Source organism: Muntiacus reevesi, chromosome 2 (assembly GCF_963930625.1).
Source record: "Muntiacus reevesi chromosome 2, mMunRee1.1, whole genome shotgun sequence".
In the NCBI taxonomy this organism is placed as follows: domain Eukaryota; kingdom Metazoa; phylum Chordata; class Mammalia; order Artiodactyla; family Cervidae; genus Muntiacus; species Muntiacus reevesi.
This window is the reverse complement of record NC_089250.1, coordinates 204208371-204317786: the sequence shown is the minus strand read 5'-3', so window position 1 is coordinate 204317786 and position 109416 is coordinate 204208371. Positions and strand designations below refer to the sequence as shown.

The following is a 109416-nucleotide window of genomic DNA, read 5'->3' as shown; positions in this document are numbered from 1 at the left end:
AATGGCAACCAACTCTAGACTTCGTGCCTGGGAAATCCCATGGACAGAGGAGCCTGCCTCGTCACCAAAAGTCTAATGCCATTGAGCGCAAAGCACAAGATCTAAAATTTGGGGTTTCTTTGGTTTGTTTTCTTGGTTGCCATTCACCTCTTCACCATTCTGGTTTTTCCTCTCTCCCCTTCCCTACCAGGCTCTTCAGATGAGGATGAGGATGACGATGGAGTCACTGCTGCAGCTTTTCTAAAGAAGAAATCAGAAGCCCCTTCTGGGGAGAGTCGAAAGTTCCTCAAAAAGGAGGTTAGAGCCAGGGTTACACTAAGGGGTGTTTTGCTTGCTGTGGACCATGCTTGGGTCTCTGGGGAGAAGAATAGACTCACAGGGCTTAGAGTTGGGAGGGGTGGAGATTAGCCAAGTATGGTCTTGCAACAGATTTTCTCTTCGATTAGAACACAGAGTGAATCAGGAGAACAAGATTCTGGTCCCAGCTCTGCCTCTAGGGAGCTGTGTGTCCCTGGAGTAAGTCACCACTTCTTTCTGAGTCTTGGTGGTCCAATCCAGGTCTTACTATCCTGATTCAACCACTCATTCTGCTCTTAAGAATTTTTAGAACACAGATCGGCAGGGAGAGCAGAGACACCACCAGTCAGTCTTCCCATTGTCTTTCTTCTGAACTTTTTTTCTTTTAAGGATGAAGATGAAGACTCAGAAGATTCAGAAGATTCAGAAGCTTGGGATACAAGTTTCCACGTCTTCTGATTCAGACTCAGAAGAGGAAGAAGGGAAACAGACTGTACTGGCCTCAAGATTCCTTAAAAAGTAAGAAAAGTATTGGTACTTCAGGCTACAGGGGAAAGGACAGGAAGCCTTTAAAGTCATCTGGAAAGTTGTTACTCCTCCTCTGGAGTCCCATTTATTTATTTTCCATTTCAGTTTTAATTTTTATTTATTTTTACATTAAAACATGTTTTATTGAAGTATAGTTGCTGTATAGTATATAAGTTAAAGGTGTACAATACAGTGATTCATAATTTTTTTTTAATCTCTTTATTTTTGGCTGCACTGGGTCTTCGTTTCTGCTCGTGTGCTTTCGCTAGTTCTGGCGAGCAGGGTCTACTCTCTAGTTGCAGTGTGTGGGCTTGTGATTGCAGTGACTTCTCTTTAAAAGTTATACTCCCTTTATAATAGAGTATAAAATACTTGCTCTTTTCCTGGTGTTATACAGTATGTAGCTTATTTTATACCTGGGGAGCAGAGGATGAGATGGTTAGATAGCCTCACCAAGTCAGTGAAATTTCAGCAAACTCCAGGAAATAGTGGAGGACAGGGGAACCTGGCATGCTACAGTCCTTGGGGTCGCAAAGAGTCAGACATAGTGACTCAGCCACAAAAGCAAAGTAGTTTGTACCTCTTATTCCTCTGCCCTATATTGTCTCTCCCCCTGTGAAGTCCTTTTAGTTGAAGAGGCCAACAGAGGGATCTTAAAGTCAAATATATTAATTGGCTGAGGTTATGAAGCTGATGTGTCCTGCAGATGAATTTGAAGCCGCCAGTGTCCAGATATTTAACCGCAGCAGTACTCACTGCCCTGTGGACTGAGTGTTCTATCTTTCTTTGATGCTGATTGTTGTTTACTTGCAAAGTCATGTCCAACTCTTTTGCGACCCTATGGACTGTAGCCTGCCAGGCTTCTCTGTCCATGGGGATTCTCCAGGCAAGAATACTAGGGTGGGTTGCCATTTGTCTTCTCCAGAGATCGAACTTGTGTCTCCTGCTTGGCAGGCAGATTCTTTACCTCTGAACTACCAGGGAAGCCCCTGAATAACTGTGTAATATTGGATAAACTATTTGACATTTCCAGTCTTCAGTTTTCTTATTTGTAAAATGGGTGGTACGTGACCCTGTCTTAAGGATGCTTGCAAGAATACAGCAGAGTGATATACTCCCTCAGCCCAGGACGGGTTGGTGAGTCCTCAGTGATGGTTGCTTCTCTTGTCCCTCCTCCTGAGAACTTAGTATACAGCATGTAGACTGCAGCAAGCCTTCCTGAATTTTACTAGTGCTGTCACAGAATGGGAGCGGAGTCTGATTTGAATTCTGGTCTTAGCCCATTCTACTTTAGTTGCTGTCAACTTGGGTGAGTCACTAACCTTTGATCTTTCTCCTTCCTCCTTTGAATTCAGGGTGATAGCTATCCCTGCGTAGTCTACAAGAGTCAAGTATCAAGCTCGGTGATAACTGGCAGGAATACTGATGCTCTAAGGGTTGCTTTTCTGCTTTCAAAAGTTGGAGTTTAGTTGCTTCAGGTGTTAGGGAGTCCTGTGATATTACAAGGGTTTAGACATAGCCATTTTACTGGGAAACATTTTTCATTGTGTGCTCCAGGGAGCAACTGTGGTCATGTTCAGGGAGTATGGTATATCTCTTTGGGTTTTTTAAATTCCCAACACTTCTGACACCAATATGTGTCAGTTTTTTTCTCATACCAGTTAGTTCTCCAACTCTCTGGACACCAAATGGGTTTTCAGTACTCACTTCAGTTCTGGCACTAACTCCCCAAAGTTAGCACAGACCCCACACCACAAGACTGCCACCACTTTAGATGCCAGTTGTTAAGTCCCAAGTTTGACTACTATACTTCTGGCCTACCAGTTCTAAATTCAGAGCATTCTCACAACCCCTTCCTCAGGTTCAGTAATTTGCTAGATCAACCCACAGGAACTCAGGAAAGCTCTTTACTTAACTGTTGTTTTTGTTTTTTCAGTCGCTAAGTCATGTCTGACTCTTTTGCAACCCAATGGACTGCAGCTCTCCAGTCTTCCCCGTCCTCTACTATCTCCGGAGTTTGCTCAAGTCCATGTTCGTTGAGTCGGTGATGCTATCCAACCGTCTCATCCTCTGCTGCCCTCTTTTCCTTTTGCCTTCAGTCTTTCCCAGCATCAAGGTCTTTACTTACTGTTACCTGTTTGTTATAAAGGATACAACTCAGAAACTGCCAAATGGAAGCACTGCATATGGCAGGATATGGGAGAAGGGGCATGGAACTTTGATGTCCTCTCTGAGTGCACCATCTTCCTAGCACCAGCCAGGAACGCCTCCATCCAGACTGTCATGTAGGGATCTTTATGGAGGCATCATTATGTGACCATGATTGCTTAAATGGTTGACCATTAATCATGGGCTTCATTTCCAGTCCCTCTCCGGTTCCCCAGTGGTCAGAAGGTGGGGCTGTAAGTTCCAACCCTCTGATCATGCCTGGATCTTTCTGGCAACCAGCCCCAATCCTGAAACCTTTCTCGAAGGCTGCCAAAGTCTCATTAGAATGAAAGATGATCCTATTGCTTGGGAAATCCCAAGGGATTTAGGAGCTCTGTGCCAGGAACTGAGGACAAAGACCAAATAAATATTTCTTATTATACCACAGTATCATATTCCCTTCTCAGAGGATTTACAACCATGCATCAGTTAAGCAAATTTGATCTGCTTAACTTTGTTTTATTAAGCATCTCTTAAGTTCGCTTTACCGTGAAACTCATCTTTTATGCCTGTTGACATCCTATAGAACTGTTACCTGTATTATTGGTTCATAGCTTTTGTATTTCCTTTATGGGCTTGCCTTTCAGTAATTGGGTATTGACGTCTCCACTGTTTGGGCCAGTGTGCTGCACAAAGGCACACAGGAGTCAAGTTGGACTGAGGAGACAAGTTGGACTCTAAAGTTAAACTTAGGATATCACAAGAAAAGAAAGCTACAAACCAGTATCTTTCATGAAATTTAGATTTAAAAATCCTCAATGAAAAGCAAGAGAGGCTTGACTTTTCAAATTATTTTTCAGAATAACTATTTTTAAGATTGTGAAGTGAAAGTGGCTCAGTCACATCCATCTCTTTGCAACCCCAAGGACTATACAGTCCATGGAATTCTCCAGGCCAGAATACTGGAGTGGGTAGCCTTTCCCTTCTCCAGTGAATCTTCCTGACCCAGGAGTAGAACCAGGGTCTCCTGCTTTGCAGGTGGATTCTTTACCAACTGAGCTATAGGGAAGCCCCACCCACCCCTTTTTTTTTAAAAGATTAATCCTGTCTTTATTAATTTTTCACTTTAGAGATTACCCTTGATAGATTTTTTTTTTAAACCTTTGAAAGTTTACTTTGTATACCTAACCTCACCCAGACCCTCCCCTCCCCCCAAAAAAAAGTAAGATTAGGTTTGTTTAAAATTTCAGTGTCAGTGGTTGGGTTAACTGTGGGATCCTTAAAGGCCTTAGTGACATTAAGAGCTTTTGGTTTTGTAGTGTTAAAGGATAATTCAGATACACTGCTTTTACTTGTATAATGAGGTAGACCAATTTTTAAGATTGATTTCCAAGCCAGGACCAAAAGAGAATTTGTATAAGAAAGAGGAACAAAGAAGAGAAGAACCACAGACAGCGGTGGGAATATTGAATTTTGTTTGCACATTTGTGTGTGTGTAAACTCATTAGCTATCTAAGCCAGCGAGCGTTGATTTCAATTCTTAGTGGATTATCTAGAAAGATGACAGTCTGTCCCCTATAATATCTGCCAGCATCCTTTTTCAACATCTCCATATTAAGCCAGTCTATACCCTTTCCCTCAAAAGAATTTCTCAGCTTTCATCTTTTGGTCAAAATAAGCACATAAACAGATTTAATCTCAAGAGCTTCAGTCTCTTTGATGTAATAAGGGTAATAAGGTTGGTCTAGCAACATTAAAGCACCTGGATATTAGGTAGTGGGTTTGGGCAGAAAACATGAGGACCGTCATAGATAGAATACACATTTAGGATCTTTAGTCTAATTTTCTAATCAGGCTCAATCTGTCTAGGAGAATGTCATTAAGAATCAGTTGACTGAACTTTTAATCAAGGGGCTGTTTTCTTAATTGATTTTTTTTTTCCAAAATATTTATCCAGGTACAGTAAGTTGTTATTTACTGCACATCTTTATTGAGTAACCTTGACTGACCAGTATTTGAAATCAGTTTTGTTTTGGATTAATTCTTTTTCTTTTTTAAAAATTTTTAGCTGAGACACGTGGCTTGTGGGATCTTAGTTCCTCAACCAGGGATCAAACCCGTGCACTTTATAGTATAAGCTCAGAATCCTAACCGCTGGATTGTCAGGGAATTCCCTGTTTAGGGTTAATTCTTACTTACGGAATTTGTCAGTTTAGGGCTAAAATTTTAAATTATTTGTTATTTTGGACCATACTGGAGGTAAATTATAAGTCATGTGTTTGTGTTTCTGAATTTGTAGTTGGGGTAGAAATTCTTAAGTGCAAACTGAGGAAATCTACTTTGTGTATGTCTAGGGGCTCTTAAGAGTTGTGGTAAAGAGGGTGTGGAATGGTCCTTTTCAGTGTAGTTGTGTTGTTGTTCATTTGCTAAGTCATGTTCTACTCTTCTCGACACCATGGACGGTAGCACACCAGGCTCCCTCCCCATTCTGCGTTATCTCCCAGCATTTGCTCAAATTCATGTCCATTGAGTTGGTGTTGCTATCTAACCATCTCAGTTTCTTCGCTGTGTATTTAGTTAGAGATGTATCTGGTAATGTCCTAGAAAAGTAGCTTGTATGTGTTTAGTATATACCTGAGTGCAGAAATGTTAGTTTTCTGATCATTGCTAACAAGATTTGAATATATCAAGGTATGCTCTGCCATAGGGGAGCGGTCAAGTCAAATTTTAGGTCTTTCAGTTAGAATTTCAAAGGGTGAGAGTTCATCATGTTTTTGATGTGTGAATCACAGTATCTTGAGGGTTTAGAGTAAAACTTTAGGCCAAGGAAGATTAAATTCTTCCTTGATTTTTAAATAGCATTAAGTCCTGGGCTTCCCAAGTGGCCCATTGTGGTAAAGAATCCCCCTGTCAATGCAGGAGATGTAAGAGACGTGGGTTCTCTGGAAGATCCCCTGGAGGAGGGCGTGGCAACCCATCCCAGTATTCTTGCCTGGAGAATGCCAGAGACAGAGGAGTCTGGTGGGCTGTGGTCCATAGGGTCACAAAGAGTTGGACACAACTGAAGTGACAGCACTCAGGCACACACGCAGGTTGTTTGATCTCAGAGCTTTGGATTTGGGTGATGCAGACCAAACAGTTTCAGCTTAATGAACATGCTTTGCATATTTGCAAAGGATTTTACCTATGAAATGAATTTTTATCATAGAGAAGATTGCGGTAGTACAGAAGGAAAACCAGTAAGCTTTTATTTAGAGTTAAGGCACAGGGAGTTCTGGTGGTCAGATGGTTGGGATTTAGCACCCTGACTGCCATGGCCCAGGTTCAGTACCTGCTGGGGAACCGTGATACCACAAGCAGTGCAGCATGGCGGGAGAAAAAAAACAATGGCATAATTTTTTTAGTGTGATACGGTAACAGACCTTGGTTAGTAGCCTGACAGATGCAGCTACTTAGTAGTCCTTACTCTGGTGATGGTTATAGTTAACCATAGGTCATTCTTGTAGAGTGTAACTTGGACCCAGGTTTAGGTGGATAAAAAGAAGTATGTGGGAGGGAAATGCTTCAGAGGTGGAGGGGGCTGATCTTTCATCTTCTCCTGGCTCTCTTGGCAGGGCCCCCACCACAGAGGAGGACAAGAAGGCGGCTGAGAAGAAACGGGAGGACAAAGCCAAGAAGAAGCACGACAGGAAATCCAGGCGCCCAGATGAGGAGGAGGAAGACAATGAGGGTGGCGAGTGGGAGAGAGTCCGAGGTGGAGTGCCCCTCGTTAAGGTGAGGATTTTAGAACTACAATGAGCGGGGAACCAATCTGAGAGAGCACACGGGTGCTGTCCAGGTCGGATTCGGGAGAAAAGTTAAGGCAGCCTGCTCATGATAGTGTGTGTTATCTAGGAGAAGCCAAAAATGTTTGCCAAGGGAACTGAGATCACCCACGCTGTTGTCATCAAGAAACTGAATGAGATCCTACAGGCACGAGGCAAGAAAGGAACTGATCGGTAAGATTCATGGGCCTGGGCTTTGTGATTACAGGGTGAAAGCTCATTTTCTCCTGAGATAACGGAGGCGGAGGTTGGTGGGGAAATAGTGCTGTTTGGGGAAGATCTGTGTGTGGCCACAGTAGAAGGAATGAAATAGTTGGAATACTCCTTGTCCCTTGTCTGCTAGTTGCATTCCCTTGGACCTGAAATTAGCCACCTAACCTTTGGGGGCTTTCCCCATTTGTAAAATGGGAGTAATGCTCACCTTCTTTAGTTGTTCCGTGACTAAAGAGGATAGTAGTTTGCATTATTCCTATTTCTCTTTGAAATTTATGAAGGAGAAGCAAGTGTACAGGTGGTGAGGCTGGGGGTGGGTGTTGGAAATAAGGTTGCCTTGCTTGTCTGAAGAGGACAAGATGAGGCTTTTTAATGTGTCTCCTCCTCCTCACCCAATTCTCTCCTGCCTACAGTGCGGCCCAGATTGAGCTGCTGCAACTGCTGGTTCAGATTGCCTCTGAAAACAACCTCGGAGAGGGCGTCATCGTCAAGATCAAGTTCAACATCATTGCCTCTCTTTATGACTACAACCCCAACCTGGCCACGTACATGAAGGTAAGAGCGATACTGAGCATCCCAGGGTGGAGCTGGTGGGTCGTGGGAAGGGGCCTCGTGTCTCAGGACTCAATGGCTGAGGAAGGCCCCTGGATTCCTGGGGAAAGGTGCTTTGGAGGCATCTGTTCATTCCACCTGCACACCTTGACTGCCTTCTTTTGGCAGCCTGAGATGTGGCAGAAGTGTCTGGACTGCATCAATGAGCTGATGGACATCCTGTTTGCAAACCCTAACATTTTTGTCGGAGAGAACATTCTGGAAGAGAGTGAGAACCTGCATAATGCAGACCAGGTAAGGAGGAGATTTGGCAGCTAACTGGAGGCATGTTTTGTCTGCTTTGGGAAGGCCCGTTGGAGACAGAAGAATTGAAGGCTGAGACTGGAATCTGGACTCATTTATTTCCTCTTTTGCCTTCTCTTCAGCCACTGCGTGTTCGTGGCTGCATCTTAACTCTGGTGGAACGAATGGATGAAGAATTTACCAAGATAATGCAGAACACTGATCCTCACTCCCAAGGTGAGCCTGAGCAGGTCTGGGCATCAGTGGAAAGAAGAGTACAGGGGTTAAAGCGAAGAATTGTACATAGAGTGTTTGGGAAGCCAGCCCTTCCTTACCCCAGCATTCACACCACACTGATATCTTTAAGATATCAGACCCCACTCCCACAGCTTGTGATTCAGTAGGTCTGGGTGAGGCCTCAGATTTTGTATTTCTAACACGTTCCTAAGTGGTGATGCTATCTGCCACTTTGAAACCATTGGGGTATGATCTCTATTCACTTGTTTGGCTTGGATGCCTTAGGCTCTAGGATGGAGAAATACAGGACATTTACACAGTAAAATGTGAGTGTCCACCTATGCCCACCAAGTAAATGGTGTAACTATGAATGAGAAAGCCTACAGCTTTCATGCTCATGAAGCTTACATTTTGGTGCTAAAGAAAGGCAGTTCTACCAGAAAAAAAAAAAATGATGGTTTTCCCTGGTGGTTCAGTGGCTAAGACTCCGCACTCTCAGTGTAGGGGTTCTGTGTTTAAATGGTCAGGGAACTAGATTCCACATGCCGCAACTAAGACCCAGAACAGCCCAATAAATAAATTTTAAAAATGAACCAGTCAGTTATAGATAATGTAAAAATTCAGATCAGGGCCTGTAACAGAGGATGACCCAGGTGGTGGCTGGCTTGAAATAATGCTTGAAGAAAGCGTCTGTAGGTAGGGCCCATTTGAGGAGAGAGCCGAATGCGGAGGACGAGGAGTTAATCGGGAGGAGTTGGCAGAAGAGAGTGCCCGACAGAAGGCTTGGAAAGTGAGCTTAACGTGTCCCAGGAGAGGGTGGTATTTTGAGCGCACAATGGGTGCACTTTTCTGATGAGTACAGAAAATACAGAGAGAGGTCATTGGGTTGATGAGGGACGTATGGTTGGGGAGGCCTGGGTGCCTGGCTAAGCGGAGGGTGGGCGCTCTCCCTGCCAGAGTATGTGGAGCACCTGAAGGACGAGGCCCAGGTGTGTGCCATCATTGAGCGTGTGCAGCGCTACCTGGAGGAGAAGGGCACCACTGAGGAGATCTGCCGCATCTACCTGAGGCGCATTCTCCACACCTACTACAAGTTTGATTACAAGGCCCATCAGCGGCAGCTTACCCCGCCTGAGGGCTCCTCAAAGGTGAGTGCTCGGCTGCGACACCCAAGGGCAGGGGCTGTGTCCGTTGGTTCTGCACATCTGTTGGGACTTAATGGCAGATCTCCTGTTGCTTGGGGATTGTCTGATGGAGCAGAGACGGAAACCTGGAGGGACTCGGATGAGGCAGGATGAAGTCTTGTCTCTGGTCTGCTGAAGCCAGAGCCATTTAGAATTGTTATCTTTGCCATATCTCCTCCTCCAACAATATCTCCCCACCCCCATCCCTCCAGTCTGAGCAAGATCAGGCCGAAAATGAGGGTGAGGACTCAGCTGTGCTGATGGAGAGACTGTGCAAGTACATCTATGCCAAGGACCGCACAGACCGAATCCGCACGTGCGCCATCCTCTGCCATATCTACCATCATGCCCTGCACTCCCGCTGGTACCAGGCCCGGGACCTCATGCTCATGAGCCACTTGCAGGACAACATTCAGCATGCAGATCCTCCAGTCCAGGTAAGATGGCAAGGAGGCACTCTGGCCCTGGGAAGACCAGGCTGGGCCCCTGTCTTCTCTCTCTGTTCAGGCAGGATGGCTCAGTTGGATTAGCCTCTTGTCTGGCTGATGCAGATACAGGGAGACACTTGGTTCTTCCCAGGTGTCAGCATTCTCTGGTTCTCCTGCATGGGGCTTCCTAGGTGGCACAGTGGTAAAGAGTCCACATGCCAATGCAGGAGAAAGGGCTTTGATCCCTGGGTCGGGGAGATCCCATCAAGAAGGAAATGGCAACCCACTCGTATTTTTGCCTGGAGAATCCACTGGACAAAGGGGCCCGGAGGGCTGCCGTCCATAGGGTTGCAAAGAGTAGGAAACGACTCAGCAGCTGAGCAGCTTTGTGGATGTTTAGTGGTGTTGGTCTTTTCAGTGTTGGCCACAGTAGTTGTTGTCTAGTGGCGTCTCATATCAGTTTGTATTTCCCTGATAACTGTTGAAATTGACTACTTTTTAAGGTTTATTGGCCTTTTACATTTCTTTCATAAAATGTCTCGTCAACTCCTCCACCCCTTTTTAGAAAGATTGTTTACCTTATTGAGTTGTAGGAAATCTTTATGTATCCTGGAGATTAGTCCTTTCTCAGATAAATGTTTTCCAGATATTTTCTCCAGTCTGTGGTTTTCCTGTTCACCTTTTTAACCATGTGTTTTAAATGTATGTAGTAAAATATCAGTTTTTTTCACTTACGGTTATTATTCTGGGAGTTCTGTCTAAAGAAACCTTTACTTACTTGCCATTCATAAAGATCTTCTTTTTTTATTTTTTGGAAGTTCTTATGGTTTTAGCTTTCACATTTAGGTCTATGATTTTTGCAACTGGTGTGAAGTCAGGGTCAGACTGTATTCTTTCCCCATTGTATTGCTTTGGTGCCTTTGGAAAACCATATGAAAAACTACATGACCTTTTAAATGTATTTTTGGGCTCTTTATTCTATTCCATTTCTTCATTTTTTTTGTCTTTCCTTATGCCAGTCCCATACTGTCTTGATTGCTGTTCTTTTAGAGTAAGTCTTTGATGTTAAGCCATATGACTCCTCTGACTTTTTTTTAAAGCACGCTTTGAATGTTCTGTGAAATTGCATTTCCACATAAGTTTCAGAATCAGCTTGTCGATTTGCAAAAGTGCCTGCTGAGATTATATTGAATCTGTAAATCAATTTTGGGAGAATGGACACCTTAACAAGTTTGAACCTTTCAATCTGACATGTTCTCTCTTCATTTAATTTCTACAACTTGTGTGCAGTGTCTTGTGGTTTTCACTGCAGAGATATACACATCCTTTAAAAATTTATTCCTGAGAATTATATGATTTTTGATGCTTTTATAAATGTAATTTTTAATTTAATTAAACTTTTTAGTTTGGCTGTATGGCTTGTGGAATCTCAGTTCCCCAACCAAGGATTAAATCTGGGCCATGGCAGTGTATACTGGACCACCAGGAAACTCCTCTTAATTTCATTTTTAAATTGTTATCTATAGGTATTTAAAAATAGTTACTTATTTTTACATTTGGCCTTGGATCCTGCCATTTTGCTAAATTCGCTTTTAGTCTAGTCCTCTATATTCAAGGATTCAACCAACTGCAGATTGAAGACATTGTGGGAGGGAAATCCAGAAAGTTCCAAAAAACCAGAATTTGCCTTAACTGGTAATATTTACAAAGCAGTTACATTGTATTAGTTGTTATAAATAATCTAGAGATGATTTAAATTATTTGGGAGGATGTACCATATATATGGATTTCTCAGGTGGCTCAGTAATAAAGAATCGTCTTGCCAGTGCAGGAGACACAGGTTCAGTCCCTTGGTCGGGCAGATCCCCTAGAGGAGGAAATGACAACCCACTCCAGTACTTTTGCCTGAAAAAAATCCCATGGACAGAGGAGCCTGGCGGGCTGTAGTCCATAGAGTTGCAAAGAATCAGACAACTGAGATCACACCCACTGTAAATATACAAGTACTCTGTCATTTCAAGTAAGGGACTTGAGCATCTGCAGGTTTTGGTGTCTGTGGGGGATCCAGAAACTATCCCCCATGGACCTTGAGGGGCAACAGTATTGGGTCTAGTATTTTATAGATGACTTAAGACTTTTCACTGAATCATGTTGTTTGCACACAGGAACAGTTTTACTACTGTACCAGTCTTTATGACTTCTTTGTTTTTAATTTCTCTTGTACCATATTATAATTGTTCAGATCTTTAATACTCAGGGCTGAATAGAAGTGAGAGCAGCCATCTTGGCTTGTTCCCAGTCTTAGTAAGGAAGCAGTGAACATCTCACCGTTTAAAATAATGTTAGCTGTAGTATTGTTGTAGATAGACATTCTCAGATTGATGAAGTTCTCTTCTGGCCCTAGTTGGCTGGGAATTTTTGTCCTTAATAGGTGTTGAATTTTGTTAAAATCTTTTCCTGTATCTATTGAAATAATGCATAGTTATTTCACCATTATTCTGTGTATATGGTGAATAACCATGATTTTAGATTTTTATACCAGCCTTTCTTTCCTGAGATATATCCTACTTGGTCTTGCTGTATTACCTCTTTCATATATTGCTGGATTCTGCTTGGTAGCGTTTTTTAAGGCACTTTGTGTTTAAGTTCACGACTGAGATTGATGTTTATATTTTTGTTGGTCTTTGCCCTCTACCAAAATCTGTACTTAATCTGCCTATAGTATAAGTTATCTTAATTATTGACAAGTCCATCTTTTCAATTGCGTAGACCAGAAATCTTGTGAATCATCCTTGATTCTTGTTTTTCTCTCATATTCCACATCTGATTCCCCAGGTTGAAAATCCATATGTTGAATCCATATGTTGAAAATCCATATCTGATCACTTACTATGACTTCCACTCCTGCCCTCTGGTCTAAGCCACTGTTAGCTTTCTGGTTCGTCTGCTTCTGCCTTTACATCTCCTCAGGCTGTCATTAATACAGAGCCAGGGTAATCCTGTTAATAAAGTCAATTTATGTCACTTTATTTGCTCAGAACTTTCCTGTAGTTTATCATCTTAAAATCCTTAACATGGCTCACAAGATCCTGTACTTGCCCTGTTTCTGATCACATCTTTTACCAACTCTAACCATATGGAACTCCTTGTTCCTTGGATGTGTCTGGCACAGTTCTTCCACAGGGCCTTTGCACTTACTTTTCCTTTTTTTCTAAAATGTTCCTCCCCCAGATATTTGCATGACTTGCTCTTTTTCTATTAGGTCTTTATTTTTAAACATCACCTTCAAAATGAGGCCTTCCCTAGTTACCCTACATAAAATTGCGAGTTCCCACCTCTGCTACCACCGCAAACTCCCTTCTTAACTCCTCTGCTTTATTTTTCTCCTTAGCATGAATCACCACCTGTGTATTATGGCTATTTTGTCCTCCACACCCCTATTTCTAGAGCGTAAACTCCATGGAGGGGAGGACTTGGTCTGTTTTGCTGTCTGTCCTAGCCCACAGCATAGTCCTTGATGTCTGTTGTATGTGTGACGATTGCCTGTGGCCATCACCTCTGAGTGCATCGCCCTCACTCCTAGATCCTGTACAACCGCACCATGGTGCAGCTGGGCATCTGTGCCTTCCGCCAAGGCCTGACCAAGGATGCGCACAACGCCCTGCTGGACATCCAGTCAAGCGGCCGGGCCAAGGAGCTTCTGGGCCAGGGTCTGCTGCTGCGCAGCCTGCAGGAGCGCAACCAGGAGCAGGAGAAGGTGGAGCGGCGCCGACAGGTGCCCTTCCATCTGCACATAAATCTGGAACTGCTGGAATGTGTTTACCTGGTGTCGGCCATGCTCCTGGAGATCCCCTACATGGCCGCCCACGAGAGTGATGCCCGCCGACGCATGATCAGCAAGCAGTTCCATCACCAGCTGCGGGTGGGCGAGAGGCAGCCCTTGCTGGGTGAGTGGGGGGCTCTGGTGCAGCAGACTCTGCTCATTTGTTCCTTCACTACTTGTGATCAGTAGATTAAGAGATGCTAAAGGGAGTAACTTTCCCACAGGATGGTTTAAACTTTGTGACCTGATTCCAACAATATTTTTAAATTAGTGTAAAGTTACATAGTACTGCCTGACGCTAGATGTTTTATAAATAATAATTAATTTTTTTCCATTAGTAATAACCCTATGATGTAGATACTATTATGACCCCCTTTTTCCTGATTAAGAAACAGGCACAAAAGTTAAGTTTTACCTGACTTTACCCAGGGTAAACACAGCTGATACGTGTCTCTCTGACATTTTCTTCTTTCATGCATGTTTTTCAGCTAATTAACTAGACCCAGGACATTACGAGTCTAGCATTGGCTCCTTTGACTACTTTGAAAGATCCAGTCACTCAGTACAGAGGTTTTTGCGATTTCACTGGGAAAAGAATTTGAATTGCATCCTTCTGTGAGGCTGGTGCATGGAAGGACTTGGTGAATGAGCCAGGCTTACTGCCCACAGCCACGTCCCCTTACACATTTGCCCTCTGCCGATTATGTGTGTGGTCACGTTAAGTGCATGTGCACTTGAGGCAGATTTTGTTTGGACTCTGTAGTGGTGCTTTGCTTTTTTTCTAATTGGAAAATTTCCAGTGAAAATCTGTGTGTCCAGCATCTCTTAGGGCTTCTTGGTTTATTCCCCACCTCTCTCTACTATTGCCTGCAGTGAAACCAAAAGTGGAGAACAATTGGGATTTTAGACTTTTTTTTAGGTCAGTGAATCTTGTAAGAATCTGATGAAAGCTATGGACCCCTTCCTAGGAAAAGGTACATAAGGGTGCACACAGCAATTTGGCAACATTTTCAGGGAACTGACCAATCCCCTGAGGCATGTCATGGACTGGTTTAGTCTAAATAAATTTATTCTGATATTAAGTGACTTGTACAGTCACATGGCTACTTAACTGAGAGCAGGGAGAGTCTCAGTCTGGCTGTTGGCCTTCCTGGCCTGGGTTCCTCCTTCAACAGTGCTTGCGGATACAGGAGCCCTTGTCCCAAGTCTCCCTAGCTCCTGCCTCATTCCCAACCTTTCAGGCCCCCCTGAGTCCATGAGGGAACATGTGGTTGCTGCCTCCAAGGCCATGAAGATGGGCGACTGGAAGACCTGCCACAGTTTTATCATCAATGAGAAGATGAACGGCAAAGTGTGGGACCTTTTCCCAGAGGCTGACAAAGTCAGAACCATGCTGGTTAGGTGAGCCGAGAGTGAGATCCTGGTGGGGAAAGAAGACAAGACCGGTTGGTCTTCTCTCTGACAGTCTCCCCCTTTTCTTCCTTCTCCCCACAGGAAGATCCAGGAGGAGTCGCTGCGGACCTACCTGTTCACCTATAGCAGTGTCTACGACTCCATCAGGTAGGATGGGCCCTGGGAAGGCACAGGAGCCCGGGTTGTGGTCACGGGTTCTCATCGCTCCCCGCTCTGGGCCTTCTTTCTCCCCAGCATGGAGACGCTGTCTGACATGTTTGAGCTGGACCTGCCAACGGTACACTCCATCATCAGCAAGATGATCATTAACGAGGAGTTGATGGTGAGGGCCAGGGGTGGCGCCAGGGCAGGTGGTGTCATGGAGATTTCGGCATGGAGGAGACTGATCTGACCCTCGCTCTGCCTCCCTCCTGTCAGGCCTCCCTGGACCAGCCGACGCAGACTGTGGTGATGCACCGCACGGAGCCCACCGCCCAGCAGAACCTGGCCCTGCAGCTGGCCGAGAAGCTGGGCAGCCTAGTGGAGAACAACGAGCGGGTCTTTGACCACAAGCAGGGTACCTATGGTGGCTACTTCCGAGGTGAGTGCTCCCACCCCCTGTTTTCTCTCAGGATCCTGGCCCCCTTCCTGCCCTTCCACTGGCTCTCACCACTTGCCCTCCCCATCTCTCTCCTGCAGACCAGAAAGACGGCTACCGGAAAAATGAGGGCTACATGCGCCGGGGTGGCTACCGCCAGCAGCAATCTCAGACGGCCTACTGATGACCTGACTTTTGTCCCCAATGCCCTAGACCATTCACCCTTTAGGTCCAACCACACTGCATTAAAGGTCTGTTTAGAGTTACTGTAGTTCCTGCGTGTCTGCATGTTGCCAGAGGTGTGTGGGATGCATTTATTTGCTAATTATGTTTCTAAGTTTTTGTCACATAACAGGCACAGGGGTTGAGATTCAGGGTATACTTGGGCATATTCCTGACTTCATGAGCTTGCTGCTCTTTGACATTTGGCAAAAACTTGTAAAAACATGATAAGTTATAACAGGGTTTTTTTTTTTTTTTTTAAGGTGGTGGAAGTATTGAATAGGATGTGACTATGGGCCATAAAGGGGCTTCCCTGGTGGCTCAGACGGTAAAGAATCTGCCTGCGATGCGGGAGACCTGGGTTCGATCCCTGGGTTGGGAAGATCCCCTGGAGGAGGGCATGGCAACCCACTCCATAATTCTTGCCTGGAGAATCTCCTTGGACAGAGGAGCCTGGCAGGCTACAGTTCGTGGGGTCACAAAGAGTCAGACACGACTGAGCAGCTAAGCACAGCACAGCACAAGGAGGTGTAAACGGCAGGGGCAGCATAATGGAGGCAGTAGTAATGGACATTTCAGGTAGACGGGTGCTGGTTCACAAGGCAGGGAAGCGGGAGAGTTAGTCTAAATCTGTGTGGGGATAAATGTAATGGGCCTGTTACCAATTTAGTCTTTGTGTTCAGAAATAAAGAAGAGCGGGGATACAGAGTGGGCTTTATAATGAGGTTGGTTTTATAAATGTGGAGTTTGAGGTGCCTTTGGGACCTTAAGCAGTTGGAGGTTAAGTGTTTACAATGCATATTAATCAGACTACAGGCTAAGGCTGCTATAACAAAGGTACTCCAAAACAGTGATTCAAACAAAATAGTTTATAGTCCAGCGATAACCCTATTTTATAGTTGGGGAACTGACATTAAGTGATTTGTTGGAGATCACATAAGGAAATGAGGTAGATAGATGCACAATGAGGCAACTTGACTCTGTGATCCTAGCTCTTAACTTAGTGATACTTATATTTCTTGGATGGGCAGCTAATGACTGAACTCTCAAGATGGGAGTAGTAGGTGAAAGGGAAGCCAGGGAGACCTGTGACCACAGAGGTAGCAGAACCAGGGAGAAAGGGTGAGAGAAAGGCTGAAGAGTTATCTCTATAGACAAGGCTGTCCTGTGCTAAATTTGGCCAGCTTAGCACCCTTGGGCAGAAGGTAGAGCCTTTGTGTTGTCCATTTCCAGGAGGTACCTTTCCATTTTCCAGTCTAGAGCAGCGTTGTCAAAGCTTTTTCTGTCTGGAGCTAGATGGTAGATATTTTAAACTTTGTAGGTCCTGTATGATCTGTCACATACACCTTTTTTCTTCTGAGCAACTGTTCAAATGTGTAAAATCCATTTTTGGCTAACTTCAAAAACAGTCCATGGACCAGGTTTGTCTCAATACCTGTCCTACAAAGTGATTGGTGCCTCTTGGAATTGTACCACATGGCATTATTGGCAGAGGCCTAGAATACGTTCCACATGGTTTTGCCTCATCCTTACCCTTGTGGAGGGAGACAAAACATGGCTTCTGCCAATGCATGCCCTTCAGTTTTGGTGAGAAGCTCAAATTGACAAGTTTTTCTTAAAATTTTCTAGAGTTCATCAGATTTCCCAAGATGAGTTACTTGAACAAATCTAGCTGAAACAATAGTCTTATGAAAATAAGGTCAGATTTAAAAGTTTTTAAGACGCCAGCAGTATTTTGACAAACCTAGAGGTTAAAAAACAATTTTTATTAAAAGAAACTCCAATTAGAAATATCTCATGGAGAAGGAAATGGCAACCCACTCCGGTATTCTTGCCTGGAGAATCCCATGGACAGAGGAGCCTGGTGGGCTACATTAGTCCATGGGGTCACAAAGAGTCGGACACGACAGCAACTTCACTCACTCACTCACTCACTCAGAGTCTGTTTACCACAAATCATTTTTTATATCTTAACTTGGGTTGGATGTTTCTCTTATTTAGTAATTTTTGCTACTTGTTTAGATATAGTGATAACTTTGGATTAAAATATATATATATATATATCTCAGAAGTATGTTCAAACAAATCTGGATGAAATAAGAATGAAGCAGTTTTTGTGAAAAGCTGATTCACAAATTTTCCTATTATGAATTTGAGACAGACATTTTTGTGAAAACAAGCTCCAGTTCACACTGTTCTCTGATGTAACTTTTAGCATTAGTTTGAGCAAATATAGATGGAAAACAGTAATGGCTCTTGTGAAATTGTGTATAAAACACAAACTCATGAGTTCTCAATTGATGCTTCCCAGCTTCTGGTGCTGGTCAAGATTTCTTTTTTGGCAGGGTGGAGGGGTGGGGCACACCAAAAAAAAGTTCTGTGGCATGTGGGATCTTAAGCTCCTCGACCAAGGATCTAACCCGAGTCCCTTGCATTGGAGGCACAGAATCTTATTAACCACTGGACCACCAGGGAAGTCCCTGCTGGTCAAGATTTAAATCCACTACAGCCTATCTCCAATTGATTATAACCAAAAATTGGAAAAAACACCAAAAGTTAACCTGAGGATTCTGAAAAATAAAAGCAAAACTTACATAGTCCCTACAGGGCTGAGTTTCCTGGCATTTTTCCTTTTCATGACTTTCACCTCTGACATGTGGCTGCAAAACCCCTAAAAGAACCCAGCTTAGCTTTGACCAGAGGACCAGAAAAAGGGACCCTGTGAGCTGGAGAACATAATAGAAAATCCCTCTTTTTTCCTTTCCTGGTCCTTAAGAGCAGGCAGTGTTGCAAGGCTGCAGCAGTTTAGCTCTGACAGCTAAAAACTGTTACCTTCTGGGCAGAGGAACCAGGAAAGGGGGACACTAGACCAAAGAAAGGGGACACTAGACCAAAGAAGGGGAATCACCATTCTATTTCTCCTATTCTGGCCCAAGTATGGCCCCATCGTAGAGCTAGAGCTGTTTTCGTGGCTTAGGCAGCTAAAAGGTCTAAGGAACCCTATCTTTCTGACAGATTAAATTGCCTGCTAAAACAAAAATATTCTTGAGGGGTTTTAGACAGAATCTAGAGTCTCACAACATAATCAAAACGTCCAGGAGACTATCCAGAATTACCATGTAACCAGTTCTCAAGGGAAAAGTCCATTGACAGATGTCAGCTATCAGTACTGCATGAAATGAATATAAACACACTTTAAGTGGGTGGAGAGAGAGACATTTTTTAGCAACAAAATACAAACAAACTAAATCCAACAGCATGTTAGAAGGATTATATGTGATGATCAAAAGGGCTTATGGCAGAAATGCAAGCATGATTCAGCATAAGAAAATCAGACAATGTACCACTTTAATAGGACAAAGAAAAACTCATATGAGGAGTTCAAATGATGCAGAAAAGGCATTTGACAAAGCAATGCCCTTTTGTGATAAAACGCTAGAAAACTAGGAATAGAAGGGAATGTCCTTTACCTGACAGAGTATTTATGAAAAACTGACAGCCAATATCCTCTGGTTAAATACTGAAAGTTTTTCCCCCAAGATCAGGAACAAGACAAGGACACCTACTATCACCATTGCTATTGAACATTGTACTAGAAGGTTGAGCCAAATGAACAAGACAGGAAAGAGAAACGACATCCAAATTGGAAAGGAAAAAGTAAAATATTCACTGATGAGGTGATCCTATATAGAAAAAATTCCAAAGAATCCACAAGAAAACTACTTGATCAAATGAGTTCAGCAAAATCACAGAGTACACAGTTAACACAAAAGTCAGTAGTATGTGTATCAAAGGACACTACCTACAGTGAAAAGGCCACCCACAGAATGGGAATTACTTGCAAATTATATATCTGATGAGATACTATTTTGTTAAGAATATATGAAGAACTCTTAAACAACAACAAAAAGATTTTTAAGTGAGGACTTGAAGGTACTTGTTCAAAGAAGGTAAACAAATGGCCAAAAAGCACATGAAAAGATGCTCAACATTATTAAAACTTTAGGGAAATGCAAATCAAAACCATATCAAGATAGGCCTTCACACCCATTAGGATGGCTGCTATCTCAGAAGATAAGTGTTGGTGAGGGTGTAAGGAAATTGGAACCCTTCTATGTTGCTGTAATTGTTGGAATGTAAAATAGGCAACTGCGGAAGACAGTTTGGTGGTTTCTCTGAAAGCTAAATGTTTACTGTGTGACCTAGCAGTTCCACTCCTAGGTATATACCCCCAAAGAATTGGAAATATCAAACTCTTGCACACTTGCACACCCATGTTGATTCAGCATTGTTCAAAACAGCTAAAATATACGGATAAACAAAATGTGGTATATGAATGAACCTTGAAAATATGCTAAGGGAAAAGCCAGACACAAAGAACAAATAATTCTCTTAGTCCTCTTACATGAGGAATCAAGAATGGACAGCTTCATAGGGACCGAAAATAGAGGTTTTCAGAGGCTGAGGCAGGGGAGATGGAGTTACTGCTAATGGCTAAAGAGTTTCTGCTTTGGGTGATGAAAGAAAAAGTTTTGGAAATAGATTGTAGTGATGGTTACATAATATTGTCAGTGTATTTAATGCCACTGAATTGTGTACTTGGTTAAAAAGTACCATCTTTTGTACACCTCTTGAAATAACCAAATTAGAGAACACTGACAACACCAAATGCTGGCCAAGATGTAGAGCAGCAGGAAACTGGATTCATTGCTGGCAGGAAAGCAAAATAGCACAGCCACTTTGGAAGACAATTTTGGCAATTATGTACAAAACAAAACATGTTCTTACCATACCATCCACCAGTCATGCTCCTTGGTGTTTACCAAAGAAGTTGAAAACTTACCTCTACACAAAAACCAGCCCCTGGGTATTTATAGCAGCTTTATTCATAGTTGCCAAAACTTGGAAGCAACCAAAATGTCCTTCAGCAAGTGAATGTATAAATAAACTGTGGTACATCTAGACAAGAGGTTTTTTCAGCACTAAAAAGAAATGAACTATCAAACCATGAGAAGATGTGGAGGAAACATAAAATACATTCCTAAGAAGGAAAGTTCTTACGTATTGTATGATTCCAACTATGTGACATTCTGTAAAAGGCACAGTTATGGCAACTAAAAAGATCAGTGGTTGCCGGGGATTGGGGGAGATGGAAGAATGGATGGAGCACAAAGAATTTTTAGGGCAGTGAAACTATTCTGTGTGATACTATAATGATGAATACATGTCATTAAACATTCCTCCAAACCCACAGAATGAATAACATCAAGAATGAACCCTGATGTAAATGATGTGCCTTGGGTGATAATGATGTATCACTGTAGGTTCATCGATTATAGTAAATGTACAGGGGTGAGGGGACGCTGATAGGGAGGCTGTACATGTGTGGGAGCAAGGGGTATATTGGAAATTTCTGTACCTTCCGCACAATTTGGCTGTGAACCTAAAGTTGCTCTTAATGGGTATTCCCTGGTGGCCCATTGGTTGGAGCTCTCTGCTCTCACTGCTGAGGACCCAGGTTCAGTTCCTGGTCTGGGAACCTAGAATCCCACAAGCTGTTCAGCATGGCCAAAAAACCCAGAAAACCCTCAACACTTCATAAAAATACTGTCTATTTTTTTACAGTAAACTTCATCTTATGTATATTTTACCACAATAAAAAAATGAATCAAGGGCCTAAATGCGAAACTATAAAATTGTTAGAAGAAAACACTTGTCGGAAATCTTTGTGACCATGAGTTAAGCAAAGAGGTATTAGATATAATACCAAAAGCATACTTCAAGGAAGAAAAAAGATGATAAATTGGACCATCAAAACTGAGAACGATTCAAAAGTCGCTGATAAGGAGAACGAAAAGACAAGCTACAGACTGGGTAAAATTTGTAAATCATTTATCTGACAAAGGACTTGTATCCTGAATATATAAGGAACTTTCAAAACTCTTATGAAAATTACCCAATCTAAAAATGAGTAAAAGATTTGAAGAGAGACTTCACCAAAGAAGCTATATCGATGGCCAATAAGCGCATTAGAAGGAGGCTTAACGTCATTGGTTATTACCATAAGATAACCACTGTGTACCTAATGAGAATGTCCAAAATTACACGGACAGTAATAAGTGTTGGGGGGGGATGTGGAGGAGCCGGAACTCTCATACACTGTTGATGGAAATGTAAAATGGCATAACCACTCTGGAAAACAGTTGGGCACTTTATCTTAAAAAGAGAAGAGCCACCATACAGACAGAGATCTCAAGAGGTTTAGAGCTCTGAGGACACCCATTTGTAATATTTTCCATGGTTTGTTTGCCTTCCCTGGGCTGGTGAAAACCCTGTGGATAGGAAGGACAGAGAGATGTGAAAAAGAGCAGGGCAGAACCTGGCTTTGGTTTCTCTGCCACCACTTCTGTGTAGTTGTGATCTAGGGTAGTTGTCTCTCACCCTCACTGAGCTTCAGTTTCTCCATGGCTCCGTCACTGACACACGAAGAGTTAACAAGATCTGTGATAGTATGGTTGTAAAAAGCTATTTAAGCATGAAATACACTATGCTATTATGGATGTCAGGGAGTTTTCAGTACTTGCTTGAGGTCATACAGCTTTTAAATTTAAAAGAAATGGGATTCTCTAGTGGCACAGTGGATAGGAACTTGCCTGCCAATGCAGGGGGCGCTGGTCCAGGAAGATTCCACATGCCTCGAAGCAGCTAAGCCAGTGTGGCCACAATGGCTGAGCCTGTGCGCCTCCAGCCCGTGCTCAGCAACGAGCCACTGCAAGAAGCTCGAGCTCTGCAACAAAGAGCAGCCCTTGCTCTCAGCAACTAAAAGCTGCTGTGCAGCAACGAAGACCCAGCGCAACCAAAAATAAAAACCGATTAATTTTTTTAAAAAGCTAGGCAATTCATTAAAAAATAATAATAAAACATTCAAAAGAAATGCAAAAGAAATATGTTAGAACTTGAAGGGCTTTTCAGATGTAGTTAATTCTGACATTTGCCAGATGAGTAATTTAAAATACAATGAGAGCTATTTTCCCAAGGTCTTTTGCATCCATTTGTGTGTGCTCAGTCACATCCAACTCTTTGTGAACCCTTGGACCATGGCCCACCAGGCTCCTCTGTCCAAGGGATTCTCCAGGCAAGAACACTGGAGTGGGTTGCCATTTTCCTTCCCCAGGATTTTCTGGACCCAGGATTCAGATCCATGTCTTGTGTCTTCTGCATTGGCAGGCAGATTCTTTACCACTGCGCCACCTGGGAAGCCCATAACTTGTAGGAGGAAGATGATAACTTGGGGCTGAAATTCTTTTCCATACTAAAGGGGGAGAGAATCATGGCGTGAGCATTGGTGGGAGTCACATAGGGATGTGAGGCTTCCCATGTGGCTCAGTGGTAGAATTCACCTGCCAGTGCAGGAGACATAAGAGACCTGGATTCAATCCCTGGGTTTGGGAAGATCCCCTGGGGAAGGATTGCCTGGGAAATCCCTTGGACAGAGGAGCCTGGCAGGCTTCAGTCCATGGGGTCGCAGAGAGTCGGACACGACTGAGCACACATAGACACACACAAGTTACAGATGCCTCTCCTGGAATCTCTGCCACAATTCCTGGGCTGGCATCCCTCAGAAAACAAGCAGGTTTCCTCACCCTTGTCTTGACACTTCTCAACCTAAAAAAGAAATTCTGGAGCATGAAAATGAGCAGCAGCCTTGTTTGCTGCAGAGCCCAAACATTTGATCTGAAGACCAAGGTGTGTCTTGGACAGGTAGAGAGAAAGACTATGGCCAATTAAAAGCTAAGGGCTTTGCTAACAAATGTCAAGCCACCACTTGGGTTCCATCCAGGCTCTGGGGCTGCGGGAGGTATGGAATGTGGTAGGAAGGAGCATATAGTCTATAGGTGTGGCAGACCCGCCAATAAACATGCAATCCAAGTGATACTTCAAAGGAAACACTTGGACTATAAAAGTCATTCTTGATTGCTTATTGTAGGAGACTTGGAAGACACGAGAAAGTATAAAAACAATAAAATCACCTATGTTTAATAAGGGAGGGGGGATCGGGATGGGGAACACATGTAAATCCATGGCTGATTCATGTCAATGTGTGGCAAAAACCACTACAATATTGTAAAGTAATTAGCCTCCAACTAATAAAAATAAATGGAAAAAAAATACCTCCCACTACCTAGAGGAAATAAACACTTTAACATTTTAGTGCCCCTTTTTTCTGCTATGTCTATATTAATTTACTACTGATTGGGATCATCCTATATAACTCTCCAGTGAGTGGGGTAGGCCAGCAGGAGGGGCTTGGTACACACATGGGTGTGTTTTCTTGGCCTCTGGATAACAGCGACAGTATCTTTCCAGGGGAATTTCTGACCTGGCTTCTAGGATTTCTGCTCTGAATCATGCTGCCTTTTTTTTTTTTTTTTTGGCTTGAAACATGGGAACCTAGTTCCTGACCAAGGATCAAACTCACACCCCTGTGCATTGGAAGCTTGGAGTTTTTTTTAATTTATTTTTCATTGCACTGGGTCTTCATTGTTGCACAGGGGCTTTCCCTAGTTGCGGAGAGCAGGGGCTACTCTTCGTTGGCTTCTCGCTGTGGCGGAGCACAGGCTCGAGGCATACCGGCTCTAGAGTGCCAGCATTGGTTGCCCTGCGGGATGTGGAATCTTCCCAGACCAGGAATTGAACCTGTGTCCCCTGCACTGGCAGGTAGATTCTTATCCACTGCACCACCAGGGAAGTTCAGAAGCTCCGAGTCTTAACCACCAGACTACCAAGGGAGTGCCTGAGTCACAGTCTTTTTACCAGGAAAATTTGTTTCCCGAGACCTGGGTAACCACTTCTGGGAATGATATTTCACTTCCCAGTGTCTTACTAGGGGTCAGGAGAGAGACACCCCTTCATTCTAGTCTAGGGATCATAAGACAATGCCTACAGGGACCAGTGGAGTAAATAATGCAGTGAAACAAGATAATGAGGAAGGCAATAGGGAACGGTGGAAAGGTGAGAAACTGGAGAGCTTTGCCGTTTCAGGAGGCAGGCCTTCAGAGTATGGGCCTGGTGTTGCCAAAGCCGATTTTTCAGGAGAAACAGAAATTTTGATTAGGTTCAGCCCCAGGGCTCTCAGTTTGTTAAATTCTGCTCTCATCATGCAGTTAGTAAGAATTAGTTAAGCATTCAGCCCCAGTTTATTAAGGCTTTCACTCACGGCTTTGTGGAAGGCACTGGGGCTAGATTCAGTAAATGTCATTCATTTAAATAGTCATTTTTGGTGCACCTTCTCTGTGCGAGCCCCTGATCCAGGCCCTGTGGATACATATGAACAAGGTCTTACTCTCTGGAGACCAGGGAAAGGAAGAGCCATCCTGGGCTCTGGAGAACAGATCTGTAGTCAGAAGCGATGAGAAAGATGGTCAGAATGGTCCAGACAGTTGTCACAAGCAAGCCTTAGGGGACTTCCCTGGTAGTCCAGTGGTTAAGACTCTGCCTTCCAATGCAGGGGATGCAGGTTTGATCCCTTGTCAGGGAATTAAGATCCCACGTCTCCCCAGGCCACAACAGAGAGCTCGCTCGCCACAAGTGCTAAGCCCACATCTGGCAACAACTGAGCCCTTGTGCTCTAGAGCCTGTGAACCACAACGAAGACCACAGCCAAGAAAACAAAGCAAGCCTTTGGTCCCCTCTTCAGGACCCAGGATCCCCTCAGATCCAGCCACCAGGTCCCAGATTTCTCAAGTCTGAGTGCAGAAGAGTCAATTTTGCTGCCTTTCAGTCCTCACTCTGAACTGACTTCCTTTCTTGACCTAGTGTCTGTCTTCACCTTCTGTACCACTTTTATTTCCCTAGGGGGCGCCATTCCTTAACAAACACAGCCCAAGACCCACTTTGTAGATTATAAAGGATACTATGCAAAAGAAAGCTGAAGTGCTTATAGTAAGCTGAGGCAAGATAAACCTCAAGAACAACAACAAAAAAATGGTTTTAGAGACAAAGATGTTATTTTATAACATAGAAGGATACCATTATGGAGAGAGGTAACAGTTAAAAACATATAAGCACCTAACATTAGAGCCTCACTCTTTGGGCGGGGTTCCCAGTGGGTCAATGGTAAAGAACACATCTGCCAGTGCAGGAGACTCGGATTTGATGCCTGGATGGGGAAGATTCTCTGGAGAAGGAAATGGCAACCCACTCCAGTATTCTTGCCTAGGAAATCCCATGGCAGAGGAGCCTGGCAGGCTACATGGGGTCACAAAAGAATCAGACATGATTTAGTGACCAAACAACAACATTAGAGCCTTACCAAGCAAAAACTGACAGCATTGAAGAGAGATATAGACAGTTCAGCAATAATAGTTGACAACTTGGAAACCTCACTTCAGTAATGTGAAGATTAATAGGCAGAAGATTAATAGAAATAGAAGATTTGAACAACACATAGCCAACTAGGCCTAACAGACATCTATAGACCACTCTTGCTAAAAAAAAAAAAAAAAAAAAAAAAAAGAACACTCTTAAAGCTTAACATTCAGAAAACTAAGATCATGGCATCTGGTCCCATCACCTCATGGGAAATAGATGGGGAGACGGTAGAAACAGTGTCAGACTTCATTTTTTGGGCTCCAAAATCACTGCAGATGGTGACAGCAGCCATGAAATTAAAAGACGCTTACTCCTTGGAAGGAAAGTTATGACCAACCTAGATAGCATATTAAAAAGCAGAGACAAAAAAAAATAATAAAAATAAAAAGCAGAGACATTACTTTGCCAACAAAGGTCCGTCTGGTCAAGGGTATGGTTTTTCCAGTGGTCATGTATGGATGTGAGAGTTGGACTATAAAGAAAGCTGAGCACCAAAGAATTGATGCTTTTGAACTGTGGTGTTGGAGAAAACTCTTGAGAGTCCCTTGGACTGCAAGGAGATCCAACTAGTCCACCCTGAAGGAGATCAGTCCTGGGTGTTCATTGTAAGGACTGATGCTGAAGCTGAAACTCCAGTACTTTGGCCACCTCATGCGAAGAGTTGACTCATTGGAAAAGACCCTGATGCTGGGAGGGATTGGGGGCAGGAGGAGAAGGAGACGACAGAAGATGAGATGGCTGGATGGCATCACCGACTCGATGGGCATGAGTTTGAGTAAACTTCGGGAGCTGGTGATAGACAGGGAGGCCTGGCGTGCTGCGATTCATGGGGTCGCAAAGAGTCGGACACGACTGAGCAACTGAACTGACCCAACAATAGCAGAATAAATATTCTTTTCAAGTTTATTTGGAACATTCTTCTTGACAGAACATATATTAGGCCATGAAACAAACTTCAGTACATTTAAAAAGAAATCACACAAAATATCTTACCCACCCATAAAAGGATTAGAGGTCAAAAACAGAAGGAAGGAAATTTGGGAAATTCACAAATATGTGGAAATTTAAGACCACACTTCTAAAAAGATCGATGAATAGAAGTAATTACAAAGGAAATTTGAAAGTACTTAAATGAAAGCAAAAATATAACATACCAAAACTTAGGGAAATCATCAAAGTCAATACTTAGAGGGAAATTTATAGCTATAAATATTAATATCTATATTTTAAAAAAGAAAGATCTTAAATCAACAAGCTAAATTTCTACCTTAAGAAATTAGAAGGAATTCCCTGGTGGTCCAGTGGTTAGAATGCCATGCTGTTACTCCCAAGGACCCAGGGTTCAATCCCTGGTTGGGGAACTAAGATTCTGAAAGCCATGTGGCTTGGCAAAAAAAAAAAAAAAAACCCAACAAAAATAAAAACAAGGTGATTGATTTCAAGTGATTTTTCTTACCTCTTGATGATTTAACAGATGTTGCCAATACTGTTTAGTTCGTGTTGTTAATTTGAGGAATCGATGAGTTTGCAGTAACTCAAAATTAGTCTCTATGAATAGTCTGTGTGAAATAACTACAGCTAAGAATATTTGGGGGAGGGGCTTCCCTGGTGGCTCAGATGGTAAAGAATCTGTCTGGAATGCAGGAAACACAGGTTCAATCCCTGGGTTGGGAAGATCCCCTGAAAAAGAGAATGGCTACTCACGCCAGTGTTCTTGCCTGGAGAATCCCATGGGCAGAGGAGCCTGGCGGGCTGCGGTCCTTGGGGTCACAAAGAGTCGGACACGACTGAATGACTAAACCACACATGCAAGACTGTTGAAGAAATTGAGAAAACACTAATTCAGTACAGACGACGTGGAATCTGCTAAGATGTGTTATAAATGATACTGGTAAAATATTTGTGGAGTAGGAAAAGCCCTAGTTGGATAAATTCAGAAGGCTTGTGAAAATGTGAGGTATTTAAAGCCTGTAATTATTAACTGTATGATTCATCAACAGGTACTTTTCAGAAGTTATTTGAATCTGTTACATGAAAAGGAACTAGCACTGTCTATTGTGAACTTCATTTGCTCCTGTGGACTTAACCATCATGAATTTTTGCTAGAAATGGATGCTAAATGTCCTGTCTTAACCTATAAGATAGCAGTTTGATGTCTTAACAGTGCTAAAACTTCATTGTGGTTTTTTGAACTCGGGATTTAGATTGAAATTTTTCTTGAATGGAAAGAAGCATACTCAAACACTGCTACCCGACACTGAATGGCTTTAGTAACTAGCTTTTTTGCAGACTTGACAATGTTTATTAATGAATTAAACCTAAAGTTACAAAGCAGAATAGCACTTATATACATACATTATAATGTTGTAAAGTAATTTCAATGACAACATTGTTGGAATCACAAGTAATGTCAAACTGCATTCTACAGATGATGTCAAAAAACAAGAAGCAGCAACATCTCCATTCTCACACCGATTTGTAAGAGCAGTTATTTTGCAAGCTCAAACTATAGTTTCAGCAGCATTTTTTAGAACTTTAATATGGGCAGTACAGAGGAAATTTCCATATCTCAAAATCCACTGAACTGTGTGATTGAGGGAATTTCACACAACCTTCCATTGGAAGTGATCAACTGCGGTTTGTGACATGCTACAAAGCAAATAACAAGAATTTTTTTTTTTTTAAGCAAATGTCAAGAGAAAACTCGTAACAGAATTCTTCTGTACAATTCATACCTTCCAAAAGATGAATATGCTCAAATAAAATATGCTTATGTACTGATATCTGTATTTGGCAGTACCTATCTATGTGAAATACACGGATTAAAAATACCATTACAGGGACTTCCTTGATGGTCCAGTGGTGAAGACTCTACACTCCCAACACAGGGGGCCTGGGTTCAATCCCTGGTCAGGGAACTAGATCCCAGATGCTGCAGCTAACGATCTAGCATGCTGCAATAGAGATCGAAGATCCTGAGTGCTACAACTAAGATCTAGCAAGGCCAAATGAATAAATATTTTTATAAGATATCTTTATAAATCTGAATTAACATAAATACTTGTGAAAGATTTTGATGATAGAGAACACATACTTTGAACCCTAATTAAACAAAAATGTTACACAAAAAATTCTATGAGTAGACTTGTATTATAAAAGTGTACTTAATTACTGTTTTTGTATTTTTAATCTGACAAGTGAAAAATAGTTTTTCTCTCTCGTTACACAAGTACTTATAATATCCTCATATTTGCCTGTTGTCCCACCAAAGCCTAAAATATGTACTATTTGGTTCTTTACAGAAAATGTTTGTCAATTCCTGCTCTAGAAAATGCATTTCCTTGATGGTCCAGTGGTTAAGACTCTGTGCTTCCACTGCAGGGGGCATGGGTTTAATCCCTGGTCAAGGAACTATTAATAAGATCCCAAATGCCTAATGGCACTGGTTGGGGGGAGGGTGCAGAAGTAACAATTTATAGTGACATGAAGCAGATCAGTGGTTTTGGGGGGATGGGAGAGCTTGGAGAGGGGCAGGTGGGAGAGATGACAGAGGATCACAAACTTTTGAAGTAATGGATATGTTCACTATTGTGATTGTGGTTAACTGTTTCATGGTTGTATACATGTGTCAAAACATACCAAATTTTGCACTTTATACAATTTATTGTATTTTAATTATACCTCAATTACACTGGTTTAAAAATGAATTATTTGAGTTAATGAATTACAATGATAGTTAAATTCAGTTTCACAAATTTCTTCCATGTGATTCTGGGCACTGTTTGGGAAAGAACTGGATCCTGAACTTGGAATGTTGTTGTTCTTTAGTTGCTCAGTCGTTTCCGACTCTTTTGTGACCCCATGGACTGTAGCCTGCCATGCCCCTCTGTCCATGTGATTTCCCAGGCAAGCATACTGGAGAAGGTTGCCATATCCTTCTCCAGGGGATCTTCACGCCCCAGGGACCAAACTTGAGTCTCCTGCATTGGCAGGCGGATTCTTTACTACTGAGCCACCTGGGAATCCCTATCAATTACAGCCTCAGGACCAATTACAGAAATGACAGTTGCAGAAGCTTGGCATATTTTCTCTTCCTTTAATATATCCACATGTTTATTTGTATATGCTAGCCAATTTCTTTTTCTGTCATTTTTATTTTTATACAAGTTGTTGGGGGTTAACTTTATAGTGTTTAGGTGGTAGGATATTTTGGAGGATTGTGACTGACTTTGAGGAGTCATTCATATAACCAGCAAGTTATACAATGATGTTTCCCTCCTTTTAGGCAACAGGAAAGAACTTCACTTGTATGAAGGCTAGCTGTATTTTATATTGTGAAAACAGTGGTATGGGTGCCCTAATGTGTTTTTTTTAAAAAAAGGAGGGGAGCATACAAAAGCTGAGTAGCCAAAAAGGTGGCTGTGTTGATGGTTATCAATTTATTGCCTCTCAGTTTCAAATCCACCCTTCATTGCTCTGGTTGTGGGCATATAATAGACACTTCATTAATGCTGATGCATAAGTGAATGAATGAATGAGAAAAGGGATGGGCTAGAAGTGAGGAGATAGGGACATGGGTATGAAGTGAGTCCAACTAAAAGAGAACTGGAAAGGTTGAAAGAGGAGAGAAGGTAGAAGTTGGCAGAGAACCAGAAAAGAGGAAGCAGACAGGGAAAAGAGAACAGAAGGTACCTGGGGAAGTGAATGAAAAACTAACTCTTAAGTCAGCCTGTGGCCTTTTAGGCTTGAGACAGGAGGGCACTGCAGGAATGAACTCAGGTCTGAGAGGCAGAAGAGGGTGTTCATGGAGAAAAGTCTGGGCTTCAGGACTGGACAAGGAATGTTTCTGAATGTGGGTTCACCCAGCCAACATCAAGAAGCAGCTGGACAGTCAGAGATTTGGGGGATACTCAAGAGAGGGCTCATTTCTAAAGGATTTGAATACTTAGCTAGGGGAAGGGCTTTCTCCTTGGAACAAGTGAGTAAGTTTCCAGGGAGAAGAGTCTGCTCCAGAGGTTTCAGGAAACTGACTCCATTTTTTCCATCTTCCATGGTCAGGAAACTGGCGACAGGGTTTTCAGGGTGATGATGAACCAGAGGGATATTATCGGGACTATTTTGCTGAGCATCACCGCCCTGGCCATGTGATTTTCTACATCTAAAGAAGCACGGAGGTATCTGGAGTAGAGAAGGAGCAAGGTGAAGCGCCCAGCATGAGACAAGAAATAAACACTGCCACCACGGTGACATGGACTGGGAGGTTCAGGGCCGCTTGAAAAAGACTGGAACCTTGCTGCCTTTCTTGTGGAAATCCTGGGATTCTAGACAGGGAGAGGAGAAAATCAGGCAATTGTTTATTTAAAAAATTTTAATTTATTTTATTTTTGGCTGCCCTGGGTTTTCATTGCTGCACATGGGCTTTCTCCAGTTGCGGTGTGCAGGGGCTACTCTCTAGTTGCAGCGCTCAGGCTTCTCATCGCAGTGGCTTCTCTTGTTGTGGAGCATGGGCTCTAGGTGCTCGGGCTTCAGTAGTTGCAGCACATGGGCTCAGTAGTTGTAGCTCTCAGGTCCTAGAGCACAGGCTCAGTAGTTGTGGCGTATTCCATGGCATGTGGAATCCTCCTGGACCAGGGGTCAAGCCCATGTCCCCAGCATTGGCAGGTAGATTCCTATCCACTGAGGCACCAAGGAAATCCCAGGAAATTGTTTCTTTTGAAGGAGAAACTACTCTAGCATCCTTACATAGCCCAGTCTCCAAGATCTGAAAAGCAGCATTCGGAGGGGACAAGGAAGAGATGCCACAGAGAACTGAGTTCCTGTCCTTGCAGTAGACTTGGAAGCAGAGTCCCTGTGATCACATCGGCTGGAACTCCCAGGAGACGGGAGTGCTAGACCCTGCGGTTCTCTGGATTAGTGAAAGGTGGGGAGAGATGAAAACATGATAGGTAAATACTGAAGTGCAAAGCCCAGGAAAGTGCAAAGGGATTGGGGGCCAGACACTGTGATGGGAGAGAGGGCTTTCGAAGAATGGAGAGGTTCCTGGAAGGAGATGGAAGGAGTTAGCTTGGATTTGTGGGAGCAAATGAGCTCAATCTTTGAGGCTATGATCAGGAAGAGAGATAAACAGGAGAGACTGGTCAAGGGAGACAAAGAGAGCCAGATCCTAGAAGTGGAAAGTGAAGAAAAGCTTTCTTTTTAATTTTAAGAAATGCTTTTTTAAAAACATTAATTTATCTGACCGCACTGGATCTTGGTTGTGGCACACGCCATCTTTCAGTTGCCACATGTGGGATCCAGTTCCCTGACCAGGGATCAAACCTGTATCCCTCGAGTTGGCAGATTTCTAACCACCGGACCACCAGGGAGGTCCTTTTTTTAAAAATTTTACTTGAGATCTGTGGGAACACTGGGATACGTCCCTGACTGGCAGAAGTTGGTTGAAGCTGAGAAGTAGGCACCCCTTTTATCTAGGGAACACGCTTCCCAGTTTCATGATGCCTCTTTGCTTCACTCTGTTGTATCACCCGTCTCATGCAGGAATTTGAGTTTGGGATCCTTCCTCTAATCTAGCCTCTCCTTTTACAGATTGAGACGGGGGTGGGGGTGGGGGTTGTCCCAGAAGTCCAATCACCTGCCCTTCATTAGTGCTAATGAGACAAAGGCAGAGCCAGAACTCTTGTCTTCTGGGACATACCCTTTCTTTCTTCTGCTACCAGATGCTGCCTCTTTTTGGGAAATGTTCAGGCCTTTGTGAGGGGAAACTTCCTCCGCAGGATTGTCAGGGAGATGTAAGAGTTTGAACTTAATCATAATGAACATCTCTTGCTGCCCCAGCCACTCTCTTGACAAGTCTTAAGCGAGAATGTGGCCTCTGTTTGGTATCAATGGAGTCGGTAACCCCTGAATCTCAAACTGGAATTGCTTCCCAGATGTTGTTGTTGTTTAGTCCCTCAGTCATGTCCGACTCTTTGCAACCCCATGGACTGTAGCCCACCAGGCTCCTCTGTCCATGGGATTTCCCAGGCAAGAATACTGGGGTGGGTTGCCATTTCCTTCTCCAGATGTTGCCGACCCAGGGATGGAACCCACATCTCCGGCTTGGCAGGCAGATTCGTGACCCTGTAACCTTAGCTTCCCAGACATACTTGAATAAAATGCAGTGAACACTGGGGCACTGCCTAAGGACTTTCATGAGCTACAAACTCATCATCTAATTTATCAATGAGTATGAGTGTTTAGTATATATAATTAGATGGTTTATTCTCACGCCTTTCCCTGACTTTAGGGGTATCAAATAACTTTAATTACATGTAAATTCATTATTTTTAAAATAATTTCAAACTTACAGAGACATTAAAAGGCTACTGCAAAGAACCATAATGTTTACCCAGATTCACAAAATAACATTTTGCCAATTTGCCTCATCATTTTCTCTGCCTGTGTATAAAGAATATCTATAGCTTGAATTATTTATTTTTTGGCTGCACCACATGGCACGGGGGATCTTAGTTTTTCGATCAGGGATCAAACCTTCACCCCCTGCCTTGGAAGCACAGAATCACTGGATCACCAGGGAAGTCCCATAACTTGAACTATTTAATAGTAGATTGCATTAAGTCATGTTCCTTTGCCTATAATACACTTCAACACATCTACAGAGTTCCACATTTAGGAAATTTATCTGCATGTAACACTTCATAGTCTATTTTCCAAATTAATCAATTTCCCCACAATGTCTTTTATAGCAGTTTTGTTCAGGATTTAGGCCAGGATCAAGTAATTCATCTAGTTTTTAGTCACTTTAGCCTCCTTTAATCTGAAACAGTTCCTCAGCCTTTGTGTTTCATGCCATGGACAGTTTTGAAAAATACAGTCATTTCTACATTTTTTTCAGTTTTGTAAGCATGTACATTTATATGTTAACAGTACGGATTCATGGATTCATTCATTCAATGAGCTATGCACGTGTGCTAAATCCCTCAGTCGTGTCCAGCTCTTTTTGACTCTATGGAATGTAGCCCATCAGGCTCCTCGGTTCATGGAATTCTCTTTGAAACCCCATGGACTGTAGTCTGCCAGGCTTCTCTGTCCATGGGGTTTTCCAGGCAAGAATACTGGAGTGGGTTGCCATTCCCTTCTCCAGGGGATCTTCCCGACCCAGGGATCAAACCCACGTCTCACATCTCCTACCTTGGCAGGCATGTTTTTTTACCATTAGCGCCACCTGGGAAGCCACCAATGAACTATAATCACTGACTACTTTTATTTCAATGCTCCACTTGTGCCAGATTTGTCCTCTTCAAGATGGCTGCTAGCAGTGGCTCTTTGATGCTTTCTTATGAATGTTTTTAAACTTGATTGTATTTATTTTTGGCTGTGCTAGGTCTTTGTTACTCCATGGGGACTTTCTCTAGTTGTGGCAAGCAGGGGCTACTCTCTAGTTGTGGTGCGAGGGCCTCTCGTTGCTGAGCAGGGGCTCTAAATCGCACGGGCTTCGGTAGTTGAGTAACTGCTGCACGTGGGCTCAGTAGTTGTGAACACTGGCTTAATAGTGTGTGGGATCTTCCCAGACCAGGGGTTGAACTATTCTCCTGCATTGGCAGCAGGATTCTGTACCACTGAGCCAGCGGGGATGTCCCAATAAATGTGTTTAACACTTACTTTCTTCAAGGAGTCCTGGTTTGTTTCTGTGGGACATTTAGAAAACAAGATCTGGGGAAATTCTGTAAACATCAGTGTATCTATCTAATTTTTTCCCATAAATTTTATTTTACTTAAAATTATTCATATATTATTTGGCTACATCAGGTCTTAGTTGTGGCATGTGGGATCTCTAGTTGAAGCATGTGGAATCAAGTTCCCTGACCAGGGTTCGAATCTGGGTCCCCTGCATTGGGGGAGCATGGTGTCTTAGCCCCTGGACCACAAATCCCTCCTATAAATTTTATACTGTTGCTTTCCATTCCAATCCCCCATTTTTGCTCACTTCTCTCATCCCACATTTGCTGTTCCATACTTCCTCAGCGAGAACCCTAGGACCCAACCTGTCTGCACATTTACTCATGTGTTCAATCCTACAATACACTCCATATAGCTTCAGAATTGCCATGCCCTTACTAGAACAAACCGACTTAAGAATTCAAGGTGTAGAGATTTTTTTTTTTTTTTCTTCAGCAGGTGCTTGAAAGTGACTTGAATTAGTTCCATTTTTTTCTGTTTTGCCCTTCAGGGTGTTATTTTTACTCATCTACCATAGAGTTGGCTTCAATTATTTACATCTGTATTCAGATTTTAGGTACTCTGTTTTTGTTGATTTAATTGAGTATGTTGACCATTAACATTACTTGAAAAGCCAAAACTATATGAAAAGACTCAAAGACGTGTCTCCCTCTCCCCATTCAGGGCTCTGTTGTTTCCCTCAGCAAGAGGGATGTAACCCAACAACCAAGGAACCTTTATTTTCCCCTACCCCTCAAGGGTGCCCGATTTTATTAGTTTTTGGTTTACCCTTCTGGTTCTTCCTTGCAAGAATTTGTGGATACATTTGTTTTATTTCCCTTTCTTCCTTGCACACAAGGAAGTATTCTTTATATTTTCTTCACTTAAAATATATCCTGGAAATCACTCTAGAACAAATCACAGTGATACCATTTTTCTCTTTAAAAAGTACGTATTCATTTGGCTATACCAGGTCTTAGCTGAGGCACTTGGGACATTTAGTTTGTGGCATGTGAGATCTAGTTCCCCGACCAAGGATCGAACCCGAGCCCCCTGCATTGGGAGCCCAGAGTCTTAGCCACTGAACCACCACGGAAGTCCCTATCATTTCTAAATTGTATATAAGATGACAATATTTCATTCCTTTATCAATTTATTGAATGACTGTGCCAGCCACTGAGCTAGACAGGAAGGAGAGAGAAATGAGTAAAATATTGCCCCTGACCTTAATGACCTCACGCTCCAATAGAAAGGGAAATCATACATACAAACAAACAACAACAGCAGCAATCATCACAGTGCTCTGGGAACTGAAGAGGAGTGCGTCAATAACAAGTTGTTCAAAAGGACTAACACCTGAGCTTGAATAATGAGAACTAGGTGAATAAACAGCACTTTATTTTTTTTTCTTCTATTGTTCTTTATTGGTTTTTTTTTCCATTTATTTTTATTAGTTGGAGGCTAATTACTTTACAATATTGTAGTGGTTTTTGTCATAAACTGACATGAATCAGCCATAGATTTACATGTATTCCTCATCCCGATACCCCCTCCCACCTCCCTCTCTACCCGATCCCTCTGGGTCTTCCCAGTGCACCAGGCCCGAGCACTTGTCTCATGCATCCAACCTGGGCTGGTCATCTTAAACAGCACTTTCAAAGGCAGAGTTGAACAAGGGCAAGGCAGGTTGCGGAAATTAGAGTTTAATGGGCTGAAACATAACAGAGTGTGGGAGCAGTATGTGAGTGGGGAGATGGGAGTGCCCATAATGATGCTGAAGAGGTGGCATCGCAGCATGTGGTACAGTTAATGCCAGGAAAAAGCTGGACAGTTATTCAGACACCCAGGAGACATGGTCTTCAAAATAACACTTGAATCCATTCACTTCACAGGTATTTAACTGACTGCCTGCATTATGCTAGGTATCACAGAAGGAGCAGTGAGTAAGATCCCAACTATTAGGGAGCAGAAACCAGCTTCCCTGGTGGCTCAGACGGTAAAGAATCCACCTGCAGGACTTCCCTGATGGCGCAGTGGATAGGAGTCCGCCTACCAATGCAGGGAACACGGGTTTGATCCCTGATCCGGGAAGATCCCACATGCTGTGGAGCGACTGAGCCCATGTTCCACAACTACTGAAGCCTGTGCGCCCTACAGCCTATGCTTGACAATGAGAGAAGCCGCCAAAAGCAGAAGCCCACACACCGCAACTAGAGAGGAGCCCCCACTCTCCGCAACCAGAGAAAAGCCTCCGCAGCAGTCAAAAGTAAGGTCAATAAATAAAATTATATATAATTAAAAAAAAAAGAATCCACCTGCAATGCAGGAAACCTGGGTTTGATGCCTGGATTGGGATGGTCCCCTGGAGGAGGGCATGGCAACCCACTCCAGTATTCTTGCCTGGAGAATCCCCAGGGGAGAGGACCCTGGCGGGCTACAGTCCATGGGGTCGTAAAGAGTCGGACATGACCGAGCGACTAAGCCCACACACCAGCAGTAACACATAATGAAAGGAGCTCACAGAGTAAAGTGGCGGAAAACTGCTGGCCAAACAGCAGTTTTGGGAACCCAAAACTCTCAAAACTAGGAGTGAGGCTGGACGAAGGAACACTTCTCAAAGAGTAAGGCAGACTTTTAGCTAAGTGTGTGCATGTTCAGGGGAGAGTTGAAAGCTGGAAGAGTTCCAGTGCTAACACCTGGAGGGAAGAGACTGATATTGAAAGTTTCACCTGGACTAAGACCTATCACTCCTGCACTCCATTCTCCACCTTGCAAAGAGAATCCTTTAAAAATGCAAATCTGTCCTCTTCATTTTCTGAAAAAGGCTCCCCCACTGGTCCCAGGTTACCTATCTTTTCCGTTTCTACTTTTAAAACCTCTTTCCTCTTATTTTATACTACAGACATGCTGAACATTTTTTACGTTGTCATGTCCTATTCCCCCTGCCTAGAAATCCATCACCCAACACTGAAGTAGGTGTCACTCTTATCTACTCTTAGGGCTCTGTGCTTCACCTAATAGATCGCATCTGTCTGAATCCACCGCTAATTTAAACTCCTTGAGGGTAGGAAGTGGTTTAATTATTAGTAGTCATATCCAAGGCACCTAGTCTAATGTCCTAAAGACCCTGTAGTTGCTCAGCTGAGTCTGACTTTTTGTGACCCCATGTACTGCAACCTGCCAGGCTCCTCTGTCCATGGAATTCTCCAGGCAAGAATACTGGAGTGGGTTGCCATTCTCTTCTCCAGCAGATCTTCCTGACCCAGGGATCAAACCCGGGTCTCCTGCATTGCTGACAGATTCTTTATTGTCGGAGCCACCAGGGAAGTCCCATGTCCTAAAGGCCCAACTAATTTGAATGGCTGAAAGCTGTTTTCATTGTAGAGTTGGGTGGAGGATTTTGAACTAAGAACTCTGGTCTTCAGCCTCTTTGTTACTACAGTTTAAGGTTCATTCTGGGCTTCTCTGGTGGCTCAGATGGTAAAGAATCTGCCTGCAATGTGGGAGAGACCCTCTGGAGAAGGGATAGGCTACCCACTTCAATATTCTTGCCTGGAGAATTCCATGGACAGAGGAGCCTGGGGGGCTACAGTCAGTCCATGGGGTCGCAAAGAGTCGGACACAACTGAGCGACTACACTTTCACTTGCCACTTCCACTTTAAGGGTTCATTCTAGGGCATGGAAAAACCATTAGTTTGAAAATCATTAAAATAATTTAGAATTAGGTATAGAGTTATCTCCAAAGATCAGCATGCTCAAACTGATAACATTAATGCCTATCAACCTTTTATGAAAAGCAGATAAAGGCCGCACGAAATCTACAAGCCTAAAATAAGTACCAGCTCTCGTGCCGGGACTTTTTTTGTACTCAAGACTCCGCCCATGGGCCCTCAAATGGCGGAAGAACTGCACGCTACGTGGTGACTTCTCACACTACTGCGGAGGTATCCCGACGCTACGCCGCCGGCGTAGGCGGGGCGGCCGGCTCTTCCTTCCTCTCTGCTTCTTCGGCTCCACCCCCAGCGCTTCACACGCTCATTGTGAAGCGACAGCGGCAGGCAGTCTTCAAGGCTGCCTGAGACCTAGAGACCCTAAGTCCTTGGCGCGTGGAAGCGCCCCGCGCTGCTCCTTCCCCACTCCAAAGGCGAGGGGCGCGAGATTCACCTTTCTTTATTCTTTCTTCTCCCGCCCGGAGCTAACCGCCCCGGTGCGCGCGGACATCTCGAGCCGCCGCTCCCTCCTCCCCGCCCCTCCCCCTTCGGGAGCTCCCGCCCGCGCGCTCCTCCTCCTCCCCTTTCCCCGGCGACGCGCACGCGCGCCAAGCCGGCTCGCGCCCTCTCGCTTTCCTCCGGCCCGCGAGACCCCCTCCCCTTCCGCCTCGCGGTGCTTCCTCGCGCCGCGGTCTTCTCTATCCACCCCCGACACCGCGGGGCTTGCCCCCGCCCGCCAACGGCGGGTCCCCAGCTTCCCAGTCCCCTTCGCTTCCCGCGCTCTCCGGCGGGGGCCCAGCCCCGGCCTCCTCTCACCCTCCCTTCCCCCTAATTCCCCTTCCGGACGCTGCCATCATGTTGAAGCCTCAGCCGCCACAACAGACCTCCCAGCCCCAGCAGCCGCCCCCCACGCAACAGGCCGTGGCCCGTCGGCCTCCCGGGGGCACCAGCCCGCCCAACGGCGGTCTCCCGGGGCCCCTGGCCTCCACCTCGGCTCCCCCAGGACCTCCTGCGGCCGCCTCCCCCTGCCTAGGGCCTGCAGCCGCTGCCGGGAGCGGGCTCCGTCGGGGAGCGGAGGGCATTTTGGCGCCTCAACCGCCGCCACCACAGCAGCAACATCAGGAGAGACAAGGGGCAGCGGCCATCGGCAGCGCCAGGTGAGGATGGTGGGTTTCCGGGCGCTAGAGCCGAGGTGGCCGAGACCTGTACACCGCGCCAGGCGGACTTCTAGCCTGGCCACCTTCGAGGGGCGCCAGGGGGGAGTGGGAAAGCCCCGTGAAGCTGGGGGTGGGCCCTCAGGTCCTAACAGGTCAGAGGCAGAGGGTCCCTTGGTGGCTACCGGGGTATTCAGGGGCAGTGCTCAGTTCTGCGAGCGTAGTCAGGGCTCGGGACCTGGGCCTTAAGGGCAGGCAGAGCGCATCCCGCCGGCGGCGTCGGAACGAGGAGTTGGGGGGGGGGGTGAAGAGGTGTTCGGGGTCCCCGGCTCCATTACCACGAAGGGTCTCGCGGTTCCCGTCTTCAGCCAATGGGGAGTCAGCTGCGGGAAGGGGTCCCTGGCCGTAGCCAATGGAGGGGGGCGCGCGGCCCACAGTTTGGCCAATGGGGAGGGAGGGACTTGGTAGCGAGTTGCTACCTCCCGGCCCCAGTCTGGCCAGTAGGAGGGGAGCAGGGTGGGCGGGGGGACGGAAGGAGGGACTGGGAGGACTGCGGGCTGGGAACCTCCAGCGCGCGAGCGCGCGCGCGCTCTTGCCGTACGTGCGCGCGGATGCTGTGTCTTATGACCCGGCCATTCTCCAGCCTCGGGTAACACATAGGGCAGCGGCTGGGAGTGCTCGTGGACGGGTTCGCGTGGTGGCCTTGGATGAGTGGTGGACACCCGAGTCGGTTTCTTCTGTTTGTGGGTTTATGGAATTGAGAGTGGAGGTACACGCAGGCGCAGTGGGTTCTGATCGCGGGAGGAGGGATTTTGAAGAGGCCCGTGGGCTTTAGTGCGCAGGCGCAGACCGGGCGAGGCCTCCGGGTGGATAGCTTTTGCGGCTGCGCTGTCCCCCAGCCCTGCCAACGGCCCCCTGATCGCCCTCTTCAACCGCCGGTTACATCAGCCAGCGAGAAGCAGGGTTACTGGGCGATTGGTGACCCCTCCCAGAGTGGGTAACAGGCTGAATGAGTAAAGAGGTCCAGAAGGGTAGATTGTAGAGGGAGCACCTTCACTCCTAGTTTGGGGCCTAAGGCTGTGGGAAATGATGGTCTTTCCTGTTTGGGAGGTAATTTACCTGAGCTAGGTAGTTCAAAAGTTTCGCTCTCTGAGCTTCAACTGTTACATCTGGCGTGGGTTATTGTCGAATGTCGTAATGTTTGTCATTAGGAAGCATGCAGCCCTGGCCCTCTTGCAGAAACATTGTGTTGAATTGGCTTTTAAAGCAATTGACCGATGATGATTGAGCCTCTTTTACTGGCATTTGGAGGAAATGACTTTTAGTGCTTTTCTTCCTCTGTGAAGTGAGAATTTGAAAATCGGTTGTTGGTTAATGATTTGTAGCCTAAGTCGTCATCCTCGCATAGTCTGTGGTCCTAGCATAGAGTCCTTTGAAAGCATTGAATAAGAGGGCTTGACCGTACTTAAATAACTAGTTTCTTGTTTCCTTCTCTTATAGGGGACAAAGCACAGGAAAGGGACCTCCACAGTCACCGGTGAGTGCCTTTTCTCCCCCGTCTAAGGCACAGATACATATGTGGGGATAGAGGGCAAACTAGGTGCAGAAATAGATGCGTTCCAAAGGGCAGGGATCCCACACGTAGGAGGTGGTTATGAGTGGAGTGTGGACATTATGAAGGAGGGTAAGATGTTGATTGGCTGTTTCTTTATTTTTATCTCTCTCCTGTGTTACTGACAGGTGTTTGAGGGTGTCTACAACAATTCCAGAATGCTGCATTTCCTTACCGCTGTTGTGGTAAGTAGGCCCCTTACTGCTAGGTTGAGGAATGTAATGCATCAGTTGCTGGAGGCACTCTTCTGTTTTTCTCTGCTTTTTCAGGGTTCCACTTGTGATGTAAAGGTGAAGAATGGTACCACCTATGAAGGTATCTTCAAGACGCTGAGCTCAAAGGTCAGTGTACTCAAATTAGCTTACGTTTTGGAGTTTCATGGGAGAAAGAAGAGAGTGAAATAGGTTCATTGAATATACAAAGTTGAGTGGTTTTGGACAACATGGTGGCTAGCCTTGTTTTAGTAGGCCTGTGCTGAAAGAGTGCTGCATGCAATTAACGATGGGGGTTTGAAATGTGAGGGCTGGGAATTTTGATGTGAAGTTTTAAGTTTGGGGCTTTGGCTAAATCCTGTGGGTGATGTTGACAAGACAGTGCACATGAGAATGTGGTGTTGGGGAAAGTCTAGGAAGGGTAAAATTAAAAGTAGTCATATTTTTGTCGTCACGTTTCTTAATACTGACCCTCGGTTGTTGGGAAATGGGACTTCTGTAGTTTGAACTAGCAGTGGACGCTGTGCACCGGAAGGTATCGGAGCCAGCAGGTGGCCCTCGTCGGGAAGACATAGTGGACACTATGGTGTTTAAGCCGAGTGATGTCATGCTTGTCCACTTCCGAAATGTCGACTTCAATTATGCTACTAAAGGTATTTATTGGTGCAGGCTGTTGTGTCAGACCCAGTGCTTGAGTAGAAGGCAGAGAATGTGGTGATCTGATTCTCCTCCTTCCTGTTCTTTATCACCGTATTTCTGAGGAGGATGACTGGAATTTTTTTTCTTGAGAACATGTGTTAATGTCTAAGATGCAGTGGGGTGAATTCCAGCCTGTGTTGTGGTTCATACTTTTCCTGCTTTGTTTTTAACTCCTTGCTTCTTTTGAACTCTTGGAACAAGTCTTATGCTGCCCTGCACCCCCAAACTCTGACACACAAAAGCTTTTCTTTGCTTCTGTGGTGCGAAGGGTGTTGGATAGAAGGCTATGCAATACCGCCTGACTCTTGATCTTCAATCTGCCCTCACAGATAAGTTCACTGACTCAGCCATTGCCATGAACTCGAAGGTGAATGGGGAACACAAAGAGAAGGTGCTTCAGCGCTGGGAGGGGGGCGACAGCAACAGTGATGACTACGACCTGGAATCTGACATGGTACAGTCTCCCTTCTGGAGAACCCTAGAGCTGGGGGGCTCTGCTCCTGAAGTGTGGGTTGTTGACAGTGATATCATTCTTGGAGCCAAGAGTTGCTGGGGTGGGCAGGGGAGAAGTCTTTTACTATTGCCTGTTGATGGCAGTCAGATTCCAATGGAAAGGTATAGAACATACTCAAACAAAAATAACCCGTTTTTCTACCATCAGTAATTGATAAAACTGTTAAAATTTGCTTCAAACCAGTTTTTTTCCCAGCCTTGGGAAAAAGATATAGATGAGATTGAGTATTGTATAGGCCCATTTCCCTTCTAAACAACTACATTGATTTAAAATTTATCAGTGAATTGTTACTTCATTGTGTTAATTTTTTTTTAAATTTGCTTTTCCTACCTATTTTTGGATTTTTCATTTTGGTATATAGATCCTACTCATTGCTTTTAACTAAATATATTGTGGTATTTGTGTATACTTGTGTGTATACACAATAAATTGTCTTCATCCCTTTTCTTATTGGTGTTTCTGGGCCATTGTTTTGATATTAAAAATAGTGCCTTACTGAATTTTTAGAATGTGTATCCTCATGCACTTAGGTCAGAATTTCCCTGGGATATAAATCTGGAAATGGATGTTAGATCCTAAAGACATCTCTGTCTCGGAAACTACCAGTTTGTGCTGCAGTCAGTAGTACTAGATGACCTTCCCATGAGCCCTGTTCCTTTTTACCCCACTCTTGGTTTGGTCAGATTTTTTAATATTTCAACCTGAGGGAAGAGAAGGATTGGTTATTATTGCTTTCCTTGCTGGACTTTGAAACATTCTCCCTCTCCCTCTAGTCTAATGGATGGGACCCCAACGAAATGTTCAAGTTCAATGAAGAGAACTATGGTGTAAAGACCACCTATGACAGCAGTCTCTCGTCTTACACGTGAGTGTCTTTTGGTACTTCCCAGGTGGTACAGTTTGAGGTATGGGGTCATCAACAGAAGGGAGGCCTTTAGGTGGAGCATAGCTTTTGTACACGTTTTCCTGGGCATCTGGGTTGCCCTCTCCCCGCTCCTCATCTGCCTTGTGAACTCCTTCTGCAAAGGTTTTTCTCTTTCTCATAACCTTGATTCCATGGGTGGAATTAACTGCTTTTTTGGTCCATACTTATCCTGTAAAATCTTAACAAATTTGTATGTGTGTCTTGGTGTCCCTCAGATTCAGAGAGATGCCTTGCTGCTCTGCCTAGGACCCTGCTACATGCCAGATCAGTGTATGCTGACTTGTTGAGGGTTTAAATACCCACATGTCTGAGCTGGTGATAGGACTGATGGAAATGTCTTCATCTTTCCTCCCTGTTGTCCCGTGGCCCTGGGGTGACGGCGGTCCTCACAGGGTGCCCTTAGAGAAGGACAATTCAGAAGAATTCCGTCAGCGGGAGCTGCGTGCTGCCCAGTTGGCCCGAGAGATTGAGTCGAGCCCCCAGTACCGCCTGCGGATCGCCATGGAGAATGATGATGGGCGCACAGAGGAGGAGAAGCACAGTGCGGTTCAGCGACAGGGCTCAGGGCGTGAGAGCCCCAGCTTGGCAGCCAGGTGATTGCTGGGGGCGGCTGGTCCCGGCGGGGCTCAGTGTTTGGGCCGGGAGCTTGGTGTTTACTTCTGTTGATGCCTCCCAGCCACATAGGTTAACATGTAGTTATTCCCAATTTTTTGGTTTAGATTAGGGCCGAGAGCTTGTTACATATGCTTGTTGAAGCCTCACAATCACAGGTTAATACAGTTATTCCAAATCTTGGGCTTTAGGACGCTGAAGCCTAGAACTATTAATTTGTCTGAAGTAACAAGGCCAAAGATTAGGGATTAAGACAGGTTCCCTGCACCCCCCCCTGATTTTTTATACTTTTTTTTCTCTCTTTTTCTTTTCCTTTTTTTGCTTTCTGCTGCACTCTGCAACTTGTAGGATTTTAGTTCCCTAACCAGGAACCTAGGCCCTCAGCATTGAAAGCTCAGGGTACTACCCCTAGGGAATTCCCCATGTTCTTTTTTTTCCTGCATTTTCATTCCTATGTATGTCTTAACTTTCTTTTATGAAAATGAAACTGAGGTGTATTGTACCTTAAACCACAATGTGATACTACCTGTCTTGTAGGTCAGGAGTGGGGTAGGATTATGGAGCCCTGGCTGCTTTGGTCTGGTCAGGGGTGGCTGCAGTGTAGGGTCATCATCCTGGAACCACAGGACAGTTAGTTTCTCAAGAGAAATAGTGCAGAAAGCTGAAGTCAGGCATATCTCTGTGTGTGTGCATTGAGGCAGGAGGTGGACTTTGATAATTAGGGCTTCACCTTGGAAAATGTGTGTTTTGTGGCTGCTTGATGTTATTTGAACTCTCTCCCCCAGGGAGGGGAAGTATATCCCTCTACCCCAGCGAGTTCGGGAAGGTCCCCGGGGAGGCGTTCGCTGCAGTAGTTCTCGGGGCGGCCGACCTGGCCTTAGCTCTTTGCCGCCTCGTGGCCCTCACCATCTTGACAATAGCAGCCCTGGCCCAGGTTCTGAGGCACGCGGTATCAATGGAGGTGAGTTAGGAAGCGGACTTGTTGGTGGCAGGGAAGGGGATGATGGTAGGTGGCAAGGAAAAGGATCTAGGTGGGTTGGATGGAAGGTGCATTGATGGTCATGTAATAGCAGGAACTCTGCCTCTTTTTTCCCATCTTAAAAAAAAAAAAAAAATAGGCCCTTCCCGCATGTCCCCTAAGGCCCAGCGACCTCTGAGAGGTGCCAAGAGTCTGTCTTCCCCCAGCAGCAGGCCTTCTGGAGAAGCTTCTGTTCCACCTCCTCCTGCAGGTAAGATTCCAGCGGTGTTACATGAAGAAATGGATAGGGGTGTAGATACGTCAGTTGTTGGAATGCTGGACTGGGAGAGTTCCAAGATAAAGGTGTTTTGGAGGCTTGCATTTATGCTTTTCAGGAAAGAATTTTTCAGTTTCCCTCAGAGAGAAATTCCAGCGTGGCAGTCCATGCGTTGTGTCTGGCTGGCTGGTGCCTTTTGTTTAAATTCGTTGGCAACAACAAAATAAATAAATAAATAAATAAATTAGTTGGCAATTAATTTTAAGGGAGGAGAAATCATAGAAAGTATCTAATTTCTTTTGAAATACAAGAAGTTCTGCCAACACAACCTGTCTTGCTGTATAGCTCTGGTTGACTGGAACTGAGTCTTGACTGCTCCTTGGAGCATTCCAGTCTTTCATGGTACCCATGAGGCCATTTTACCTGCTTACCTTACCTGCCTTGCTCTTCTAAACATTTAGGTTTGTCACCTTGTAGATAAACTCTCCTTGGTGTTTCTAGTGAGTCCCTGCTCAGTGGCCATCAGTGACCAACACAAATCACTCCCTTTTCTTCCAGTGGGCCGGATGTACCCGCCACGCTCTCCCAAATCAGCTGCCCCCGCCCCAATCTCAGCTTCCTGTCCTGAGCCTCCCATTGGCTCAGCAGTACCGACCTCTTCAGCTTCCATCCCAGTGACGTCAGCAGTTGGGGATCCTGGAGTGGGCTCCGTTTCCCCAGCTTCTCCAAAGATCTCACTGGCCCCCACAGATGGTAAGAGCCACCTGGTGGGGACTGCAGACAGTGGGCAGTGTGCTTCTGGACAGAAGTGTCTTCACGTGCCTCTTTTTTCTTGCTCAGTAAAAGAACTTGTGGCCAAGGAACCTGGAAGGACGCTGGAGTCCCAGGAGTTGTCCCGGATTGCAGGGAAAGGTGAGGATTGTTTTTCCTGCCAGGGCCTTGTGCCACTTTGATTAGGGGAGCATCTCAGTTAGGGAAGTGTTGAAATTCAGAAACAGATGACGTGGATCAGCCCTGTGATCCTAACTTAAAGGGTTCTATTAAGCTCAGCTTTTTTCTCTTGGTTTCTTTGTTCTTTGGGTTGCTGTGTAGCCACCTTCAAGAAAACAAACGTGTATTTTCTCCTTTTGTGCTCTTTTTCATAGTCCCTGGCCTTCAGAATGAACAGAAGCGTTTTCAGCTGGAAGAACTGAGAAAGTTTGGGGCCCAGTTTAAGGTGAGCGAAGTGTGGGAGTGACTAGGATGTTAGCAGGAAAGAGATGAAGGTTGGGGAGTCGGGGGAGAGGTTTATGGAATAGGCACTGGGTGGCATTGAGAGATTAGAGGATGCAAAGATGAAGGAAGGTGAGTCCGGGGTTGAGATAGGAGAGTAGTGTCTATGTTGTGTGTTTCTGTCCTTCTAGCTTCAGCCCAGTAGCTCCCCTGAGACCAGCTTGGATCCTTTTCCTCCACGGATCCTGAAAGAGGAGGCCAAAGGGAAGGAGAAGGAGGTGGATGGTCTTTTGGCTTCAGAGCCGCTGGGGTCTCCTGTTTCCTCGAAGGCCGAATCAGTATCGGACAAGGAGGACAAACCGCCCTTGCCACCAGCAGGGGGTGCTGAGGGGCCAGAGCAGCCTCCCCCACCTTGCCCAAGCCAAACTGGCAGCCCCCCAGTGGGCCTCATCAAGGGAGATGACAAGGATGAGGGCCCAGTTGCTGAGTGAGTGGGGTGGGGAGCTGGGCGGGTGTCTGGTGACGAGAGGCAGGCCATGAGAATGACTCCACTTTTCTCTCATAGACAAGTGAAGAAGTCGACATTGAACCCCAACGCCAAGGAGTTCAATCCCACTAAGCCCCTGCTCTCTGTGGTGAGATGGGACAGGGGAATGTGGGCTGGGGTCTCCATGAGGAGACTTGGGAGCTGGGTGTTGGGGGAAGTGAGGAGCAGTTACACGTGTGTCAGGACCGCAGCAGTTGAGGAAGCAGGTCTTAGCGGTGGCTGCCCGGGGATTGTGAAGTATCTGACAGATAATTACGGGTTCCTTACTGGGACTTGGCATTTGGTTCGGGGGAGTCGGAGTCTGGCAGTCAGGAGCATGGGCTTCATTTGGGCACACTGACTGCGCTTGAACCTCTACTTGGAAGCTTTGTGATCTTGGATGAGCCACTTACCTTCTCTGCCTCAGTTTCCTCGCCTGTAATTTAAGGGTGCTCATCTCCTGGTTGATGTGAGGTTTAACCAATATAAAGTGTAGGATATGTTTGGTGCACAGCACTCTGGATGCCCTTGGCTGGGAGAGGAGGGTGGTACGGAAGTCATTGAGTTACCTTGTGCATGTACCCCTTGGCCTCTTACAGAATAAATCCACCAGTACTCCGACTTCTCCTGGGCCCCGGACTCATTCAACTCCTTCCATCCCAGTGCTGACAGCAGGCCAGAGTGGGCTCTATAGCCCCCAGTACATTTCCTACATACCTCAGATCCACATGGGACCAGCTGTTCAGGTGAGAGGAGACTGGGTGGGCCCAGGGTCAGAGGTGTGCCTGGGCTGCCTGAGGGACCAAATCCTGCCTGTCCTGAGCGTTGATGAGCGCGTCATTGAGCCGCGCCTGTGTTCTGGTCCCTAGGCACCTCAGATGTATCCGTACCCTGTGTCCAACTCTGTGCCTGGACAGCAGGGCAAGTACCGGGGCGCCAAAGGTGAGCAGGGTCAGGAGGGGCCGTGCGCGCCGCCCGGGGCCTGCCGGCGGATGGAGCTTGAGCTCTGCCCCGTCTTCCCCCTGCCCGCAGGCTCGCTGCCTCCCCAGCGCTCGGACCAACACCAGCCAGCCTCCGCCCCGCCCATGATGCAGGCCGCCGCTGCCGCCGCTGGTCCACCTCTGGTGGCCGCCACCCCTTACTCTTCCTACATCCCCTACAACCCACAGCAGTTCCCAGGCCAGCCCGCCATGATGCAGCCCATGGCGCACTACCCCTCGCAGGTGACTGAGGCGGGGAGGAAGGTCTGGTACAGAGCCCTGGCATCTTAGCAAGCCTCCACCTCCCACACTCAGGAGCTGGCAGGAGAAGCCAGCCTAGAGTTCTGGTTGATGGGGTCCAACTTGGGCTTCAGTCTTGGCTATAGTAGGACCCCGGGGAGGCAGTGGATTCTGGCGCCTTTTTTCCTTCTGTAAAGTGTAGCGTCTACTCAATAAGGCGGTTGAGAATGTGAAGTAAGGTGGTCGTGATGAGAGCATAGTCGTCCTGTGCCTGGGTGGTTTGGCAGCGGGATACTCTCCCGGGCCCTCTGCCGGGCCAACCGCTTTTCTCCTCCTCCCCCAGCCGGTGTTTGCCCCCATGCTTCAAAGCAACCCACGCATGCTGACGTCGGGGAGCCATCCCCAGGCCATCGTGTCATCCTCCACCCCTCAGTACCCTTCTGCAGAGCAGCCCACCCCCCAGGCCCTTTATGGTGAGTTCTGTCCTGTCCCCCCACCCAGGCTGTGCTGCTCAGCCCCTCCGGGGTGCCTGTCACTGATTCTCTCCCCTTTCCTGCTGTAGCCACCGTTCACCAGTCCTATCCACACCATGCCACGCAGCTCCATGCCCACCAGCCGCAGCCGGCCACCACGCCTACTGGGAGCCAACCGCCGTCCCAGCATGCGGCCCCCAGTCCTGTCCAGGTGCCTGCTGTGGGGCATCCATGTGGGTGGGGCAGGGGTGGGTGGCTGAGAGAGAGGACTAGGACTCGGGGTCATTCCCTAGCGGGGAGAACCTGGGGGTCAGAGGTGGTACTGGAAGTGGCACTCACCGTTCCCCTTGCCCTGATGCCAGCACCAGGCGGGGCAGGCCCCACACCTGGGCAGTGGACAGCCGCAGCAGAACCTGTACCACCCAGGGGCCCTGACAGGCACGCCGCCTTCTCTGCCACCGGGACCTTCTGCCCAGTCCCCTCAGAGCAGCTTCCCCCAACCAGCCGCTGTATATGCCATCCATGCCCACCAGCAGCTGCCCCACGGCTTCACCAACATGGCCCATGTTACCCAGGTAAGAGCCCACGCCGCCTGCCCTGAGCCGAGGGGTACCCCATCCCGGAGTCGTCGGCGCACCTTTGCGCTCCGTGCTGCTGCCTTGGGCTCTCCGACCCCGTGGTGCTCGCAGCTCCTTTTCTGTTCTCTACAGGCCCATGTCCAAACTGGAATCACAGCAGCCCCGCCCCCTCACCCTGGGGCTCCCCACCCGCCCCAGGTGATGCTGCTGCACCCACCCCAGAGCCATGGGGGCCCCCCCCAAGGCGCGGTGCCCCAGAGTGGGGTGCCTGCACTCTCAGCTTCCACACCCTCACCCTACCCCTACATCGGACACCCCCAAGGTGAGCAGCCTGGCCAGGCGCCTGGATTTCCAGGAGGAGCCGATGACAGGATTCGTGAGTTCTCGTTAGCTGGGGGTATTTGGCATGGAAGAGCTGATGGGCTGCAGGTGGGGCAGGATGCACGGGTTCTGGGCGGGGAGTGAGGGGTCTTGGAGGCAGGGCTGTCCCACAGGGCGCCTGCCGACCTGCACCTGTCTGTGAAGTATGTAGGGTGGGCAGAAGCCACAGTCGCCGCCGCCAGGGGCTTGCTCCTGGCTCTGTCCTTTGCTTCCCTCCGTCCTCGCTCAGTTGTGATCCAGCAGCCCCCCTCCCCACTGCCTCCCCAGCTCTCAGTGACCCCGACTGTCTCCTGACTTAGCCGAGGTAAGGTCAGCGCAGTAGACAGGGCCAGGCTGGGGTGTGGGGGGCTGAGCTGGGCACGTGAGGAAGGGCTCTGGCTCACGGGGAAACGGCGATTGATCTGTGCTTCTGACAGCCCCGTGAGACACCTCGAGGCGGCCGCTCCTACCAACACTCCCCCCACACCCCACACTGGACGGCATTGGATGAAGGGACAGCTGCTTGGGTTCTAATGCTCCTGCTCTCTTCTCTTTCCCCTCCAACCAGTTCAATCTCATCCCTCCCAGCAGCTCCCCTTCCACCCCCCGGGGAACTGAAGATTGTCCTGGCCGCGACCTGAGACCTCCATGAGTGGAGGGAAGAGTGATCTATGTCTCTTCCCCCAGCAGCTCGGACCAGTCCCAGCCCCCCACCCCCTTTCCCCGCCCCTGGGGAGCTGGGGAATTCCTGCCAAGCACCTTGAATGGGAAGGGCCTCAAAGTGGGTAGGGCCAGGGTCCAGCGGGGGTGGGGGGGTTCCTGCTCTGCCCCTGCCCATCCCCACCCCATCTTGCCCTCCCGTCCTCTCATCTATCCCCCCCCCCTCCCCGCTGGAGATGAAGATCTTTTATTTTCTATTATTTATAACCTTGGGCCCCCTGTTCTTTCTTTCCCATTAACTTGAGTCACCTGCGTAAGAGAAACAGACATGCCCCGCAAGGATGGTTGGACAAGGACTTTTACTTTTTATTACATAAAAATATTTAAAAAAATTTAAAAAAAAATAAAATTTTAAACTAACTTAACCTGCCTGTAGTTTCCTCTTTGAAGAATAGTAAGACGGTTATGAGGTCTCCAAGGTGGGGCACTGTAGGTGCCCATCCAGAATATCCAGAGATGCCCTTTTTGGCGCTTTGCTATGCAGACCCACCATTGTCTCAAAGGCTGTTTTCTCACCTCAAAACGGGCCTCATTGTGAGATGTAACGAGGCTTTCATTTTTTTTTTTTTTTTTTTTTTTTGAGGCTTTCATTTTAAATGTAAGTACTTCGTGAGTGATGTCTAGCTCTTTACACTAAAAAGTACAATTGTGTTTTGGGCCACCTGAAATAAGGGCCAGGGTGGTGCACAGCTGAGAAGTCTTGGGTGTGGGTGAGAGCTATAGGATGAAGCTGCTAGTGAAAGGGGGGAGGGCTGGATTGAGCCAGCCTGAGGGAAGCAGGGGCTAGATTAGAAAGATGCAGGCCAGGTATGGGATGGAGAAACAGGCTTCAGGAGGTGTTCTTTAAAAACAGTTTGGAATTCTTTACTAGTAAGACCTGACATTCGTTTCTTACCTGTAAAGTGGAGATTTCACTGGTAGACGATGGGACTGATCTGTAGCCTCTAATTGGTTGTTAAAAGGGGGCAGGTTTGAGACTTCTCTGGTGGTCCAGTGGCTAAGATTGTGTTCCCAATGCAGGAGTCCCCGGGTTCGATCCCTGGTCAGGGAACTAGATCCCACATGCTGCAACTAAGACCTGGCGCAGCCAAACATTTTAAAAAAGCAGACTTGCGGTCCCAAGTGATAGAGCTCTCCATCTGGGGCTGGGAGGCCTTGATGGAAGTAGCAGCAGGAAAGCTTTCAGGTGGGCTCCGGATGTCTGCAGTGCAGATGGAAACCGGCTTCTGTAGTGCTGGAGACATACGTGATTGCAGGTGTTCCTGGGTAGCCCTCTTAATATTTGAAAGGGTGCCATTAATCCCTGCTGAATGCTACCTATGTTACTGGGGGTCATCCCAAAATCTCAGCATTTTACTCCCTGTGTATTTGATAAACAGACCTGTTCATTTTAAATCTCAGTAATTAACATTAAAAATGAAACTTTCATTCTATAATTTCTCACTCCTGTTTGGACTTAGGTCTAAAGGCAAAAGAGAATGCCCAGTATCAACTTTAATTAAGGGTAGCTAGACATGAACAGCCTGGTGACTACTCAGAGACTAGGCACCTAAACTGGGCCCAAGCTATAACCGTTTGACCAGTATCTCTAGGAATATCCAACATTTAGCCCGTTTTATGTAGCATTTTGCTAAGCAATCGAAATTAAGAGATGCTCCTTGGGAAGAAAAGCTATGACAAGCCTAGACAGCATATTAAAAAGCAGACTTGACTTTACAGGTCCATATAGTCAAAGCTATGGTTTTTCCAGTAGTTGTGTATGGATGTGAGAGTTGGACCATAAAGAAAGCTGAGCACCGAAGAATTGATGCTTTTGAACTATGGTGTTGGAGAAGACTCTTGAGTCCCTTGGACAGCAAGATCAAACAAGTCAATCCTCAAGGAAATCAGTCCTGAATATTCATTGGAAGGACTGATACTGAAGCTCCAATACTTTGGCCACCTGATGGGAAGAGCTGACACCCTGGAAAAGACCCTGATGCTGGGAAAGATTGAGAGCAGGAGGACAAGGGGACGACAGAGGATGAGATGGTTGGATGGCATCACCGACTCGATAGACACGAGTCTGAGCAAGCTCTGGGAGTTGGTGAACACGGAAGCCTGGTTTGCTGCAGTCCGTGGGGTCGCAGAGTCAGACAGCACTGAGCAACACACTGAACTGAACTGAAGCAATCATGCAAAGCTCACGGGGATAGCTTTCAGGCCTTTAGCTTCTCTACCTTCCTCATGTTGCCATAGCACTGCTTTAAGGCAAGAGCTCTTCCACCATGTACCAGAGGCTTGAGGCTAGAGAAGTTTTCTCAGTTCAAATGGCTCAGGGACCACTCCCAAGCTCATGTACCCTGGACTTCAGCTCCATTTCTATATCCCCCACTCTCCCACAGTACAAATGACACAAGACACACAGGCTAGCTTTCTATTCACAGAACAGTTTACTGACCTACCTCACCTGGCTGGCCACACGGCCCTTGGACCAGGGGAAGTATCAGTCTAGCTGTAATTTGGCTAGGCCACAGCCTCTGCCCTGCAAAGAAGGCCACAGAGGCAGGAGAGAACGCTGGCCAGTGTGGCCCTGAGCACAAGAGAGCCCCAGCAGAGGTCCAGACTCAACTCCACTTGATGTTCTTGTCCTCCTCGGTCATGGCTGGCGTGTCAGTGACGAGGCCGGTGCCGATGGTCCGGTTGCCATCCCGCAGGGTGAAACGCTGGCCTTTCTCTAAGATCATTGGTTGCCGCAAGATGAGAGTGAGTTTCAGGTCCTCCCCGGGCATGGCAAGTTCCTGAAAGGCAGAGACAAAGATCATGCATGATTGGTACCAAGGTTAAAGGTTATGGGAAAATGCAGCAGGGTGATTCTTTCTGGAGAAACTTCTGTCCCAGCTGTTAGGCACATGCAAACAGCATATGCAAAGGCAGAAAAGGACTGACTGGACTTCCTTGGGGTTCCAGTGGTTAGGAATCCGCCTGTCAATGTAGGGGACATGGATTTGATCCCTGATGTGGGAAACAAGATCCCACATGCCACGGGGCAACTAAGCCCCCGTGCCACAACTACTAAAGCCCATGTGCCCTAGAGCCTGTGCTCTGCAACAGGAGACGCCACCGAAATGAGGAGCCCATGCACTGCAACTAGAGAGGAGCCCCCACTCTCCCAACAAGAAAGCCTGTGCAGTGCAACGAAGACCAGGGCAGCCAATAAACAACTAAACTATAAAGATAAAAATAAAAAAGGACTAGCGATTAGCGTCTCTGTAAAGTTTTTCTTGAGAAAAAAATGTTTATAAAATTTTGGGTTATGCAGGTCTTGGGCTCAAGACTTCTTTTGAGTCTTTATGTAAAATACAGTGGAACTCTCTACTATAGGAACTCTGCTGGGGAATCTTTGCGGGTCAATGCTAACACAGCTAAGAAACCCTGGATGAGGATTCGTTCCACCTGAATCCACTGATCCGACCCTTCCATCACCAGCTCTCCCCCTACATCATCAGCCAGGCTTTCTTTACCAGGGAAACATCACCCCCGCTGTCACATACATCATACCTTCCCTGGAGGCAAGATGATCCGACAGGCCATGTCCCAAGTCAGGGAGAACATGACAGGCATGAAGTGGGATACAAAAGGTTTGTGGCGGCCACCCTCTTCCTTGCTGAGGATGTACACCTATGAGAGGGTACGAAAACATGGGCGGAGCTGGGCCTGGCTGGAAGCACTGACCCTCCACAGCGCCCGCCCATCATCACCTGGAGCCCTCACCTGTGCCTCCACCTTCTGGTGAGGCTGGATGGAACCTGGCTTGGCCATGACCAGGCCACGTCTCAGGTCCTCCCGCTTCAAGCCTCGGACCAGGGCCCCAAGGTTGTCACCCGCCTCTGCCCTATCCAGGCTCTTGTGGAACATCTCAATGCCTAAGAGAGGGGAGACACGCAGGAGAAAGGTGTGGGCAGAGGGAAGGAATGGGGGGGTCTGTGGGGGGGAGAGGTCATCCTGGAGGCTCGGGATCCCAAGGCCGCCTCCTGTACCTGTCACCACAGTGCGAATATTCTTGCTATGTCCCAGGAATTCACACTCGTCTCCCTTCTTCAAAATACCACGTTCGAGCGTGCCTGTCACCACTGTGCCCCGGCCTGGGAGGGAACGGGACAGGACATCAGGGATGCCGGATGAAGCGGCAGTGAGGGGAAGGGAGTGCGTGTGAGCCGAGTCCTCACCGGGGATCGAGTACACCGACTCCACGGGCAGCAGGAAAGGCTTCTCCAGGTCCCGGGTGGGTACCGGGATGTACGTGTCCACAGCATCCAGCAGCTTCTGCACGGACTTCAGGCCTAGTTCGGGGTCACGTTGCTATGAGTGGGAGGTGAAAGGACTCTGAAACTTCCATTCTGCTCCTCTTACTTGCCCAGAGCCAGGCCCCGGACTCAGAGCAGAGCTCTGGGTGTCCATCCAGCCCCATCCCCAGCCTGACACAGCCTTTACCTCAAGGGCACAGAGGGCAGAGCCAACGATGATCGGAGTCTCCTCCCCTTTGTAGCCAAACTCGGTCAGCAGTTCCCTGATCTCCAGCTCCACCAGCTCCACCATCTCAGAGTCCTGCACGGCGTCCGCCTTATTCACATACACCACCACATGCTCGACGCCAATCTGCAGGTGAGAAGGAGACACAGATGGTGTCCTGAATGGCCCAACACCCTCCGCCCCCTTCCACCCTTTCCCAGGCTCTTGAGTACCTGTCTGGCTAGCAGTAAGTGTTCTCGGGTCTGGGGCATGGGGCCATCATTGGCTGCCACCACCAGGATGCAGCCGTCGAGGGGGGCAGTGCCTGTGATCATATTCTGGGAAGAGAGACGAAAGGAAGCAGTGTAATTCCACGACCTCCTCCGTTCCCCAGCCACCTAGCTAAGCACAGACACTTCTTTACCACCTGCTGTGACTGGCCAGGTCCACAAAGCCAGGATCTCCAACCCATACACCTCAAATATCTTAACCTCCTCCCCACAATCCTAACGTTTTTCCTGAGGGGGGCAGTTCCCAAGCCCTGTCCCCAGCAGCTCTCACCTTAACGTAATCTGCATGACCGGGGCAGTCAGTGTGGGCATAGTGGCGGGCGGCTGTGCTATACTCCACATGAGCCGCGTTGATTGTGATACCTCGGGCTCGCTCCTCTGGGGCGTTGTCAATCTCTTCGTACTTCTTAAACTTGGCTCCACCTCCCTCCGCTAAAACTAAGGGAAGGAAGGGAACACACTTTTCAGCAAGGCCCTTTCTACTTTAGAAAAGGACAGTCTAGGAGAAGCAACCTTCCAAGACACCCTCCTTCAACTCCTGGGGCTAGTAACTTCAGGTCAGAAAGAAAGGTTATAGAGCCTCAAGGGCTAGCCCTGTGACTTCTCTAGGCTAACAGTTCTGCTTACAGGGCACCTTCCCAGGGCTGGAGGGAGGCCACTGGGGGGGCGGAGCGGAATCCCCCAACTTATCCATCAAAAAATTCGTGTTCACGGGAAATCTGTCTTCTGCATCCTGCAGTGTACTGACCGGCCAATTTCTGGCGCCTTGTGCCCTGCTAAGTCGCTTCAGTCGTGTCCGACTCTGTGCAACCCTATGGACTGTAGCCTGCTAAAACTAAGGGAAGGAAGTGAACAAACTTTTCAGCAAGGCCCTTTCCACTTTAGAAAAGGACAGTCTATGGACAGGCTCCTCTGTCCGTGGGATTCTCCAGGCAAAAATACTGGAGTAGACTGCCATTCCCTTCTCCAGGGGATCTCCCCGACCCCAGGGATCGAACCGGCGTCTCTTACGCCTAACCTGCATTGGCAAGCGGGTTCTTTACCACTAGCGCCACCTGGGAAGCCACCTGTCACAGTGGGGCCGCACTAAACACCTAAGCAGTTGCTCCGCGGGCCCCGCCTCCCTGGCTCCAAGTCCCACCTGCAGAGCAGGCGCTGCCGGAAGCCCCCCACCCCAACCCCACTTACTTTTCGTGATGGCCGCGGTCAGGGTGGTCTTGCCATGGTCAACATGGCCGATGGTGCCCACGTTCACATGGGGCTTGTCACGCACATAGGTCTTCTTGGCCTCCACAGCCAGGCCGCGGCACAAGATGGGCAGCGCCGGGGCCTTCAGCGGCCGCAAAAAACCTTGCAATAGTGGTGCCGGGCCGGTGCCGAGACCTGCCGGGGCAGATGCCTGGAGTCACGGCGCGGGTCTGAGCCCGGCCGCTCCCGACGACCCCCACGTGAACCCGGGGTGCCATGGCCCTCCCCTCCCCCTCACCGCTGAAAAGGGGCGTCGCGCGCAGCAGGGTAGCGGCCGCCATTGTGGTCGTACTGGCGCCCGTAGACAGCACCGGGCACGGGCGCCGGCGCGTGCAGTAGCGAAAGGGCAATTGCGGATGGACGTCGCTTCCGGCGGAAGTTAGGGCCGAGAGGGCAAGTCTGGGCGCCTCTAGCCTCCAGTCTCTATGGCCCTGTCAACTTCCGGGCGCGGGACGAACACGTCCAGGAAAGTACTGAGGGTGCTAAGGGTGGGGAAGCTTTCCAAAGAGCACTCCGATCTCGCGGGCTCAGGAGCCACGCAGTTCTCTCTGGTGGCGCCCGGGGGCGATGTGGAACATCTCATAGCGCGCCTACGCCCCCGAGGCTCATGGGCGTTGTAGTTCCCAGGGCTGCGAGCTGTGCTGGCACGTATCGTGGGAAGGCGAGGCCAGGTCCGGAGGGACGGTCCAGGCCTTCTTGAAGCAGAGGCAGCGGCCCCGGCGTGGATGACTCCGGAACGTCTTGGCCCCGAACCATTTGGAGTCCAGTCCGACCCGCCGGTTGGGTCAGGCGACAGATCTGGCGGCCTTGTGTCGCAGCTGGAGGTAGGACCAGCCGCTGCGGCCAGGCTGAGGAAGACTCTCCCGGGAACCTGTTGGGGGTGGGTCTCTAGTGTGACCCATCTCTCTTCTGAGCCTTTGTTTTCTTGTCTGTAAAGTGGGAATAGCATCTACTTCACAGGAAGACCCTGACATCTGGCTCTGAGAGGAAATGAGCTGGGCAAGAGACAGAAAAGGGGTCCAAAAGCCTTCCGGGTCCCACAGTCTTTGGGACCCTCCCCTGGCTCAAATGCCCTCCCCGCTGGCTCATAGCCTGCGGGGACAGAGTTTCCCGTCCACCCCTGTAGCCCCTCAGCAGGCCAGAGAGTAATTCTCTCGATCGTGGTTCTCCCCACCCAGTTTTACAGATGACCAGGTGAGGGACCAACTTCTTGTGCCTTTAAGGGCACCCTGAGTCTTCCTTGTTCCCGCTGTGTCCCTGGCACCTGCCACAGGGCGGGGCACTCAGTGAGTGCTCAATAAATGTCTGTTGACTGAATGAATGAGTGCAAGGATAGTAAATGACCTTTAACTTTCACATCCATCATCTCATCACCCTGGGATGATAATAGCAGCTGCTTAACCTTGATTAATGTTTCCGAAACTCATCAGCTCCTAAGACTCAGTTGATGGTGTCTGTTTCAAATAGATTCCTTAATTCCTCCCTTGGAGATTATGATTCAGTAGTGTCTGGGTACAGACAAGAAAACCATATTTATTTTTAACAAACACTCTTCTTAAACTCAGAGGAGTCTGGGGAATTCAGAGTTTTTTATAGTTCAGGCATTGTGCTTCATATTGCTTCACATTCAATATTGTCACATTCAGTGTTACCCTGTGTGATAGGACCCCATTTTATTAGTGAGAAAACTGAGCATCAAGGTAAACAAGGAACCCAACACAGCTAAACTCCAAAAAAGTGTGCACTTAGCCACTTCACCATTCTGTAACTTAACTGTCATTTTATAATGAGAAACTTGCTAAGACTTCTGTCTTCTTGGCCCTCTAAACCCATCAGCTTTGACGAGGAAGGGCTTGTACAATATGAAAGGGTTCTCCTTGTCCCCAACCTGAACCTTAGTCATTCCACTTCTAGAAATTTATCCTAAGACATTATCAGCCACCACCAGGATATGAAATATTGGGGGCTGGTACTTAAATTAATGCTTTCTTTTTTAGTGGTGCTATATTTATTTTAATGTGTATCAGTTTGAAAGAAAGGTTGGCATTGTAAATGTGTTTTTAAAAATGAGTCAGTTTAAAAAAACAACACTTGGTAGATAAAATGGGTGATATGAATATATGACAAATCTGGGGAAAAGTGTACATGAATAACTGAAATTTGCAAAATACAGTACTCAGAAAAGAGCCCAGAGGGAGAGAATTTTTTGTAGAGCTGTTGACTGTTGCACCCTGTGTCTTGATTTGCAGATAACAGAATTTACATGGGCTGGTTGGAAAAGAGGGGATTTGTGTCAAGGTGGTAGGCAGCTTACAGAATTGTGGGGTGGGCTGGAGAAATGGATCCTAAGCCATAGGTCTGATCTGACCTGATAAGAAAACTGCTTCTACCGCCACTGCCACCAGACACTAAATGCCAGGACTTAGACTTGTCTGCAACAGCGACTGCTCAGGGTCCTGAAGCTATTTCTACATCAAGAAAGTGATCTTTGGGACTTCCTGGTGGCCCAGTGGTTAAGAATCTGACTTCCAGTGCAGGGGACTTGAGTTCAATCCCTGGTTGGGGAACTAAAATCCTACATGCCGCAGGGCAACTGGGCCCATGTGCTACAACTACTGAGCCAGTGGAGTGCTCTGGAGCCTGTAAGCCACAACAAGGATCCCATGTGCCACAACTAAGACCCGACACAGCCATAAATGAATAAATATTTTAAAAAGAAGAAGGAGACACCGAGGAGACAGTCCACCTTCTGACTCTGGGAGTTGTTGTTCAGGATGGGAAGCCTGGAACTACCATGCCCATGATGCTCCCCATTCATGGTGAAGCCAAAATCCAGAAGTGGGCAAAGCGAAGAGGATCTTAGAAGTCTGGACTCTACATAGTGTGAGATGACAAGTATCTTTATTGTTTAAGCCAGATGGTGTCAGAGTTGTCTGTTACTTGCAACCAAATATACCCTAACAGATAAGTCTGCCTTACAGCACTTGGATGTATTTCTTGGTGTCACTTGTCTGAGACTAAGTGACTTGAGCAGGGTGAGGACTGGGCTTCTTTTATCTCCATATACTCTGTGCCTGGCCACAGCAGGCCTGTATGAATGTTTGCAGTTGAACTGTTCATGAGCCTTCCAAATTGAAGGGTGCTACCACTGTGATGCTATGAACCTAACATATCCCAAACAGGACACTTTGTTTCTCCCACACTCTCCTTACACATCTGAATAAATGGCACCACCTTTTCCTTTCCACCCATCCCCACATCTATCCATTACCCAGTCCCACTGGTTCTCTCTCCAAAATAAATCTCAATGTGACCGCTTCTCTCTCTCCACTGTCAACACTGTGGTTCAAACTGGGATCATCTCTTGCCTAAGTTACCTCATGACCTCTCCAGTGGGTCCTCCAACTTCTGTCCTTATTCCCAGTATCTGTCAAATCCATCTTCCACACAACCAGATCAGTCTTTAAAATGTGAACCGGAAATGAATCCTCCCTCAATGACTCCTTAGTACACGTGGAATAAAATCCAGCCTCCTACTTTAAATGGGTGAATTGTATGGCAGGTAATTTATATCTCAGTAAACCTATTATTAAAAAAAAAAAAATCCGATGTCCTCCCTGTGGCCTGTGATCTGGCATGGGCATGATCTAGCCCCTGCCCACCTCTCTGATCCCCATCTGGTACTTTCCTCTCACTCTCTCCAGCCACACTGGGCATCCTTCTGCTCCACAAACACCCCACGATTGCTTTTACCTCAGGGTCTTTGCAAATGTGCTTCTGTCTTCCTGAAATGTTCTTCCCTGGAGCTTTCCCCACGGCTTGTTCCTTCTCATCCTCCAACCTCACATGTCACCTCTTCAGACACCCTCTTACCAATGGCCTTCTTATTTTCTTCAGAGCACCTAAATATCCAAAATTATCTTAGTAGTTTGCTTGTTTGTTGGGTTTTGTTTTTTGTTATTTTTTTCTCTCTCACCAGCTCATGACACTAAGAGCTTATTTTTCATTTTAGGAATAGTGCCTAACACTTAGGGCAAGAAACATTTGTTGAAGGAAGAATTTGCTGAATCCTTTCAGTTGATCATTCAGTGAAGCATTGTGTTGGGCTTAAGTTTTTAAGTGTTTTCAGTGGAAAGCAAATTTTGTATTCACATTCATCTAAAAATACAAGTGAGTCACTGTAACTTCGGGGGCCTCTGCTTTATAAAATGGGGGTGAGTGAAGAGGTTAAACTTTATGACCTGTAAGGATTTTTTGTAGCTGTAACTTCTAAAAGGAGGTGGGGTCTGCTGTAATTGTAATGGGTTCTGGGCTGACCTATAACTTAGTGGCAAATTGGGGACTAGGACTTAGAGCTTTGTCCTTCGTACCACTCAACAGACTTATTGGAAGCTCAGGGGCATCCCTCACTCTTTTCACCACCAGCCAGCCTGGCAGAGTCTCCTCAGAAATCCCTCTGGATATTCTCCTTGGGATTAACCCTGCTGCACTGCCTTGGCCAGATCAGCATCTCCCCCCTCCTGGACCACTGCACCCATCTCCTCTCTATGTCGTCTCAACACTCCCCTACTGGCCCTGATTATCCTTCCAAACACAGAACTCCGATCACACTCATGTCACTCAGATGTGACTGGAGACATTCCAGTTGGAAACACTCTGTGAAGGTCACACAAAAGCTACTAAATAAAAGGCACTTGAGAGGCCGCCTAGGTGCATTGGCCTTGCATAGCTTCCTAGAGGAGGCTATACTTTGGAGCCTGAAACCAGAGGGAGGAAGACTGGCAGAACTGGGGGAAATTGCGTGTGTAATATCAGAGACAAACCTAAGTGAAGGTGGAATATTTTTGCTGTCAGAATGTTCTGATTAAGCAAAGCATGATTTGCTTGGAGGGGCAGGAAGTTCTGGCCAAAACACCAAGGCTGAATTTGACATCTCAGAAAAATGAGACATCTTCATCTCTTGGGGTAAGGGAGGGTCCAGATGACCTCCAGAAGAAGTAAGCAACCACTTCCCCCTCAGTGACAGACTCTGGTTTTCCTTTGAAGAACCACCCTCTGCAGTGCTCAGCCCATGGAGTTTGATTGCAGCTCAGCCCATTCCAAACTCAGATGATTGATCGGTCCATGATCCAGTGTTTACCAATCCACCTAATCTATCCTTCACAGTCACAATTGTCCATTCAGGATTAGTATTGTGTTTCAACCCCCAGTGGTGACCCGAAGTTCAGTCTGGCACTTACTGCCCAGAGTTAGCACAAGGTAAGGGCTCACTCCACAAGACTGCCCCCACTTCAGATGCCAGCTGCAAGTGGGGTCCCCTGGCCATCTATCCTTCATGCCAAGTGCCTACAGATCCGGGAGTGTCCATGAGCCCCCTAAGGTTTGATAATTTGCTAGAACAATTCATAGAATACAGGAAAGCACTATACTTACATTTTAGTACAATCACAATTACATTTTATAATTAAGGATACATCAGGAACTGCTAAATGAAGAGCTGCATAGGGAGAAGTCCTGAGGGTCCACATAGACCTGGGGCATATCACTCTCCCCACACATCAGTGTATTCACCAACAGAAGCCCCACTGAGCTTCAGTGTCCAAAGTGTTTATTAGGGGTTTCATCACTTAGGCACGGTGGAGTAAATCACTGCCGTGTGACTGAACTCAATCTTCAAGTTCCCTTCCCTCCCTGGAGATCAAACTGGCTCAAAATCCCAACCCTCTAAACATAAAGTTGGGGCTTCTGCTGACAAGCCCCCATCTTGAAGCTATGTAGAGGCTTGCCATTAGTCATTTCATCAGCAAAGACTCAGGTGTGATCGAATGGGCTCATAAGTAACAGACACTTCTGTCACTCAGGAAATTCCAAGAATTTTAAAAGCTCTGTGCTAGGAACCTGCAACAAAGACCAGACAGATTCTTTTATTATACAAAAGATGGGTACTGGGTGACCCAAGCTGAGCTGATGAGATGCAGCCCTATTGCACTTGAGCTAGAATTATTGGAAAAGCTGTGATCTATCTCTGCTGGGATCAGGAAGCGAGTAGAATGTAAGCTTGGAACTCTGGTGGCCATCTTGCTCCCTAGAAGGGGACAGTCTGCTTGAGAAGGAAGATAACCTAGAGGAAAGCAGAGCTAAGAGACAGAGCAAGTTCATATGGACCCTGTTTGAGGCTCTGGCTCCTGCCATATCTCATGTCATTCTATCTTTTGATATATATATATATTTTTGGCCATGCCACATGAGGTCTTTCTAGACCAGGGATGGAACCGTGCCCCCTGCAGTGGAAGCACGGAGTCTTAACCACTGGACTGCCAGGGAAGTCCATACCTCTTACTTTTTAATTCTGTAAACCAACAAACTCCCCCTCTTTTAGGACCTTAAATGGAGTAGGGGAGGCGGTGGTCCTATTACTTGTAGCTGAAAGCATCCTGAATATTACATCCCTTGTTCGTAAGAAGGAAGAAGTGTTTTGCTTTTCACATTAACAACTTGCTTAACCTGGGCTCTGGACCCATCCTTCCCCTGGGATGGTAATTGAAACTTCACTCCTTCAATTACCATCCCTTCTACTGGCTCCTTTCTCCTATGACTCCAAACATAAAATCCGGCTTCCCTCAGGATATAAACAAACAAGCAAACCTTTCCATCCTCTGCAACCCTCCATCTCTCCTTCCCTTTTTGGCCAAACTGTGTAGGACAACTCTTCACATTCCTACCCCCACTTGTTCACCTTCCATTCATCCCTCAGTCTGCTACCATTGGCTTCTGCTTCTTTCACTTCCCTAAAAATGACTCTCAACAAAGTCACTAAGCAATCTAAGTCAATGTTTTCTATGGGAGACAACAGCAATGCCCAGGCCCATGGATCCCTTATCATTTGTGTATGAAGTGTTTGCCCAAACCACCCCACCCCACCCAATTATGCTCATGCACACATACACATGCTCTATTACCACACCCCCTGGTCTTTGGTGTGTGTGGTTTTTTCAAACAATTAGACCTTCTAGATGTTTTTTCTTTTTCTTGAGAACTGTCCTGTCCTCAGGCTACTGGAAGCTTTGCCTTGATGAAGTGCCTGAGAATTGACATCTCCCAGGGGAAGCCCTAGTTAACAGCTGAAGAATGTTGCTACAGGAAAGGCCCAGCTCTCTTGTTTCTGGATAAATCTGAGTCACAACTTACATCCAGAACTTCCCTGAGGAATCAAGCTGAACTCCTCTCACATGTTCTCTGAGATCACATGTTCTCTTAGTTTCCTCTCCTGCCCCTCCCACTCCTTTACTAATTTCTCCTGGTAGCACTTAAAAAAAAAAAATCATTTGCACACAAATTCTCATCTCTGGGTGTGCTTCTTTAAAACCTGATCCAAAACATCATCCCGGCACTTTCTACTCTTTTTTTTTTTTGCCTGCCCGTTAAATGTGGTTTGTTTCCCAAAATTAAGTTCTAGGCCCTCTTCTCTCTACAGGTATTACCAGGACAATCTAAATCATGTCCATGGCTTTAACCACTACTTGTGTCTGATCACGACCGCACTGCTGAGACTGTTAGATCTCTCTTTGCTGGACAGCTCCACCTAGTTGTCCTCAGACATCTCTTACATCAATACAGTAAGTCACTAGGCACATGTGACTAATTAACTAAAAAGAAAACTTCAGTTCCTTAGTCACACTAGCCACATTACAAGTGCTCAAAACCCACATGTGGCTAGTGGCTACCACACTAGGCAGTCCTGATAGACAGCACTTCAGTCACTGCACAGTTTATTGGACAGTTTAGACAACACTTCCAAACCTAGTTCTTCATCACCAGCCCCTTTCCATATTCCTCACCTTGTCTCTCTTCTGGACAACAGTGGGCCAACTACAGAGAATGGGTGTGTGAACCTGTCAGGGAGCAGGGGGCTGATCACAGAACTAGAGTCCTTTCCACTGACATCTTCTGAACTGGAAAGATGGATGGAGAAAAACGGTGATGAAGACCTTAACAAAGGCCATCTGGTGAGCTGATGCTAATTCGGTTAGAGCTGAGGGAGAGATGGGGACTAAGACTGTGTTTCAGGAATAGCAAGTGATCCAAGCCAATCAGCTGAAGTCAGTTCTGGAAATTTTACTGCAAATCTCAGAGGAAAAACATGCCCCTAACAGTTTCTAGGCTATTAGGACTTAAGTTTGGAGCTGTAGAAATCTATCTTGCCACTAAGAGAGGCACGGGGAGAGCTCAGTCTAGAGGTGAACCACAGGTTCCTGATATCTTTTGGCCCTTTTATTCAGCTGTTCCTGAGGAAACTTGATCCATTCTTTTCAATGGCTTGAGTCCAAAGAGTCCCTTATTGCTTAGGCCAGTGGAGCTGGGTCAATGACAAGAGCTGAGTGACTAGACTCTCATCGTGCTCATGTTTTCAACTGCCCTCTACTACACCTTAATACCGTCTCAATTTCTATATTTGGCCTTGATGTCTCTCCTGAGCTCCAGACTGTGTCCACCTGTCTCCTGACGTCCCACAAACACGCCCAAAACTGACCTCATTATTCCTACCGCCCCCACTTCCATTTCCCAAGCTCTGAGATGGAATCTCCTGGAACCTCCAGTACTTTCGTCAAAGAAACCACCAAGGTCGTAAGTTCAGGCTCCGCCTCCTCCCAGGGCCTCACCAAGGTCACCCGCATCTTCCCTCCCCCAGCTCCTTGGGGGCGGTGTCCTCGAACCCCTCAGCGGCCCAGGACGGCGCTCTAGGCTGCGGCGGGCCGTTCAAAAAGCCTTCTCAACTCGCTGGTTTCCGGTACCTGGCTCCTCTAGCCTCCGTCAGGCCCTCGAGACTACTCCCCTAAAGTTCCTTCTCTATGGTTGACAGCTCCCCTTTGTCCTGACTTTCCTCCGGGAGGATGTTCTGGTAGGACCCAACCCCTTATGGCTGCTCCTGCCGACCCTGGTAGGCGCAGCTGGAGAAGTCACTGAGCCCTCCGAGACTCACATACTCTCAGCTCTGAAAGGGCTGCACGGAGTGGGAGGATGGCGGAAGTGAGTGTCAAGGTGCCCTTCCTTCTCCCCGCTCTTCTCTATGGTCGCTTCCTACGGTGACGGGAAAAAGGGGGTCCCGGCGCCTGCGCAGAACCGGGCTGGGAGCTAGTCGCGGAGGGGGGGTGGGGCAGGGAGCGGGAGCTGCCGCCGCCGCCGGAGCTAACCGCGGGGACCGAGATGCAGGTGGGACCGGAACCGGAACCCCCCTCTTCAAGTCCCTCTTCCCTCTCCGCGACCCGGCCCCGGCGTCTGCGAGGATCCCTGGGTGGGGGCGGGCGTGGGGGCTAGAGGCAGGAGGGGCGCTCGGCCCCGGAGAGTGCAGCAGACAGGGCTGCTTCCCTGGGGGCTGCGGCCCCAGGGAATGGGCGGGTAGAGGGTGTCCGGGGAGGAGGGTCGGGTCGGAGTGGATTGATCACCGGGTCCGGAGGGTTCGAGCCGGGAGCGGAGCCTGCACCCTCCACCACCCGCCCTTCGGGAAATATCAGAACTGAGCCAAGAGGCAGGTGCAGTGGGAAAATGTGTCTGAGTCCCGCTTGGCGAAAGAGAAACTGAGTCACCAGCTTAGGACCCGCAGGGTCAGCGGGCCTGAAGGGGGCTGGGTCTGCCTGTGGTGCAGAGGGTTGGGTGGGCCGCTGTGAGCTGAGGTGGCCTCTGCCTGGAGATTGGGCTCTCTGCTGTGTCTACACCTCTTGGCTCGGTTCCCCCGTGCTCCATGACTCTTTCATCTCCTGGCGTCCTTTCGTTGGTTTGGAATTGCCCCTATGGTTGGAGCCATCTGAGTGTGTAGGTCTAAGCCGAAGAGAAAGGGGAAGGGGCGGTGACCTGGGTCTGAACAGGAGTCTGGGGTTTGGGGAGATTTGCCTGAACTGCCTTCACCCCCTTCTTGGTGCCAGTCATCTTCAAGTATAACATGGGGGAGGACACTAACAGACGAGCCATGGGTGTATAAATTCCCTGCCCAGCTTTGCCACTTGCTAGTTCTAAGACCTTGGGAAGGCTCTTCCTTTTGCTGATTTCTCTTTGAGAAAATCAGAACCCCATAAAGATAGTAATAACGACTGTCATTTGTTGTGTGCTTACTTTGTGTCAAGCGGGACACGTCCGGTTTAATTCTCCCAACAGTTCTAGGGGTTAGAGATCATTAGTCCTGTTTTATAAATATGAAAACCAAAGTTCATAGAGGACGTGTAATTTGTTCAAGATCACCCAGCTAATAAGTGGCAATGATGGAATTTCGTCCTAAGTCTAACTCCAGAACCTATGGCCTTAACCACCAAGCTAACCAGCCTTTAGGGCACACTCCTCTGTGAGAGAAGAGGAAGGTGAGAAACCCAAGGCCCCAGCTCCCTGTTTTGTTTTACTTTGTGGCCAGCAAAGACTCGCCCAGACCCAGCCCACACGCTGCTGCTGCCTCTGGGCCCCAGACTGGAGGGCCACCCAAGAAGGGGGCTCTGGCCCTTCTAAGTCTCCTTCACGCAGTGCTTGGGTACTGGTCCCTGGGGTTGGCTTTCATTGATCTGTCCTTAGTGTGCAGCCTCCGTCCTCAGTGATGGGCCATGGGAGGCAGGGTCTCTTAAGCTCTGCAGGGCTGGCTCCCCTGCGAGCTAGGGCAGTGAGGGGCAGTGACTTGAGACTGGCACAGTCAGTGCCTGGGGACGAGGACTGTGCGGTGGGAAAGACTTGGAGTTCTGAAACTTTCTGAGCTCCGGGTTCCTCTTCTGTTAACAGAGGTTAAAACCTCCCGCAGGGAAAGGTAAGAACGGCAATTGGAAAGCAGGTGATAAATATCAAAGGATCATTTTAGAGAAGGGAGGGAACGTGGAAGAGATTCCTGTTTAGAGGAAGGCACTGTCCAGCCGTTCATCACACCTGGAGCTGAAACCAGGGAATGTGGATTGGGGAGGCAGCAGGAGGAGGGGTGCAGGCTAGACATTGGAGTGGGGGGTGGTTGATTGGCTGGGGCTTGTGGGGCGCAAGGACCTGGGGAAGGGCAGGGAGACAGTGTGGTGTGTGTCCCAGGTGCGCTCTAAGGAGTCTAGACCAGAGGAGGGGGTCTGACCCCGTCCCACCTCAGCAGTGACTCCATATATGTGCCTCTTCCTTCTGCAGCTGCTGCCGCTCACCCCGTGTCTTCTGGCCGCTTCCCTCTTTGCCGCCCCTCCCCACAGGCTCCCCATCTCCACCTCCTGGGGGCCATCATGAATGATGCCCCTTCCCCGGAGGATGGGGCCTCGCCCTCCCCTCCCTCGTTGCCTCCACCGCCTCCCCCGTGTTGGCGGGAGTTCTGCGAGTCCCACGCCCGGGCAGCCGCCCTGGATTTTGCCTGCCGTTTTCGCCTCTACCTGGCCTCTCACCCCCAGTACGCGGGGCCAGGGGCCGAGGCCGCCTTCTCCCGTCGTTTTGCCGAGCTCTTCCTGCAGCACTTTGAAGCAGAGGTGGCCCGGGCCTCTGGCTTCCTGTCGCCACCCCTCCGGGCTCCTCTGAGTCCTGGTGTAGAGGTCCCGCCACACGACCTGGCCCTTGAGAGCTGCAGGGCGGGCGGGCCCCTGGCTGTGCTGGGCCCTTCTCGCTCATCTGAGGACCTGGCCGGCCCCCTCCCTTCCTCGGTCTCTTCCTCTTCTGCAACCTCCTCGAAGCCGAAGCTCAAGAAGCGTTTCTCCCTCCGCTCAGTGGGTCGCTCGGTCCGCGGTTCGGTCCGCGGCATCCTGCAGTGGCGGGGGACCGTTGACCCGCCCTCTCCAGCGGGGCCCCTGGAGACGGCTTCGGGGCCCCCGGCGTTAGGTGGGAACAGCAACTCCAACTCCTCTGGCGGGGCTGGGACCGTCAGCAGGGGACTGGTCAGCGACGGGACGTCCCCCGGGGACAGATGGACTCACCGTTTCGAGAGGCTGAGACTCAGTCGGGGAGGGGGGGCCTTGAAGGATGGTACAGGCGTGGTGCAGCGGGAAGAGCTGCTGAGTTTCATGGGGGCTGAAGAGGCCGCCCCTGACCCCGCCGGAGTGGGCCGGGGAGGAGGGGCAGCGGGGCCTACCTCAGGGGGTGGGGGGCAGCCTCAGTGGCAGAAGTGTCGCTTGCTGCTTCGAAGTGAAGGAGAAGGAGGAGGAAGTTGGCTGGAGTTCTTTGTACCCCCCAAGGTGAGGCCCAGCGGAGGTGGGGCGGCTGGGAGCAAGGGGTTGAGCAACCAGGGTGGTGGCTTGGCCCCCATACCGAGCTTTGCTTACTTGTTTTGTTGTTTGTTTGTTTGTTTTTTTAATAATTTTTATTTATTTATTTGGCTGTGCTGGGTCTTCGTTGCTGCGTGGACTTTCCTCTGGTTGCGGCAGATGGGGGCTGCTACTCATTGTGGTTTGCAGGCTTCTCACTGCAGTGGCTTTTCTCATTGCGGAGCACGTGGCTCTAGAGCGCTCTGGCTTCCGTAGTGTTGGCTTGTGGGCTCTAGAGCACAGACTCAGTAGTTGTGGCACATGGACTGAGTTGTCCCGCAGCATGTGGGATCCTCCCGGACCAGGGATCGAACCTGTGTCTCCTGCACTGGCAGGCGGATTCTTTACCACTGAGCCATCTGGGAGGGCCTGGGTTTCTTAAAGCTAGCCCCTGACTCTGGGTTAGTCGCCATGGGCAGGACAAAGAAAGCAGTGTTATTTGTCTCACTCCCTTTGGGTGTGGAAGGAAGGCCGAATCTCTGGAGGGCGGGGAAGTGTTGTCTCTCCAACACCAACAGTCTGGGTCTTGTTCTCTCTTGCGACCTAGGCGTCTCGGCCTCGATTGAGCATTCCCTGCTCCACCATCACCGACGTGCGGACGACCACAGCCCTGGAGATGCCTGACCGGGAGAACACCTTTGTGGTTAAGGTAGGACGCCTGGGCTCCCTGCCTTCTCGGAGCACTCATGTTAGAGAGAAAGCTCTTTTCCGACATTGAAGCAAGGGATACATGTGCAAGGAGGGGCACGGATGCCAGGTGCCTTGAGAATGTGTCCCCAGGGCGGCAGCTTTTCTGGGAGGAGGGGTGAGCAGGAGGATGTCCTTGTTGCTGTCAGGGGTGCATTAAGGCCTCGAGACCTAGAAGTGGCCTGTGGACCTCCTCTCGTCCCCATAGGTGGAAGGCCCCTTGGAGTACATCCTGGAGACAGCCGATGCGCTACACGTGAAGGCCTGGGTGTCTGACATCCAAGAATGCCTGAGTCCGGGGTGAGGAGCCCGACTTCTGCCACTGAGGGGCCTAGGGGTGGGGGTGGGGAGCAGCTGTCTGCCTCTCCGCCGTGACTTGTCCTCCCAGCACCGTTTTCACTGTCTCTGCAGACCCTACCCTGCTACCAGTCCACGCCCCATGACCCTCCCCCTAGCCCCTGGGACCTCCCTCCTGACACGGGAGAACACAGACAGCCTGGAGCCGCCCTGCCTGAACCACTTGGAGAGTCTGCCCAGCCAGGGCCTGCTGCTGGGGCCCAGTGAGAGCAGCAACCGCCTTTCGCAGGGTAAGGGTGGGGCCTTAGAGAGCTGAGGACCCTGGGATCTGTTATATAAGCCCCCCGGCCGGCAGGCCCGGGCCCTAGCCCTCTCTCCAGGTTCTGCTGTGCACCTCAGCTGCCACCCACCAAACATCTGACTTCTGTCCCTGAACAGGCCCAGCCACGGTTTACCAGTTAGAACTGTCGTCATCACCACCCCGACCCAAGCCAGCCCTTCTCCAGCCTTCTATCCCCGCCCCCGTCACCTTTTCCATAAGCCTTGTGCTGGCCACTGCTCTGGCTGGAGATAATGGTTCTCTTGTCCAGGCTCGCAGAACACTGTGCACATCTTTGTTGTATTCTTACTCTGCACCCCATACATATGTTGATGGTACTAGGATTTCTTTTGAGTCCCAACTTTTAAACACATACATACGCTGCCCGCACACATAAACACAAAAGGATGTATCTACCTGGCCCCAGCTCACCTTTCTAGACTCCACTACACTCTTCTGATCGTCCATTCCGAGCTTCAGTTTCGCTGTGCCTTGCACACATCCTGTGTGCAGTGAGTTAACAAATGGATTAAAGAATCTAGGGGCCAGAATGGACCTTACCGGGTCATCAATTCTGATCTCCTCATTTCTCAAGCAGCTAAGAGCAGAGAGGAGAAATGGCTTTTCTGAGGTCATCCGAGGATCACTGACGCAGGCTATGCCAGCTTGTTCCTGAGCCACAGCGCCCTGCACCCCGCATATTCCTGTCCTCTGAGCACTAATACGTACAACACGCCTATAGGCTCCTGCCTGCTGCTCAGCAGACACTCAGCAACTCCTAGTACATCCTCAGCCCTGTGCTCGGCTTTGGGCGAGATGAGGAGCTCAGAGCTGCCCTGTGGGCCCACGGTCTAGCTGAGTTGACATCACTCCTTCTCAAAACCTGAGCTCCCACCTGGTGAGCCTGAGCAGCACCAGCAGGAGGCCTTGGGAACTCAAGAGGAAGAGAATCAGGGGAGGTGGGATAGATGGGGAATCCCGCACAGGGGAGGAGAAGAGAATGTGGCTTGGAGAAAGGAGATGGCAAGAGCAGAGACCTGAGGTGGGGAGAGCCCTGGACATTGAAAAAGTTGGGGGGATAATTGGGCTAAATCAGAGGACACAAGAATACAGGTTAACATGAAGATCAGGTTGGTTAGGTTGAGAGAATTCACAGGAGAATCTTTGACGCCCCTGAGAGTTGAGGGCTTTGTGCTATAGGCAAGGAAAGTACCTATTTTTAATGTGAAAGTATTTGAGGGGTTCTGCCCCCCACAATTCTGCAACTATAGAGTTGCTGTAATTTCAACTGTTGATTCAGAAGAGATGTGGGCACATTTGGATTCTAAGACCTTGTTGGAATCACTGCAGCCCTTTCAGCAGCGTGTGAAGCATAAGTTAGGAGCCACCGACGAAAACCATCAGGCTCAGCGGCTGAAGAAAGAGCCAGCATTTCGGCCAACTGACGTCAGTGCCCACAGGGTAGCCTGGCTGCTGGGGAAGTGGGTCTGGCAGACCAGTCCTCCCAAAAAGAAGCTTCAAGTTCTCAGTTTTGCTCTCCCCTTTTTCTTCCAGGGGCCTACGGGGGCCTGTCAGATCGCCCCTCAGCATCCATCTCCCCCAGTTCCGCTTCTATCGCCGCCTCCCATTTTGACTCAATGGAACTACTTCCCCCAGAGTTGCCCCCCCGGATCCCCATTGAAGAGGGACCCCCAGCAGGGACCGTTCATCCGCTTGCAGCCCCTTACCCACCCCTGGACACTCCGGAAACAGCCACAGGTACCAGAGGTGTGAGTGTGTGTGCTTCCAGGCCTGGTGCCCACCCGCCTCATCTTGGGATCCTCAGGGGTCCGACCGGGGGGTCTCGGGAGCGACCCATGAGGGAAAAGTAAGGCTTCTCTTCTCCTTCGGATTGGGATGGCTTCCCTGACACCCAGTTTCCTTCCCTCTCTCTTTCCTGAAGGGTCCTTACTGTTCCAAGGAGAGCCAGAGGGAGGCGAGGGGGACCAGCCCCTTTCAGGGTATCCTTGGTTCCACGGGATGCTCTCTCGACTCAAGGCCGCCCAGCTAGTGCTGGCTGGAGGCACTGGCTCCCACGGGGTTTTCCTGGTACGTCAGAGTGAGACGAGGCGGGGTGAATATGTCCTCACTTTCAACTTCCAGGGCAAGGCCAAGGTGAGTGCCTGAGGAGGAGGCTCCATTGCAGGCAGTGGGCCTGCCGGTCGAGTGGCAGAATGCTGCCTCGGGGAGGAGGGTTCTATGACTGGTAGGGCTCAGGCTCCCGTTTTATCCCACTCTTCCCGCCCTCAGCACCTGCGTCTGTCGCTGAATGAGGAAGGTCAGTGCCGGGTCCAGCACCTGTGGTTCCAGTCCATCTTTGATATGCTTGAGCATTTCCGGATGCACCCCATCCCCCTGGAGTCTGGAGGCTCCAGTGACGTTGTCCTTGTCAGCTATGTCGTGTCCTCCCAGCGACAGCAGGGTGAGCAGAGCAGGTCTGCAGGGGAGGAGGTGCCCGTGCACCCAAGAAGTGAGGAGGTGTGTGTGCCAGCAAGACGGGGTGGGGGGCCCAAGGAGGAGAGCGGGGGCAGAGGAGGTGCCTGTGTGTTGGGTCTCTCGGGGGAAAGGAGCCCATGGGGACGTAGGAAGTCAGTGGGCTCCGTGCTGGAGCCGGGAGGAAGTGGAAAACTGGGTTTCGTGCATTCCCATTCCATCGGCCCGTCTGTTCCATCGTCTGTCTGTCTCCTAGACGCGTCCTCCCTGGCCTTGTCTTTGCCTTCCATCACAGCCTCGCCTTGGGCCTGCCCTTCTTGGGGGTGCTCGGTCTGATCCCCCTCCCTCCTCCCTTGATGTCTGATGTCCCTGTCTGATCTCTCCCTTTTCCCCACCCCCAATGTCCCATCTGTCCCCACGTTGCCCCTCCCCTACCCCCCCAGGCCGGGAGCAGGCCGGGAACCATGCAGGGGTGTGCGAGGGAGATCGATGCTACCCCGATGCCTCCTCCACCCTCATGCCCTTCGGAGCGAGTGACTGTGTGTAAGTGTGGTCCTCCTCTCACCACCGCCCATGATCCATCTTCCATGGATGGGGGGATTGCTCAGGAGATGGGATCTGGGGGAGATAGCACATGGCTCCGGGGAGGGGATGAGCGAAGGGGAGGCTGCTCCAAGAGCTTGCCTCCCTCCACCATCAGTCTGTCTTCTTACCATTCCTATCCAGAATCGAGCACCTCCCATGACCCACCCCAGCCCCCTGAACCCCCTTCATGGACAGATCCCCCACATCCTGGGGCAGAAGAGGCGTCGGGGGCGCCAGAAGTGGCGGCAGCAGCAGCCGCAGCAGCCAAAGAGAGGCAAGAGAAAGAGAAAGCGGGCAGCGGAGGGATCCAGGAAGAGCTGGTCCCCGTGGTTGAGCTGGTCCCCGTGGTTGAATTGGAAGAGGCCGTAGCCCCAGGCACGGAGGCCCAGGGAGTCGCTGGATCTGCTGGGGCCCCTGGGGTGACCCTGATGGTGCAGCTCCAGCAGTTACCACTAGGGGGCGACGGAGAAGAAGGGGGCCATCCCAGAGCCATAAATAACCAGTACTCCTTTGTGTGAGACGCCCTACCCCACCCTCTCTCCTCTTGCTCCCCAGCCCTCGGTTGGTGAGATCGGGGCTGGGCCGAGACACAGGAGCGGTGGGAATCCCCTCCCCACATGCTTCCTGACCCTTGACGGCCAAGGGCATATTTGTTGGTACAAAAAGGTTCAAGAGCCCTAACTCCCCAGTTCGTACACTACAGGTGCCCCATCCCCTGGGCAGGGGATTCAGGCGCCATTACCTCCCAAAGGGGCTCTTATGGTCAGCCCCATCCCTGGGGGCCATTTCCCCATTAACCACCCCTCAGCCCAAGGAAGGGTGAGGGGGAAGGGCTGTCAGTTATGTTAAGGTTGTTGTTCTTGTTGTTTTAAACAAAATGGAGAAGCATAAATAAATAAAAGGGTTTATCTCAGTTCCATTGTGACAGCTGTGGCCAGTGTTTGCAGTGAGGGGCTGGAACAGGCGGGTCAGGAAGGTAGCCCACTCAGTGTTGCCAAATTCAGAGCTGAGAGGCCAGAGGCTTGGGTCAGCTTGAGTCCCTGTTGCTCCCAGACTTGAGCTTTTGACCCATTGCTCCCCAGGGGACTGTCCTGTTTCTTGAGGGTTAAGTGCAGAGCCAAATGGTGCTTCTTGGGGTCTCCAGCCAAGTTTGCTTAATGGGACAGGACTGTCAACAGCAGGATCGATGATCTCCAATCAGTTCAGACCTTCCTGCTCTGAATTCTTCAGTTGAGTCTTCCTACCCTGGGGAGGAAGCAGGCTGGGGGAGGTTGTAAGGGGCTGGGCAAGGGGCACGATGGCTGTGTTGGGAGAGGTTGAACGTGGCCACCACAGCCTAGTTGCAGAGGGGCCCAGGGGCAGGCTGACCCGCCCCCCTTCTCAGAGCCAAGCTGGAAAGCTGAAGGCTGGATGATAAAAGAGTGCTGGCTTCCACTCTTGCCTTTGCTTCTCATTTGCGGTGTGTCCTGGGCAAGGTGTAACCTCTCCAGACCTCAGTAGCCTCATCTGTAAAATGGGAAGGTTCATCTAGGTTGAAGCCGCTGACATGGTTTACTTGGTCTGGATGGTGTTTCCATTGGAACTTCACATGAAAGTTCAGATCACTGGTTCTTCCCAAAACTCAGGAGATCCAGCCTCACCTGGTACCCGCCTTCCCCATCCACTCCATGCCCACCGGCCCACTTTACTCACAGGAGGCACATGGCTGAGTCTGTGAGCGTTTGAATTTGCGACGTCTCCCTCTGCTCACTGTACCCCTCCCCCCACAGCACCTAGTCTCTGCTCTCTGGTCTCTGGACTGAATTGTGGCTGTGCCCTCCTCCAACTGAGGGCACCCCAGGCTTCCCAGCTCCGCAGGTGCCAACAAGGAGGAGCCAGGTTCTGAAGAATCCCACCTGTTCTGTTGGCCCTCTCCCTCCCCCACTTCCATCCGGCTGAACCCCTTCCCATTCTGCCTCCCACTTCCCCTCCCTCCCGGGCAGTGTGGAGGCTCCACGCTCACGCCCCTCAGCCTCTGCCCCCACCTCCAGGAGGCCCTACCCATGCTCATGACCTTGCTATTCTGGGCCTTGCGTCCTGTAGGGAGATGGACAGGAGACAGCTGGGCTCACGGGCCACCCAGCCTGGGGGCTCGCCGAGGGAAGCTCTTCTGGTTTGGTCTCATCCCTGGGGCTCCCCCAAACCTGGGCCTCTGGAGCCTGGGGATAGAATTGGCCTTGCAGAGGGAGGGGGATGGACTGGGGATCTGGATGCTGTGTTCTCAGAGTGAGGTGGTGAGAGAAGGCTGTGGCGCCCCAGGGTAAGCAGGAGCTCATCCTCTTAATCTAGCAGCAACTGGTGCTGCGAGGCTCCCCCTCCCCCCACCCCACCCCCCAAACCCTGCCAGCCTCAGGGCCTTGCTTTCTGAAGGGGGGTGGGTGAAGGGTACCAGGACCCCTGAGCTCCCCCTCCCCCACCCCAAGATGTGCAAGTCTTGGCTGGAGGAGCCTAGGAAACTGTTTCCCTCTAAGCCTGTCTACGGATGTTTCGGCCAAAGTTCTGAACTGATGGGGAATGGCCATGTGCCTCAGTGGTCCCTTAGAAGTCCACCACTCCCGTTCTCAGCCCCAGCCCTCAGGATGGGATGAACACCTTCCAACTCTGGGCCTGGAGACCCTGGCGTAGTGGTGTGTGTGTGGGGGTAGTGCTCCAAGAGATGCGCCTCCATCCCAGTTCACACCCAGCCTCCCTGACGGTGATCCTTTTGCAGTTCTTGGCTGGTGGCTTTCCCTTCCTGGCTGCCGTTTCCCCTCTGAGAAGTTGGGGGAGGCAGAAGTGAATAACCTTAAAGTGCCTTGTTGGCAGCGGTGCCCTGTAAAGCCTGCGTCCTTCCCTCAGCCTCATGTTCTGAGTCCCTTGAAGCCACGATCTGTCCAGTCTTCTCCCCCTTCTCCATGTTTGGGCATTCCTGCTCCTTTAAGACAGTGGCCCTGTCACTCCTCCAGGTGGTGGCAGGGTCAGGCCAGCCAGCTCCGAAAGGCTTGATACTGGCCTAAGAAGGTGGGTGCTCAGCCAGGTGGAGGCGCCTGGTGATGTGACCCCCAGCACGCATACCCCCTTGTCTGTGCCCCCCAAACTCCCCCAGGTCACCGCAGGAGTCTGCTTCCGGGAGGGATTTATTGGACCCGTGAAAAGGGGGAGGCAAGGAGCACTGTGTCCTTAAGTCACCCGAGAGGTCACCCTCCCCCCAAGTGCAGGCAGAAGAAAGGATGAGCATGGGCGGGGGGCTAAATCCTGCAGTGCCATCCACCCCTGCTGGCCTACCCACCCCCCAAAAGTGGGGGTCCCCTTTCCTTTGCCCCACTGTCTCCTATACCACTGTCTGCTTGGGAACTTGGGCGCCAGACAGGGAAGCACCCGTGAGGACACTTGCAGCGGTCCATGTGCCTCACTGTGCACTTAGGAAACTGGGCCCCAGACAGAAGAAGGACTTGAGGCCAGGGCTGCTTCCATGAGGCTGCTGCTTCACCTCACTGACCTCGCACCATTCTCTCACGGAGCCTGCCTCCTCTCTGCCCCCGTTTTCTCCCCTGCCCACGCCCCATGCCACCCTCTGTCTGCTCCTCCCGCCGCTGCCCTAGTAGTGACCAGCAGACACCCCTATCCCAGAGCAGGGGTGGGGGCGGGGGGTTCGGAGCAGCTGCTGCTCCGAGGAAGCTGACACCGAAGCCAGCCGCTCAGCAACAACTTGTGGCTTTGCACCCAGCTCTGGGCCCCCACCCACCTGGCTGCCGCCTGCCAGCTCCCTGCTGTCCGTTTTCCCCACTGCTCCTCAGACTTCCCTCTGACCCCGGCAGCCTTGTCTCTAGTCCCCCAGCTCCGTCTGTCCTTATTTCCCCTAGACCTGTCCCCATCAATCTGCCCATGTCCATTCCTTGCGTCTGGAGCCTCTGCTTCTCTGGCCCCCGCCTTTGCTGCCCCTTCCCTCGCGCCTCTGCCCGCAGGCTATGCCCAGCGGCTGAGCACACAGCTCCATCTTCACTCCCCTTGAGCACGGCTCCCTCAGGGCCAGGGTGGGGTGCAGACCACACACCATCCAGGGGCTGCCATGTAAACCCTGTGGATTGAAGACAGCAACAGTGTGGGACGAGGTGACCCTCATTCCGTGACTTGGGGTGACCCCTGCCCCCATTCTGAAACTTTGATCCCTCTCTGTCTACCATCAGCACATTCTGTAGGCTCTTAGGTTTCCCGGCTGCCTGGGTATCCCATTTTCTTGGGGGGGGGATTCCCTCTCAAGGGTGGGGGGGCCCTGAAGGCTCTGTTCCCAGAGGCTGAGTTAGAGCCATGGGGAGGGGGGGGTTTAGGGAGAGACGAGCAGTCCTGGCTCTGCTCAGCGGGGCCTGGACACTAAATCCCTTGTTGATAGCTGCAGCAACCCCTCCCTAGGGTAGGGTTACCGTCTTCTGCCCTGTCCCCTTGACCCTCTCCCCTCCCTGCTTCCCCTTGTCCCTCTAGAGCCACTTCCTCTTGCCCCCAAAGGATGTTCTCCCCCTTTTCAGCCCCAGTGAGGGTTGGGTATCTCTGCTGCCATTTCAACAAACTCAGGAAGGAAGGATGAGACTGCAGCAGTAGAAGCAGGTTCAGGAGGGATGAGATGGGAAGAGGGTTTGAGGAAACGGAATGGAGAGAAGTGGGCTGAAGGGAAGAACTGGAAGGGGTGACTGTGGAATAAGAAATGCAGTGCAGCTGAAGAAGTCACGGCAACTGGGGAAGGGCTCAGCAGCAGAAGACAGAAAATGAGGTCTCTCTCCCTACCCCCCCTTCCCTGGGGCTGGGGCCACCTTAGCTTCCCTCATGAGTGACATCTCAGGCTGCAGCCCCACTGTTCCCCCTCGTCAGCAGAAATATCTCTCTCTTCTGACCCCTCCTGCTAGAGTCCCGGCCAGCCAATCCCTGGTCTGAGGGAGGGGGGAGCCTGGCCCCCCCTACTCCCTCATAAGGACCAGCTGGGGGCTGGGGGGGTGGCCGGCTGCTGCAAGTGGAACGGGGGTCAGAGCTTCGTGGAGGGAAGAATAACCTGGGGGGGGGAAGGAAAGAAAGAGGAAGAAACCCAGACAAACAGGCAGGTGGATACACTGAGGAAGGCCCCCGACGTGTGAGAACCCCCCCAGAAGGAACACACTGCCCCCTGGCCCCCAGGAAGGGAGCACCATGGAGGCTGCACACTCCAAGACCACAGAAGAATGTTTGGCCTATTTTGGGGTGAGCGAAACTACAGGCCTCACCCCGGACCAAGTTAAGCGGCATCTGGAGAAATATGGCCATAATGGTAAGTGTTCCCTGGAGGAAAAGGCTGGTAACACCCTCCTGCATCCCCACAACACACACACACACACACAATCACTCACTCACAATGACACACACACACAGTGAAGCCTCTCCCTCCAGGGTATCTTAGGGAAGAGCCAAGACCTGGTCCTGTGAGGGCAAGGGAGGGGAGGATACTGAGAAAGCAGGATCCCTGAGTCCCTGAGTTTTGGGAAGTTTTTTGGGACAACTTCGGTGAACCTCAGCTTTTTGGTGGCCTGATTCTCTTACCTTACCACAAAGTCCTGGTTGTGGGTGGCATTAGACTGAATGCCAAATAAATAATGTCCTTTTCTTCTTTTTCCCCGGGCAGAGCTCCCTGCTGAGGAGGGTAAGTTACTAGAAGCCCTGAGCTCTCATAAATGACACCTCCTTCCCTCTGTGCCCCACTCCCTTCTCCCTGTCCTCTCCTTCCAATTCCTGGGGCAAATGTTCCTCCCCAAAGGTTAGAGTCTGGCTGGGGGCAGAAGTTTCCAGGCACGTTCTCCTTGAGGCATCCAATCCTTGAACAACTGCCCACCACTTTGAGGAGCCTGTTTCTGGACTTCGGGCCAGCTCCCTCTGTCCTTTTCTCAGTACCAAATGGCCTGCCCATCACCCTAGACCTTTCCTGCTCCAGGCTGGACCCCAGCCTGCACCTGGAGTCCCTGCATTCATCCGTTAGACCTTAACACACCGTCCCCCACCCCGTCCCCTCCCCTTGCCTCTGCCCTCAGGGAAGTCCCTGTGGGAGCTGGTGTTAGAGCAGTTTGAAGACCTCCTGGTGCGGATCCTTCTCCTGGCCGCCTGCATTTCCTTTGTAAGTGTGTTGGGGGTGGGGTGCATCTAGGGGCTAGCCTGGGCTGTGGGTTCGGGGGATCTGGAGAATATGTTTGTGGGCAGCCCCAAATCAGTGGCTCCTTTGGTCCAAGCCCTTAGCATCCTATCCTACAGACTAGCACTGAGGGAGTGGGGTGACGCTGACTTGCATACTCCTCTGTCCTCCCCCACACCCCGCAGGCAGGTTTTATTTTAAGCTTTAAGGATGTTCTCAGCCAAAACACTGAAGCTAAGCCGCCCCCGGAGCTTCAAGGGCTCGGAGGGCTCGGGTTACCCCCCCAGCGCCGGGCTCGGGGGCTCAGATGCTACTGCTGTTCCCAGGCCACCGCGGCTCCCAGCATGCCCCGGGGCTCACACAGGGCTCCGCCAATCCCCAAGCGTCCCGGAGCTCCTGCCCCTCCCTCCTGACGCTGATTGGTCGAGACAGAGACTCCCTCCTAGAGGCGGGAAAGAGCTGCTGGTGCGAGGGGGACTCTAAAGGCCCGGACCCCTCCCCTGTCCCTGGGCCTCGCCCCCCCTCCCCCCATCAGGGCTGGAACTCCCGGGACCCCCTTCTTCATCCACTTGACCTGACTCTCCCCTTACCCCTCAGCCTCAGGGCTGCCCCCGCCCCCCTCTCTAGGGCCTGCCTCCGCTCCTGCCCTGGAGCTCCCCTGAGCACCCACCATGCCAGCAGTCCCGCCTGCATTTTGGACTTCCTTCCTTAAGTCCTTAGTCCTCCTGGAAGACAGCACTCTGGAGGCAAAAGTGTCTCCTTGTCCCCTGGTCTCTTAGTAGAGGCCCCGTGGGCCCCTGAGCACTAGCTGGCAGAACCTCACTTCTCCCTTCTCAGATTTGCTCCTTGACATTTGCCTGTGGCTGTTGCCTGGCAGTGGCAACAGCTGGGGTGGGGTGTGTACAGGAGGCCCCGTAACACTATCCCCTCCTCCTGCTCCCTCATGAAATTGGAGCTTCCCTGCCTCGGGCAGTGGGGGAGGGCTGCGGGTGGGCAGGGCGCCTGCGAGGACCACAGGGTTTTTTCTGTCGGGTTTTGGCTCCTGTGGGATGGATGTGGCTTGGGGGTAGTTGGCCTGGGTGTCCCCTGAGCTTCGTTTACAAGCCAGCAACTTGGTCAGGGAAACCTGAAAGCATTCCCAGTTAATCCCCGAGCTGTGCATGTCTGTGCCCGCCTGTTCCCGCTGAATAACAGCAGTGGCTGCGCTTGTGTGAGTTAAAGGAGTGGACCGTGTAGGCACTTAAAGGGATGTGGGGCTGCAGTGCCTCCGTGATGCCCCGCCCACTTTGCTCCTGCACATGTTCTTATCTCTGTCTGCTCCCCTTAACCACTTGAGGGGCTTTATTGTCTGTTGATCTCCTTCCCTTGCTCCCCAGGTGCTGGCCTGGTTTGAGGAAGGCGAAGAGACCGTCACCGCCTTTGTTGAACCCTTTGTCATCCTCTTGATCCTCATTGCCAATGCCATCGTGGGGGTTTGGCAGGTTAGCTTTGACCCCACCCCACCCCCACCCCCCCCATTCTTTCACATCCTGACGCTGGACCTGAGGTCAGCCTCCCTCCCTGTCTCCTCTTTCTCCATCACTTACCCTGGTCTTGCCTGGCATCTCATCCTTTTGCCCAGTTCAGGAGACTTGGTATTCCCACTTTCACTTGCTGGTTGTTCAACCCCAGGGAGGTGCCTTCATCTCTGAGTCTCAGTTTCCTCATCCATAAAATGGGACTCATAATCCTGTCCCTTGAGTTGTGGTGAAATTTAACAAGATGATGAGTGTGACAGTACCCAGCCCTGTGTCTGGCCTGTAGGAGGATTTCAGTAAATGCTCGTTTGATATCCTTCTTCCTCTTGCTTTCTACCACCCTCTGCTTTTCCTATCCCCTGCTTCCTGATTTTACTTGATTCTCCTTCTTTCTCTTCCCAAAACCCCCATAATAGTAGTAGCAGTGTTAGTCACTCAGTCATGTCCAACTCTGCAACCCTGCCAGGCTCCTCTGTTCATGGAATTCTCCAGGCAAGAATACCAGAGTGGGTAGCCATTCCCTTCTCCAGGGGATCTTCCCAACCTGGGATCAAACCCACATTGCAGGCAGATTCTTTACTGTCTGAGCCACCAGGACAACCCCTAAACCCCCTTACCTGTTCTTAGCTATGGGTGACGGTTTCCTCACTCGTCATGTGAGGTTTGTCTGCTCCCCTGGGCCAGGAGCCAGGACCACATAACCTGCCTCCTTCTCTGTGATGCCCCAACTTCCCCCATGACTCTGGCCCCTGCTCCTTCATCTCTACCCCTCCCATCCTCCTTGACCAGTTCCTTCTCACTCTACCACCTTCCTTTCTCTGCTGACCCTCCTCTCCTCAACCTTGTTCCCCCCAGGAGCGGAATGCAGAGAATGCCATTGAGGCTCTGAAGGAATATGAACCCGAGATGGGGAAGGTCTACCGGGCTGACCGCAAGTCAGTGCAGAGGATCAAGGCTCGGGACATTGTTCCTGGAGACATCGTGGAGGTGGCTGGTGAGTGATGGGAACGAGTGGTCCAGGCTGGGTTCGAGGCCAAGAAAATGTGTATGTGGGGAGTGGGGGCTGCTCAGCCCCGATCCCGTGTCCAGGAGGTAGCCAGGATGGTGTCTGGTAGTCTCTGCTTCTCCTTCTCATACTCCTCGGGGGTCACTCCAGGGCACTGTGGCCACGACACATCCTCTCCATCAGAGTCTGAGCAGGAACAGCCAGTCCTGTCCCCGAAGCTGCAGGCAGACCCCTTGTTCCCCCTCCTCTCAGCCAGCTCTTGCGAGCAACAGGTGGAACCCAGTCCCTGCCAAGGGCCCCGTCTCCACCCCCTCCTGAGGCCTGGCTTTCCTCTCCTTCCACCCACCCCCAAGCTTGGTCAGCTTTAAATCTTGACCTCTCAGTGCCCTTGAGGCCTCTCAAAGGGGAAGGAGCGATGGTAGAAGGGAAGGGGGGGCCAGAGGCTCGAGCCCCCGACCATGTAAGGGAAACTCAGGCCCCAGCAGAGAGCACGGGACCTGGAGGAGGGGAGCTCAAGGAGGGCCCCGCCTCTCCGGTGAGGGACACTTAATGCCTGACCAGGGAGGGGTGGGGGCCAGGAGGCTAAGATTACTGGGATTCTGCCCCCTTCAGCGGTTTTTATATTTGCCCCACGCCGGCCTTCCCACGTCTCCAGGCCCCTGGCATAGGGAGCTGTGTCTTTCTAGGGCCTGCTTCCCTCCACCAGACACCCAAGTCGCCACCCTGGGAAGCTTGGTGAAAGGGAGGGCGGGCGGGCTGAAGACCCCAGTGCCGCATCCCAGGGCCCATCTGCCACCGTGACGCTTTGGAGTCAGCGCCATGAATGTCTATAAATATCCCTTTGGCTTGGGTGACAGGGTGTCCCGCCCAACTCCATTGCTGACCTCCTCCCTCCTCCGGCAGCTTCCTCTGGCACGGGAGGAGGAACCCTGGGAGCAGCGAAAGGAGAGCAGTCACACCCCATCCCTAGGACCAGCCTTGGGACCAGGCGGGATGAGGCTGGGGGGCGGTTCTCTTCCTTGGAGAGGTCTCTAAGTCTGGTGGGGCATCCATCGTGTCTCCCAGGCAGTTTCCTGGGCTGACCCCCTCCTTCTGTGAACATCCCTTGGCCTCCCCCCACCTTTCTCAGCTCCCTGCTGTCTATGGCCCCACCCCCGCCCCACACCCCCCACAGCACCCCCCACTGCCTGTTTCCTGCAAAGGCCCCTTCTCCCCAACCCGTCTCCCCAGCTCACTCACGCTGGCTTCCTGCCTTCCCTTGATGCTCAGACCACGGCCCAGCAGGCTTCTGATGTGCATCCATCCCCTCCACGTGGACCTGGCGGGCCTGCACCCTCTGCCTCCACCTCTGCCCCCTCTCCTCCGGCATCTTCTCTTCTCACACTTCCCTGTCCTGTCTTCTTCCTCCGCCTTTTGTCTGGGTTGACACTGATTTTCTCAATTCCCAATTTTTTTTTCCTGTTTCTTGCTACCTTCTCCAGTTGTTCCACTTTGTTCTCGTCCATGGATACACGTCTATCCGACTTACCCTATATTTGGGGGACCAGGGCTGCCTCTTGTGGCATGTGGGGTCTTAGTTTCCCAACCAGGGATTGAGCCTGCAACCCCTGCATTGGAAGCATGGAGTCTTAACCACTGAGCTGCCAGGGAAGTCCCTGACTCACCCTATTTACTCTAGTTCTTTTCATGCCTGTCCCTCCTCACCTTTCCCTCTCTTGTTTCCCCCTCTGTTTTGCTGTCTCCCATCCTCACTTTTAGGGCTTCCCTGGTGACTCAGTGGTAAAGGACCTGCCTGTCAATGCAGGAGACTCAAGAGTCGTGGGTCCAATCCCCGAGTCAGAAAGACTCCCTGGAGGAGGGCACGGCAACCCACTCTAGTATTCTTGCCTAGAGAATCCCATGGACAGCAGAGCCTGGCGGGCTACAGTCCGTGTGGTCGCAAAAGAGTTGGACACAATTTACCGACCAGCAACAGGAAATAATCCTCAGTTTTAGTTTCTTGTTAGATGACAAGATTGTCCCGTTTCCCCTGTATCACACAGTGTACCCGTATTGCGCACAAACTGTGTGCCCAGCCCACCCCTCGCCAGGCTCACAGCCTAATAGGGAGAAGAACATTCGGCAGGGGGACAATGGGAGTGAGGGTTAGAGGGAGAGCCTTGCTGGGATGACAGGAGCATAGCCCAGGCGACCCCCCCAAGACCTGAAGGAGGAGGTGAGGTCTTCAGACAAAGACGGTTTTTTTTTCGGAAGGGAGAAAACTCCCTTCTCTGCTGACTTCATGTTCCTCTTCTCTCTCCACAGTGGGGGACAAGGTCCCGGCAGATATCCGCATCCTCACCATCAAGTCCACCACCCTCCGGGTCGACCAGTCCATCCTGACAGGTCTACTGGCCAGGGGGCGGGGGGGGGGGGTGTGCATCACAGGAGGATTTGATACAGGAGGAACTGAGTGGACAGAGAGAAAGGGGACCCCTGACCATAGGGCCCCCGTCCTGGCCCCATCATGGCAGCGATGTCTGCCCTGGTCAGCTTTGCTCACAGCCTGAGCCTGGAACACAGTGGGTCATGGGAGACAGTGGGATTTTGTGCCCATTTCCATATGGCCAATAACCCATCCCTTCCACACAGATACATGGGCATGGTTGCCCAGAGAACTATCCTGCCTTTTCAAAAGCCCCCAAGTGAGGAAGTATAGGTCCTAGGATCAGATACAGGGTTCAGATCCACTTAAAACCTCAGCTGCTTCTGTTCCTGCCCTGGGAGAGAGAGGAGAGAGCCAGTGAGCTTGCTCTGTGGTCCAAGGAGGCCAGCTGGGTTGGCTCAGGGTGATTGCCTGAGCTCCTGCCCTTCTGGTGAGGGAGGCAAGGTCCCCAGGGTGGGGGCCTCTCCCTTCCAGGAAAGTGCTCTCCAATTGAGAACGCACTTCCATGTACATCCGCTTATTTGATTTTCACCAAGACTGTGTTCTGAAATGTACACATCATTGTCCCCATTTCATAGAAGAGCAGACCGAGGTTAAGTCATCCAAAGTCATGCTGCTTGTGAGTAGTCAGGCGGGGATTGGGGTTAAGGCTTTTTTACTCTAAGGGCAATGAGTTTCCCATCTGCCTCCAGGGGCTTCTTTTCAGAGTCCATATTTCCTCCAGGATTATTGCTTGGTCCTTCCTAGGCTGAGAAGGGAGAGAGTTACAGGCGGGAAGTCTGAGAGGAGGACATGACGTTATCTGAAAACCTCTCCGGCCCCTCTCCACAGGCGAGTCTGTCTCTGTCATCAAGCACACAGAACCTGTTCCCGACCCCCGAGCTGTCAACCAGGATAAGAAGAACATGCTTTTCTCGGTGAGCCCTCCAGGGCCAGCTGTACTGTGCTCCAGCCGGGGGGGCCTGGTCTGGGAGAGATGCGATGGCAAGGGAAGAGATGAGGCCCACAGCTGGGCATGGGGTGCATTGCAGCACGAGGGGCATTGGCTGACTCCCTGCCTCTTCTTCCCCTTCCCAGGGCACCAACATCGCAGCTGGCAAGGCCATTGGCATTGTGGCCACCACCGGCGTGAGCACCGAGATTGGGAAGATCCGTGACCAAATGGCCGCCACAGAGCAGGACAAGACCCCTCTGCAGCAAAAGCTGGATGAGTTTGGGGAGCAGCTCTCCAAGGTCATCTCCCTCATCTGCGTGGCTGTCTGGCTCATCAACATTGGCCACTTCAACGACCCCGTGCATGGGGGCTCCTGGATTCGTGGTGCCATCTACTACTTTAAGATCGCCGTGGCCCTGGCTGTGGCTGCCATCCCCGAGGGTAGGGCAACCTCTCTGTCTCCTCCTCTCATCTATAAAGACCCTTTATCCGAAAAAGATAACATTTACCAGTCTCAAGGATTAGGACCCGATATCTTTGGGGGCTGCTCTTCAGCCAGGTGGCACAGCTGTTAAAAGAATCTCTCTGCTAGTGGAGGAGATGCGATGAGACGTGGGTTCAATCCCAGGGTCAGGAAGATCCCTCTGGAGAAGGAAATGACAACCTGCTCCAATATTCTTGCCTGGGAAATTGCATGGACAGAGAGGCCTCGTGGGCTACACAGTCCATGGGGTCCCAAAGAGTTGGATATGACTGAGCATGTGCACGCACACACACACACACACATTCAGCCTACCCCACTAGGTCTTCCTCTGTCCCCTGGTTTAGTTCCCTCACCCCCTCTCCTTCTTTCCCACAGGCCTTCCTGCAGTCATCACCACCTGCCTGGCCTTGGGTACCCGTCGGATGGCAAAGAAGAACGCGATCGTGAGGAGCCTGCCCTCCGTGGAGACTCTGGGCTGCACCTCTGTCATCTGTTCTGACAAGACGGGCACCCTCACCACCAACCAGATGTCTGTCTGCAAGGTCAGGGCAGGGTGGCAACTCCCACTCAGATGGGAGGTGAAATGGTGGGGTGACCCCTTCATCACAGGCAGCTTCTCATTTTGGCCTGAGAAAGAAATGCTCAGAAGGCACAGGGTGCCATCCTGCCCGCTATGAGAGGGAGCAGAGAAGCCCCCCTGTCCTGGGTGGACAGCTCTCTGTGGCCTCCATCCATGTGCCAGACACTGCCATGTGTTATCTCTAATCCCCCACAGCTGCCCCATCAGGGGAAGGTTTTGTTACCTAGTTTTCCAGAGGAGGAAACTGAGGCTCTGGGAAATTCCATGCATAGTTAATAAGGAGGAGAATTGAGTTTCAAACCCAAGTCTTTCTGGCCCTAGAGAGCCTGCCTGTGCACCAGACTACCCTCCAGAGTGGTTCTTCATGACGGGGCAGGAGGAACCTGGTTACGTGAATCCCGAATGGCATTTCCTAAACCAGGGCCCTTGATCTTTTCTGTGCCTTGGACCCTTTGGCTGTCTGGACCTCTACATTTAATATTTTCAGTGTATAAAATAAAACACACAAGATCCTGTTTTTAAAATACACTGGATTGGGAATTCTTGCTGGTCCAACAGTTAGGACTTGATGCTTTCACTGCCGTGGCCCAGGTTCCATCCCTGGTCGGGCAACTAAGATCCTGTCAAGCCGCACAGCGCAGGCAAAAACAGAAATAAAATACACTGGATTACAGAGGAAACCACTGATTGAAATACAGCAATCAAAATATTTTAAAAACAGATTCGTGATTTGGTAACACATATGCGCCTTTAATGATGTATTAAGTAGCAAGTCCAGCAGTAGTTCTCATAAGCGCCGTAACGCTGAGGCAGGGATGAGTATAAATGCTATTTTGAGAGCCCTGAAACAATGCAACGTGATAGGAGAGTGTTTATGATTTTATTAGTGGCCAAGTCACAGGTCTTGCTAATGCTAACATGGTGCATTGCCCACATTCATAACTGGACGGAAATGCTAAATATCAGAGAAAAAAATGAAACGTAATTTAAAATTTTTTATTCATTTTTAATTGAAGGATAATTGCTTTACAGTACTGTGTTGGTTTCTGTCAAACATTAACATGAATCAGCTATAGGTATACCTGAAAAAGATGTTAGTTTTGTTTTGCGATCAAAGTTCACAGATCCCTTGGTCTGTGGGGTCATCCATGGACCCCAGGCACAATTCTCTGGACTAGCATGTCTGTGAAATAAATTACTGTCCTAAGTATCGAGGCACAGACAGGCTGTACCACAGGCCTGCTGGGGTTTGAAAGCCTCGGAGAAGGCTGACCGTAGAGAGGGTGGCTTTCACTCTGTTTAACCCAGATTTTCCCAGACTTTGCTGGCCACAGAACCATTTTATCTTGGAATGTGTCTTAAGCCCCATCACTTCCACACTTGCGCTGGTTCAGGGTGGGCTTCTCACCTCTGTGCTGTGTGACCTACTTTCCCTCCAAAGCATAGGCGTCAAAGCCAGGCCACTGGGCTCCTGTTATGTTTCATAAAAATGAACTCATTTCCCACATTTGAAAACTTAAGAGATTTTGTAGAAGAATAACCTGAATTTCTAGTTCTTCCTGCAAAACTGGAAGATCTGGCTGCAAGAGGCTGGAGCTGTAGATGGGTCACGTGCTGACACGTGGACTGGCGGCCACAGTCCCCAGAACACCTTGTGATGCACCTCTTATTTTACCAGTTGGTCTGGAGGGACCTTCAGAGTGACCCGCAATAACTTTTTTTAAAAATAATTTTATTTCTTTATTGGCCGTGCTGCGTCTCTAGTTGCGCGAGCTTTTCTCTAGTTGTGGCGAGCAGGGTCTACTCTCTCGTTGCACTGTGCAGGCTTCTCCTTGTGGTGGCTTCTCTTGTGGCCGAGCTTGGGCTCCATGGCGCGTGGCCTCAGTAGTTGTGGCTCCTGGGCTCTAGAGCACGGCTTGACAGTAGCGGCAGACGGGCTTGGTCGCTCCGTAGCATGTGGGATCTTCCCAGATCAGGGATCAAACCTGTGTCTCCTGCATAAGCAGGAGACTTCTTTACTACTGAGCCACAAGGAAAGCCCTGCAATAATTAAATATATATATATATATATTCATTTTATTTATTTGTCTGTGCGGGGTCTTAGTCGTGGTACCAGGACCTTTGGTCTTCACTGCGGCATGTGGGCTCTCGGTGGCAGCGCATGGGATCTAGTTCCCTGACCGGGGAGCCAGTCCCAGACCCCTGCCTTGCGAGTGTGGAGTTTTAAGCACTGGATCACTGGGGAAGTCCCGTATCTTTTAAGGCCATGGACACAGAATAAGAAGAATGATTTGCAAGGGAGTGGTGGGCCAGGGTAGGATGCAGGAAGGAAAAAGAAAGAATGAGCAGGGGGGGATGGTGGGGGAAGTTGGGTGAGTGTGTGCAGTTGGCTGGACAGGGATGCTCGTGGCCCGGGCCTCGCCTGGTGCAGACTGCCTTTGGACACAGGGAGAGTTAGCCATGTGTGTGCACCCCCCTTCTCTTCAGATGTTCATCATCGACAGGGTAGATGGGGACCTCTGCCTGCTGAACGAGTTCTCTATCACTGGCTCCACTTACGCTCCTGAAGGAGAGGTGTAAGTCCCCCCAGGGGTCGTCTTCCATGTCCCTGTGCCCCTTCCCCACCACACACACAGACACACACACACCGCCTCTCTCTCCCAGGGCCCTCCCTCTAGTTTTGTCTTCCTGTTTCTCTCCTGTTCCTTCCCTGATCTTGTTCTCTCTCCCCTTGCCGCTCATCACCACGTTGGTGCCACCTCCCCACCCCCCCCCCATCCCTCGCTGCTTTCCCCAGGCTCTCTCTGCATCTCATCCCCCATCTTCTCTACCTGTCTCTTTCCCTTCCTTCCTCCCCGCCCCGCTGCCAGCCTGAAGAATGATAAGCCAGTCCGCTCAGGGCAGTATGACGGGCTGGTGGAGCTGGCCACCATTTGTGCCCTCTGCAATGACTCCTCCTTGGACTTCAATGAGGTAACCTCTCCTCTCCTGAAGCGGCCCCTCCTTCCCCCTTGAGCTGTCTGCATCCAGGCCTCCCCGACAGGCTGTAAAGAAGGGGTCTGGGGGAGGGCGTCCCTCGTACCAAGCCTCTCTGGGGTGTAAGGGGAAGAGAGTAGCTTGCTCCCTTCCCGTTCTAGGTGGAAGGTGGGAGCAAGGGGCCAGGAGCCCACGGCACCTACTTCCTCTTCCTCCTCTGCCCTCTCAGACCAAAGGTATTTATGAGAAGGTGGGAGAGGCCACCGAGACGGCCCTCACCACCCTGGTGGAGAAGATGAATGTATTCAACACTGAAGTGAGAAACCTCTCGAAGGTAGAGAGGGCCAACGCCTGCAACTCGGTGAGTCTGGGTGCTCCCTCCCGTTTGTCTCCACCCTGTACAGGCCAGGACCTAAGGAGACGGGGCCCCGCAGGGCCTTGCGCTGGGAGCCAGCCCGAACAAGCAGCCAGCCTGCCCACAGCTTTCCTTGGTGAGGTTGACTCAGGGCGGGGCCTCCTGTCCCTAACTTACACCGCTCTTTATGGTGCCCAGCTGGAGCATCCCTGGAGGCACCGACAGTCACTTTCCCCACCATGTTCCTAGGGACTGAGCTGGTCCCAGAAACCATAAGCGACCCATCCTGGGACAGCCCAATGTCAGCGGCTACCCATCGCCTCTAGGAACACACTCAATTTTTTTTAATCAGCTCTCAAGACTTGATTTGTGGCTTCCCTGGTGGCTCAGATGGTAAAGATTCTGCCTACAATGTGGGAGACCCTGGGTTCAATTCCTGGGTCGTAAAGATCCCCTGGAGAAGGGAATGGCTACCCACTCCAGTATTCTAGCCTGGAGAATTCCATGGATTCCAGGCTCCTCTGAGCCTGGCAGGCTACAGTCATGGCAGTCTATGGGGCTGCAAAGAGTCGGACATGACTGAGTGACTAACACTTTCAATACCTGATTTAGGATTTGAGAAATATGACTACCTCATATGCATCTGCTTCCCTGATACACAAGTCCAAATCTGAGATTATTGCTCTAAGTTCCCACTGTTAATATTTACTGAATGTCTATATTGATTTCCTCAGGGGTGTCTTATTATATTCCCCACACCACTCATTCTTTTTTTTTTTTTTTGGTAAAGGCAAGATGCTCATTGCTGTTTTAATATAACAAAAATATTGAAAACCACCTAAGTATCAATAGAGGATTCATTTTAAACAATTTACAAATGATGATATAGACATCAACATATTTAAAATTTTATCTATTGTTGCTATTATTGTTTTGTGGAGAAACATCCAGACTGCATTTGGCACATTCATTTTGATGAGATGCTTAGTACTGCATGCCAGGCACCAGCTCCCCACTGTCTAACAACACACAGACCCACACATGTGGTTGCTTACGTTTAAATTATTAAATAAAGTAAAAACTCAGTTCTTCAATTGCACTAACCACATATCCTGGACTCAGCAGACATTGTTCAGTTGCACTGCATTCAACCACCTAGATTATTAAACATCCCCATCATTCTGGAAGGTTCTGTTGGACAGTGCCACACTACGTCATCTTGTTTCTATCATGCTTTCAGTTGGACACTAAGACTGTAGCACCACTAGCCTTGGAATTCTCTCCATTTCTGCTGTAGGTAGCAGACTCAGCTTGATCTCAGACTCAGCTTGTGGTCTGCTCTGACCTCCAGATCTTTTTTGGCTATGCTTTTAGGGGTCTGGGGCTCTTCCCTCCTAGCACAGCATCATCACTCTTTCCGCGTCCGTCTCAAGTCTGGCCTCTCCCTCCCTGTCTCCTCTCTCCCAGGTGATCCGCCAGCTAATGAAGAAGGAATTCACCCTGGAGTTCTCCCGGGACAGAAAGTCCATGTCTGTCTATTGCTCTCCAGCGAAATCTCGGGCTGCTGTGGGCAATAAGATGTTTGTCAAGGTCAGGACTTTCCGAGTGTGCCTTGGCCCCCCTTCTTCCTAATCCTGAGCCCCTCTCTTTGCCCATGCTGCCTCACCGTGTGCTGGAAAGAACAGCGGTCTCTGAGTGTTGTTCTGCTCCTAGGGTGCCCCCGAGGGGGTCATCGATCGCTGTAACTATGTGCGAGTTGGCACCACCCGGGTGCCCATGACAGGGCCGGTGAAGGAGAAGATTCTGTCGGTGATCAAGGAGTGGGGTACTGGCCGGGACACCCTGCGCTGCCTGGCGCTGGCCACCCGGGACACCCCCCCCAAGCGAGAGGAGATGGTCCTGGATGACTCTACCAAGTTCATGGAGTACGAGGTGAGTCACCTGCCTCACCCCTTCTGCCCGTCACGTCCTCCCTCGTCACGGGGCCTGGAGTCACAGGATGTCAGAGTTTGAAAGAATCTTAGGAGTCTTCCAGTCCAGGCCGCTTGGCCTGTGGTCCGTGGACTCATCTGATACGAGGGTGAGGCACTTGTTCCAGAACAGAAGCCAGCCGGCTTGGGTTCAGCTTGGGTGTTTCCACAGTGAGGTTTTGTGGGGGTGGTTTTTGTCTTTGTTGAATTTGTTATGATATTACTTCTGTTTTATGTTTTGGGATTTTTTGGGCCCCGAGGCATGTGGGATTTAGCTCCCCGACCAGGGATCGAACCCACACTCGCTGCATTGGAAGGCAAAGTCTTAGCTACTGGACTGCCAGGGAAGTCCCACAGTGAGGTTGTCTTAAGAGGTGCATCCACCTGTATTCTGGCACTGGCTCTTTATCTCGTGGACCTGCTCTGAGTAGCACGGAAGTCCACTCCATTTTATAGAGAGAACAGTGTGGCCTGGCAGGTAACACTCAAAGCTGGAGACCAAGCAAGTGGCCCTGCTGGAAGCAGAAAGCACCTCCCTCACGTCCAGGTTATGTTCTTTCTATGAAAGACAGGATCTGCCACCAAGGACGGGCCTGGCATCACCAGGCCCGCAGGCCCTCATGGGAACAAGGAACGTTTCCTGCCCCTGCGCTTAGAGCCCTGGCTGAGGTCTGAGCACCAGGCATAGACACAGCTCTCCTGCCCCCGCCGAGCCTCCTCCCCTGAGCCTGTCACTCTCTGCTCTGCCCCCCTAGATGGACTTGACGTTTGTTGGCGTGGTGGGCATGCTGGACCCGCCCCGCAAGGAGGTCATGGGCTCCATCCAACTATGCCGAGATGCCGGAATCCGAGTAATCATGATCACTGGGGACAACAAGGGCACGGCCATTGCCATCTGCCGACGGATTGGCATCTTCGGGGAGAACGAGGATGTAGCTGACCGGGCCTACACTGGCCGGGAGTTCGATGACCTGCCCCTGGCCGAGCAGCGGGAGGCCTGCCGACGCGCCTGCTGCTTCGCCCGCGTGGAGCCCTCCCACAAGTCAAAGATCGTGGAGTATCTGCAGTCCTACGATGAGATCACAGCGATGGTGCGGGGACCGGGGCCCACAGGGTCTGCTCCGTGGCTATTGAGATGTTGGGCTGGGGAAGTTGGGGGCCCAGGGAGGACATGGCTGAGCGGGGGCCCTGGTGAGATGCACAGAGGGGAGGAATTCGGGCCCGGATGGAAGAGTGTCAAGGAGGGTATGAGGAAGGGGTCAGCTCCCACCTTCTCTCTCTTCCTGCAGACAGGTGATGGCGTCAATGACGCCCCTGCGCTGAAGAAGGCAGAGATCGGCATTGCCATGGGATCTGGCACTGCTGTGGCCAAGACGGCCTCCGAGATGGTGCTGGCTGATGACAACTTCTCCACCATTGTGGCCGCCGTGGAGGAGGGCCGCGCCATCTACAACAACATGAAGCAGTTTATCCGCTACCTCATCTCCTCCAACGTGGGTGAGGTGGTCTGGTGAGCAGCGGAAAGGGCGATCGGCGGGGAACCTGGGGCTGGTGTGGGGGACGGGGTGACCACAGGCCTGGGAAGCAGGACAGACCTGTGACCGCCTCCTTCTGGCAGCATCTTCCTGACAGCCGCCCTGGGGCTGCCTGAGGCCCTGATCCCCGTGCAGCTGCTCTGGGTGAACCTGGTGACGGACGGGCTCCCGGCCACAGCCCTGGGCTTCAACCCCCCAGACCTGGACATCATGGACCGGCCCCCCCGGACCCCCAAGGAGCCCCTCATCAGTGGCTGGCTCTTCTTCCGCTACATGGCAATTGGGGGTGAGCAGGATGGAACCCCAAGCTTCTTCCCCACCCTCAGCTTCCCCATGGCAGCCACCCTGGCTGGTGGGCCCTCTACATCCACCACTGTTCATGGCCACCAGGCCCTCTCAAGCCCTCCTATCTCCCCAGCCCTGGCCCCCCCAAGTCCCATCTCCTCTCCCCCATAGGCTACGTGGGTGCAGCCACCGTGGGAGCAGCGGCCTGGTGGTTCCTATATGCCGAGGATGGGCCTCACGTCACCTACAGCCAGCTGGTAGGGCAGGACTGAGGTGTGAGGAGGGGGCAGTAAAGGAGGGTGACATGGAGACTTCTGGGGGATCCCAGCTTCTCCCCTCACCCCCGGCAGACTCACTTCATGAAGTGCACGGAGCACAACCCCGACTTCGAGGGTGTGGACTGTGAGGTCTTCGAGGCCCCCGAGCCCATGACCATGGCCTTGTCTGTGCTGGTTACCATCGAGATGTGCAATGCTCTCAACAGGTGGGCCCACGCCCCCTCCCCCTGCCTGTCTGGAGACCACCGCCTTTGTCCTCCGGCCCTCCTGCTCATCACTTCTCTCCCCTGTGCGCCCCCTACCCTGGCTCTACCCGCCGCCCCCTTTCAGCCTGTCTGAGAATCAGTCCCTTGTGCGGATGCCGCCGTGGGTGAACATCTGGCTGGTGGGTTCCATCTGCCTCTCCATGTCCCTCCACTTCCTCATCCTCTATGTGGACCCTCTGCCGGTGAGCCTTCTTCTGGCCAGGGGCCACCTGCCTCCCACGCATGGGGGCCTCTGCAGGGGTCCAGAGGGAGGGATGGTCAGGCTGGTACAGTGGCGGCTCTGCTGGCTCCTTCTCACTGCTGTTCCTGCCTCCCACCCGCCCCCTCACCCAGATGATCTTCAAGCTCCAAGCCCTGGACCTGTATCATTGGCTCATGGTTCTCAAGATCTCGTTACCAGTCATTGGGCTCGATGAAATCCTCAAGTTTGTTGCTCGGAACTACCTGGAGGGTAAGAGGCTCCCCGCCTCGGAGCCCCATCCGCCCCCCTAAGCCCTGGCACAGCCCCCTCCCTCCGCGCTGCGAAGGCGCCTGCCCCCCCCCTTCCTTTTCAGGTGGGTGAGTTCCCGGGGTCCGCCGGGCCCGTGCCCTTCGCCGAGCGGCCCACTCGGCCCCTTCCCTCTTTTCCCCCCGCTCGCCCCTCTGAGCCCCATGCAGACATGGTCTCCTAGGCACCCCCACAACCTCCCCAGCTCTCCTGGCCCCTGTGCCTGCCTCCCTCCCTGGATAACGGTGTCTCTCTATCCTCTCTGGCCATAGGATAACCCGTTTCCCCCTCCTCCATCTCTTTGAACCGTGTCACAGGTATCACCCCTCTTCTGCCCTCGCCCCAGCTGCTGTGCCCCTTGCCCGCCCCTCTCCCTTCAGGTGGCGCCGAGGTCACCTGTCCTCGCAGCTCCACCTAGAGCCACTGCCGCCGCCACTGCCGCGCTTCCGAGTGGGGCCGGGTGTCGGGCACCACTGTCTGCTGGGCTGCGCTGCGTTGCGCTGGCTGGGCGCTGAGCTGTCTGCCGCTGGGGCTGCAGTGGTTGGGAGGAGGGGGGCTGGGGACACAGGAGAGTGGGGGTGGGGGGCCCTCTAGGTGAGTGTGCCAGGGGACAGGCAGGGAGCCGGGAGGGACTGTTCTTCTCGGGTCCTGCCCCATGCCCCCTAAGATGAGAAAGTCTCACCCTTCCCTTTCCCCTTCCAGATCCAGAAGATGAAAGAAGGAAGCAACCAGGCCTTTCGCCCTCCCTCCCCACCCCATAGTGACGCATCTTCGGCCAGAGCTGTGGCACAGGCCCCCCCACCCCCTCAACGTTCCCTACTCCTCCCGCCCCAACATTCTTGTTTATAAACACAGTGTCCCCTTCATTTCCCCTCCCCCCTCAGCAACCTGTCCCCCTTTTACCCTTGTGAAACCTCCCCTTCCCAACCCCGTGGGGCTCGCAGGGACAAGGCGACTGATTGAGCTGAGCTGCTTATTTATTGAAAATAAATGACAGAAAAATCTGGCCTTGTCTCCGTGCACACATCTTGGGGCCTGGCTCGGGCCCCTGGGGACAAGCATCTTAGTGTCAACGCAGTCCAGGAAGCAGCCACCTGGCCCAGGGTGCGGGTGTGGAGGGGCCTGGGGACGTACCCCCAAGGCTCCCGGCCACCACTCGCAGCCGTCCCTGGGGGAAGGGGACGCGAGGTGACGGGTGTGGCTGTTAGTCTGGGTGGCGGCGGGGGCAGGAGGGTTGGAACCCAGGAGGCAGCATGGCAGCCAGAAAGCCACAGGGCTGAGCCGCCCCACTGGCTCATGGAGGGGCCTGGGACCCTCGCCCGGGTGTTATCTTTGGAAGCAGAAGGCCCAGCCTCTGTGGGAGGAGCGCTGCAGGAGACGGGGCAGAGGTGGCCCCGTCACCTCAACCCCGGCCTTGGAGAGGGTGACAACTCTATCCTGAGACCACCCCCCGCAAGCCTCAGCCTCACGGTTCAGGAGGGGAGAAAGGCGGTCTCCCCCAGGGTGGGTAGGCGCCAGCCTCTCAGGTGTCCTTGATGTCCCTGACGTCCCGAAGGGGCGCCTCGTCTATGATGCCGCGCACCTGCTCCAGGCTCTCTGCCTGGCGGATCCGTTCCAGACGCACCTGTGGGGGCGGTGCAGGAGGCAGAGGGCCCTCCGTGGGAAAATGCAGCCTCCACCCCGCTGGAGCCAGCCGCCCCCCTCCATCCCACGAGGGCAAGGGCTCAGGACTCCTCCTCCCCCAACCCACAGTAAAACTGGCTTCAAGGGAAGAAGCGGGTCCTCAGACAGCAGGCTGAGGAGGGGCAGGCAGGGGCAGGCGGGACTGTAGTGATGAGCACGCGGCATGCCCACATGCCAGGCCCTGGGCCATGGGCTTCGAGTGACCAAGAAACACAGACACACGAGATCGCCAGTGTTTTTTGAGCAACAGCTCAGAGGAAAGGGCTGTGCCAGCCCCAGGGGGAGGAAGAAGACTCCTCTAGCTGGGGACCTGTCCTTGTGAGACCTAGGACAAGTCGCCAGGAGCCACGCCAGCCCGGTGGGGAAGGGACACGCCGTACCTGCAGGGACTGGGACAGTCGTACGAAATCCCGCTGCACTTGCTCACTGGTCTCCAGCTCCGCCTGCAGCCGCAGCATCTTTGCCCGCTGCTCCGAGAGCAGGTCTGTGAGCTGGGCCTGGGGGACACAGGACATAGAGCTGGGGTCTTGGATGGGAAGTCTGGATGGGGTCACCCCTTCAGTACCACCCCGATCCTGACCTCTTCTGTGCGGCCCAAGCCCTGTGGCGGCCTGAGGACCTCCTGCCGCTTGGCCTGAGGGAGACATAAAGGGCAGCAGGGACCGGTGAGGGTCTTGTCCGCGCTGCCGGCCTCCCCTGTCACCCCGGCCTTACCCGAGTCCTGCCTCACCTTGCTCTGTTCCTCCTGGACACGCTCCATCTCAATCCTCAAGCTGCACAGGGAGGCTGGGGAGTCAGGCAAGGCCAAGACATCAGGCCCACACCCTCGCTCCTTCCCCTCCCGGCCGGCCGGGGACAGGCTCCCGCCCATACTCACCCTCTAACACTTCTGTGCGGGAAGGAAAGAAAGACAGGTCAAGCAAGGCTCATCCTTCTCGCCCTGCACCCTCACCCCTCCCAGAGCCCAGGCGGGGGCGTTCCTCGTGGGAGCTGGCACCCTCCCTCTCACCTGTCTCCTCCCGCTGCACCCTCAGCTGCCCCTCCAGGCTGGCCCTCGCCGCCGTCTCCTCGTCCAGTGCCTCCCGCAGAGTCACGATCTCAATCCGCAGCCTCTCCGCCTCATGCTCCTGGGCCTGCTGGCGGGCCCGCGCCTCCTGCTGCGTGCGGCGCACCAGCTGCTGCAGCTCCTGGGAGGACGCAAGTCACTGGCAGGTTGCAGGGTGGTGTGTGTGTGGGGAGGAGGGGGGCAGAGGCCCTGGGGGCCAGAGACTCGAGGGGGATGGTGGGGAGGGTGAACACACACACACTCATGGATGGCTGCTTCCTGCAGCACAAGCCTGGGGAGGAGGACCCTTGGGAGTGGAGCTGATGCAAGTTCCAGACTACCCAGAGGAAGATTTGGAGCTCTTATAACGCTCAAAAACAACTAAAGTTATGAGCACTCCACAGTTTAGGCAGACGTGTGTATGTGTTGGGTTGGCCAAAACATTCATTCGGGTTTTTCTGGGCGCTGTTATGGAAAAACCGGAATGACTCTTTAGGCCAATCCAATAATAAAAATGACACCAAAGAAGGGCAAAGGAATGATAAAGCTGGGGATGGCAGAAGCAGAGCCAAGGAATGTGGGGTGGGGTCGCTCGTAAGGAGATGTCAGTCAGAGTTCTCAGGGTGGGCAAGGGTTCCAGGTGATCTTCATACTCTTAATGAAGTCAATTGACGGAGGCCATGCACGGATCAATGACGATAGCTTTCAATGAACCTAAGATTCCAATAAATTCAATTTTGTGGATCTCCTGCCACTTAAAAATAAGTCGGGGACTTCCCTGGCAGTCCAGGGCTTCAGAAGCAGTGCTTCCACCACAGGGGGCGCAGGTTCAATCTTTGGGTGGGGAATTAAGATCCCGCATGCTATGCGGTGGGCTTCCCAGGAGGCACTAGTAGTAAAGAACTCTCCTGCCAGTGCAGGAGGCCTAAGAGGCATCGGTTTGATCCCTGAGATGGGAAGATCCCTTGGAGGAGGGCATGGCGACCCACTCCAGTATTCATGCCTGGAGAATCCCATGAACAGAAGGGCCTACTGAGTTACAGCCCATAGTGTCCTAACGAGCTGGACGTGACTGAAGTGACTTAGCACACAGGCATGCTCTGTGAGGCCAAAAGAATTGATAAAGTAAAAACAACAAGCCAAATGACTGCTTCCTTTGTGTCAAAGTGAAAGTGTGAGTCGCTCAGTCGTGTCTGACCCTTTGCGACTCCATGGACTGTAGCCTGCCTGCACTATGGGCAGATTCTTTACCTTCTGAACCACCAGGGAAGCCCCTCTTCATGTCAAGTGCTCTGTGAACTCCTTTTCTCTCCGTGCCAATGCTGGGAGGGGTTGAGGTCCCATTTTGCAGGGAGGAAACTGAGTCTTAGCAAAGCCATGTGACTTGACCGTGGTGATGCAGCTGATACAGCAGCCTGGGTCTGGCCCTGAGTCCCGTGGCCCCAGGCCAGTGCTTTGCTGCGGGTGGAGAGGAAGGGCCCGCACCCCTCTTACCGGCAGCGAGCTGGGCAGCGACTCCTCCCCACTCTCATCCTGCTCCAGGCCCCGGGGGGCTGAAGACTGTGGCTGCTCAGCGCGGAGCCCTTGGTTCTCCTCCGTCAGGCGCTTTACCTCGTTGCTCAGGCACTTGTGGGAGGTGGCCAGCTCTGCCTGGGGGTGGACAGTCAGGACAAGGCGATGAGGGGGCGGGCATCTCCTGTGAGGCCAGACCCTGAGCCCTCCTCCCAGACACTGGAAGGAGAACCAGGAAGCCCACGCCCTCCTTCTCAGCTGAGAAAGGAAGAAACACCCTTCAGTAAGTGTCTTTGGCTCCCAAGCTCATTGTTTTGGTTTTTTTTTCTTTTTTTGCTTGAGGGATCTTAGTTCCCCAAGCACGGATGGAACCGGGCCCCCTGCAGTGGAAGCATGGAGTCCTAACCACTGGACCACCAGGAAGACTCTTAAGCTCTTTCTATAGCCCCTTCGATGACTTCAAGGTCATACAGTGGCAGCCACCGGCCACATCGGTTGTCTTATGTGGTCCCTGGATATTCATTGGAAGGACTGATGATGAAGCTGAAGCTCCAGTACTTTGGCCACCTGATGCGAAGAGCTGACTCATTGGAAAAGACCCTGATGCTGGGGAAGACTGAAGGGAGGAGGAGAAGGGGATGACAGAGGATAAGATGGTTGGATGGCATCACCGACTCCATGGATGTGAGTTTGAACAAACTCCAGGAGACAATGAAGGACAGGGAAGCCTGGCGTGCTGCAGTCCGTGGGGTTGCAAAGAGTCGGACATGATTGAATGACTGAACAACAACTTTAAAACCTGGGAGACTACACATAAATATCTGGATCTGGCTTCTCTTGACAAATGAAAAAACCAGGCAGCATGAAGCCTGAATTCCCACGTGCCGCGGTCAGCAGAGTTCTCCGTTTGCCTGCTGCTCCTTCTGGCCGTACACCTGGCCCCATTCAATCATTTGCCTCTCGTCTCGTCTTGAGAAGCATCCGGTTTTGCAATCTCTGCCTTTCATCCTCATGACTCTGCAAGCTAGGACCCATTATCTCAATTTCAAGGCATCAAGGCTGAGGCTCTGGGCTTGTGGGATTAGCTTAAAGATCACTGAGTTGAGTGTGTGGTGGGCTCTGTCTGAATGCGGTACCGGGTGCCCTGGAAGCCCTCTTATCTGCCTGGCACCAACTCCAGGGCGAAGCCAGAGTGGATCGGGGTTGGGGACGGCAGTAGGACAGGTGTCTCAACCTTCCACGTGGTCCTCAACCAATTCCCCTTCCACTCCTCTCCTGGGCCCCCCCCAGCCCCCCAGCCCTCACCATCTGCAGCTGAACGCGCTCCTGCGCCTGGCTCACAGTTCCCTGCAGGGTCCGCAGCAGCTGCTCTGAGTTCTGGACCTGAGCCAAGAGGACTTGCATCTGTGGGTGGAGGGGGGGGCAAGGGTGAGGCGGGGCCAGGAGGAGGCCAGGAGTAGAGGCCCCTCGGGGCTGGAGCTGAACCCACCTGCTTGGCGCAGTCCTCATTGCTCCGTCTCAGGCCCTCCTGCAGCTCGTCCCGCTCTCGGGTGACGCTCTCCAGGTCCTTCTGCAGCTGCCGCCCCTGCCACAGATCCCAGCCTCAGCCTCGACAGCCAAGGGGAGGCCTCCTTCCTCTCCAGGCCTCTCACGCCTTGTCTCCTGCATCTCCCTGGGCAGCGCCAGCATCCGCCCAGTCATTCCAGCTAAAAGCTCGGGAACGGACGTTGACTCTTCTTTGTCCTCCACTCCCCGGGTCCAGACCACCAGCAGGCTCTGCCCAGCAGCCTCCAGAATGAATTCCAAATCCACTCACTTGTCTCCATCTTGGCCGCCACCTCCCGGTCCCAGTCACCACCTTCCTCTAAACTACGTCAAGCGTCACCCCTTCAACCAGCCACCTTGCTTCTCCCATTGCCCTTTCCCCCGATTACAATCCATTCTCACCCAGAGATCCCAGTGATCCATTATAAGCCTAAAGCAGAGCAGGCCTCTCTCTGCCTTAAACCCCACAGAGGCTTCCCACAGCTCCTGGTCTGAAACTCAAACTTCATGGCAGACCCCGAAGCCAAGCCCAACCTCCTGTGGCCCCTGCCTGCCTTTCTGACCTCGTCTCTCTTCCCCTCCTTGGCAGCCTTCTAGCTCCTCAGACACACCATGGTATGTCCATCCTCTGGGCCTTGGAACCTACAGTTCCTTTGGTCTCCGATCCTCAAAAAGCACCTCTCTTGAGAAGCCAGCTAGGAAGATCTCCTGCCTGCCAGTCTCTACCCCATAATCCTATTTTTTTTTAAGATTTTTTTTTTTTTTTAATGTTCATCATTTTTAGAGTCTTTATTGATAATTTGTTCAATGTTACTTCTGTTGTTTCCGTGTTCTGGGTTTTTAGCCGCAAGGCATATGGGATCTCAACTCTGTGACCAGGGATCGAACCTACAGTCCCTGCATTGGACGGTGAAGTCTTAACCACTGGGCCGCCAAGGAGGTCCCTCCACAACCCTGTTGAGTTTTGTGGTGAGAGTCTCACCCTGTGACACTGTCTTCCTCATGGGCCCATGTGCATGTCTGGGCCTGGCTCCCTCACGAGAGGAAGCTCCAAGAGGGTAGGAGTTTTCTTCTTCACTGCAGGATGCCTGGTTCTAGCTCAGGGCTGGGACAGAGCAGAAGCTCAGTAAGGACTTGAAGGGAGAGATAGATGGATGGATGCGTGCGTGGTGGCAGACTGCCCTGCCCTCTCCACTCACCTCCAACTGCAGCTGCTCCCACTGGTTGTCTGGGACCAGTTGGTAACCAGGAGGGGGCAGGTAGATGCCTTCGGGGACCAGGGTGCCCGTGGACACCAGAGAGGCTGTCTCCTCCTGCTCAGGGCTCAGGCCCTGGCGGCTGCGGGGCAGGGAGGCGCTGCCGCTGGCCCCCACGCCAAGGGAGAAGGAGGAGATGGAGGCGCTGTCGTCACAGTTGTGGGCAAAGGCCTCAGCCGCTGGGCCCCCATCCTCACTCAGCTCCTCAAGAGGCTCCAACGGGGGAGATGGGTCCCGGGACAGGAACAACTCCGTGGAGCCATGCAGGGAAGGGGGATGCCGGGGCCGTCTCTAGGGAGAGGGGGCAGGGAAGAGGCTGAGGGGCCAGGGTCCCGCAGCGCCCCTGCCTCCTTCAGCGCCCCTTGGCCACCCCCTCACCTGGATCTCTTGGATCAGCTCCTCGGCCCTCAGCAGTTTCGCCTTCAGCTCCTCGATCTCCTGCTCCATGGGCAGCACAATCTCCCGCAGCTTCTCCGAGTCCTCGTGGGCCTGGGGAAGGGGAAGGGGCGTTGGGTAGTGACAGGCAGTCCTCCTGACTACAGGAGCCTCAGGCCTGTGCAAGCTTTCCCTCCAAGCACATCAGCTCTTCTAATCCTCCCAGGCACGTGCTATCACCCCCATTTTAGAGAGAGAAACACAGAGGCTTGGAGCGCTTACAAGGCTTACCCCAGGTCACATGGTAGGTGGCTAAAGTCACAACCGCCTTCCTGTTGCCCACTTGTAGAGTGACATACTTTTCTCCCCCAATATCATGTGTCCCTTTTTTTAATCATAGAGCCTCACATTTTTAGCTGGGCTGATGACCTGAATCCTAGAATACCATCTACATTTCTCAGCTTCCCTATAACTAAGCATGGTCATATGACTAAGTTTCAGCTAATGAGATGTAGGCAGACATGCTGGGTGTAACTTCCAGGTCAACCCCTCGGGGGAAAGGGTGTATTTTCTTTACTCCTCCTCCTCCTCCTTCTGGCTGGCTAGAATGCAGATGTGATGGCTGGTGCTCAAGCAGTCATCCTGGACCATGAGGCAGTATGCTACCTATGGCAAAACAGCAACATAAGAGGAGCCTGGGTTCCTAACAACTTGTTGAGCTGCCACATCAGTCCTAGAATGTCTACTTCTGAACTCTAATAAAAATAAAAGTGAAAAGTGAAAGTCATGTCTGACTCTTTGCGACCCCATGGACTATATAATTGATGGAATTCTTCAGGTGAGAATACTGGCGTGTGTAGCCTATGCCTTCTCCAGCAGATCCTCCTGACATAGGAATCGAACCGGCATCTCTGCATTGCAGGTGGATTGTTTACCAACTGAGTTACCAACTTTCCTGAGTCATCAGGAAAGCCCAAGAAAAATAAATTTTTACCTTATTTAAGCCACTGTTGATTTGAGTTTTCAAACTTTGTCCTACCTGACATGTCTTCCCACACTTCCGTCACTGCCATATTGCTGGCCTCTTCTTTTTTGCTCTCTTTTCAGGTCTGGGATTTTGTTGAACTTGCACAGTCAACAGCCTCTGGACACCTCAACTTGGGTGTTAGACAGGCTCTTCCGTCCTTGAACAGCCAATCTAAACCGACTCACACTGCCATTTCTCCTCTCGTAGCACTAGGTCAACAACAATGACCCTGCTATCCACCCAGCTGTCCAAGGCAGAAATTGGCCAGTCATCCATCCTCTTCCAATTCATACAATTTCTGCCTCTTGAGTAACTCAAAAACCCATCTCAGACAAGTTGAGTATAACCCTCCAAACCTCTCATGTGAACACTGCCAACGGGTAGGGTAAGCCTGTGTGGCCCAAACAAAACACCTCCGATCCCACCTCAAGCCCTGCAGTACATGCTCTGCAGATGCCCACGCAGTGGATGAATGACGGCTGGATGCAGGGCCAGGATCGGAACTTCCTGACTCTGGGCCTGTGCCTCTTTCCACCGTACCTGGCAGATTTAATTTAGCAGAGCCTTCTCCTTCACTGCCCCGCGAACCACTCCCTGAGGAACATTTGGAATGCAAGTATAGTGGCAGCCTCTGCAGGCAAATTGTAGGTTGAAAGCCTTCCTTTCTTGGGCTCCTGTTTAGATCTTTGTCCTTCTCACCAGGAGATTTACTCCATCTCCCTGAGCCTCATGTATAAGGTGAGCCTCACATTTCTCACGTATAATGTGAGCTAAGTACCTACCTCACAGGGCAGCTGTGAGGCTCAAATGAAGGGGAGATGTGAACTTGCCCTGAAAGGTGAAGAGTTTGGTAATATGTGTTTCCTATGATTGTTTATGATAGCAGGAATAAAAGTGATGATATACCATAGAAACTAAGAACAAAGCTTTAGAACTAGACTGCCTAGATTTTAAAATGCCAGATCTGCTCCTTTTTTTTTTTTCAACTGTGCTGGGTCTTCCTGGCTGTGCATGGGCTTTCTCCAGTTGCAGTGAGCAGGGGCTACTTTTCAGTTGTGGTGCGTGGATTTCTCATTGTGGTGGGTTCTCTCGTTGTGGAGCATGGGCTCTAGGGCACTTGGGTTTCAGTAACTGTAGCACACGGGCTTAGTTTCTCCGCAGCACATGGAATCTTCCGGGACCAGGGATTAAATCCACGTCCCCTGCATTGGCAGGAGGAGGATTCTTAACCTCTGGACCACCAAGAAAGTCCCAGATCTGCTCCTTTTTATGCGTATAACCTGGCGAGAATGACTACACTTCTTTGAGCCTCACCTTACTCATCTGTTAAATGGATCTAATGGACCTGTCTTTCAGGGGAAAGACTTGGGGAGACTGAGTCTGTCCACAGTACCTAGTGCGTAAGAAGTATCCTTAAATGTTAGCTGCCCCCCACATATGACTTTTCTTAATTTTTCTGAGTCATGCCACACAGCATGCTGGATCTTAGTTCCCCAAGCAGGGAATGAATCTGTGGCCCCTGCAGTGAAAGCAAGGAGTCTTAACCACTGGACCACCACAGAAGTTCCAATTTTCCTGTGCTGAGTACAGGGTTAGTACCTAGAATTATTGCTGGGTGCCCTGTTCCCAGTGACGTGGCAGTGGGACATCAACAAACCCTGTGCCACAGGGTCACCTTTGGCTGCCTCAACATCTTCCCAAGTCCCTGGAGAGGGGGCGGGTAGGCTATCCCAACCCCAACCTTTTCCATCTGCTTCTCCAGGGAGTCCAGGGGGTGAGCCCGAGACAGCAGCTGCTTCAGGCGCCCCAGCTCCCGCTCCTTCTCCTCACAGTCCTGCTGCTGCTGCTGCCGCTCCTGCTTCAGAGATGTGATCTGGGCTTCATAGCTGCTGATGGAGTCTGGCAGGGCAGGAAAGGCAGAGGAGAGGGAAAGTCAGTGCATCAGCCCTACCTGGGGGCGAACAGGGAGCTCTCCATCACTGTCGCTCTCTGTAAGGCAATTTACCATAGCGGTGATGACAGTAGGCTTTGTGGTTGGACAGAGAAGGCAACCCACTCCAGTATTCATGCCTGAAAAATCCCCATGGACAGAGGAGCCTGGCGGGCTACAGTCCATGGGGTCGCAAAGAGTTGGATATGACTGAGCGACTGAGCAAAGGACAGCAAGGTCCTGGGCAATCTGCCTCTCTGCATAATGTCCTTGGCTAACGATTACCCTGCTGGCTTGTTACAGGATCAAATGACAAGATATCGGGAAGGGTTTTAACCCTCTTCCTGGTGCATAATAAATGCTAAAGACAGGCTATCTTATTAATACATAAGAATAACAAGCAATATCTAATAATAGTCATAAATATTCATCCTGGACCAGACTCTGAACTGGGCCCTGGAAATACAGAAACTAATCAGACACAAACCCTGACACCAGGAGCTCACAGTTCAGTGAGAAAGACAGCCAAGGAAAGTTACAAAGCAGTCTGAGAAGAGCTTGTGAGAGGACCACTCCTGGGCTTGGCGGTCGCAGAAGAAGGAGACCCTCGGTCTGCCTGCCTGGCCAGGAAAGACACCAGCAAGCGCTAAAGGACAGAATGGACACATTAATTAAGTAACGGGCTCGAAGGCTCACGGGTGGGAAAGTGGATGGTGTGGCTGGGGCACAGTGGACACGCTGGAAGAACAGCAGTGAAGATGCAGAATGCCATGCCAGGATTTAGAATTCATCTTCACAGGTCAGTGGGAGTTAAAGGCGATGTTGAGTGGAACATGGTCATTTTTCATTTCCATAGTTATTTATTTTAACACGTACTAACATCAGAAGTGAAGATTCTGTTGTCAGACTGCCAGGGCTCAAATCTTGTCCTTTCCAGCTGTATGACCTTAGGCAAGTTATCTAAACTCTCTGAGCCTCAGAGCTTCCTCTGTAAAACGGAGATGGATAAAAGTTCGTACCTCATAGAAATTCTGATGAAGATTAAATACTCATCAAGTATTTAGTTCAGTGAAAGTGCCAGTCGCTCTGTCGTGGCCGGCTCTATGTGAACCCACAGACTTTACCCCACCAGGCTTCTCTGTCCATGGAATTCTCCAGGCAAGAATACTGGAGTGGACTGCTATCCCCTCCTCCAGGGGATCTTTCCAACCCAGGAATCAAACCCAGGTCTCCTGCATTGCAGGCAGATTCTCAACCATCTGAGCCACCAGTGAAGCCCAGCACTCAATAAACATTGGTTATCATTATTATTTAGGACACAGTTTCTTATAGGAATAGGAAGTTCCCGTTAAAATAGATGTATGCAAGTTTTTAAAAAGTGGATCTATTTGAAGAACAAATATCAAGTAGATTACAAGATAAGTCATACAAGGAGACAATCACATTGCACAGATGTGACATGGATGCCTGAAATGTGAGAAATATGGGCCCAGAGAAGTCTGGAGCCAGGAGCGGTCATTAGAAAAGGAAATGACATGGTGGGATGGGAATTGTAAGAAATTGAATCTGGAAGCCAAGGTCAAGGACAGACTGGAGGAAGACTTGTAAGAAGGCTGGGGCAACAATATGCAGGAGCAGACAGAGAGCTTCACTACAGCAGTGGCCATGGAAGCAGAGGGGTGGGACGTGACTGGAAGCTATTGCAGAGAATCTGGCCTCTGAATAGGGTAGAAGCAGGAAAAGAGGAAAAGACACTGGGTGATCTGGGACAAGGGGAGTTGATGTATCCCGAGTACAGAGGACGTGAGGGAAGAGGGAAGTTGGTGCGTGTGGGGGGAGGTGGAGGTCATGGGAAGGTGTAGGGGTGCTTGGAGAAGCAAGGAAACCAGATAATGAGATTTACAGAGATAAGGCCCAGGGCTGAGTCTGAAGGCCAGAGACTCAAACGAGTTCTCGGGGAACTGAGAAACTGCTCACTTTCAGGGTTGATCAGTCATTAGTGAGGGACAAGAAATGACATGAGGCCAGGGAAGAGGTAGCCTTCTGAGCTAAACTTAGCTGGAACTGACAGAGCTGCTGCTGGAGCCCAGGCTGGGGTTCTATGCAAATTTAAAAAGCACGCTTCGGCTTCTTCCTCTGAGTCCCCGAGCCTGCCTGTGCTAGGCAGTCCTGCTCAACTACCCCATGGGTGTAGGTCATGACCCCTTTCTTGTCGTGCACTCCCCCTCATGGGGCCGAGGGAGTCTGGGAGGACCGACTGCCTCACCTTTCAGGATGGCTTGCAGCGAGGCCACCTCCTCTTGGCATTGCCGCTGCACCGCCGCCACAGCCTCAGCCTTCGTGCTCTCGCTCACCTCGGCCACAGCCTTCATGGTTTCCATTTCTGCCAGGGCGCCTGCTAGCTCAGCCCGAAGTCGCACGAGCTCCCCAGACTCAGCCTCAACTTTTGCCCCCTCCTGGGGCTGGATGTCCATTGCTGTGGAGGACAGGGATCAGCCTCTTTTCTCATCATTCTCAGATTCCCAATATTCCCAACGTATCAAGTCCTCAAGTTCTGCAATTTAGTACTATAGTCAACGTCCCTGCACCTTTACCTAACCCCATCCTGTTCACTTGGCCCCGCCCCTTCCCCGCCTCCTTCTCACCTAGCTCTGCCTCGTGTAGTCTAGAGCCTCGCCTCTTCCTCTCTCGGTTCACCCAATCCCCTCTTTTCTCTGACACGTCCCCTCCCTTCCAGTGGCCCCGCCCCTTTCCCACTTGGCCCCGCCCCGCCCTCCCACACTGGGCCCCACCTCTAACCTGCCACTGGCCCTCCACCTTGCATCGCTAGGCCACGCCCCCTCCACCTTTTTCCCGGCGGCGTGGTCCCGCCCCTTTCTCCAGGCTCCCCCCCAACTCCCCCCGCATCCAGCGACGCCGAACTCGGCCCCGCCTCCGGCCTCACCGCCCCTCGCGTGCACGGACGAGCCCTCACGTACCGGCCCCCGGCAGCCGCCGCCGGCCATCCTCGCCCGCGGCCGCCGGCGCAGCTGCCGCCATTGCCTCCGCGCAAACGGCGGGTTCCCGCACTCCCTGGTGACGGCGCTCACCGCTTCCGGGTCTTCTCGGCTGTTTCCGGATCCGCTCGGCTGTTTCCGGATCGGCCCTGGGCTCGAGGCTGAGGCCGGAGTTGGGGGGGCGGTGGCCGAGCCTCAGCCGAAGATTGCCGAGTGGACGCTCGGCCGCGGCCCCGGGTCCCGCCGCTCCCCGCCTTCTTTCTTGAGTAGCACTGTTGGACAAGGACGCCTACCCTTCAAACCCCAAAGTAGCTCATTCATCAAAGGCCTCCCGCGTCTCCGCGTGAGCTTGGAAACTCTGCTCAAATTACACGTCCTTCGGGACGCCCGCCGGCTTCAGCCTAAGGAGGACAAAGTTTCGCGGTCTCGCCCAGTCCCCGGAGCTGACCCCTTTGATCGGTCCCTCGCCGCCCTTCCGCCGGAGCTTGGCTCAGGTTACAACGAATTGTGGTCGAGCCTCCCTGCACCTCCGCTTTCGTGGAGCGTCCCTCGGGGCAGGGCTGCTGGGTCGACTTCACTTCTCTGGGCGTCTGGGCCCCCGCGTCGTCAGTCGTGGAAGTCAGAAACTTCCATGCCCCAACCCCAGTTTGATATTCAGCCAGTCACCGCTTCCTGCTAATCTTCCCCTCCCAGTGCCGCTCAAATCCCTCCTTTCCTCTGTCGGCCACTGCCCTAGGTCAAGCCCTCATTATCTGTGACCTCTCCCTCCAACAGCCGACCTGAGATCTCCCCTAGTCAGTGACAGGCAACTCAGACTTAAGTCTAGAGTCTTGATTCCCCTTCTCCCAAACCTGCTTCTCCTTCTGTAAAGTACATGCCAGGAGCCTGCAAGTCTTTAAAGCTCTACCTCCAAAGGACTGAATATTCCTGAATGGGTCCCTATTTCTGCATCTTCAGCGCTGACACCCAGCCTCAGTCCCCATCATCTGTCTCCTGAACTTCTACACTGCCTCCTGCTCCGCCTGTGTCACCGTTTGGTCCCCTTAGTTAATTCTCAAAGCAGTTAGAGTGATCTTTGTAAAACAGATCTTGTCTCATCCCCGCTTAAAATCTGGTTCAATCCAATTTGAAAATAGGCAAAGGACACGAGTTTCACTGATGTAGATGGCAAATAGAGCATGAAAAAAGGTACTCAACCTCATTAACCATTAGGGAAGTTCAAATTTCCTATTTGCACACCTACCAGGATGGCTAAAATTTAAAAAGAGTAATAATACCAAATGCTGGTGAACAGATGGAGAAACTGAGTTTCTCAAGTACTCCTGATGGGAATGTAAAATGGTATAGCAGCTTTGTGGAAGGGTATGAAAGTTTTTTTAGACACTAAACATGACCTTACTTAAACACCCCAAGCTTTTCTCCACCCCAGGTCTTGGCTCAGAAGTCACCTCCTCGGACCTCCCTGGTGGTGCAGTGGATAAGAGTCCGCCTGCCAATGCAGGGGACACAGTTTTGATTCCTGTTCCTGGAGGATACCACAGAGCAGAGCAACTATACCTATGAGCCACAACTACTGAGCCCAGATAC

General features: G+C 50.6%; 6 protein-coding genes across 23 annotated transcripts in view; 4 read left to right on the top strand and 2 right to left on the bottom strand.

Annotated features, from left to right (window-relative positions):
* The window catches only part of LOC136157388 (eukaryotic translation initiation factor 3 subunit C-like), a 17267-nt gene extending 1490 nt beyond the window's left edge, over positions 1–15777 (top strand). Inside the window, 16 exon segments of the mRNA XM_065919295.1 lie at positions 191–297; positions 688–741; positions 743–816; positions 6588–6747; positions 6868–6971; positions 7424–7565; positions 7731–7856; positions 7988–8081; positions 9039–9229; positions 9478–9702; positions 13277–13640; positions 14758–14917; positions 15011–15076; positions 15164–15251; positions 15347–15509; positions 15608–15777. Of these exon segments, the coding sequence (XP_065775367.1) occupies positions 191–297; positions 688–741; positions 743–816; positions 6588–6747; positions 6868–6971; positions 7424–7565; positions 7731–7856; positions 7988–8081; positions 9039–9229; positions 9478–9702; positions 13277–13640; positions 14758–14917; positions 15011–15076; positions 15164–15251; positions 15347–15509; positions 15608–15690 (2201 nt within the window). The 3' untranslated portion in view covers positions 15691–15777.
* Positions 15778–38872: 23095 nt separating this feature from the next.
* On the top strand, positions 38873–50945 carry ATXN2L (ataxin 2 like). 11 transcript variants are annotated; one of them, XR_010661637.1, is made up of 23 exons: positions 38873–39685; positions 41183–41219; positions 41423–41479; positions 41564–41635; positions 42009–42159; positions 42535–42659; positions 43493–43584; positions 44037–44237; positions 45042–45217; positions 45375–45485; positions 46050–46244; positions 46332–46403; positions 46637–46707; positions 46895–47190; positions 47269–47338; positions 47829–47975; positions 48099–48171; positions 48262–48452; positions 48793–48922; positions 49012–49133; positions 49285–49497; positions 49633–50185; positions 50452–50945. XR_010661637.1 is itself a non-coding variant. In XM_065924572.1 (23 exons), the coding sequence occupies exons 1-23, from the start codon at positions 39384–39386 to the stop codon at positions 50499–50501; spliced, it is 3144 nt and encodes a 1047-aa protein (XP_065780644.1). In that variant the 5' UTR covers positions 38873–39383; the 3' UTR covers positions 50502–50945. The 11 variants fall into 11 exon arrangements, 6 of the variants coding, with proteins under 6 accessions (XP_065780644.1, XP_065780643.1, XP_065780642.1 ...); XR_010661636.1 differs by having other exon boundaries at positions 50429–50945; XM_065924572.1 differs by having other exon boundaries at positions 49633–49822.
* A 2032-nt stretch (positions 50946–52977) lies between these two features.
* Positions 52978–56972, bottom strand: TUFM (Tu translation elongation factor, mitochondrial). The gene is made up of 10 exons (XM_065924568.1): positions 56848–56972; positions 56550–56744; positions 55633–55799; positions 55305–55409; positions 55054–55218; positions 54789–54921; positions 54600–54704; positions 54334–54485; positions 54121–54240; positions 52978–53360 (listed from the first exon to the last, which is right to left on the bottom strand). Exons 1-10 carry the CDS (start codon positions 56888–56890, stop codon positions 53187–53189), a joined length of 1359 nt encoding a protein of 452 aa, XP_065780640.1. The 5' UTR covers positions 56891–56972; the 3' UTR covers positions 52978–53186.
* An 8390-nt stretch (positions 56973–65362) lies between these two features.
* Positions 65363–74112, top strand: SH2B1 (SH2B adaptor protein 1). 7 transcript variants are annotated; one of them, XM_065924563.1, is made up of 10 exons: positions 65363–65636; positions 67746–68770; positions 69387–69488; positions 69735–69826; positions 69938–70113; positions 71697–71900; positions 72085–72296; positions 72432–72659; positions 73058–73157; positions 73341–73481. In XM_065924563.1, coding segments are annotated over exons 2-10 (2052 nt in total). In that variant the 5' UTR covers positions 65363–65636; positions 67746–67834; the 3' UTR covers positions 73343–73481. The 7 variants fall into 7 exon arrangements, with proteins under 7 accessions (XP_065780635.1, XP_065780632.1, XP_065780638.1 ...); XM_065924560.1 differs by lacking the exon at positions 65363–65636 and adding an exon at positions 65709–65819; XM_065924562.1 differs by lacking the exon at positions 65363–65636 and adding an exon at positions 65886–66419.
* A 4085-nt stretch (positions 74113–78197) lies between these two features.
* On the top strand, positions 78198–95466 carry ATP2A1 (ATPase sarcoplasmic/endoplasmic reticulum Ca2+ transporting 1). Its single transcript, XM_065924557.1, has 23 exons — positions 78198–78510; positions 78862–78879; positions 79265–79347; positions 80739–80843; positions 81735–81873; positions 84190–84270; positions 85142–85227; positions 85388–85685; positions 86104–86270; positions 88796–88884; positions 89179–89281; positions 89514–89645; positions 91107–91229; positions 91353–91571; positions 92365–92700; positions 92899–93119; positions 93228–93430; positions 93601–93686; positions 93780–93913; positions 94038–94155; positions 94307–94424; positions 94733–94777; positions 95163–95466. Exons 1-22 carry the CDS (start codon positions 78393–78395, stop codon positions 94735–94737), a joined length of 2982 nt encoding a protein of 993 aa, XP_065780629.1. The 5' UTR covers positions 78198–78392; the 3' UTR covers positions 94738–94777; positions 95163–95466.
* On the bottom strand, positions 95456–108454 carry RABEP2 (rabaptin, RAB GTPase binding effector protein 2). Of its 2 annotated transcripts, XM_065924559.1 has the most exons (14): positions 107812–108454; positions 107100–107309; positions 104645–104802; positions 101880–101990; positions 101445–101792; positions 100190–100285; positions 100006–100104; positions 98683–98838; positions 97153–97330; positions 97021–97032; positions 96874–96929; positions 96724–96777; positions 96524–96640; positions 95456–96084 (listed from the first exon to the last, which is right to left on the bottom strand). In XM_065924559.1, exons 1-14 carry the CDS (start codon positions 107870–107872, stop codon positions 95983–95985), a joined length of 1758 nt encoding a protein of 585 aa, XP_065780631.1. In that variant the 5' UTR covers positions 107873–108454; the 3' UTR covers positions 95456–95982. The 2 variants fall into 2 exon arrangements, with proteins under 2 accessions (XP_065780631.1, XP_065780630.1); XM_065924558.1 differs by lacking the exon at positions 97021–97032 and having other exon boundaries at positions 95458–96084; positions 97141–97330.
* Positions 108455–109416: the final 962 nt, after the last annotated feature.

Bases quoted from the DNA above. Each gene is read 5' to 3' on its own strand.
- ATXN2L (XM_065924573.1), top strand. From the start codon at position 39,384: ATGTTGAAGCCTCAGCCGCCACAACAGACCTCCCAGCCCCAGCAGCCG. The intron at 44,238-45,041 runs GTGATTGCTGGG...TCTCTCCCCCAG, and splicing joins AGCCCCAGCTTGGCAGCCAG to GGAGGGGAAGTATATCCCTC. The intron at 47,976-48,098 runs GTGAGAGGAGAC...TCTGGTCCCTAG, and splicing joins ACATGGGACCAGCTGTTCAG to GCACCTCAGATGTATCCGTA.
- TUFM (XM_065924568.1), bottom strand. From the start codon at position 56,890: ATGGCGGCCGCTACCCTGCTGCGCGCGACGCCCCTTTTCAGCG. The intron at 55,410-55,632 runs GTGAGAGCTGCT...CTCTCTTCCCAG, and splicing joins GTCATGCAGATTACGTTAAG to AATATGATCACAGGCACTGC. The intron at 55,219-55,304 runs GTACTCAAGAGC...TCTCACCTGCAG, and splicing joins ACTTACTGCTAGCCAGACAG to ATTGGCGTCGAGCATGTGGT.
- SH2B1 (XM_065924565.1), top strand. From the start codon at position 67,835: ATGAATGATGCCCCTTCCCCGGAGGATGGGGCCTCGCCCTCCCCTCCC. The intron at 69,827-69,937 runs GTGAGGAGCCCG...CTGTCTCTGCAG, and splicing joins CAAGAATGCCTGAGTCCGGG to ACCCTACCCTGCTACCAGTC. The intron at 72,604-73,340 runs GTGAGCAGAGCA...ATTCCTATCCAG, and splicing joins GTCCTCCCAGCGACAGCAGG to AATCGAGCACCTCCCATGAC.
- ATP2A1 (XM_065924557.1), top strand. From the start codon at position 78,393: ATGGAGGCTGCACACTCCAAGACCACAGAAGAATGTTTGGCCTATTTT. The intron at 88,885-89,178 runs GTAAGTCCCCCC...CCCCGCTGCCAG, and splicing joins TACGCTCCTGAAGGAGAGGT to CCTGAAGAATGATAAGCCAG. The intron at 94,156-94,306 runs GTGAGCCTTCTT...CCCCTCACCCAG, and splicing joins TCTATGTGGACCCTCTGCCG to ATGATCTTCAAGCTCCAAGC.
- RABEP2 (XM_065924559.1), bottom strand. From the start codon at position 107,872: ATGGCGGCAGCTGCGCCGGCGGCCGCGGGCGAGGATGGCCGGCGGCGG. The intron at 100,105-100,189 runs GTGGGTTCAGCT...CTCCACCCACAG, and splicing joins ATGAGGACTGCGCCAAGCAG to ATGCAAGTCCTCTTGGCTCA. The intron at 96,085-96,523 runs GTACGGCGTGTC...CCGCCCCCACAG, and splicing joins GACTGTCCCAGTCCCTGCAG to GTGCGTCTGGAACGGATCCG.